The sequence below is a fragment of the Vulpes vulpes genome, unplaced genomic scaffold, assembly GCF_048418805.1.
Source record: "Vulpes vulpes isolate BD-2025 unplaced genomic scaffold, VulVul3 u000000695, whole genome shotgun sequence".
Taxonomy (NCBI): Eukaryota; Metazoa; Chordata; class Mammalia; order Carnivora; family Canidae; genus Vulpes; species Vulpes vulpes.
In genome coordinates, this window is record NW_027325815.1 from 256973 (window position 1) to 395723 (window position 138751).

At 55.8% G+C, this 138751-nt stretch overlaps 4 protein-coding genes and 1 long non-coding RNA gene across 6 annotated transcripts; 4 read left to right on the top strand and 1 right to left on the bottom strand.

The window, feature by feature from the left end:
• The first annotated feature begins 19265 nt into the window (after nucleotides 1-19265).
• On the top strand, nucleotides 19266-22178 carry LOC140597519 (uncharacterized). Its single transcript, XR_011999368.1, has 2 exons — nucleotides 19266-19531; nucleotides 21810-22178. It is a non-coding gene; the product is annotated as an uncharacterized lncRNA (long non-coding RNA).
• Nucleotides 22179-22562: 384 nt separating this feature from the next.
• Nucleotides 22563-53051, bottom strand: CYTH4 (cytohesin 4). The gene is made up of 13 exons (XM_026010994.2): nucleotides 52850-53051; nucleotides 44844-44926; nucleotides 42699-42763; nucleotides 41259-41325; nucleotides 39677-39795; nucleotides 38452-38532; nucleotides 36468-36580; nucleotides 34509-34657; nucleotides 28762-28873; nucleotides 27090-27166; nucleotides 26692-26763; nucleotides 26008-26162; nucleotides 22563-24556 (listed from the first exon to the last, which is right to left on the bottom strand). Exons 1-13 carry the CDS (start codon nucleotides 52866-52868, stop codon nucleotides 24484-24486), a joined length of 1185 nt encoding a protein of 394 aa, XP_025866779.1. The 5' UTR covers nucleotides 52869-53051; the 3' UTR covers nucleotides 22563-24483.
• Nucleotides 53052-79442: 26391 nt separating this feature from the next.
• RAC2 (Rac family small GTPase 2) lies at nucleotides 79443-95585 on the top strand. Of its 2 annotated transcripts, none has more exons than XM_072746305.1 (7): nucleotides 79443-79647; nucleotides 82501-82572; nucleotides 89756-89873; nucleotides 90418-90480; nucleotides 90871-91030; nucleotides 94317-94449; nucleotides 95065-95585. In XM_072746305.1, exons 1-6 carry the CDS (start codon nucleotides 79613-79615, stop codon nucleotides 94445-94447), a joined length of 579 nt encoding a protein of 192 aa, XP_072602406.1. In that variant the 5' UTR covers nucleotides 79443-79612; the 3' UTR covers nucleotides 94448-94449; nucleotides 95065-95585. The 2 variants fall into 2 exon arrangements, with proteins under 2 accessions (XP_072602406.1, XP_072602407.1); XM_072746306.1 differs by lacking the exon at nucleotides 95065-95585 and adding an exon at nucleotides 94247-94250 and having other exon boundaries at nucleotides 94317-94445.
• A 12211-nt stretch (nucleotides 95586-107796) lies between these two features.
• Nucleotides 107797-116244, top strand: SSTR3 (somatostatin receptor 3). Its single transcript, XM_026010993.2, has 2 exons — nucleotides 107797-108346; nucleotides 112813-116244. Exon 2 carries the CDS (start codon nucleotides 112849-112851, stop codon nucleotides 114124-114126), a length of 1278 nt encoding a protein of 425 aa, XP_025866778.1. The 5' UTR covers nucleotides 107797-108346; nucleotides 112813-112848; the 3' UTR covers nucleotides 114127-116244.
• An 8233-nt stretch (nucleotides 116245-124477) lies between these two features.
• C1QTNF6 (C1q and TNF related 6) lies at nucleotides 124478-132587 on the top strand. Its single transcript, XM_026010992.2, has 3 exons — nucleotides 124478-124602; nucleotides 127309-127573; nucleotides 130357-132587. The coding sequence occupies exons 2-3, from the start codon at nucleotides 127315-127317 to the stop codon at nucleotides 130902-130904; spliced, it is 807 nt and encodes a 268-aa protein (XP_025866777.1). The 5' UTR covers nucleotides 124478-124602; nucleotides 127309-127314; the 3' UTR covers nucleotides 130905-132587.
• Nucleotides 132588-138751: the final 6164 nt, after the last annotated feature.

The window sequence follows — 138751 nt, forward strand, 5'->3', positions numbered from 1 at the left end:
TTCCACCTGCTCCCACCGGGTGGAGAGGCCCAAGACGGGCCTGGCCGCAGGGCCTGGCCGGGAGCAGCTGGATGACTGCCTCCTGGCTCCCCACCCTCCCCACCCTCCCCACACCTAGCTTCCCCAGCTCTTGAAGCCTCCCGGGCTGGCTCCATGAAAGGTTCATTTGCGATTCATTGTGCAGGTGACAAATTCTGCCGCCAATAATCACTTGTGAAAAATCAACAGTGAAGCCCGGCGGCTCCCTGGCCCCCGGAGAAATCTGAGTGGATTTCCGGAGGAGCAGGGTGGAAAAAACCCGGGAGCAGTGGGGGTATCTGGGGGCAGGCGGACAGGGAGGGACGGCCACACTCAATAGTGTGCGGCCAGGACTGGACTGCGCTGGCCCCCGGAGGGAGGGGCCGCCTTCTCATCACATCGGGCGCCTCTGCGCAGGCCAAGCCGCCCCTTGCTCCCCCAGCTCCTGCAAGGAGAGCGGACAGCCTTGTGGGCAGCAGGAAGGCCCTGAGCAAGCCAGGGTGGTATGGTGGGCTTGCTCTGAGGATGTGGGGTGGGAGGGATGCCCTGCTCGAAGGGAGGCCAGAGGAAGACAGGAGAGGAAGACAGATGCTGGGGGGGGGGCATCCTTCTCGGAAGGGCCCGAAAGCCCAGGAGAAGCTGGGCTCACTTGGAGGACATCAGGAGACATGGACGGTTTGGGAGCAGGAGACAGAACTGGGCCACCTTCTTCTCTGCCCCCCCTTTGGGATGGGGGCCTCAGGGAAACTCAGTCAGCCTTTCTTGGGGGAGGGTGGGGAGTGCATGGAGGCTGGGGGAGGACCCAGCTAACACAGATGGAGCACCACTCTCGTGCCAGGTTATCTCAGAGCTCCCTGCAAGGCGACACAGGCTGTAAGTGGTTTGTTCGACCACAGAGCCCCAGCAGGAAGGGCACTCTGGTGGTGACCTGTGTGCAGAGGAGAGTTCTCCTAAATGGCCTCATTTGTACCTCTTCCTCCTCCCCCGTGAAGGGCTATGTCCTCACGGGCCCATTTTATAGGTCAGAAAGCCGAGGGTTTCAGGATCCTCAAGGGTTAGTGGCCATCAAAGAAACCAGTCTTTCTGGCTTCCAGACCAGTGTTCAGCCTGTAGACAGAAGGTGCTTAATGAGTGGATGGGAGCCAGGACTTGACCCCTCCCCGCTCCCTGGACTCCAGAACCAGTACTCTCCAGATGGCACCAAGGAGCTTTCTCTGAGCTGGTGCTATTGTCAGAGAGCATGACGGCCCCAGAAATAGAACCATCTGGGCAATGCTCAACCATCTTGGAAACATAGCCCAGAGAGGGAAAGTTATCTGCCTGAGGCCACACAGTGGCAGAGCAAGGACCAAGACCAAGGTCCTCAGATTCGGCCCCCAACTCTGGGCCCAGGCCGATGGGCACTGTGGACTCAGCCACCAGCTGGGCAGGAAGGGCAGGCCCGGCCCGGCTGTGGGGGTGGGGGGCTCCCTGGCTCCGAAGCCGGGCCCAGGGTGGGCAGGGAGACAGGGTGAGGGCCATGGCGACCGGGCACGATGCTGACACAGCAGGCTGCACACTGTGGCCAGCAGTGTGGTGAGCAGGGGTGAGGCTCCTTGAGCAGTGGGGGGGCCCCCCTCTGGCAGCCAGAGCCCCGAGAGGCAGGCGGGACCCACGCACACCCTGCACCACTGCCTCCCCGCAGCCCCTTGGGCCCACTGAGCCCCTAATTCCCGCTTCTGTCATGGCCCTGTGGCCGCTGGTGTGGACGGTGGATCCCTTCCTCATGATCCGTCTCGCTCGCTCTCTCCCCATCTGATGTCTCTCAGCTTTCAGCTTCGGACAGATGTGGCTGCGGAGGCAGGCATCACTCAGCCGTGTGACCCCTGTGGAACCGAATCCCCTGCCCGTGGCCTCGCCCGGGGCCTCACGTTTCTCATCCATACAATGGGGTTGGCGTCCGCCGTGCCAGCCTCTCCAGGGCTTCTGCGTCCACAGAGGCCGCCGAGCATCCAGCAGGTGCTCCTCTGCGGTAGCCGCCAGACGTGATGGGGATTTGTGGTAGAATCATTGGGCTCCAGGCGCCTCACCACCCACTTGCCACCTGACAGCCGCCTTCCGGCTCTCCATCACGGCGCGGGAGGCCGGGAAAGCTCCCCACTCCCTGCTATTTCTCCCCTCCAGCCTCCCGGGAGGTTAATAGCAGCTTCTCACCGGGAGTGTTGGCTTTTTCCCGAGTCTCCTCTGCCTCTTTCTTCTCCGTGAGGATGTCCTCAGGCTGGTCTGAGGAAGGGAAGGGAAGGAGGGAAGGGAGAAGGGAAGGGGAAGGGAAGGAGGGAGGCATTTGCCCACTGGGAGGGCCCATAGGGGTGGAGGGGGGCCGATCCAGGCAGGAGTTGGACCAGCCAGTGCCTGTTTCCAGAACCATCCCCAGGCGCCCGGCTGGGTTTAAGTGTGGCAGTAGAGGCTCCCGAGCGGGCTTGTGCAGTTCACTTCCACTACACCAGGTTATTTGACTGGGGGGCCGGGGGTGTGTGTCTGAGCCTGTTGGGGCCCGAAGTGGACCCGGTGGTCCATGCCCTGCCTCCTGAGGGAAGGAAAGAGCTTTGCTGAACTGCAGATGGATGTGCGGACGGGGCCACATGCTGAGTGATGGGGCTGGGGGAGCCCCCGGGGCCTCGCTGGCTCATCACTGCAGCCTGGGGCTCTCCTGGGCCCCCACCCTTCCCTGGTGTGAGCCCCGGCCCACCCTGTGGGTAGGGCTGGCCACTTTGTGTGTGTGTGTGTGTGTGTGTCTATGTGTGCACGTGCATGTATGTAGTTTTAAAAAACTGGTAACGTAACATTTACCATCCCAACCAGTTATAGGTGAACGATTCTGTGGCACTAAGCACATTCACATTGTTGTGCAACCATCGCTACCCACCATCTCCAGAACTTTTTCATCTTCCAAATGGAAGCTACCCATTAGACAATAACTCCCCCCCCCTTTCCCCCTCCCTTCAGCCCCTAGAACTCCTCCTACTTCCCATCTCTATGAATTTGCCTACTCTGGGCACCTCACAAAAGTGAATTAAATATTTGTCCTTTTGTATTTGAATGACCTCTTTCAACATGAGTAAACTGAGGCCCAGAGAGACCATGGATGGCTTGCCCAAGCTGTGTGCCATATTCCACGTCCTTTCCATCTGTCTCTTCTGTTTCCATATACCTGTGAGGGTCCCAGCTCACCCACCACAACTCCAGACCCCCATTTCAAGGAGGAAGAGAGGAGCCAGGAGACCCTCGGTTGAGAGACTCTAAACGCAGTGCCCACACCTTCAGAGGGCCACCCGGCTCTGCCTGGGGGAGGCCGGGTAGTCCCTGGGCTTGGTGGGGAACCCGCCAGAGACTGCTCTGCCCCTTGGAGGTCCCAGTGGCTCTCCTCTGAGGCTGACCCGGTGACCACACAGACCTTGCAGATTGCCTCTGGCTGTGCTGACATCACCCCTCCCCAGGGCTCTCTGAGTAAAGAGGGGGGACAGGCTAGCAGCTAGCAACATGGCCTGAGGGGCCGCCTGAGGCGAAGAAGAGCTTGATCCAGGGCTCTGGCCTCAGGGAGACCCATGCTGACACAGTCCCTGTGTCATCCTCCTAGGCTTCCAGGGAGGCTTACGGTTCCTGGGAAACACATTTATTACGCTCTCAGTGCGTGTGTGGGGACATAAGCAAGTCAGGTGTCTAGTGAGGAAAGGGAAGGTAGATTTCCCTGCCTTACTCCCCTTCTTAGTCTAACACTTAAGGCCTTATGTGATCTGGCCCAACCCACATATCCATCTGCAAACTCCATAGATTCATTCATTCAGCAAGCATTGGCTGAGGATGGCTGTGCCCAGACACAGGGTCAGATGCTGGGGTCACTGCCATAGCTGTGCAGAAGACAAACACGCCCTGCTTCCCCGGACCTCCTGAGCTTGTGATCCGGTAGGAACACCTAACATTAAACAATCAGATGAAGTACAAAGGCAGGCAGTGAGCAGACTGGGAGCGAGGGTCAGGGTGTTGTGAGGGACCTGGGAGGAAGCTGGACTCCCAATGGGAGCTCCAGCAGGACTTCCCTAAGAGGCTGTGGAGCAGAGGGAGGGATGGACCAGCCAGGCAGAGAGCTTCAGGAGGGGTGTCCCAGGCAGAGGGAACAGCACACGGATGGGCCTGGGGGTCACTGGGGAACCTCAAAGAGCAGAGATGAGAGAGCAGCAACCTTAGTCAGCGAGGGGAGAGGGGGGCCCTGGGGCTGAGGCCCGGACATTGGGGACTCCCCATAGGAGACTGCATACACAGGGCGATCAGAAGAGTTAGTAGGGATGGGGAGGAGAGATCCCCTAGGCCAGGGGGACAGATTCGGGGTGGGGCGGTTGTTACTAGAATCCAAGGACCACAGAACCAGGCAGGGAGCTGGGGTGAGGCAGTCAGAGTGGGGAGACACACCTGGCACTTCCCTCCCTGTCTCCCTGCAGGCTCCCAGTAGGGCCTCCCACTGGCTGACTCCAGCCAAAGGAAGCTCTAGAAAGGTGGCCTGTGTGGCCTTGGACAAGCCTCTTTTTCTCTCTTCATCTGTTAAAGGGACCAATCCCACTGATCTTGCTGATCTTTGGTAAAGGTTGGAGGTAAAGGCAAGGGGGCTGTTTCTCTGCTGGCACCAGTGGTACCAAGGATGGCCAGGACCCTGCCTGGCCCTCTTCTGCCTGAAGTTTGACCAGCAGACCCTGCTGCCTGTCATTCCTCTGATCCTTCAGTGGCCACCGTGTCCCAGGGGTCCTGGAGCCTCAGAGCCAGGTCAGACCCCAGCCCCTACACCCCCAGCCCAGGGCTGGCCCATGGTTGCAGACTACATGGGACTGCTCTCCTAGGTGCGGATGAGCACCGTCTGCTTCCAAAATAGGGGTGCAATGGTGGGGTTGCACCTGTGGGAAGACCTCCCTGCGGTAGGAGGCTGTGCCCGAGGGCCAGGGAGTGCGTCTCAGGCCCAGGAAGCATACAGCACATTCCAGGAAGCCGGACTGAGCTAGTTTGTGTTGGCACCTTATAGATAGTCCTGCAGATGATGCAGGGGAGCCCCGTGGTGCCAGGTCTGACCGGCCGTGGACCCCCAGTGGAGTCATTTGACTTGGCCTTCAAGGCTGTTGGGAACCAGCAATGATGAGAGAGAGAGAGACAGACAGAGACAGACAGACAGACTGGGCAGATATACACTGGAAAGGCCTGTTCAGATCCAGCCTAGCACCAGGTCCCTTTGTGGGTGGTGGCCTCAAGACAGGGAGACTAGTGAGGAGGATCTTTCTAGGGGGTCCCAAGACTGAGTCCCCTTGGTCCCCAGCCAGCCCCACTCCCATTGGACTGGCTTTCTGGGGCTGCCAGGGGATCCCGCTTCCCTGCCCTGGAGCCCTGGGAGGTGCTGTTGCTTGGATTCTGGAAAGCTCCCTGGTCCTGGGCCATCTCTACCCTGTGCCCTGCACTGAGGCCAAACTGCCACTCCTGAGACTGACCTGGACAGGGATTATAACCTATTGCCGGCTTGGGTTCATTCTTGCCTAGATCAGGAAAGGGAGTGCTGGGGAGCCTGTCAATGAGGAGGGGGCAGTGGGGGGAGGGGGGCTTTTGCAGTGTGCAGGGTGATGGGGACCTCTCGATGCTGTGACGGGCTGTGTGTGTACAGCTGAGGGCTATGTCTAGGAAGGGAGTGCACAGGGACTTCTAGCAGTCCCCTGGGGCCTCACCTGGTGTTTTTACTTTCCTCTCCCCTCCTTTCGACCCATCAAAGGCTAACTAGGGACCCCCCTCCCCCACCAACTCCAAACTCCAAGAAGAGGTCATCCCTGAAGTCAGGGCCAGGAATCCCAAGCCAGGGGGAATCCTGTGGGCTGGGGCAGCACAGCTGCCCCTAGTCCTTCCCCTGGCTACGCTGCAGCCCTGCTCCATGGTCACACGTCCCCACCACCCTCCCTGGAAATAGGCTGGAGGTGGGTGGCAAGGTGCTTCAGCAAGGCCCTTGGAGAGGAAGAGGCCCTGGAGGGAAGAGGGAAGAGGCCCTGGAGAAGGAAGAGTAGGAGAGGGAGATTGACAAGGCTGGGAGCTGAGAAGAGGCTGGAAGAAGGTGGGGGAGGTAAGAGGTGGGGGGAGAAATTGAGAGCAGGCAAGAGAGAGCAAGCCCACAGTGACAATCAAAATAGGGGCGGTTTACTGAGTCCTGCCTGCGTCTGCCTGCTTCCCGCACATTATCTCATTTAATCTCAACACCTCCAGGTACTGGTATTATTTCTTCTAAAGTTTAGTTTTGTAAATGTTTGCGTTTTATTTAATCTATTCATTGGAATTGCTAATGCATTTATGTATTTCAGTGTTTAAAAGACAAGTGTGCAATGCCAGGTCTCTGTCTCCTGGTCCCCTCCTCCAGGGACCTGGCTCCCCTCCCTGGAGGCAGCCGGCTTGGCCAGCCCCTTGGCTTCTCCGCCAGAGTCTGCGCCCAGACAAGCAAACACATGCATAGGAAAGCAAATATGTACACAGACATTCCCCGCCCCCTTTTTAACCCATTAAAGGGCCGCATTCCATCACCAGGCTCTTCTGATCCGCCCCCCCCCCCCCACCGCACTTTCATGTATTTTACACCAGAGCCCAGTACTAAGGGTGGAGGAGGTTAAGACCCTCGTTTAGGGTCGCACAGCGGGGTTGGTGAACGAGTGGGAGAGGGGAGAGGATCAGTTTGGGGGGGAGGGGAGGAGCTCTCCGGAGGGGGCCGCCGGCGGAGGCGCGACAGGGGCTGGGGACAGCGGAGCGCGGAGGCGCAGCCCGGGCGGGCGGAGGCGGCGGAGGCGCTGGGGCGCGCGAGGCTCGGTCTCCAGCCGCCTCCACTGTGGCGGGAACTGGTGGTGCGGGTGGGGCGCCGTCCTGGGTGTCCTCCTCTGCCCCCTTCCAAATCCTGCGCTAGGGGCCGGCAGGTCCGCGCCCTCCCCTGTTCCCTGGCCCTTCCGGGCTTCCCGATCGCTAGGGACTGGGAACCCCCCAGGAGAGCAACCTGGTCCTGGGCCTGCTCCTGAGAAGCCACCTGCGGACAAGTCACCTGCGACCTGGGTGCGGATGGCTGCGTGTGTGGGCGCGCGGTAAGGGGAGGCCGGGAAGTGGAGAGGTGACCACAGACTTCGCCCTTGGAAATTCTAAGGCTACTCTCCTGATTGGCCCTGCCCCTCCCCTACTTGCTGTCCCCCCTCTTCCACCCCATCCCAGTGCCCTTGTGCCCCTTCCCCGGCTCCCCAAACTCGCAGGAGAGGTGATCCCCGGCCTTTGGGGGCCCTGCCTCCCGCCTCTCTGACCAGCAGCTCTCGGCCTGAAACCCGCAGCTCGGTTCAGGAGTGCCCAGGTGGGGTCTTCACCGGCAGCCTCGGAGGCACTGAGCTTTGGGGAAGGTGCCCCTGAGCACCGCCGGTCCCTGTGCCCCGCCTCGTCCTAGAGCGCTGCCTCTGCTGACCCACAGTGGAGTTCATATCCTAATCCGAGAGCCGCGTCTCTCTGCTTGATCTCAGAGATACCTCCCTGAGCCTCACTTGGCTCCTCTGCATGGGTTGGGGTGCGGTGGGAAAGGAGAATAAGATCTTAGGATGTTCCAGAGGGTAGACAAGAGTAATCCATGGCGATTGCTTTAGCTCAGCGCCTGGTTTAGTGAATGCCCAATAAATGCCTGATGGGATGGTGATGGGGATGGTGATGGTGATGGGGATGCTGATGATGATGACCATGACGGTGATTCCAGATGGCCTGGCTGGAGGATTAGGAGCCAGAATGGACCTCAGAGAGACTGCATGCAAATCTCCAGTCCCCTCTACATTCAGGAATAAAGGAGCAGATTGGTCAAGTCTACAACCAACACTAGGCAGGGAATGTGGTTCCCAAGTGGAAATTGGAGGTGTCTTGGCCCCCACTGCTCAGCAACACTTCCCCTCCACACAGTGGGTACCACACCCAAGCCCCCCCTTCACTCTTTGTCTTTACTCTCTTCCTTGAAATATCGAAACTGGGAGGGCAGTTAGGTCATCAGCCCTTACCCTCTGGCTCACTGTGTGACCCTGAGCCGGCCGCTCACCTTCTCCGGGCCCACTTTCACACCTAATTACTGAGGGCATTGGCCTAGCCTAGCAGTTCCCAAACCTTGGCCATGCATTAAAGTCATTTGGAGAGCTTTTAAGAAACTGTCAGTGGCTAGACCCCTTTGCAGACCTGGTGAGCCAGCTCCTTTGGGATCAGGACTGGGGAATCTGCACCCAGTCCTGGTTCTGGGAGGCACAAACCAAAGGGCCTTTGCACTCTTGACCCTGAGCCCCTCTGCAGCCCCTTCTAGGACAGATTAAGGACACTGAGACCCAGAAAGGGGAGGTCATTGGCTTCCTCTCAGTCTCTTCCCTCAGTGGGCTCCTGCCCAGCCTCTACCCATTCTCTTGGGCTGAGATGAAGCATCAAGGACCAGGCTGACCTGGATGGGGTCAGGAGAGGGCGGCTGCCACCCTGCCTGTGGCTGACCATCCCTGTGCACTTTCATCTGGTTCTCACTCCAGGGCCAGGGGTCCCACCTCACTTTTTTGAGCCCACATTGTAAGAATCCCTTGGGTGCTCCTTGAACATTTCAGGTGCCCACAGCACCTCCTCCTGCAGGGCCACCTGGGAGGAACAGAAGTGGAGTTGACGGTGGGTGGGGGCAGGCATGCAGGAAGTAGGCTCATCTGTCTTCCGTCACGAAGAGCTTGTGTTCTGGTCCTGACTCCTCTTAGGAGGGATGGCTTGGGAGAGGAACTGATTGAAATGTACTTTTCGTTTCGGGAAATTAAAGTCCTCAATTTGAGAGCATGGCGGCAATTAGTGTTTAATCATGGGAGGGTAGAGCATAGGGAAACGTTCCCAGTGCATGGCTGGGTGGGCTGATTATCAGCCCAGCTTCCTCCTGGGGGGGCTGAGGCTCATCCTGCCCCTTCCCCAGGACAGATTAAAGGTATAATTTGATGAATCAATTTGTTTTCTGGAGGAGGGAAAAGGGAAAAGGGAAGCAGAAATATGATAATAGCTGGAATCAAGTTGCTCCATCTTGTCCTACAGGAGTCATTAGGAAAGGGGAGGGGCAGAGAAAAGAGGCAGATCCAATCAAGGAGACCCCAGGGTCTTCCTTCAGGTATTGCGCTGACATAGTGGCCTTTGAAGACTCGAAGACCTGAGTTCAAATCCTGATTCTGGCATTTATCAGGTGTGTGACCTTGAGAAATCCGCCTAACATCTCTGTGCCTCTATTTCCCTCCTGGTCTCTAAGAGAGGCGCAGCCCAGCAGGGTGGCTGGACCATTGGTAGATGTACCTCTTGCAATATCTGGCACATAGCTGGTGCTTGGTAAAGGTGACACGAGAAAGAATATTGGGTTTGGGAGAAAGGAAGTGAAACTGAGACAGTTGCCCCTGTGGAGCCGGGCTTGAGATCCTGGGCCAGAGGGTTCTCTGCACAGCATCCTTTGGGTCCCAGAAGACAGGGCACGGTAGCAGGGCACTTCTAGGCAGAAGGCAAAAACTCCAAGCAGTGGGCGGTGGGAGCAACTGTGTGGTGCCAGGATCTTAGCCTGAGGAGTGAAAATCCTCTTCCTTCCTTCCAGAAGTCTCCCCATCACCCTACCAGGTCAGGTGCCACAGTGCATCTCAACATCCCCTTGTCTCCCTCTTGTGGCCCTGCGAGCGCCCCCGGGGGTGATGTGGTGGTGGGTGCCTAGTGCACCAGGTACACAGCCAGTCCTCAGTCGGTGTTGGGCATGAGGGATGCTGGGCAGCAGTGGCATAGGTGACGGGCTCTGGCTGCAGCTGGACTGGCCAGGAGAGCAGAGAGGGCTCAGTCTGAATCGGACAGACTTAGGTTCAAATCTTGCCTCTTCCTCGCTGTGTCTGGGGACATGTTCCTGCCTCCTCTAAATCTCATCTGTAATTTCCATTTTCCTGGGCTGGTTATTAATGATAATACCATTTGCCTCCTCCCTCTTCCTGGCAAAGGTGCCCTAGAGAAGCCTTAGCTTGGTGTCAAGGGACAGTTTGGGGCACTGGGAGGCCCCTCTCTCCATTTACTGAGTATGAGTCACCTACCAGGCCTAGTGCTAGGGTTTCTATGTCCTTTGTTTGACTCTACCACTGCCTGCTAAGCCAGGGATAATTGTTCCCATTTTCCAAACAGAAACTGAGGCTCAGAGAGGTGACCTGGCTTGCTCAGGCTCACTTGCGAGGAACCAGTTGTTGAACTGGGGGCTCTCTGACTCAGAGTCTGGGTTCTGTCCAATCCGACTGGCACTGCAGGAGGATGTGTGGGGCTGGAGGCTGCAGCCGGGCGTGGGTGGGCAGGCCCACGGATCCTGGCTCATGGTTCCAGGTGGGCCTGGCGCTAACCGGCAGGTGCAGATCTAGTGGGAAAGTGGGTGCTGGCTGTAATGGGGCCGAGAGCCCTGCCCACCCCTTTCCTGCTCCCACTCCTTTGGCCAGGAAGGACGGAGCGGGAGATGAAGGCTCAGGGAGGAGGTGTGCCCAGCTTCCCTTCTGGGCTTCCCTCAGCTTTTCCTTCTGCCCAGTGGGCTAACGATCCCCCCCTCTCAGATCTGTTCTGAGCACTGGGTGCAGTAATGTATGGAGATAAAAACTTGTAAAAATCAGGAAGCCGGCTGGAGTGGTCCCTCTCCCTACCTTGGAGAAAGTGTAATTTTTGGGACCCCAGAATCTTGGGGACACAGGCAGGTGCCCCTGGATTATGCCAGGCCTCCCCCCTCTGCCTGGAGCAGCCAGAGGTGAGAGACTCACACAGCCGGGCCTGAATGGGTGGGTGGGTGGGTGGCGCTGGTGCTCTGAGAAGTGCTTGTCTCTGATTGGAGCACTGGTTTCCATGGTGACCGATTGATTGCCCGAGTTGCAGAGACTCAAGGGGAATGAGCAATGGGCCTGTCTCCCAAGCTGGACAGCTCGGGCTTGGGCTGGGAAGCCCAGGCAGGGAGACCCCTCTGACTCCTCCCGGGGCTGAGGGGCCCACAGGGAGCAGGAGGGCACCTGGGCTCAGCCTGGGAGCCGTGGTCGGGTGCCTGGTCTGTGTGTCTCCTGAGCTGCGGTGCAATGGGAAGGGGTGGGGCAGGGGGGAATAGCATTTATGAAGCACCTACTGTATGGAATCAAAGCTCCTGGGACTCGAGCCTGGCCCAGTAGAGTCCCAAGCTCATGAGTTTAACCATAGGCCATGAAGCTTCTCCGTGATGTTTGTGAGGACTAAGCACGTTGACGGGGACATGCACCCCACAGCAGGCACCCTTGGGCCACCAGAATGGAACCGGGCAACATCAAGCCCTGAGGGTGAGGGGCAGACAGGTCTCTGCTGGGGGAGGTCAGGGCTGGAGCGTGCGAGGGCTGAGAGAGTCCGTGAATGGACGAGGGATGATTTGGGTTGAGTGGACCCAGGTTTGGAATGGGGAAATAAAGGCATCCTGGGTGGGGGCACTGGGTGTGGGACAAGCAGGGGGGCATGTGGCAGGGATCTGATTCTTCTGTGGGGTGGGCTGGAATAAGCTGAGAGGGATGGCAGGGGGTCGCTGTCTGGTTGGTTAAGCCAGAACCCCACTCCCCCTCTTACCCCTTCCCACTCCCCCACCCTCCTGCCTCCTCTCTGGGTCTGGTTGAACCCTGACCCCCTCCCCCTTTGCTGGGGTCTGGGTGAGTCCTTGGTCCCCTTGTGCCGCACTGGTGCCACCTGCAAGATTAGGAGGGTGACAGAGGTGGGGTTGCCCCTGTGACTCAAGGTCGGGTGCTCCTGCCTCTGCTTTCCCTGTTCATACTCCCCTCTTATATTCTTTCTTCCTCCGCAACTCTTCCCCAAATTGCTTCCCTCTGTCCCCTGGCCTGGAAGGACCCCTTACTCTTTCAGAGTCTGTTTCTGCCCCCGAGGTGGAGATGACTTTGTCCCCATCCCCGCCACAGCACCATCTCCATCCTAAGCCCAGTCCCTGCCCCAGCCTGGCTCCTCCCCAGTGCCAGCCTCCCCCCTGCGCTGTCCTGCCCCTCTCCTATCTCTGCCTCACTCCTGCCGGCCCCTGTCCTGGCCCAGCCCTGCCTTCATTCTGAGCCCTGTCCCAGCCTCAGCCTCGCAGATGGGCTCGCTGAGGTGTCGGCCTCATTGGCATTCTGTCCACAGCAGCACCCGTCGCTGGCTGCGGGCGGTGTCGGGGTGAGGGAGAGAGGGAGAAAGACAGAGTTCTAGGTCGGCTCCCTGGGCCTCCTCTCTGGGCAGGGACCCCTGAGCAGGACTGAAAATAGCTGCTCTTTATCGAACACCTACTGTGTGCCGGAAACATCAGACAGCAGCCTCTCTAACCTCCCGGTGGCCCACTGTGGCAGGTGTTATTCTCTATTTCACTTCCAGACATGAACGGATGTCTCCATGGTCGACATCGACAGGCCTCACCCTGGACCCAAGTCTTCCTGTCAGAGCCCCCACTCACTGTCTTTTGCTGTGGGATTGGAAGGTTGTGAGAGTAGTTGGCCCCCAACTCCAGGCGGTCCTGATCCCCAGAGCCCTGTGAGATCTCCAAGGTTGGTCAGGGCTCCCATGGGCACAAAAGAGGGTGAGTGAGGAGGATTCACAGGGAGGGGGAACTGAATGAGCAAATGCTTGGAGACTGGGACACTTTCGGGAAGACAGGCCTGGGCAGGGCATCAGAGCCGCTTTATCCAGGGCTTGAGGACTTGGAGACCAGGTGGAGTGGCTGGCCCTTACAGAGAACCGGAGAGCCCCTGGAATTTGTTAAGCAAGGGACAACTTGCTCAATATCATCTGTGTCGATTCCTTCTTTCTGTCATTGGTTCATTCTCTAGCCATGTCCTTGCTGGGACTGGTGATGCAGAAATACCAGTCACACTCTTGGCCCTCCAGGGGCTCACAGGCTCACCCGGAGAATGCATATTCGTGCATTCATATTCATGCACATTCGTAATAGCCCTGAAGCCCCACTGCTGCCAGGATAGCTCTGGTATACAGGGGACAGCAGAGGTGGATGAGAGATCTGGAAAAGTTTCATAGAGTCAGAGTCTGAACTGAGTCTTGGGGGGGGTGGGTGTTCAGTAGAGGATGCCAGGCCCACTGGACTGGAGATAAAAAAGAAGATTCTAGGCGAGACGGAACAGCATAACCACCTGGATGCTTGATCCACCCTCTTGGATTCAGGCAATTGCTAGTAGTTTGGGTGTTTGGAAGATGGGTAGTAAGTAGCTCAGCCCCTTGTGTGCTGACCAGGGAGCGTGGCCTGAATAGAGAGGGCAGTGAGGGGCCAGGAGCAGGGGCCACAGGGAGGCAGGGCACAGGCAGGTCACCCTGTCTGCAAGATAGGAGAGAAAATGGAGAGACCTCCCTGGGGACAGACCTCCTGGGCAGGAGATGATGAAGGTCAGAGCAGAGGGGATGGATAAAAGGAAAAGCCTGCAAAGTATCCACCCAGCCATCCATCTAGAAATGTTTGCTAAGCACCTACTGTGTGCCAGGGACTGTGCTGGGCACCAGAGGCGGAACTAGCCAGGCTTGCTCACTGACTAGGTAGGTGGCTCTGGGGCTCTGCCAGTGAGTGCGGAATGAAGACAAGTAGAATTAGGGGGTGGGCGATGGGCACTTTGAGCTCATGGACCATTCCCTCAGCCTGCTGTGATTCGGGGTGGGGGAGGCAGGGAAGCGCAGGGCTAGGAGAAAATAAAAGGCATTTCCAATGGGAGAGTAGAGGGAGCTTGGCTGCTCTTTTCATTTAATCCTCATTGAATATCACTCCCATTTGTCCGGATGAGGAAACCAAGCCTCCGAGACTTCATCACTTGTCCTAATAGGTTAGGGGCGGGTGAATTTTTTCTGGGAAGTGCTAGGTAGGCAATATTTCCAGCTTTCGGGGCCATACCTTTCTGTCAACCAGACTCCAGTCTGCCATTGTGGTGGAAAAGGCAGCTGTATTCGGTACCAAAAATGAATGAGTATAGCTGTGTTCTAATAAAACCATATGAGCACTGGGATTTGAATTTCACATAATTTTCATGTGTCAGGAAATATTAGTCTTCTTTTGATATATATTTTTTAATATTCGAAAATGTAAAAACCATGCTCAGTTCCGGGTTGTATCAAGACTGTTGCTGGCCTGTGGGCTGCAGTTGGTCACCCCTGGATAGGAGGTGGGAAAGCTGGGTTTCCAACCCTGATCTGCAAGTCCATGGACTTCCAGCCCAATCAGCTCCAGAGTCCGTCTCCCTCCCGTGGGCTCTGCTCAGTCTGTCCCGTGGGTGTGGTCCTCTGGGACGCACATGGGCACCCTGCTCCCAGGCAGCCAGGCCTGGGGAGGAGGCAGGGTGGGTGGGCCATGAGTTCTGGATCTGCCATTCTGGAAGAGGGTCCCAGGCCAGCCACTTATCGGCTGGGAAGACCAGAAACCTCTCTGGGCCTCAGTTTCCCTCCTCTGCCCCTCATCTCTGAACCTGGTCTCCACTATTCCATGCCTCTGCCTTTCTGCCTCTGTGCCTCCTGCATCCATAGCCAACCACCCTGTGCACGCCCCCTCCATCCTTAACGCTGAGAATGACACCCCTGGTTTCTCTCAGCTGCCACCAGTGTCAACTGGTTTCTCGAAAGCTTTTAAAACTCAGGCTCCCCCTCCCCGGGGTGGCGGGGTGGTTGGGAAAGGGGCACCGGCCTGCTGGAGATTCCCTGGGTGGGTGGCAGTGGAGGCGGTGAGGTGGCTCTAGGCCTTTCGAAAGGAAGATCTGTGGCTGATTATTATGGAAATCAGGCCTGAGCAGCGTGCCCGTTGGTGGCGCGGGAGCCCGGGCTGCTCTGTTTCTGCAGGGCTGATGGTCAGAGCTGCAGCTGGAGGGTCTGGGCTTTGAGGTGCTTGGGACTGGAGGCTGCAGTGCTGGTTTTATCTTGAGTCCAAAGGGAGGCAAAGGCTGTGGGGCCCACGTCCTCCCCTGTGGGAGAGGGATGGGGGCATAACCACAAGTCCCTTTTATCCAGCATGTGCTTTGCACCCAGCACTCTGCTAAGCACTGTGGCTGTTAATCTATTTAACGTTTTCCATCCACGTGGGCGTTATCACTCCCGTTTTCTAGATGAGAAGATAGAGACCCGCAGAGGCAAAGCCCACAGCCCAATAAACACCAGAGAAATCTGAACCCGAGGCTGCTAACACCTGTGGCCACTTCTCAGACCTTTGGTCCTCCTGTCTCCAGCTGGAGGATAGGCCGCTTGGACTTCCAGGGGCCTCTGTGCCCCCTGAGCTCCCCACGCCTGTCTGGAGGGGGCCTCTGCAGATGGGGAGACAGACCCTCTGCCTACGTGTGGGGCAGAGTGAAGGGTAAGGGGTGGTGGGTAGTGCAGAGGCCCCCACTTCCTGTCTATGCCTCCTGCCTTGACCAGAGGGGTATGAGGTAAGCCCGGAGGACCCCTCCTCCCACCCCGCCAACCGTAGGTGCACGAAATCCCATCATTCAAAATCCAATTCCTTTATATGTTTCACATTCCAGAGAAGGGAGAGCAATCTCGGCTTAAAAGTGATGGAGGAAATAAAACCGGGAAAGTCAGATGGATTTGGTCACTCTGTGAGCCAGAAAAATGACCCCAGAAAAATGCTGCTTTCCAAGGCAAGCAGCAGCCTTGGAAAAATTGTTGTAGAAAACAAGAGCGGCCATGGTGCTGCTGTCTTTGCTCTATAATGAGCCCGAGAAACCCACAGGTACCCAGGCAAAGGGCAGGAGCAGACGATTCACACTGGAAAGGAAGCATAGGTGCTTCACCACCACATGGAAAAAAAAAATCCATTCCAGCTCAGAGACATGAAAGATATGCAAACTTTCATAAATGTGATTCAATTCAAATTAACAGATATTTCAAAATACTAATTTGATCCACCGCTGAATCAGACTATCTTCAACTGAACTCTTGCGTTGAGCCTTTCAGAGCTCCGCAAATCCTCACAATGACCCCAATTCACAGAGGAGGAAACTGAGGCTAAGAGAGGGTAATTATGTGATTTGCCCAATGTTACACAGCTGTAGGGTATCTGGGCAGAAGCCCCTGACCTACTGCCAAGCCAGGGGCATTTAACCACCAGGCCTGTGGTTCTCAAAGTGTGGCCCCAGATCAGAGGCACCAGTATTCCCTTGGGGACTTGGTACAAATGCTGGGGTCGGGCCTCACCTCAGACCTACTGAATCAGGCTCTGGGGCTGGGGCCCTGCTCTCTGCATTTTACCAAGCCCGCCATGGGATTCTGAGGCTAAAATTCAAGAATCGTTGTTCCGGGCTCTGGGTGAGCGTTCAGAAGTGGGCGCTTGCTCGTGTTATAGAAGGCAAGTTCCCTGGCCCAGCTCTTGAAATATGAATACATAGCAGGTATTCTGAGCTCGAAAAAAACGGTCAGTAATTGCACTCCTGAGAAGCCGTATGGACAAGGTTTTATTCATGATGCTCTTGTAGACTATGTATTTCTAAATGTGCAAAACTGGAAACAATGTCAGTCTCCAACAATAGGGGATTGGGGAGAAAAACTGACCCACCTGCTAGATGGTCTTTTGTCATTGAGAAGTGAGTTTGTGAAGAATACACAACGCGGCCCAGTGAGGGTTGACGGCTGGTTCTGGTTTGCCCAGAACGTTCTTAGTTCTAGCTCTGACAGTCCTGTATTCTAGGAAACCCACTGACCCCTAGAAATGAGGACCCTTGGCCATCCTGGATGTGACGGGCATCAGCTTTGCAGGCCAAGTATTTCTGTTCTCTCTTCTCAAAGGGCAGGTGGCAGGATGGTCCTTCTCTTCCCCCTTGAAGTTAGGTGGCCGTGTGACTTGCTTTGACCAATGAAATGTGGAGCCAATGTGATGTGTTATATCCAGACAATGCTCCTGGCAGCCTGTGTTGGGATGGCACCTCCTCAGCCTGGGGTCCTGAGGGACAGATAAGCAGAGACCCCTATCGAGCCCCCTACTGGGCATACCATGTGAGCAAGACACAAACTCTTTGTGTGAAGCCACTGAAATGTGGGAATTATTTGTTACCGTAGCATAACCTAGCCTGTCCTGACTGCTACCCCTGGGGGAATAAAAAAATTTCATGGTGTTAAGGAAGCCACGTGTTACAAACTTGTATGTCGTGTAGCATGGCACAGATCTAACGCATAAAGCTTCCAGGTGTGCTGGAAATAATCTGAAGTTTTCATAATAAGCAGGTAGAGGAATCCTTGAGCTAAGTTTTTTCTTCCTGATGATTGCATTATCCAATTTTCTATAATGAGCATGCTTTATTCTTTTTTTAATAAGGGATATTTTATTCAAAAAATACTTTCTTTGGGTCAAAGTGGAGGTTCTCTCTGGGCTCTTATTCATTAAATGAAAATCTGGAGGAGAAAGGGAAGGGAATTAAGCTTTTGCTTCAAAGGATCAGAAGGACTGTGAAGGTCAAGGAGTTAAGCCTCACTTGCGTCTGCAAACTCCCTGCCGGTTCCCAGGTCCTCCTGGCCTCAACAGCCCAGTGGAAGCAGTTGAGCAGATGCATCTCTGGATGAGGCTGGAGGTCCCTGTGCAGAAGCTGAGAGATAGGGAGAAGGAGAGGGCTTGGGGACTTGGGAGTCCAGCAGCAGAACTAAAGCTTATACCCTCCCTTGGAGACTGCAGCCCCAGACCACAAGACCGGCCTGCCAAAAGCCAAAACTGTAAACACTTAAGGTCAGGACCAAAGCAGCGCTGGGTCTCCTTTGGAGGTCTGGGGCTAGCACACCTGTTTTTCTGGTATCACTGGAGTCTTTAAAGGGGATGGGGGTGGTCAGGGAGGACTTCCTGTAGGAAGAGGGCTTCAGCTGGTCTTAGAAGATGGTGTGGGCAGGTCCTGGCACCTATAAGGGTACCCTTGTTCTTTGCCTTGCAAGGAAATGAGTGGCAAATAATAATAAGGATGATAGTGATAATAATATGAGTGGCAGCTAATATCTGTGGAGGGCCTGTGGTGGACTTGGCTCACTGTCCTTGTGGTGGGCCCACACACTAGCCCTGGGGCAGGACTTGGGGAAACTCATGAAGGGGACGAGTTCACTGGCATTGAGTGGTGGTAGAGGCCGGGGGCCCAGTGTGTTCTGGATAGAACCACTGCCCTTTGCTTCTCTAGGACTGAGAAGTCATAGGTCATGTCCCTTCTGGCCCACTGGGTCACCTGGATTTCCCCAGCTGGACTCCCGTGGATATGACCAGTCTCTTGGGTGAGCATATGTCTCGGGGTCCCTGGGGCAGCCTGGTTTACTCCCCTCTAACCCAGCCTTCTAGTATTCTCAGACGGGTCCCACTTTGGATGACATGGCTGCTCTACATCTTCACAGGTCTCAAGTCAGGCAGCCTTGATTCCATGCCGGCTCGGGCCCTTCTGGCTGGGCCACGTGCCCCCAGGAAGTGGGGGTCTATAAAGTGTGGATGACCGTGCTCACGTTGGAGGGTGTTGGGAGGTTGGGAGGCACCCTGTCGGCAGTGGCTGTGGAGGTAGTTATGCTCCATGACTGGCGGCCCTGGCCAAGACCTATTGATGCTCAGGATGGCGGGGTGGCAGGGTTGTGGGGTGGCGGGGTCAAATAAAATCTGGAGCACTGGGTCTTGGTAGGCTGGTTTTGAGAGTCAGCTAAGAACTCACAGCGGGACATAAAGGGAGACCTCCATGGGCACCTGGGTGGCTCATTGGTTGAGCCTTTGGCTCAGGTCATGATCCTGGGGTCCTGGGATCGAGTCCCACATCGGGCCCCCCACAGGGAGCCTGCTTCTCCCTCTGCCTGTGTCTCTGACTCTCTCTTTGTGTCTCTTATGAATAAATAAATAAAATCTTTAAAAATTAAAAAATAAAGGGAAACCTTCATAAATATTGCCTTCAAGGGCAAAAGTGACGGAGGCCTTAGCTCCTGCCTGGCCCCGTGGGTGCAGAAGTCTGTCAAGCTTCTTTGCTCTCTCTGCCCCACCACTACCCCTGCTGCTCCTGTCCAGCCTCTGCAGGTCCCTTCCCCTCTGCTCCAGCCCCCTGCTGCCCTGTGCCTCCTTAGTCCCCTGTAAATAGCCAGAGGGACCTCCCATTAATAGCCTCCAGCCACTTGTGGGAGCCCTTCCCTGGCTCCAGGCCCCCAGCGGTCTGCCCTCTGGGTACATCTCCCCTCTGTGCCCACTGAGCTCTTTGTGGGGGGCCCCCCAACAGGCCACGCCTCTGTGCTGGGGCTCGAGCATTTCCCGGAGTGGCCCCTCACATCAGCACTGTCTGGCAGGTGTCCTTCCCTTCCTCCTCTCAGGCCCCCTTCCCACACCCCCCACACACTCTCCCCTTCCCTTCCCACACCCCCCTGCCACCCCCAGTGCTTTGCCCCTCGAGAAGGTCATTTGTCCCTCCCTCTTCTTTCTTCCCTGCCTCTGGCCTCAGACTCCATAGATGCATCGTGTTTGTCCTGGAGCCCAGTGCTGGCCTGGAACCAGGTACCGGAAGAGCATATTCTCCCCCAGGGAGGCCCTGTGGAATCTGGCTTTTCTCCTGGAGGGAAGTTGGATTTTCGGAAGAGGAGGCTGTGCTCACAGCTGCCTAGAGGAAGCTGAGTGGGGTGGGAACGATACCGCCAGACAGGGTGGGGGAGGAAGGGCTGCTGGTGGGGCCTGGTCGTCTCTGGTGGATGTGGGTCCAGAGAGGGTCAGCCACTTGTCCAAGATCACTCAGCAATTTGGGGCAAGGCCAGGGCTTTGACCTAGATGTGTCTTACTTCTTTAGCCATCCTGGGGATGTCTGGCAGGGTTGGGGGGGGGCATGCAGGCTGGGTGGGATGGCTGGGTCTCTGCTGCCCTGTCAGGTCAGGGGACAGGGGAGGGGGTGGCTTTCGTGGGTGGGGGGAAGGAGGGGCTCAAAGCCGGCTGCCAGGGTGGGAGGAGGTCTGTCTCTGATTCTTTGATGTTCACACTTTGCGGACCCCTGGGGAACGCCTGAGTCATCGCTGAGCCGGCAAACATATTTAGCTCCTTTCATTGTCCCTAGTAAATCAATTTCTCCAGGTCTCTCACACCTGCCGGCTGGACTCCTGGCTGCCCGGCCCCCATCTTCCGCCTGCTGGCATCCGGGCCCAGGGACCCTGCGCCAGCTCCGGGTTACTGGGTGAGAGGCACTCCCCCTCCCCAGGCAGGAGGCAGCCGGCCCCCTTGCTTCCCAGAGCCCCCTTGCTCTTTCCTACTCCGTCCCAGGGCATCCTGCGCCAAGCCTGTCCTCCCTTGTTCTGGGATGGCCTCTGTTCCACAGCCCGGTTGCTGGATCCCCAGTCGGAGCTTCATGACAAGGGGCACATGGGTCTCAGAGACTCGGGGATCACACCTTTATGCCTGCAGCTCAGCCGGCCCTCTGCTTAGCTCATCTTTCATGGACACCTCTTCCAAGAAGCCTTCCCAGATCTTTAACTCTCCTGCCCCCGTGAATCTTTCCTCCTCCAATGGGCCCAGCCTGTTTTGTACCATGAAAGCATGTGCAACAGTTTGCCTTGTAATAATGATAGCACTTAACATAACTCTGAGTAGGTACCCAACACTGTTCTAAGTATTTTGAACATATTGAATTATTCCCATTTTACTGATGGGAAGTCTGAGGCTCAGATGGCTTGGGAAGGTTGCTTAAGACACAGGGTAGAGCTAAGCCTTGAACCCAGGCCCTCTGGGTGGCTCTCACTACTGCCCCCCTGTGGCTCTTCACCGTGAGTGCCTTTCCTGGCACCTTCTCATCCGATCCCGACCCCCCACACCCTCTTCCCCAGTCTCAATCCCCCCCTCCTCCCGGGCAGGGGCAGGGGGCAGGGGCTGCACTGTGCCCATGTCTGAGAGTCCCTTGCATAGGGAGGTCCTCACTGGAGGTTTGTGACATGGAAGTCACCCGGCCCAACCCTTCACGGAGGAAGATGGCATCCGGAGGGGCTAGGCTGCTCGTGCGGGGTCCCACAGCCAGGTGGCAGAGAGCCAGGGTATCTGACCCCTGGGCTGAGCTGGCGCCACGGTGCTGGTGCCAGGGGAGAGCGCAGGCCCGTGCTCACCTGCGCCCGTGGGGGCTGCTGGAGCCGCAGATCTCAGCTGCTTCCCTTTCCAGGATGCTCGGTCCACAGCTCTGCTCAGGGCGGAACCCCCCTCCGGCCAAGGGCAGCCTCGGGTTTGGCTACAAGGTGGAACCTCTCATTCACGTGTGGTGGGAGCCCCCTGCTGCCCAGAGCGAGGAGTGGCGGACCTCCGGGGAGGTGGGCCGAGGCGGCCCCTGGCCCCAAGTCAGAGCCCTTGGTCCTTCCCAGATTGGGAAGTGGGCCCTGCCTTGGCCACTCCCCGCACCCAGGGCTGCACCAACTTGCTCCCAGTACCCCTGCCCCTACACACCTGCTCCCGCGGAGGCTGAGGCCCAAGGGAGCCTTTTCAGTTGGTTTCATTCTAAAAATTATTGTGCACCTACTGTGTGCCAGGCGTGAAGCAGGGGTGGAGCAGGGACAGTCCAGGCCGGAGAGGAGGACGTTCGCCGTCAGTGTGTGTGGGGGAGAGGTGCGGGCAGTGACCAGGTGAGCTCACCGCAAGATCAGGTGTGTGTCCTTCACCCAACCTGGCTGCCAACAAGCACTCAGCACAGCTCCTCTGAGAAGCCTCTCTGCCCACCCAGCCCACCCTCTCTGGCCCCTGCGCCCCTGTCTCTAATGGCACGGGCTGGTCTCGGCCATCCCTGCTCCTTCACACTTGTCTCCCCCAACAGCACCGCGTCCCCCTGAGGGCGACTGCCTTATCTCCGTCATCCTTGCATGCCTGGTGCCGGGCATGGAGCCTGGTGCATGGAAGGTGCGTGGGCCAAAGGAGAGAGAGAATGCACGGAGAAATCCATCAGTTCGGCACCTTCAGGTCTTCAAGGAGCAGCTCAACGGTGGAATTCCTAGCGGGACGCTGGCTTAGGGTGTGGGGGCCTCTTCCTCGCCCTGCGCATCCAGAGAGGGGCCTAGAATCCTGGAATTCAGGATCCTCAGATTGTGAACCACAGGTGGGCTTGTCCCCCTGCAGCGCCTGGAACACTCTAGCTACTTAATAAAAATTGTGGAAAGTACAAATAAATGAAGGTTACTGAATTCAAGCTTGGAGCCCTGCCAGTGACCGCTGGTGCCGGCCGGCACTTGGGGCCTCGCAGAGGCAGGCTTGTTACCTCCCTCCCGAGGCAGCCGCTCACTCTCCCTGTGGCCGGCACTGCCTGTTGGGAAGTTCTTCTGCCTTTCTCTGGCCTGGGCAGAGCCACTTGGGCCCTGGCCCTGCCCTGAGGGGACCTCCGTCACAAATGCAGCCTCTGGGGACATCTGTCGGGGGTGACAGCCCTGGCGCCCTGAGGATGAGGGCCCAGGGCCCTCCGAAGACCCACACTTTCCTGTCTGGCCTTCCAGCCTTCATCTGGGAAAGAAAAGAGGATGAGTGGGGTGGGGTCAAGGATGGGAGATATGGTCACAGAGAGGACAGACCCCACTGGTGACATGAATCATGAGCTTTATTCTCTTTTCTGAGTGATTCCGAGAACAGGTGCTATGCCTGGAAAATCACTGTTTCCACCCTCTCAATGATGGGGGAGGCAGCTGAGGACCAGAGCGGGAACGGGGAGGCTGAGGCCTCCCAGCCAGCCTATGCCAGCAGCGGGAGAGGACTCTGGAGCCCATGACCCTCAGCCGAGTGCTCTTTCCGTGGCCCCTGGATGCCCTTTCAGGGGCCAGAGGCGGTGGCAGACGTGGCCCTCAGTCCCCAGGCTGACGTGGGGTCTGCAGAAGTCCTCAAATGTCCTCCAAGGCCCCCTGCAGATGCCCAACCCGGCCCTCTTCAGCACCATGTCCTTACCAGGCACTCGCACACCTCCAGCGATGGGGATCTCACCACTTGAAAGACAGCTACTCTACCCTGACTCCATGAAAGGTGTGTGCGTGTCAGTGGGGGTGAAGGGGAGGAGAGCTCGCCTCCCGTGCCCTGGGGAATCCACCTTGCTCTGGCTTGCCCAGGGGCTGGTGCTGGGGCAGAGGCAATCACGTATCCTGCTTTCCTGCGGGGAACCGCCCTGCAGGGACTCCCCCAGGGCCTGTGCGACGGGCGGAGAAGGGCTTCTGGGAAGGCGCCTGTTCAAGGCATCCTCCTCCTGGTTGGGGCCACGTTGGAGGCAGAGCTGCCTGCTGGGAAGTCAGCTCAACTCTTGACGGCCCTACTGCGGGTCTCAGGATGCCAGGTCCCGGCTGGGGCAACCCCTCGCTTCCACAGGACCCCTGGTCAGCGCTCAGCCCGGAGGCTATGGCTGAGACTCTGCCACAAACTCCTATGTTGCTCTGTGGCATGGGCGCTGCCTCCAGGCAGCCCTCCTGGTAACCACAGTTCATGAAGCTCTCTTTTCTGGGCTTCCTGGCCATACCACCAGCCCCGCATGAACATGTGTCTGGGATGCTCCCCTTTCTTCAAGAGTTCCACTTGCTCTTCCTCCAAAATGGACATCCTTGCGACTGGAGCCCACTCTGATCCTGGCTTCCCTGCAGCCTTGGGTGCGAGCCCCTCCCGGTGATCAGTCCACAAGCGCAAACACCTCCTGCCAGAAGCTTCTTGGGTGGATCCAGTACAATCTTGTGCTTACTGACAGGAAGTGGCCCGTGAGGAGGGAGGGGACGGCTTGAGCAGCACTGGGATCTGCCGTTGCTGGGGGCAGGGGGGACACGGAAGGGACCAGGACATTTCTATCCCAACCCCACAGTTTTCCAAGAACCAGAAGAGTGTGACCTGGCAGCAGGCACACATCAAGTTGGAGACCAGCTGCGACCAAGACCACGGGCACTGGGCTCCTGGCATCTGCCAGCGGTTCCGTCCATGGGTCTGAGCTGTGTGTGTCCCTCAGGCAGGGATGGCTAAGCCCCTGCCTGCAAACAGGGGAGGGGCTGGCTGAGAACCCCCTGAGCGGAAGGAAGAGGCATCACCACGGCCAAGGGCAGGAAGCCCTCGGGATCCCCATGGCCCCTCCTGCCTCAATGGCCCACAGCATTTCAGGTATAGGAGATGTTTAACAGAAGGGGAAACTGAGGCCCAAATGCAGGACAGGGTGCTGGGTGCTGGGGCTGGTTCCTATTCAGCTGTTTCCCTTGCTCCTTGCTGCAGTGACTCGGGGCAGGGAGTGGGGGCCTTTCCTAGCGGTGCCTGGGTGCCCAGTGCCAGGGGATCCGAGTGCCACCTCTGAGCCCTCAGGGTTTCCCACCCACCCTCTGGAACCCTGCCGCCCCTGCCACGCTCCTGTTAGCTTAAAGTAATGGGGGCGGGGGTGATGTCTGTGACCCAGGAAAGGGTGCCCTGGGGTGGGACATGTGTCTTCTGGGACTACAGGTGGTAGGCTTCCCGTGAGGCCCCGTCCCTGGCCACCACCTCCAGGAAGCTCAGTGCTTGCTGGCAATCTTCTTCTTCCGAGCAGAGACCAGGTCATAGAAGGGGACACGGGTGATGCTGGCTCTGAAATGAGAGCAGGTGAAAAGATGGCAGGGCTGGGCTGGCTGCCAAGGGGGTGGGGGTGGGGGTGGGGTGGGGGTGGGGTGGGGGTGGGGGGCCGTGGGACGACCTGCCCTGCTGCAGGAGAAAGGCCAGATGGCCCCACCAAGGGCCAGGCTGCGGTGAGTCAGCCCTGCCCAAAGTCCCACGGGCAAGGGGAGAGGGTGAGGCTGAGAGCGGACAGCCTTCAGAACTCTGCCCCCAAAGTTCTGTGGACCCCCCTTCCGAATCCCGGGAGGAGGGTCGCCTGGGGGGCTCAGTGGTTGAGCGTCAGCCTTCAGCCCAGGGTGTGATCCCGGAGTCCAGGGATGGAGTCTCACATCGGGCTCCCTGCAGGGAGCCTGCTTCTCCCTCTGCCTGTGTCTCTATCTCTCTCTGTGTCTCTCATGAATAAATAAATAAAATCTTTAAAAAAAAAAAGAATCCCGGGAAGAGGTGGAAAGAGCCCAGGTGGATCCAGCAGAGCCCCTTGTGGGTTTGGCTCTGCCCCCACCGGCTATGTGGTGGGGCAAGTCCCTCCCGTGGGGGGCTCAGGGCCTCGTCTGTGAAATGGAGCTAAGGGTGGGTTTGGCCTGGCAGCTTCACAGGACTCCTACCAGGCTGGATGGGAAAGACCCTGCAAGTCCCTAGGACACAGCCCCTGGCCCAGTGACCGCTCCAGTGGCTTCCTCTGGCTGACAGGACCCACCATCACCCATGTCTCCACATTGCTCCTGCCCCTCACCTGGCTCCCTTCAACCTGCCCCTCCACTGCCCATCTCTGAACCCCCGAATCAGTCCCGACACCATGGCCTTCCTCACCTGGCCACACCCCTACTGTTTACCAGTCTCCCCAGTGCCCCCAGGAGAAACCCACACTAGCTGCCATGGTGGCGGAGTCCTTGCTATCCTGGGGGGCCTGGTCTCCCACTGCCCGATCCCTGCAGAGCCAGCTGCAACCCCCTCCCCCCGCTCCCCCCATCCCTGCAATGCCCAGAGGCAATGCCCAGGCCTCTGGGGTGCTGTCCAGGGAGGCCACATGCTCACCTGTCCTCTTGTCTTTGCCGGCCCTGGTCCTCGCCCCTAGAAAGCCCTTCCCTCCATCTCTACTAGGTCTTTCCAGGGCCCCTTTGGATCCTGGTGCTAATGAGTGTGCCATTCACGGGCACTTACCACCGGGCAAAGAGCTTTATATGCAACATCTCTCGGGATCCTCCGGCCAGCCCATGACCTTGGGGCCTCACCTTCTTGTGTCCCCTGCGGGGCCTGGCCAGGGGCTGGCACCAGAGGAGGTGTTTACACCATATGGGCAGGAGGCATTTGCATCCAGAAACGAGGGGGAGATTCTAGATTTAGCCCCTTTTACAGAGGAGGAGACAAGGCCCAGAGAGAAGCAGAGGCCTCTGGAAGGGCCAGGAGGCCCCGGCAGCCCCTACCTTATGGCCTGGATCCACTGGTCGCGCTCCTCGGCACTGGCGGCAGAGATTCGGTAAGACTCGTGCTTGCCCTCCACCACCTTGCCCTCACCGTCCGTCTTGCAGGCCTTGATCTTCTGGCCCCGGCAGCTGGGGTTGTAGAGCTCCAGACAGAACTGTGGGGGGGGGGGGGGCGGCGGGGTGAGGGCCCGGCAGGGGTGGGAGGAGGGGGCGGCGGGGCTGCGCTTTGCTGGGAGTTCAGTGAGGACCAGCCCCTTGGGGCTGGGACAAACAGCAAGACCCACCCCACCCCGGGCCTGCTTCCCCGGCTGGCAAAGGGGCAGGAGCTGCTCTTCCTCACACTGAGGGCTTCCTATGTGCAAGGCTCCTCCTAAGTCCACCGTTTCCCTAAGACCCCCTGCTGACGGCCGGGGAAACTGAGGCTCAGAAAGAGGCAGAGACTTACTCAAGGTCATTCACCAGTGTCAGAGGCAGGCTCTGAGAGACCATGAGATCGTGCCCCTTTGATGACAGTGACCCGCCCCAGGGTCCATGGCCTCAGGAGGGAGACTGAGCGAACCCCCAGCCCGGTGGAGGACCTCCTGGAGGGCCCAGGCCAGCTGCCCTCTCCTCCCACCCCATTTCAGAAATTTCCCTCCCACCTCCCCCCCCACCTCTCTCTCAGGACCCCGCTGTGCCACCTACTGGCTTCTTTGGGTCGTCCACCTTCTGCACAGAGAGGTTCTCCAGGGGTATGATTCCCCGGGGCTCCTTGTCCTGCAGTGGTGGAGGGGGAAAGGATCAGCAAATGCAGCCTTGAGACCCAGGGCAGGGAGTGAACTCGAAGGGCCCCCCAAACCCACAGAGGAGTGCACGAATCGTCCCAGACTCTGTCCAGCCCTGGTGGGGGGTAGGGAGCAGGGCATGGCTCGGGTCTGGGAGTCACTGGGCCAGGCTGCAAGCTTGGCCCTGCCCCTCCTGCTCTCTGCCGCAGTCTTCCCCTCTGTGAAATGGGTGCAGAGAGAGGAGCCCCAAGCTCTGTTAGAGGACTGCTTGATGGGAGTCTGGGAGGGGGCGGGGCTGAGGAGGGACCCCTTGCTCACAGTTGTGAACTCAAAGTAGTAGAGACAGTTGTCGGTCAGGATGAACCAGCGGCGCTTCCAGGTCTTCACTCGGCCGCCTGCAGGAGCCAGCGGCACAGTCAGCGGACTTCTCCCTGGGCCACTGGCACTTCCTCCCAGGAGAGCAGGGCCTGGAGAGCCTTCCTCTGCCCTCTCCTCTCAAGCCTCCCGACCCCTAGCCTACTACGCTTCCCCCCAGATCCATTCCTTGGTCACTCAAACACCCTGGTGGCACCCATCACCCCAGACCTCCCCTGGCCACTTGACCTGGCATTCAAGGCTCCTTGGCGATCAGGCCCCAGGACCAGTGGCCGCCCATTCCCTGTGCTTTCCTGCCATCCTTCCCCCTCAGTTCATCCCTTGGCCTACTTCCCCACTGGCACTGTGCAAAGCATTTCATCTTTTGCCTGACAGGCAACATTCTAGACGTTTTTAGAAAATGTTTGCTTATTAATCCCTAGAACTGCTTATGAGGAGGAGACCGTTATTAACCCCATTTTACAGATGAAGAGCCCGAGGCATAGGGAGGTACCATTGTCAGTGCATGGCCCTTCAGCAGAGCTCAGATTTGAGCCCGGTGTCCCAGCTCTTGAGCCTGGGTGCTCGGCTGCTGTGACACACACTGAACCCCCCCACCCCGGGGACTGTGATCCCCATTTCACAGCTGTGGAAACCGAGGCCGAGGAACCTGACCCCTGGCACATGTGTGGAGGAGCTGGGATCCGTGACTCAGAGCCTCCCTGGGGCTGAGAATGGTCCAGAGGGCAAAAAAGGAGGCTGAATGGTCCGCGCAAGGGTCAGACTGCTGCTGGGATACGGGCACAGAGATGTGGAGGGCTCCAGGGGCATGGGGATGTGGAAGGCTTGGGGTGGCACGGGGACAGGGAGGGCTCAGGGGGGCACAGGATGGGGAGGGCTGGGGGGCATGGGGGCGTGGTGGGCTCAGGGGGGCATGAGGACATAGAGGGCTCAGAGGGGCCACGGGGACGTGGTGGGCTCAGGCGGGCACCCCCAGCCCAGGTCTCTGCTCTAGCATGAGGTATCTGTCCTTGTCCTTACCTGCCTCCCAACGCCCCAGTCCCTGGCTGGGCTGGCTCTGCAGGGGAGGCACCCAGGAGTGTGCTTGGGCAGGGCAGGCAGGCCTGCAGCTCCCCTGCTGATTCTGCAAGCCAGCGGGAGCACCCCAGCCCCCACCAGGCTCCTCTCTGTAGGCCAGAGGCCCTCCCCCACCATCTTCGTGCTGAAGGGAAGCTCCCCGGAACCACATCCTGTCCCACTCCCTCCCCCATCCTGCAGGGACACCCAACCCTCTGCCCACCCGCTTGCTGGCTGTGTGGCCTCAGACGGGCACCCCAACCTCTCTGGGCCTGGCTTCCTCAGAAACCTTCCAGGAAGAGACAGAGCTGTGGTTGAAGGCCTGTCAGCCTCTCAGCTCCTCTTCCTGCTTGTCCTCCCCTCCCCCACTGTCCCCTTCCCTCCCCTGGACAGACAGATGGAGGGATGGGGCAGGCAGATGGCTGCACTGGGGTCAGGACAGCGGGGGTTACCCGGCTCCACCCCTGAGGCCGCATGTCCCCGTGTGCATGTGTCCCGGGCGTGCATGGGAGTCTGAGTGTGTCTGCCTCGTGCCCGTGTGTGCCCGTGTGCGCCTCACCCAGTTTCAGCAGCCAGCCCTCGCGGTCGGGGTTGAAGAAGGTGTGAGTGAGGTCGTTGCCATCGTCTTCCGGGATGGAGAAGGGTTCGCTCTTGATGCTGTCGAAGAGGTTCTGTTCTCAGAGAAGGGAGGGAAAGGCCCGGCTGTGACATCCATCCCAGTTGGGAGCCTGGGCCTGTGTGGCAAGGCTACCTGCTTCCCCCGGGCTGCTGGTCTGCTGGTCTGCACCTCCAGGCCCTCTGCAGGCCAGGCTCCCCAGCTCTGTGGCCAGAGCACAGTGAGTGGAGGCGGCATTGGCATTGTCTGTATGTCCGCTTGCTGGGGTGGCTCTCCCCCACTGGGCAGGGCACTCCCCTAGGGCAGGCCTGGGTGTCACAAGCCCCAGGACTCACCCAGGGCCTGGCCTAAAACAGACTAGCAACTCCTTAGGACCAGGTGGTTGATGCCCATCCTACCCCTTTCCTTGTCCCCCTGACACCCCAGGGTGCTGGAATTCCAGCCAGTGGCATGTCACAAGAGTGCAGGCTTGGGTGTCAGGCTCTCTAGGTTAAACTCGCGGCTTAGTCACTTGATGGCTATGTGACCCTGGGCATGTGCCTCAACCTATCTAAGATTCTGGTCCTTAACAGCAGAAAGGTGCTGATCCCTCAGAGTTCTGGGTGGGGGGCAGCCCGCTAAATGGACTACACAGGGGTCAGAGCCCCTCTGTGCCCTAAGTCCAGGGGAAGGTAAAGAGGAGGGAGGAGTACAGCTCCTGCCTTCACCCACCCCCCAGCACTGCTCTTACAGGTCAGATGAGGGAGTCAGAGACAGTCACCCCTGTGTCTAGAGTGTTGCAGGCAAGGATGCTCACCTAGGACCTCTAGACCCCCACATGTTCACCTGTGTGTGTGCACACATAAACGCTCAGACACACACATACACACACGCACTGGGTCATAGCAGCCAGGGTCAGGGCCTCCTTAGGTAACATCCATGAGGGGTGGAGCCCCCTTTTGCCTCCTTGCAGTCACCTAGAGACTTCCAGGTGTACCTCAGGGAGGAGGAGCGAGAGGCCCGGCCCAAGGAAAAGACTCAAGGTGGGATGGATGCCGAACTTGGCTCTCAAGGGCAAGGGACCTTTGCTGGGTGGATGGTGATCGCAGGGGGAGAGTTCCCAGAAAATAGATTTCAGTTCTCCATGCAGGACCTTCTAGCAGTTAGAGCTGCTGGAATATGGATGGAGCAACCTGGTGTGGTAATGACTTCCTCGTCACCAGAGGTACACAAGCCAGGGCTGAGACCTCCCCGTGGGTGAGTTGTGAATGTCTGCAGCAGATCATCCCTGCATGTGCTGAACCCCCTGCCATGGGGCCCTGTGTTCTATGGCCAAACCTGCCCATATTTCCAAGTGTTTGGAAAAACATTCCAAACTGTTTCTGTTTATTAAAACCAATGCTGGATCTCCATCTCGAAGATAATTAAATCATTTCCTTCTGTTGCATTTGTGTGTACTGCTGTTCAGATGGTTTCCTTGAGATTTTAAATGAACAATTTCACAAGCACTGTTTGATTCCCCCAAAGTTTTGGAAATGGTGTTTGCTGGCTTTTAAAGGCCTTTTCTGACCTGATAGCTCAGGGCCTGGGGGGTTGGTTACAATTCCACCACAAGCAGGTTTTCTTGGGCCTGAGGGAGGTATGTTCTGCCCAACCTCAGAGTCCCTGGCTCAGCCTGGCTGTGCTGGGGTGGGTGTAAGCAGCAGCAGGGACCGCTTGCTCTTTTGGGGGAGCCCCCCGCACCTCTAGCGCATCTGGGAAGCCCTGTTGCCCCTCCTGCCCAGGCCCAGGCGAGCTCTGGGAAGGCCCGAGATGTGCTGGCCTATCGAACAAAGGCCAGGGCAGAAAGGCCTTGTCAGCAAAGCTGTCAGTGCAGACAAACATTTGGGAGGCCCAGGAGGCAAGCAGGGCGGCAGACGGGTGGGGGGCAGCCTCATCCTCCATGGTATCCACAAGGGGCCCCCTGGCAGCATCTGCGGGTGACAGGAGCCGATCAGCTCTCACATTCTGCCCCTCACCCCCTCCGCAAAGGAAACGTCTGGCCTCTGTTCCTGCCCTTGTAAACGCCAGCCCTCCCCCGCAGGTAAACACCCCTGCGGGCGGGCAGTGGGGCAGCCACCAAGCCTGGCTGGGTGCACTGTGATCAGAAAGACAAGGCCACCTTCCAACGGTTCTGCTGGTCTTGTATCCGGCTCTCTCGCTGCACCGCAACCCCCTCCGCCCCCTTCTCTGGGGACTCACCAGCCCAGACACTCTCTGTCCAGGTTTCTGGCGGGGGGGGGGGGGGGGGGGGGGGAGTTGGCACCTACTGCCTTTCCCCCAGGCTCCAGGAATGAGTGAACGACTCCCACCTGGCTAAGCAGGACATTTCCTCCCACTGGCCACAGTGACTGGTGCAGGGAGGACATGTGACTCAAGCCAGCCAATACGCCTTAATTCTGGGACTTTAGTTTTAGCTACTAAGCTGCCTGGACTATCTCTGCTGCAATTTGAAGACAGTCTGTTGAGGAGGAGAAGGTTGCTGAGAGCTGGAGACACTAGATTGAGTCCTGACTTCACTGAGCACCTGGATCTAGCTGAGCCTGAAGCCCAAAGATCTGAAGCCAAATGGATCCCTGATCTTTCCCATTACGTGAGTTGCCATTCCTTTGGCCAGAAAGCAATGGGTAGCTGAGATACACGGCCAAGTCCTCCATCACAAAACCTTGCCTTCTGGTCTCTGCAGGAGGAAGGGCCCTGGAGTCAGACAGACATGGGTTCGAATCCAGTGTCCTCACAAACTATGAGACCCCTGGCCAGCTACTGCTCTTGGAGGTCAGTTTTCTTTGCTGGAAACCGGGATTGGTACCCACTGCCTAAGGGGGTCAGGAGGACTTAGTGAGAACACGGAGTGCCACAGCTGGGCCCGGGACGTGGTCAGTGCTGATGGAGACGTTTGGACAAGGACCCAGGAGGTCCAGGACTGCCCGCAGCAGAAGATGCCCTAACCTGGGAGACTTTTCCCCTGCCTGAGCCTCAGTTTCTCCACCTGTAACACCAGATGCCAGAGAGTCCCACTTCTTAGCCTCTCCTTCTTTCCCTCTTCCACCGGGAGCTCCCTTTCCGGGCAGGGGAGAGGTTCCCTTCTTGGTGTTTCTTGGGCCCCTGCCATCTGCCCAGCGTCAGGAGCTTGAGCGCATTACCTCTGCTTCTCAGGAGAGCTGCCCAAGGGCGGCGGCACCTGCCCACTTGGCAGGTAAAGAAACCGAGGCTCATGCTCACGGTCACACAGTCAGAAAGGGCCGAGCCAGGATGCGATCTCCCATCCTGTGAGTCCACACCGCATATACACTGGCCCTGAGTCTCTCAGGCATTGGGCCTCATCCTTATCAGGACAGCCTGGGGAGGGGGGCTCAGCCCGCCGCCCCCTGCCTCCTGCAGTGCCCCCCTCCCACTTGAAAGCATTATGATCCTCGGCAGGGCCCCAGCTCCAGGGCCAGCACGGGGAATCCTGCCACAGAGCGGCCCACTTTGAATACCTGGAGCTGCTCAGAGGTGAGTTCTTGCTTTACAAACAGGGAAGGTGAGGCCCTGAGAGAAGGCTGGCAGGTGCCCCCCATTCCACACAGCACCGGGGCATCGCGCCCCCAGCCCCAGACTTCTGCAGGAAAAGCCCTAAACAGCAAGGACCAGGCTTGTGTGGTTCTCTTTGCCCCTTGGGAAGCTTCTGGATTAATTAGCTACTCTAACGACACAGGCATTTTGCTCAACGCCTTACGGTTCTACACCAGTCCTAAGAGCTGGGAGCTCAGAGGTCAAGCCACTTACTAGAAGGCGCAAAACCAGAGAGGGGGCAAGCCAGGACTTGGATGTGGCTGTGACTCCCATGCTCTGTCCCTTCTCCCCCCACCTCTGCGCCTGCTTCTCCGGCTGCCCGGCTGCCCGCTAGGATAATAAACCCTTCCCAGACCTCCCAGGCAGAGTGTGAGGCTAAATTGAGATTCTAGACCCTAAAGCCCTAGAAAGTTACAAGCTCTGTACAAATGTAGTGCATTGTTACTAACAAAAGGCTTGAATAGGAAAAAACCCTTGGGAGGGAGGTGCCCAGGGCTGGGGGGCGGGGGAGTGCAGAGCCCCAAATGCTGGTGTGTCATTAACTCATTACCTGCCAGACCAGGACAGCCTCCTGCCACCAGCACCATATGAGATGAGTTACTGACTCCCCAGTGCATTTTAGATTTGGGGCATTTTACTAAGTGCCAGGGTTTTAAAATTATTATTAATTATTCTTCATAGTGACATAAGCCACCATTTGGAGCCCGTGCTCTGTCCCTGGCATGGGCTATGCCCTTTACATTTTTACAAATTGCTGCTCCCGGCAGCTCCATGACGCAGGCGTCATTATCCTGGTTGAGAGAATGGTGGCTTGGAGAGGTGGGTGAGTCATTCCTCAAGGTCATGGGCTGGCAAAGGTGGGGGGAGGGAGGGGAGACGGGATTTGACTAGAGCTCTAACCAGCTCTCAAGCCTTCATTTGGTGTTGTGGTTCCCCCCACCCCATGATAAACTTTCCCCTCTGGGGACCAAGGAGGGTGGTGGGCTGAGGGCATGGCAGTTCTCAAGCACGGAGGGGGGACACCGAGTCCTTCCAGACCCAGGCTTCCTGCAGACATCGCAGGGTGCTCAGCCGGGAGGGTGGGGTTCCCACCTTCTCCTCCCCTCCTCTGGCGCAGCTGTCAGTTCATTTCTGCTGCACCAGGCTCTGAATCTCACTCCTGTGTTTGCAAAACTGTTCCTAGCTCCGCGTTGCCCATGGTTAACCACGCAAGCTCCTGAGGCTGTCATTGGAAGCCCTGGATGCTCCGGCTCCACTGTGACCCCTGTCCCTGGCCACACACCCCACAACCTCAGCCAGCCACTCTGGACGCTTCTCCTTTTCCAGCCAGGCGAGGCCTGGGTTCTGGCTATTTCCCCCCTTCTGGAATGTCCTTTCTCTGTTTCACTCTGTGAAAACTCCCATTCAACCTTCAAGGTCCGGTTCAAAAGTCACCTCCTCTGTGAAGTCTTCCAGGATGGCACCCTTCCTCTGCCCCCAGGAGAGTGATAGTAGTGCCCTCTGCGTCTCTGCAGCTATGTTCTCTAGCTAGCACCACATGAATCGCACAGGGCTATAACTCACATGTGTATCGTCTTCCCGCCAGACCCAGAGCTCGGCCTGGACAGGGCCCATGGTTGACTCATCCCAGGGTGCCCCTCACCGGCACAGGGCCTAGTGCAGTGTGGCAGCAGTGGGGGCTGTTTGAGGAAGAGATGGGAGGTGTGTGTTCTGCTTGGCTCACGAACTGCCTTGTGGAAGGCCTCAGTTTCCCCCTCTCCGAAGGAGGGAAGGCTTTTAGCAGACCCTGAGGACTTTCACCTCTGACATGCTGATGGGTGTAAGAACCTGGGATTCCAAGCAGTATACCTGAGTTGGGTGAAGCACCCCTTCTGGAAGGTGCGAATGATGGGTGCCCAGAGTCCCCCTAACGGGTGAAGGTGGAGAGGACCTCCTGGGTGGACTACGATGAGGGCCACCAGGAACGCCCCTCTGGGGACCAACCCCTTGTGGTAGCCCGTCTGGAGACGGCCGCGACCTGGGAGCTCCACCTCAGAGGAGCCACTCTTGGCTGTCCAGCTAAGGATGGGCCCCTCCCGGATCCTGGGACCAGGCAGGTGTGGCCGTGCCCCTCTTACCCGAAGCTGCTCTTCGGGCAGATCACCACCGTCATTGATGCCTCGGTTCATGGACACGAAGCGCTCGAAGGGTGGCCTGTCCCGGACATTGGGGTTGTGGAGGCTGGTGTTCAGCATGATGATGGAGAAGGACAGGACGTAGCAGGTGTCTGTGAGACGGACAGTGGTCATGGTCCTGGCCCTGGTCACTGTCCCCTTCTCTGCCCTGACCCCACTTCCAGGGGCCAAGCCTCACCTGTCTCAACGCCCCAAAGGGGTCTGTGCTGTCCTAACTGGGTGTTCGAGGCCCGGCCTCCTCCCCAGTGTTACAGGCCTCCCTGCTCCAAACAGACCTGGTCTGCCACCTGCCACGCTCCTGAGCCGCTCCCACGCCTTCCCCGCCTGCACTTTGGCTCCTGCCGGGGTGGTGGTGGGGCCCCCTGCCAGGCACGCAGGCCCCTTCCCTTTGCTCCCCATGTCAACCCTCCCCTTCCTGCTCCAGCTCCAGCCTCTCCCCAGCCCTCCCAGCCTCCCTGCCCACTCTGTTCTCTGCCTCCTCAGAACTCAGAGGACATTTATTGTTGGCTACACTGTTCAAGGCTTAGTCACATGCTGCTTGGCAATCTCACCGGCGTGGCGGAGCTCCTCCCCTCCCTGCCCCCCCCCAACCTTCCAGTCTTCAGACCTCACCCAGGGAGGGATGAGCCTGGGTTGAGCACTTGGGAGGGGGGATTGCTCCTCTGGGGGCATTTTTAGGCCTTGGGTCCCGAGCCAGCCAGGTCCAGCTGCGTCCCCAACTGTCTGGTGGCCCTTGGGAAAGTACCTGACCACCTCAGCTTCTCCATCTGTGACATTATTAGGTTGAGCTTGAAGTATCTTCACGCCCTAGAACATCGATGATCCTACCTCTGAAAACAGTGATACCCACTGGAACAATCTAACAGTGGCTGGTGCCTGCACTAGGCTGAGCTCCCCAGCCCCCCTGAGACCCTGTGACTAACCCCATCTTACAGAGCAGGAAACTGGGGCACAAGAAGGTCCTGTTACATGCCCGAGGTTGCAAATGTCATGTCGTTAGAATGTGATTCAAACTGGGGGCTTTAAAATTCCGTCCTTTCTGCACATATTTACTGGGTCCCCGTGAAGTGCTGTGGACTGGGGCTTCGTTGGTGAATAGATTTGATATGGTCCTTACCCCATGGGGTATTTAGGCTAGTGGAGGTGACAGATGGTGACAAACACACCCCCAATTTATTTATAACTACAAGGTAGGACCCGACTATGGTGGCACAGCCATGGACAAGCCATGTCCCTCCTCTGAGTCGGTATTACGTGCAGAGAGGAGAACATTGCTGACCTCAGGGTGGATGCAAGGATGACCTGCCTTTGCACAGGTGAATGGCACACAGGTAGTGCTCATGAACAGAATTCATTATTGTTGCCATGGTAACTTCAGGTACAGAGAGGAGGCCAGGACAAGCCTGCCGTGATGACTTCTTGCCCGCCCTGCTGGGGGCCGGGTGGTGGTCTGGGGTACTCATCTTTGTTGATGTCTCTCTATACCCTGGGCCCCCGATGTCCTGCCCAGAGTGTTTCCTGCTTCTGGCCTTTGCTCAGATGGAAACTCCTGCCTGAAAGGTCCTTTCTCCACCTTGACCTCCTGGAGAACTCCTATTCATCCTTTAAAGCCCTGGTGAGCCCCCACTGCCTCTAGGAAGCTGTCCTGGATCTGCGACCCCCCATCGCTGCCCTCAGACGAGGGTACTGTGCATTATGTCCTGCCTCCTCTCCCAGGGACCGTGCCCCGAGGCAGCTCTGCCTGACAAGCACCCAGCAGAGGGCCTTGTCAGTGAAGAAGTCTGGGCTCCCATGGTCTGGATGCTTGGGGTGGAGGGTGGGGAGACTCCGGGGGGGGGGTGGCCATGGTGCCTGCAGATCCCGAGGGGTCCCGTGGCCCTCGGTCCCCTCCCACACGGTCACCTGTGGACTGGAAGACGCCTGGGTTGCAGAGGCAGTAGCGGGTGGCAAACGTCTCCATCATCCGGTCGATCTTCTGGGCCTCGCCTGGCAGCCGGAAGCTCCACAGGAACTGTCTGGGGGAGGAAGGGGGCTGTGGGAGGTGGGGCGGGTGCAGATCTCGGGGCCACGGGGTCCGGGGACCCCAGGGAAGCTGCTCTGTCTCTCTGAGCTTTGGTCTTTATCCTCTAAATGGGAGAGTCTGTCTCTGTCGCTAGGCTCACGGGGAGGTGCCCTTGCTTTCAAAGTGCAGGAGTGGGGCAGCTGGGTGGCTCAGTGATAGAGCGTCTGCCTTGGGCTCAGGTTGTGATCCTGGGGTCCTGGGATCGAGTCCCATTCGGGGTCCCCGCAGGGAGTCTGCTTCTTCCTCTGCCTGTGTCTCTGCCTCTCTCTCTCTCTGTGTCTCTCATGAATAAATAAATAAATAAATAAAGCTTAAAAAAAAAAAACAACTACAGGAGTGGAGTGTGTGCTCCCCTCTGCCCGTCTGGGACCGAGCATCCTTTGTGGTCCCCTCTGCCTCGTCCAGGGGGGGCCTCTGTCTGTCCTGGGATCTCACTGGGGACCATTGGGCAGGTGCCACCCCCTGCCTGGACTTCCTGTTCTTCAAACCTAAGCACTTCCAGAGCTTCAAACTTAGCTCCTCAAGGGCAAGGACTGTCTGTGCTGCTCCCCTCACATCTCCAGCTGGGTCTCATCCCGGCCCAGGGCACTCATGGGCTGCTTGGTAATGAGTGAAAAGAAGGAAAGAATGGATATTGGAGACTCCCAACCACCTCCCCCTCTCCCTTAAAGAGAATGGGAATTGGAGGGAAGGCCACATTGCTTGGATGGTGGTGGCTTCCTTTTCTGCCTTGCAAACTCCTATTCATCCTTCAAAGCCCAGGTCAAATGCCCCCGTTCAGGAGCTGATTTTCCAGGCATGACCCATAGCAGTAAGACTTGCTAAGCCAATTCTAAGTACTTTCTGTTTGGTTCTACAGCCCTATGGATTTTGTATTATTATTATTATTATTATTATTATTATTATTAATTTATTTTAAAAAGATTTTTATTTATTTATTTGACGAGAGAGAGTGAGAGAGTACACAGACAAGAACATGAACGGGGTAGAGAGGCAGAGAGAGAGGGAGAAGCAGACTCCCTGCTGAGTGCAGAGCCTGATGTGGGGCTCAATCTCAGGACCCTGAGATCATGACCTGGGCTGAACCCAAGAGTTGGATGTCCAACTGACTGTGTTACCCAGGTGCCCCTAATTTGGTATTTTTATTATTCCCATTTTACAGATGAAGAAACTGAGGGACAGAGAGTTTGTGTGTGTGTGTGTGTGTGTGTGTGTGTGTGTGTGTGTGTGTGTTTGTGTGTGAGACTTGCCCCAGGGGTGAGTCATAGAGCTGGGATATGAACCGGGCAGTCCGGCTCCAGAGTTTAATATGTAATAGTAAAGGGAAGACCTACTACGCTGTATTAATAAAATACACAAAACACTGAGCTCAAGAGTGTGGGGTGGGCGGAAGTAGCAGTAACAGCATGATTGTTAGGCTATAATGACGCAATGTAATAACCCGAGGGGCACCCGGGAGGCACACCCAGGAGCCACCTGACCTCAGCCCGCGGGGTGGCTGCGCTCAGCAAGAGTTCCTGCTCTTTGTTTCCTCCTTTTGGCTCCTGATGCTGTGTTTGTGCCACTAACCTGTGTGGCTTCTGATCCCCCTGCCTCCCCAGCTGCCCCCTGCCTGGGTCTCCTCTCCTGATCCCCCCCTACCCCCAGGATGCCCCCTTCCCAGCTGCCCCCTGCCCAGCTCTCCTCTCCTGATACCCCCTACCCCCAGGCTGCCCCCCTCTCAGCTGCCCCCTGCCCAGCTCTCCTCTCCTGATACCCCCCATCCCCCCATCCCCCCAGGCTGCTCCTCCCCAGCTGCCCCTCCCTCCTCTCTGGACCACTCACCTGAGGGCCTGCACGAGGTTGAGGTTGGCAAACTCGTGGCAGTCCACAAAGGCCTGGAGGACCTGCAGGTTGAAGGGATCCCTGGAGAGGGCAGGAAGGAGGGCACAGGCACTTGGGAACTTGCTGGACCCTCCTCCGGTCCTCCTTCCTGATCCAGCACCTTCCAGTCCATTCATACCCTCTGATCCCACATCATCCCACCCCCCAGGAACCATGGGGCCTGGCCAGCCCCGTTCTCACTCCTAGGGGAGCTCCCGCTCTGCAGCAGCCTTCACTGCGTCACTTCCTGCCTGGAGGACCTCCCCGAGCCCCAGTGTCCTCAGCTGTAAAACGGAGAGACCGACCATGCCTGCTCCTATCTCTTCCTTCCCTCTTCCTAGGTCAAATCTGGAAGCTCCATCCTTTTTTACCACCTGCATCTCCCGCTCTCTTAGGAGAAGGAATGTGTTCACTGGGGGGCCTGGGAGAAGGGCTGTTGCACTAGCTCACCCCTTGTCACCTGCAGCCCACCTGCCACTCTCAACAGCCAAAGGGGTCCTTGCTCACCATTTCTCTGCCCAGAACCCACCCATGCGGCCCTACCTTGTCACCTACTACTTCTTCCCTCCCTTGGTCTCTTCTAATCTCACCAGCCTGCTATTCCTTGAGCATGCTTCTACCCCAGGGCCTTTGCACCTGCTGTTCCCTTCGTCTGGAATGCTCCTTCCCCAGATGTCTTCACTGCTCACCTCTTTTAAGCGTCCAACATCACTTTCTCCATGAGACCCTTCCTATCCACAGTTTTTAAAGTCACAGTCCATGACCTGCCATTCCCCATGCTTCTCATCTCCCTTCCCTGCTTTATTTGCATTCCACAGAACTTACAATTTTCTAACATACATTACATAGTTTGGGATCTGTCTTTCTCACTAGAATGCTTCTCCCTGAGGGCAGGAGTTTTTGCCTTGTTCACTAATATAAATCTGGGGATTGGACACTGCCTGGCACACAGCAGATACTAAAAAATATTTATTCGTTGAACAAATGGGTGAATAAAGAAAGGAAGGAAGCCAGGCTTGGAGGTGGAGGGAGTGATCAGTTAGCCGGCTCAAGTCCAACAGTTATGACTTCCCTAACATAATTCACTCCCTCATTTACCTACACACACACACACACACACACACACTTACCTGTGTGCACCTGCACACCCTCATCCCTATCCCCCTGAGGCCATGCCCCACCTTACCTCTCCCCCAGGTAGGTGCCGATGGCTGTCTTATTGAGGCCCTCACCCTTATACAGGAACTGGGCTATCTCCTGGACATCGGGGGTCAGCAGTTTGTGCTCGATGAGGTACTGGATGCCCTGGAGGGGGGTGCACAGAGCCCACCATCAGCCCTCACACAGCAGCTGGCCTGAGGGGAGGGAGGGACGGGGCCAGGCGGTGGGTGGGGTACAGGGGCCTGGCATCCTGACATTGGCCCCGACTGTTCTGAGACTTTGTGTCCCTCCTTAGTAGATGCTGCCTTTGTACAGTGGTGAGTTCCCCGCCACTAGAAGCATGCGAAGAGAGACAGCATTTCAGCAATGAGCCAGGTTCATGCCATGTGCTCCCCAGGTCTCCTTCAGTCTGAACTCTTGGATTATATGCTTCAATGATTCCATGAATTTATAATTTTAAGAGTCAATGATTCAGACACTTCTTTTGTCCCCTTAATACTCATCTATTTAAAAATAGTGTTTCTTTTTTTTTCTCACAAGTAATCTATGTCCATTGTATAAAAACTAGAAAAAAAAAAAACACAGCTAAATCAAAAGGAGAGGAAATTGCCAGGTCCCACAAAGGGGAGGGAGGGAGACAGTGTCCATTGTGACAACTTTCCTTCCCTTTGTACATGAAACCGCTTTTTTGACTTGATGATGTCACTAACACCTCTCCTCCCCAGCTCAGGCACTCAGAATTGGTCCTTCTAATTTTGGGAGTTTGGGGGGTCGGGCTCTGGTTTTCAGTGAGGGCCCTTTCGTGTCTCGCTTGACTCGGGGAAGATGTTGCTGGAAGAAGGGGGGCAGGGTGTGGGGGGCCTCTCAGTGACTGGCAGAGGGTCTTGGGGACCCCTCGGGGGCCCCTCCCGGTGCTCTGGTGGCCCATGTGCACACATCCACCGGTGTGCGTGTGTGTATTCCGTGTGATGGTCTTGAGGCTGCAGAAGGCGCATGGGTGTGTGACCCTGTGAGCCTGTGTCACTTGATGAGGAAGAGGCAGCCGTCTCAGCCAGAGCAGTAAATTTCCAGGGACCCCTTGGCTGCCCTGACCCCACCTCTGTGTGTCAGCTCTGGCTTCCTCTGGTCTTTGTTCCAGCAGGAAGGGAACTGGCTGCCACCTCGCTGGGTGGGGGAGGGAGGGCCAAGCAGGGGCCAAGCCCTGAACCCTCCATGCTCCCTGCCCGTGCCCCCAGGCTGGCTGCCCCCAGCAAAGAGGCTGGAAGACACTTCGGGGCACTGAGCCCCAGAATCTCAGGGCCCCACTGTCCAAAGACCGACTCACAAAGGAGGAAGCAGAGGCTCAGCCAGGAGACTCCAGGTTGGTGGGCTTCACAAAATGTGCCCACGTCCTCCTGGCTCCCACTTCATGCTATGTTTTGGGGTGACTGCCCTTCAGCCATGACAGGCTGTGGACACTGGACGGGGTACTGGGCTCAGCTGGGCCTCAGTTTCCTCATCTGCAAGGCGGGTAATGGTCAGTTGAGGGCAACAGGAGGACATTGCAAAGGGGTCCAGCACACAGCTCCCCCAGCCCCATGACCCCCAAGTCCCCCTCAACTGCCTACCTTCATGGGATCCATGTTGAACTTCTTACGCCCGATGCATAGCTCCTTCTCCTTCTGGGCCAACCGGCTGCAGACACAAAGATGTCAGTCTGGACTGCCCCTAGGACCCCAGGGCTCCCCCTCAATGCCCAAGGATGCTTTTCTCAGCTAGAGCCAGCTTCCCCCAAGAACCTCCAAGTGGGGTCCTTGCACCCGGAGAGCTTGAGACATGCAGAGTCCAGGCCCCTCCCAAGCTACTAAATCAGACTCTTCCCATGGGCCCTGGCAACCCAGAGCTGCCCACCAGGGAAAGCATTCAAAGGGCCCCTGTGCTCCAAGTGGGGGCAGGATTACAGGGAGGCTGGGGGTGAGGGCACAGGCTCTGGGGCCGGGCTCCTGGTGCAAATCCTGCTGCACTGCTTTGTTAGCTGAGCCACATCAGGCAAATCACTTTATCTCAGGGGACTTAGTTTTTTCATCTCTAGAATGGGGACGACACCATCCCATGCCTCCCAGCATTGTTGAGAGGTTCAAGAGTTCAAAACAGCTCGGTGGTAGGTGCTGCATAAGTGTGATGCTGTTGCTGGAGCCGGAACAGGGCACCTGGATATGCAGGGCAGCCATGCGCGTGCCCATGTTTGCCTGCGTGCATGTGAGGGGTGTCGGGCTGGAATGGTGACCAGAGGCATTGGAGACCAGGGGGTGGCGGGAGCAGGGTGTGATTTCCTGAGACGCTAGGAGTAGGAGTCAGTGCCTGGGGCCTTAGGGAATTATGTAGGGACCAGAGTTGTCTCTCTCTTTTTTTGAGAGAGAGACTTCGAGAGAGCACCAGTGGGGGAGGAGGGGCAGAGAGAGAGGGAGAAACAGACTCCCCACTGAGCGGGGAGCCCAACATGGAGCTCCATCCCTGGATCCTGGGATCATGACCTGAGCTGAAGGCAGACGCTTCACTGACTAAGCCACCAAGGTGCCCCACAAGTGGGGAAACTGAGGCCCAACTGGGGGGCAGGGACCCACCCCAGGTCACAGAGCCAGTGGGACTCTCCCCATAGGAGGGGCAGTGGATGGCACCCTAGGGGGGGCGGTGAGGTGCTCCAGCCTTGGCCTTGCCATGGGCCAGGCTCTGTCCCCGTGAGGCCTTGGCTCTTCCTCCTCTTCCTCAGGGCTGAGCTCTCATGATACTCCTGGCTAACGATTGATCACGGTCTGGGTCAGGGTGGGTTGGGAGAGACTCTGTGTGGAGGGGTTGAGGGAGGAGGTGTCTCCCAAGAGAGGGGGCTGCTGGAAGTACAGACCAGCCCAGACCACGTGGTGGAGTCTAGGGCCCTCCCTGTTCCATCCTGTCTCCACCGCCTCCTCCTTCAGGCGGACCCCTGACCTCACCAGGGCATGGCCCCTGCTCCCTCATGCTGGTTCCTGGTGTGTGGCAGCTTCCCAGGGGCCCCTGGCCTAGCCCCTCACCTCTCCTCCGTGGTCTCGAAGCAGTCAATCTGGGCAAATACATCTGCGATCTCATCTTTCAGCTTCTGTGGGGGAGCAGGGGGCACGAAGGGTAGGAGAGTCAGGGATGGAAGCTGGGGTGGAAGGGGATTCCTGACCCCCTCACAACCACTTCCACCCCTGGGCATGACCCCTGACTCCACTGAGAGACCCAACCCCTGTAGATCCCTTTCCCAGATGTTTCTTATCCTCACAATCCCATGCCAACCTGTTGCCTGTTTATACCCAATTTCTGCAGGCTCCTGTCTTGGGGGAGGCAGTCCCCAAGGCCCACCTTTTGCTCCACTCTATTTCCAGCCTTCGATTTCCCCTCTGCAGCTGTGAGGTCGTCTGCCCTTTAACTGAACCCACTCGACAAGCCCTCCTCCACCAGGTGCCAGCTTCCTGAAGCACAGCTTGGAGCCCACCCTTTCCCAACTCCCTCTGTGGCTCCCTACTGCCTCCCCAGCCAAGGGGCTCGAACTCCCCACCTCAGACCAGGCCCCAACTCCTCTCTGGCTTCCATTCCCCATCCATTTACTCTGTCGCTTGTCCTTGACTTGGTGCTCGCTCTGTGGCAGGAGTTATGGGTATACCAGCGTGCCAGACAGTAAGGCCCCCTTCTCAGGGACCTTGTAATCCCAGTGGGATTTCCCGAAGAGGACACTGAAGTACAGGGTGGTGAAGTGACATGTCCAAGGCCTCGTTCCAAGTCCGTGTCTTCCCCACACCCCTAATACCTCCAGGGGCAGAGGACCCTCTAATTCCACCAACCATGACCACTGGGCAGACAGCAGAGGGGCACCTGTCCAGCTTCCCCTTCAAGGCTGCACCATGAGCACCTGGCAAGAGCCTAAAGCCCACCCAGCCCTTCCTCATCTTCTACTGGAATCTCTGGGGTGAGGGTGACCCCCAGGCTTGTCCGGGACCCCAGGGGCAACGTGGGGCCTGGAGACGATACCTGAGCCCAGTCAGCATCTGTCCATGTGATCTTGGCCAAGTCACCGAGCAGCTTCCCCACGATTCACTTGCAAGTATTAATTGAGCACCTACTGTGCTCTGACTATTGAGCTGGGAATATGGTGGTGGGCAAGAGAAACCCAAGCTTTCATGGTGGGGTTGGGATCATGGTGGTCATGGGCAAATGAAATGACTGGGCAAAAAAGATCAGAGTAGCTACACTCGAGCAAGCACAGTGTAAGGGACAGGCTTGTCCAATCACCATGTGGTACCTGAAGATAATGGAACATTGTGTGTCAATTATACTCAAATAAAAAAGAAAAATAAAATGATCTGAGTTATGGTATAAGGAGAGCCTGGCACATGGTAGGTCTCAGTAAAATAGTTGCTGAGTGAGTGACTTTGTATCTTCCACTTTCTCAGGTATATAGGGGTGGGGAGTAGGGGTGGGGTCCTAGCCACAGCCGGGGGGGGGGGGGGTCAGGGCAGTCTTTAGGAGACGGCACTCAAGCTGACAATGACGTAATGAGAAGGAGGTACCACAGAGAGAGCTTGGGAGAGTCCCAGACAATGGGATTTTGAGTTCTGCGTGTGTGTGGACATGTGGATGCATGTGTGTGATGCAAAGGCCCTGGGGTAGGACTGAGCTCAGCATATTTCCAGGAACAGAACCACGGCCTGCCTCAGGGGTTGCTAAGAATCCGATGAAGAAACGTCTGGGCAACTGGTGCATTAGCAAGTGCTTGGCACATACCGGTGTTATCTTGACGAAATGGTTTAAATTTTAGGGGGGATGAAACTAAGGCCCAGCGTGGAGATGAGAGCTGACGGAAGTAGAGCCTGCTGTGCCGTGAAGTGTATAGAGCACCGGGTGGGGCTCAGCACACAGTAGCTGCCTCGCCTATTGCCCTTCCTCCCTCCCCCGTGCTCCTGGCTCTCTCCGGATCCTGGTAGCCAGGCCTGGCAGTGGGGAATCCCCCCCTGGGATTCTGGTCTCCCCACTCCTGGGGGCCGGGGCTGAGGCCAGGTGTGGGCTGGAGTCCAGCCCCCCTGTCCAACCAGGCTCAGGTCAGGGGTGAGTGGGGAGGTGTGTGCGCTGTGGGAGGGTGTGTGTATGGGTGGGTGTGCTTGGAGGGAATGTCAGCATGAACATGGGTGTACACACACCTGGATGTCTTCCAGAAGCTGCTTCCGGTGCCACTTGATCCGCTGCAGCTCCTCTGTCTCCCCGCTGCTCAGCTCCGTTGGGTCTGGAGAGAGAAGAAGCCACGGTCACTTGCCCATTCATCACTGTCCCCTCCATCACTCGGCTCCAGCCACACAGGCCAGCCCTTGCTTCCCCAGGGCCCTCTTCCCTCCAGGAAACCATGGCTTCCTTGCCCTGATCACCCGGGCTTTAGCCCAGATGTCACCTCCTCCAGGAGGCCTTCCCTGACTACCCCCTCAAAAGCAGGCCCTTCCTCCATCCTCCTGTTCAACCAAACTTGGTACCTTCTGGGTACAGGCTCCCTGGAATCATCTTGCTTATTTGCATCTTAAAAAAAGGTTTTATTTATTTATTCATGAGAGACACACAGAGAGAGGCAGAGACACAGGTAGAAGGAGGAGCAGGCTCCCTGTGGGGAGTCGCCATGTGGGACTCAATCCCAGGACCCCAGGATCACACCCTGAGCTTAAGGCAGCAGATGCTCAACCACTGAGCCACCCAGGGGCCCCTATTTGCATATTTTCTGTTTTACGCATTATACTCCCAACACCACGGAAGCAGGCAGTTCAGTGTTGCTCACTGCTGCATCCTCAGCCCCTAGAAAGAGCCCGACAGATAGGCGGTACTCAAAATACTTGCATTTATCCTTCCTTGGGACTTTCATATACTCTTTCCCTGGATCACCTGTTTATCACTTATCCACTTATTTATTTGCACAACCAGGAAGTGGTGTATCATTTTGCCTCTCATGCCATTGGCCAGATGGAGCTATATGACCACACCCAGCTTCAAGGGAAGATAGGAAATGAGCTTTTAGTATGGTGGTCCTGATACCCTTACTACGTAAGATGGGGAGACTGGGTTTAGGGAGACAATTCATAGTTCCTGCCCCAGACACTGAGGCTCAGAGAGATGAGGTGGCCTAACCAGGGTTGCACAGGACAAGCTGTTGAGCCAGAGAGGAACTTGGATTGGGCAGGCTACAAAGCCTGGGTTTGTTCCTCATTGCCTAGAAATGAATTAAAGGAGACACATGTGTGCTGGTATTCTGTGAAAGGTGCTATGACAATTCCCACCCTGGGGTCAGTTGACCCACCTCTAACCCGTCGTGCTTCCTGTTCCATCCACAACATTCACCTGATCAAAAAATCTCCACAGACTCCCTATTACTTAGAGACAAAGTTCTCATTTGGTCCTGGCCTCCCTACACAGCCTTATTCCCCACTATTCTCAGAAAGCACCTGAGAGTCCAGCCTGCCTGCTCCTCACTGTCCCCAACTGTCTCTCAATCTTGTTTCCCACTTTGGCCTCTGCAGCTCCTCCACTCTGGGATGCCTTCTCCTGTCTGCTGTCCACATGTTCTCCAACTCTTTAAGTCCTAGCTCTAGGGAATACCTGGTCCCATTTCTTTAAGATTTTGCGAGGACAGATATCCCTCCCAAATGAAAGCAGAGAGACTATTAAGGTCTCCCTTTCCCTACCCCTCCTTCTCATTGACTGAGCAGCCACTTTGGGCTTTGTGATTGAAACTGGGTATGGAGATGGGGAGGCACCAAGCAGGTATTCAGTATACAGGGGGCACCCAACACATGTATAACGGGTGCCATGTTGTGCCATCAGCTCTCCCCTTCAGGACCAAGGCACCCATTCTCTTGGGGCTGGGGGTGGGGTTGGGGGGTGGTTTGCTGCTGTCACAGCTGAGTTCCTCCCAGGAGCTTAACTCAGCCAAATGGAGGTGCCTCACCCAAGGATATGCCCCTCCCAAAGGACAGCCCACTCGTGAAAAGCCAAGACCTTTTGCCTAGTTTATGGACCTCTACCAGTATTCAGACCCAGACCCTGTTGACTGAAGGGGAAGCTGGGTCTCCAGAATGAAGGGTCCTGTAATGCTGGGGCAACTATATACAATAATGATACATTGATAATGACTGCCTTGGCCAAGCAGTCAAGGTGGGTCTGTGTGACCCACTGAGTCATAAAGTCAAATGAGCACAATCCTTCCTAAGTGATTCACTCTCCACAGGTGTGAACAGACCCAGAGGGCTCCAGTAGGCACCATGGACAGGTCACCCAGGCCCCTCATCCCACACTATGTCTACATCGGTAGGTCCCTTGGGATCTTTCTAGCAAAGGAGCAAAACACCTGAACTTGGTTCCGGAATGAGTGGCTTCCTGTTTGGGGCTAAGTAAAAACTGGATAGCTATTGAACCACAGTCCTGTTCGAAGGTGTCCTGGAGAGACAGAGATGAGAAATCCTCCCACGGGCAGAACCGTGGAGGAGCACCTGCTCATCCACTTCGTGGGCAAAGAGCAGTGGTGCCAAGTAAGGATACACAGGCGTAGGTGGTGTGAAAATTAATTAAAAAAAAAAGTCTTTTATAAGGAAGCCTGAAGGCCAGCAGGGGGAGCTCTCACACACTATCACTCCTCAACTCCAGATGCAATGGGGGGGTTGGAGGTGGGGGACATGCTCCTTGCAAGTGGGAAAGATTTCAGCTCCTACTTTACTCTCCCAGCAGGAGGAAGGAAGCTTTTCTCTTCCCTCGGCAACAGCCCAGGGAATGGGAAAGTCACAGCTCAGCCCATGAAGAGCCACTTCGCCTCAAGCTCCCAGTTAGCTCCAGTGGACTGTTCATAGCAGCCTTTCCAACTCCCCTGAGTTCCATGAAAGAGCCTCCTCTCCTTTGTTCTGTGGACTAGCCTGGGGTTTGGCCGTAGCTTGCTTATCCTGGATCACAGTTCTGTACTATTTTGGAATAAACCCATCTTTACTGGTAAAAAGAACTGGCAGTTTTATTTTTTAAGGTTAACGAGGGCCAGGAGAGGATGGCTTGACTTCTCAGTCAGAGGCTGGAAAGAAGAAATAAGATTGGAAGATCAGGAGCAGAGAGGTCTGGGGGAAGAGCTAGTGGATGGTCCCCCAGGAGTGGACACAGAAGGGGAAGATTTTTTGTTTTAAGATTTTATTTATTTATTTGAGAGAGAGAGAGAGAGAGAGAGAGAGAGGGCAGAGGGAGAGGGAGAGAGGATCTCAAGCAGACTCCCCACTGAGGATGGAGCCCAATGTGGGGCTTGATCCCACGACCCTGAGACCACGACCTGAGCCCAAATCGAGAGTCAGATGCTTAACCGACTGAGCCCCCAGGCATCCCTGGGGGGTGAAAATTTTTGTGAAGCACACTAATGTTCCCCAGCAACCACCCACCACAGGAGAAGGCCTGCTCCACCAAGCAGATGGAATGACCCGGCTGGTGACCTCAGCCAGTCTCTGACCAACCGGCCCAGTGTTGGTGCCAGTGATCCATCTTGACTGGAAGCCACACATACTCTAGACACGCAGTGGCCCTTTCTTCCCGCAGAGCCCCGACTGGGAAGTGTCCTCACTGACTCTTCACCACCAGAAGCTGCCGGCCTGATGGAGCAATGGAGCAGCTTCTGGAAGGTGCAGCTGAGGTGTCAGCTTGGAGCCGATATCCTGCTCGGATGGGGCACCATGTACCAGGATGTAAGATATGACTGTTAGATAGTGTTCTGTCCCCAAAGGTCACTGACATGGACCCAGAAATGAGGAAAGGCTCTGCGTACCCTCCTCCTAGTGACCCACTTGGGTGCTTTCATCTCTGTCCCTGCAACTCTGAGCTCGGCTGGCTAGAAGATCCTGATGTCACTTGAACCAGGAGACAACACAAGGGTCCCATCACACGTCAGATCAAAAACACCTACTTTATGCCAGCAGCACAGCATAAATTATACCTTTTAATCCTCGCAGCTCCTGGAAGTGGCCAGGAGCCCAGGAGGCATGTTGACACGCAGCTGTCTCTCTTTCTCTCTCTTGCCCTCATGTCTCTGCTCCCGCCAAGCCATGCCCTGTTCGTCTCCTTTTCCCACTGCCCCACCTGCACGCAGACCACAGGTGGGGCCCTGGGTGACTGCAGGGCATCCCCGTGTTTCCCTGCCTCCCCTCTATACCTCCAATCCGGTCTCCCACGGCATCCCATTGTTTTGGAGACAAGACCCCAGGTCTATAGGGCCCACTCATCCCACGGGCTTGCCCCCATCCTCAGCTCACACTGCACCATCCTGTGCCGGGCCTGAGGCCTCCCGGAGTCCTCTGGTTGCTCCCAGTGCGCCTGGTCCTAGGGCCTGTGTGCTTGCTGTTCCCCACGTCTGGAATGCCTTTCCTTCTCCCCTCCACCTTGTAGCTCCCACTCATCCCCCTTAGGTGCCCTCCCGTGCAGCGTCTGGGCCTCTCCCTCGGGTCCCTCCTGTCCCCGCAGCAGTTCTGGAGACAGTTCTTCATGGACAGCTCTGAGATCTTGCTCAACAAACAAGCCACACTGTCCCTTAGGGGGTGGCTCGCTGCTCAAGCACCTACTAGGCCCTCCAGGCTCTTGCCGTCTTCTGTCTATCCCGTCTGATCCTGATGACAGCTCTGGAGGAAGGAACATCTGGTCTCATTCTATAGATGAGGTATCCGAGGCTCAGAGAGGTCAAGTGACCAGCCTGATGTGACACAGCTGGAAGGTGGTGGAGCTGGGAGTCACCCCCAGGCCCAGCTAGGACTCCGAGGCCACACCTGTGATGCTGATGATGGTCTGATGCCAGATATTTTCATGCAAATCATTGAAACCCCATCAGACACTAGCCTGGTTGTCCTGACATGGAAATGCTGACCGTGGCTCCCTGTTTGAGAATGAAGGCCGGATGTGGAATGATGCCTACGGTTTGTTCCTCTTTCCCTTTCTGGGGGATAAGAGAGAAAACAAAGCCAACTTCCTAGAGCTGGGGGGACAGAGGCACAGGTACGGGCCCACGTGTCCTCAGGACGGCAGGATGGCGGGGGCAGGGAGGAGGGGCTGTTGGCATTCCGTCTCCATAGGGCTTCTTCTGTGGCTTGACGGATGTGTCCATGAATCCTCCCAGGGCCCTGTTACCTTGACAGGATTCTGACCCCAACAGGTGGCCCTGGTGCTGTTGCAACTGTCCTGTGGAGCGTGGGGCCTTTGGCCCCTTCACCTGTCTCAAAGCTGGGGTTCCTCCGCATTTCAGTGCAGAGGGTCCAGATGGTTTGGGGAGGGTGCCAAGGACACAGAGTGAGTGGAGGGTGACAGGGACATAGAGTGAGAGGGCCATTTCTGATTCCCAGCCGGGCGATGCTGGCGTTTCAAGCCCTGGAGCAGCTCAGGGGAGGTGTTTTTTTTTTTTTTTTTCCTATTTGTTTTTATTGAAGTTTGATTTGCCAAATATAGTATAACATCCAGTGCTCATCCCATCAAGTGCCCATCAAGTGCCTGTCACCCAGTCACCCCAATGCTCTGCATCACTTGCCATCGGGGAAATACAAATCAAAACCACAATAAGATACCACCCCAAACCAGTGAGAATGGGTTTTGATGACAATAGTGATAAAACACAAACAATAATGACATGAGAAGGACAATAGCCACCACCATGAACTCTCTTGACTCCTCAGCTTGACTCTGATTTTCAGGCCTCACAAGGGCCACTTTTGGATGACTGAGCCCACGCCTGCTGCAGGCTGTGGTTGCCCTCTGCACCCGTGCCCAGGCTGCGGGGAGTGCCCGGGGGCCCACCCCGACCACCTCCCCAACTCCTCCCTGCTTCCCCTTTGTCCTTCCTCTTTCCCATCATATTTTTAGAAATCATTCTGCTTGCAGCTTGGCTTCCAGGACAGCTGGCCTTGCTTCCGCTTTCCAGGGCGAGAGGAGGGTGCTCTCCTGGGGCCCCCCCCAGGGGGCAGAGGCGCCTCAGAGTCTCCGTGTGAGGGGCACCCAGGCAGGAGGGGGTGTCTGGCGGAGCAGCTCCGCCCCAGCCCCTGAGGCTCTGTGGGCGCCTGTGTGGCTTCCTCCCCACCCCCAGAGCCAAGCTGTCTCTATTTTTAACTGCACCCTAGCCTCGCTACACCAACCCCAAGTTGTTGTCTTTGGTCACGTAGGGGCTTTGCTGCCTGGACCTCTCAGCTTCCCAGCAGGCCCTGGGGGAGGGGGCTTGATCTGCTTCTCGGCAAGACAAGCTGGAGGAGGCCAGGTTGTCCTGGGGGAGCCCGGCCCCAACCTGTCTACAGCAGAGGTGAGGAAGCAGAGCCCACAGAGGATAAAAGGCCCATCATGACCACTGGTGGGTTGGTGCAGAGCTGGGCCCCCAGCCAGGTGGGGTGAGTCCCACCCCCCCTCATTCCCCACTTTCCCAGCTCAGGCTGGGGGTGGAGAGGGACTTATGGATGATGAATCTGAGCTCAGAGAGGGAAGTCACCTGGCTGGGGAGGAGCTTTGATTAAGACCCACTCTGGACAATGGGGGATGACCTTCCTTCCCTCCCTCTGACTCCTCCAGGAAGTTTTCTCAGCTTGTCCCCCCCCAGGTGGAAGAAGTCGCTTCCTCATCTGCCCTGGGTCATTGTCTGCAGGATCTGTCTCCCCCTTCCCCTGCATCCTGGACCAGCAGCTCCCCCCACAGCTGGGTCCCCACTGTCCTAGCACCTCTCAGCCAGCACAGGACCTGCACACCGGAGGACTGTTTGCAGCATGAGTGAATGAATGAATGAATGACCCAATCCATGGAGATCTCAAATCTCCCAGCAGACCGCCTCCATTGACCTTCCTCAACCCACTCCCACCCAGGGCCAGCCTAAAGCAAAGCGGCAGCCCACCTTCTTGGTCTCCCGGCGCCTCCCACAGCCCGGGCTGACCCCTGCTCTCTTTCCTCTCAGGTTCACGTCCCTGGCCACTAACAGGCAAGTCAGCCCTCTCGTCCACTTCACCTCCGTTTCCTCTTTATGGAGACAACCCTCCCTGTTCTGAAGGACCTCGGGCTATGAGAGCAAAGTAATAACGGTGGGAAGACAGGCAGTGTGGGCTCCGTGACTTCAGTGTCTCCTATCACCTCCCATCTGGCGAGTGACCTGGAGCCAGGTGCTTCTCCTCACTGGGTCCCCTCTTGCCTTCTGGTCACCACCTATGACATATCACGGAGCCTGTCCAGTCTGTGAGCCACCTGCCACCAAAAGCCCAAACGGGGTTGAAGGGATGGGTGGTTCTGTGTGTTCCCCAGAGCCCGCGGAGCCAGGGAGGCCAGGGGGCGGGGGTCACACGGCTCTGCCTTCGGTTTTGTTGGAAGAAAGGGTTCTCTTGCTAACGGGGTGGATGCCATCTGAAGCTCGGGGACTGGACAGCACCCGGCAGCCTTGTCTCCCGGATCTCCAGGCAATGCTGGGATATTCTGGTTGCAGGGCACAGAGGCTTTGTCCTTCTTCTCCCTGCCTTGCAGAAACGCAGCAGGATCCTGTTGTCTCCCCTACCAGCTGCGTAGACACCTCTCCTCTTTCCCCCGGACATGCTCCTGTTCACTGGGGAGGGTCTCCGCTGCTCCTCCCTGGCCTCCACCAGCGCTCTAGGCGTGCCCTCGGCCTCCCCACCCTCAAAGGCCAGACAGGAGCTTGAGGACCCTTGTGCCACCCAGACAGCCATTGTCACCAACATTATCTTCCTCAGCTCTTGCACTGCTGTCCCTTCCCCCTGGAATATTCCTTCCCCAGAAACCCATATAGATCACTCCCTCTCCCCTCCAGGTCTCTGCCCAAATGGTGCCTCCTTCTGAGGCCTTCTCCAGCACCCTCTCCATCATCCTTACCCTCCTTGACTGTTCTTCCTCCTGCTTGTCACCTCCTGACATATTACATTAATACCTTTCCTGACAGTCTCCCCCGCTAGAGTGTGAGCTCATGGGAGCAGGGACAGGGCCTGCTTTGTTCACTGCACTCCCAGCTCCTGGAGCACAGCTTGGCCCCCAGCCTGAGCTCATAAACATTCATTGCATGCTTCTGCCTTTCCCACCTTATATCTATTTACATATTGATTCCTCCCAGGGTCCTGCGAAGCAAGCACAATTGTCCCCATCTTACAGAAGAGGAAACTGAGGCCCAGAGAGGTTGGCCCCAGGTGCTTACCTGGGTGGCACAAGTCCATTCTGAGGCCCTGAGGAACAGTGGCCTGTGCTCCTGTCGCCCGCTGAGCCAGCTGCTGCTCGAGCTGGCCAGGCAGAGAGGTGTCACCTCAGCTACATCAGGCCCCTTCCGGGTCGCCCCGCCCAGCCCGTGTGGGGAGGAAGTCCTGTCTGCTAGGATCTGGTGTGTAGGCTCTTGACAAAACAGCACTTCCTAAAACTGGCAGAGTTTCGTGTAGCAGGGACTCTGCATTTTTGGGTGCGGGCTAGGGAGATTTAGAGACAATGGAGACAAACAAAGGGAGGGATTGGGGGGATAAAAAGAGAAAGTGAGACAGAGTGGCACACCACGGGCGCACATGCGCACACACGCGTGCAGAGAATGATGGCTGCTGGGGGACACAGCCTTCTCCAGGGGACATCGGGCATTTACTTAGCAACGTCCCCAGATGTCAGCTAAAGGGTCACCCTTGGACAGCGGGGCCCCAAAGATTCTGCCCTACAAGCTCTCTTCCATCTCCTCAGCCTTGGGAAAAGGAAAATGGATTCAGTGCTAGGAAAGGCTTTGCTTCCCTTTGATGACATACCAGGCTCTTTCCTGTCTAGTGACCAATTGGCAGTATGTTTAGTTTCTCTTTTCCCCCAGGCTGCTAGGAAACTCATAGTCAAATCCGAAGCTCCTTTACAACTGTTCCACTGTAGCACATGAACTTTGGGGCCAGACTCAGCTGTGTGGCTCTCAGCTCTGCCACTCGGGTCCTGTGAGAACTCCAACAAGGTCACTTATCTGCAACCAGCCTCAGTTTGCTTACCTATAAAAGGGGAATAAGAGGGGTGCCTCGGGGCTCAATCAGTTAAGCAGCTGCCTTTGGCTCAGGTCATGATCACAGAGTCCTGGAGATTGAGCCCTGCATTGGGCTTCCTGCTCAGTGGGGAGGCTACTAACCCTCTCTGGCTACCCCCCTGCCCCCAACTCTTGTGCTCTCTCTGTCTCTAATAAATAAATAAAAAATATTTTTAAAGGGGGAATAATAATCCTCACTTCAGGGTTATAGAAAAGGGGGTGGAAAGAATGTGCATAAGATGCTTGGGACATAGTGGGTGCTTAATGAACACTATCTTCTTTTCCTTTTGGTTTCAGTGTTCTTTCTGGTTAAAATTCCCAATTTAATTCTTGTGCCTTTTCCAGCAGGTTGATCCAATTTCTTTGTGGAAAAAAGTGTTGTGTAAAGAAATATCTATAAAAAAATGCTCACTCGGTGTAACTGTGTGTCACATATGGATTTATTCGTCTGTTTCCCTACCAGTCTGGAGGCCCCATGAGGACAAGGTCACCTCCATGTCTTCATGTCTGGTAAAAGCAATGAATGAATGAGTGAATGAATAAAAGGAACATAGGAGAAGTAGTATGGTTGATGCCAAAGTTGGCTACACTTTCCACCCTTCCCTGTGTGCACACCCCTTTGCATGGTTACGCTGCCCCTCCTCCCATCAAGAGGTGGAGTCTATTTCTCTTCCCATTGAATCTGGACTGGGCTGTGTCTGTCTCTGGCCACCTGCCTGCCCAGCTGCTGTGAGAACCGGCCTGGGCTAGCCTGCTGGAGGGTGGGAGGCCACACGGAGAAAAGCCCAGCTGTCCTGACTGTGTCCTGTTGCAGCCTCATGAGTGAGTCCAGGGAACACCCAGAGAAGAACCACTAAGTGGAGTCCAACCCATATGGCTGTCCCATGGAGCTGTGAGAAATAATAGAAGTTTGCTGTTTTAAGCTACCAATTGGGGGGTGGTGGTTTGTTATGCAGCACAAGCTCACCAGTACAGGTGAAATCCAATGCCTTCATGTCATTGAAGTGAAAACTGAGGCTCATTTCTGGAACATGCTTGACCAACTTGGATTAGTGGCCATCCTACGGCCAGGCTTGTGCTCTCAGGACTCTTGGAAGCAGCCCCCCTCCTGCCCTTGAGCTCTTGCATAACTCAAGGTCATTCTCTAGGAAATCTGTTGAAGTGGTCTCCAGAGGAAATAGATTTTTCTCTACACATTTAGGTCTGAGGCACAACAGCCCATTTCCCGGGTCACTTCAAAAACAGAAATGGGGAGGAAGGTGTCATTCCCTGTGCAGAAAAGTTGACCCAGCAGGACTGGGATGGTGATCCTTTTCAAAGCCTGTTTGCAGGTTTGGCCTTCGCCTCGGGTCTGGGAACTTGGGTTTCTGGAAGTGTGCAGTGTGTTGGACAGAGGGTGCGTCCATGACTAGCTCCCAATAAAGAACCCTGGGCATTGAGTCTCTGCTGAGCTTCCCTGGTTGACAGCATCTCACATGCATTTGCACATTTTGCTACTGGAGGGCTTAGTGGCTCCTGCGTGACTCCAGCAGGAGAGGATCCCTTGGACACCCACGCCGGGTTTCCTGTGGACCTCACCCCAGGTGCTTTGACTGGGTTTGTTTGTACCCTTTTGCTGTAACAGATCATAGTTGTAGGTAAGGCTGTGGGCTGAGTTCTGTGAGTCCTCCAGGTGAATCACTGAACCTGAGGATGGTCTTGGGGGCCCTTGAAATGTGTTCTAATGCTGCTGCCAGGCCCAATGGATGTACTTTGCCCGGGACCACAGGCTGGCATCTGGGGCTTCCCGTTCTGTCTGAAGGGCTGGTCAAATGGTTCAGTTATTATTACTAACTCATTCTTTAAGACTCAACTCCAATGCCACTTTCTCCGTGAAGCCTTCTATGATTGCATCACCCTTCCCTCTGTCCCTCTAGCCCTGGTCACGTCTAACAGCTTGTGTGCAGGTAGTCTGGGAGGGAGGGACCATTGTGGGTGGCAGTGGGTAGAATCAATAGCAGGGGAACTGTAGAGACCTTGATTCAAACCCCAACTCAGTGCTGGCTAGCTGTGAGAATTTCTCCCATCTGACACTTGTTTTTTGTCATCTGCAAAATGGGGGCAGACTGAATTCAGTTTCTTTATGTGAAATAGAAAACCCAAATAACAATGGGTTAAAGAAATTAGAGGTATATTTACCTCTTATGAGAATGAAGCCTGAGGTAGGGAATATAGGGCTGTTCTCACAGAAGCCTGAGAATCGGGCATCCAGGCTCCCTCTAATTTTTTACCTCTATCCTCAAGGTCTCCTCATGGTTCAAAGTGGCTGCCTGATTTCCAGCCATTGTGCCTGAATTTCAGGTAGGAAGAGGGATGAAGATGGGAAGGGCTCCCCTTAAAGGCCTCTTCCTGAGGCTCTTTCTGGCCTGGGATCAGCCCTTTTTCCTGAAATGAGGCTCTGCTTCTTCCATGTGAGCTACGTGGAGGTCCATAGTTGGTCCACAGTTGGTTATGGGACAACACACGGTAGTCCCCCGACATAGGGGACTTTAGACAACCACCACCAACAACCATCATTTATGGAGTGCTCACTACATGCCAGGCACTGTTCTAAGTGCTGCCAATCCTCTCATTTAATCTTTTCTTAATCTTTTCCACAACCCAACAAAGTGTATTACTATCCCTGTTTAATAGACGTGCAAATTGAGTTCAGAGAGGGTAAGTTACTTGCTCAAGGTCACACAGCCAGGAAGAAGCAAGCTCGGATTCAAGCTCTGTGCTGCCTGACTTCATTTGCACTCTGAACTTATGCAAGCGTGACTTCAAACATTTAGAAAGAAGTTTAATGGCCTGCCCACCTCTCAGGGGAGAGGTAGGAAAGGTCCAGCACTTGAATTCCATTGTAGTAAAACCATGTAGATGATGCTTTCTGTGCCCCAAAAGCTCAGTATTCCTCATCTGTGTTGGTCACAGTTGGTTTGAGAGCAAGAGAGCTTGCAGGAGCTTAGGGCTGGTCTAATTCAATGACCTCATTTACATGTGGGATAACGGAGACCTGGAGAGAGAGGGTTTTAATAGAGTAAGTATTAAAGAACCTGCCTTTGGCTGCACAGCTAGAGCCATCCTTCCCTCCATCCCTCCATCCCTCCACCCCTCCCTCCATTCCTCCACCCCTCCAGCCATCCCTCCCTCCCTCCCTCCCTCCCTCCCTCCCTCCCTCCCTTCATCCCTTCATCCAGTATATGTGTGTACATTCACTACATTCCACATGCTATTCTTGGCACCCACCCAAGAGAGACAAAGATCCTGACCTTTGTGGGGTATGTGATGGAGTCATCTGGGATGGTTGGGATGTGGCAGGCGGTGGGCACGGTGTGTGTCTGGGATGAATCATCTCTGAAGTCCCTCACTTTCATAATTTTCTCTGATTTCTAATTTTTTTCATGACTCGGAACTGGAAGGGAGCCTCTGCCTGGCAGATGGAATGCCCCTGAATCTTGGGACCACTGAGGCTCTGGCCTGTGAGACCCCAGCTGCAAGTGGGACTCTGGAGGGGCCTTTACAAACATGCTTGATGTCCCCTAGTCCCCCATCACTCCTTGTCCAGGTTTGGCTGCAAGACTTACTGGGAGCCTGTGGCACAGAGGAATGGGGGAAGCTGGGGGACAGTCCACGACTTGTAAGCCAAAGGCAGGGATGGAGGTCAAGGGCATCTGATCATATTGTGATACTCAAGTTCATGTCTAGAAACTGCATCTCATGAGATAATTGCACACACTTGGAAAAGGATAAGCACATGATTGGTAACAGGGGAATTTGGGTAGAGTCAAACACCCATCAGGGACTGAACGGTTAATAAATTATGCTGAGTCCAGATGAGGGGCTAGTGTGAGTCATTAAAGAAAATAATGAGGATGTAGAAGTCAAGCATCGTTTGGTTTTAAGTAAACATAACTCAGTCTAGCTTAAGCCGGGATTTACTGGCTCAGTTCCTGGAGAGTCAGGGATGTGGTTGACCTCGGGGATATGGGTATCAGAGACTTAAGATGTCTCCCTTTCTCTCTCTCTCTCATCCTCTTGCCCATTCTTTCAGTCTAGCTGAGCTGTTTCTTTCTCTGGCTTAGATGAGTTTTCTCCATAGGGCCAGCCTGGCCACAGACAGCACCAGTCTCATATCAGGTCACCTTTGCCTTTGGAAAGACAGCCTACCAAAAGAAAAAAAAAATCTCAGGGGAAGACTCTGATTGGCTAGGCCTGGGTCATGTACCCATCTCTGGACCAAATCCCTGCTACGTTATGGGAGGAACACTGTGATTGGTCAGGCCTGGGTCACATGCCCCACCTCCTGGTCCAAAGGCAGGTGAGAGCGGAGGAACAGCCCCACCAGAACTGCCAGGAGGAGGGAAGTTCCTTAAAGGAAAGATAACTGGGTGGATAAAAGCAACAAATGTCCACTCTTGCTATTTTTTGGGGGGGAAATATTGATTTTTTTAGTGACTCTTGTTTTTATGCTGCAGATGATCCTGGACTATATAGATCGGTATGGAATGTGATCCTCAACCTAGGGCTGAGTGTGCGTGTCTTTACATATAGTTCGGGGATCAGAGGCAGACTCTGGAGCCAGACTGCCCAGGCTCCGATCCCGAGATCGGAGCCCCAGGCTCCGATCCCGAGATCGGAGCTGCCGCTTTCTCACCATGGTCTTGAGCAACCGATCCTCAGCTGCCTCATCTGTAAAATGGGCATAACAGTGCCTACTTCATATCATTACTATGAGAATTAAAGAAGTTAACCTGTGTCAAGTACATTTGACTGGTGCTTGATGTGTTGTAGGTTTTGGATAAATGCTAGCCTTTGTAGATGCCTAGAGCAGAAGCTGTCAGCCTGACGGGGGTCAGGTAAGCTAAATGAGGGACAGGGACCTCCTTGCAGGCATAACAGGAAATGGGGGGGGGGTGCTTGTGGCAAAGTGGAGAGGCTTGCCCCGTGTGAAGTGGCCAGCTGACTGTTGCCTTGAAAAGACAAGAGCCAGGGATGGTCAGATCTCTGTTTCAAAGGGATCACTGGATTTACACATTTGTGTGTGATATTAATAATCAAGTCTTTTTTTTTTCAAGTCTTTTTTTTTAATTGCAAAATGCAAAATGCTGAGCTGCACAGCGAGGTGAAAGCCAACAAAATGGGTGGATCTGGCTCATGGCTCACTCGTTTGATGCCTCAGCTATAAACACAGGAGGGAAGGATGTCCACCAAAATGTTAACAGATATATTGTTGCTGGGTTGTGGGAACTGGGGTTATTTGAATCTTCTTTGCATTTTCTCTGTTCATCTGAGACTTGGACTCAGATCCAGCCCTACTCGTGTGGCCTGGGCACATGACTTTACCCTGTGAGTCGGCTTCCTTATTGGCAAAGGGGAGATAAGAATGCCTCCCTCTTTTGTGTGGAGGAGGAGGTTGCAAAAGCAAAACCTGTAAAGGGTCGTGGCCCAGTGTTCATGGTGCAGGGGCATATGGGATATAGAGCCAGCTGGCATCTAGGTGTGATGCCCAGTGCAGGCATCTGAGGACCTGCCCCCCTGTGCTGGAGATGTGTGTGTCTTCAGGATCCCCAAATGGTTCAGTATGAGCATGGGACTCGGGAGGTAGAATTTTGAAGGAAGGGGAGATGTTAGGTGAGAGTCATCTTTTCACACTGAGTAGGTGGCCAGGAGTTCCTGAATGCAGCCTAGTGTGTTTGGTGGTGGGGACAGAAAACTCAACAGCCACCAGCAACACTCAGTGGCAAGCCTGGGGCTCGAGGCGCTCGGAACCCATTCACTGAGGGCTTCCCAGAGCAGGAGTGCCCATCCAGAGTCTTGGGTATTTGTTCAAGAAAGGAAAGAATCCTCTGGAAGGTCAAGCAGGAGTTTGTGCTTCAGAGAAGGGGGTGATGGGAGGTGTTCTAGGTTGAAGGAACAGCATGAACAAGGGCTCAGAGGTCTCTTCCTCCCTTGACTCCTCTTCCCAGGCCTCCACCCCCTACTTCTCCTTTCCAACACAGGAGTTTCGGGTTGGGGTTGGGACTGTAGTTTCTTCTGGGGACCAGAATACACTACTGCATATGAAGCATATGTATACATGCATGTCGTGTGCACACAGAAGGCGGCCCCAGGTTCCATCCTCCTTGAAGTCTCCCTGGAGTGGGGCCTGGAAGAAGCAGAAGCCTCCAGGGGGCCTCGGGGGCTGTGTTGTGGGGTGGAATGGAGCCGAGGTCCATGTCTCCCCGCACTCTGCTTCCTTCGGGTTTGCCAGATGGCTTTGATGGTTTCAGGTGTCTCTACCTGTTTGGCCACACCCACCAGGGCTCTAATCATCCCATTTGGTCCAGGCAGGTCAACCTGGACCTCACATCAGGATGCAAGGAATCCTGGGAGACAGGACACTTGGCATTTGGAGCATGTAGGTGGGAGGTGGGCTCCCCCAGTCAGGGAGGTGGAATGGAGGGGGCTGCTGGGTGTTAGCCTGTGGGGCCTTGGAGGGAAATGCTGCCACAAGGCTGGTTGCGGAAAGGAGGGAGCAGAGGGAGGCCCAGAAGGAAGCCGGGCATGGTCCGAGACCCCAAGATGAGGGCCTTTGAAGAAGTGGTCAGCAGTGCCTCTGGTGGGTGTTGGGGAAGTGAAGGTCTCTGAGCACCCAGTGCATTAGCAGCTTGGGGTGGGAGGTGGTGGGGCAGGGGCCACAGGCAGGAGGAGTTGAGGAAGTAGAGGCAGAGAGAAGGGATGTCGAGAAAAGATAAAAAAGTAGAGTCCACTGGAGCAGGGATGGGGTGGGCAGGGTGTTTTTAAGAAGGAGCAACTCTACTGGGGTTAAGTCGCCAGAGACTCGGGCGTCTGTGGCTGGAAGGGCTGCTGGCAGGAGGGGATGAGAGTCCCGAGGAGGGGGGCTCGGGCCTCAAGGGAAAGACCAGAAGGTTCCCCTGGCCCGAGCGGGCATCTCCACTGCCTGCCTTACCGACCAGGAAACAGAGGCTCCGAGGGGCTGCTGCCAACACGCAGGGATTCCGGCCCAGAGTTTGGTTCTGACTTTTGTGTTCTTGTGGTTAAGTTTGAGTCATATTTCTGGGACATCAGTTCTAGTTATTTTGGAGGCCACTCCTCTAGAGTTTTTGTCTGTCCTTCAAAGATTGAAATCTGATACTTGAGGATTTAAACTTATAGTAGGTTCGGTCTACTGTGGAGACTCTTTTTTTTTTTTTTTTGCAGAAAAAATGTCATTATAGACTTGAACAAAATGCTCTGTTGACTCATGTTCTCATGGGTCCCCTTTCTGCCATTTTGGGGTCATCTCTTCAGCTCCCAGGGTCACGTTCATGGATACAGAGGCCTGGGGAAAGGCCGGGGCTCCCCAGCTACACCTCCTGGGTTGCAGGCCTGGTCTATCAGTTGCCACGCCATCCAGAATCTGGCCCCTCCCCTACCCTGGGGCAGTGATGGGGCTCCCTGGGACTTCCTGCTTTGAAAGCCAACTGGTCACATCACTCTTCTGCTTAAAAACCATCTGGGGCTTCCCCCCACCCTCCAGATGGCATTGAGACTCCGGAGCATGAGCTGCGAGTTTCCCTGGAGGCTGACTGCTGCCCACCACTCTGCCCTTTGCCCTATGCTACAGCGCCACGGACCATCCTTCCTTGTCTTGATCGGCCCATGTTCTCTAATGCCCCAGGGCCTTTGTAGATGCCACTTCTTGCACCCTGACTTACTCTTTTTCCTCACTGTCTCTGGCCAGCTCCTACCAGTGCTTTAGGCCTTGGCACAGAAAACTGTGCTTTCTCTGGGCACTGTGTCCTAACCTGAGTGCTCATGGCTCCTGCACACTCTACCGGAATCCTAGAACCCATCACTCTAATCACTTGCTCAAAATTTGTTTTCATCACTAGAGCATAACTCTATGAAGGATGAGGCCGGGTCTATCCGACTGGCCTGTGCTGTCTGGCCTGGTGCTAAGGTAGGTTTTGCTGAATGAATACTAGCTGGGGTGGGGGTCAGGGATCTCCCGCCTCAGCTTGAGGGGCCTATGGATCCCCAACTTATGATGGCCCGCAACAGTCCAATGCCATTCAACTGAAAGGCAGCCACCTAGCAGGTTGGAGTCCGAGCATCTTCCCCGCCGCTAACCTGTGTCAGAGGTGGTGACACTCCCTCCCTGTGCATCCCCAGGAAGTGAGAGCAGAGTCTGGCAGCAGTTTCCAGCCAGGCTGGAAGTGTGGAGCTTGGGTCCTCACGCTCGCCCTGTGGTTGGCCATCCCCATATTGGGGGGCGACCCCGGTCATCAGGTAACCTTAGGTATCCAGGTGTTGGGTGAAACAGAGCAGCCTGGGGTGGCAGTGAGCTTGTGACCCAAGTCCCCAAACGTCCTGCTGGAAAGTCCTCAGGGATCTTCTGAGGTCTGTCCCTTAATGAAGAGAAAACCATGGCAGGAGCGGGAGGCCGGGGACCTGAGCACCCCGAGGCCTCCTTTTCCTTCCCTTTTCCTATTGTCCTTTCTATTCCCCTCAGCTACCCTGGGAGGAGGCCACTCTGGTTTCTCCGTGTGGTCCCAGGTCCCCAGGGTCCCGACACAGCCTTGGCACAGATGTGGGATGTAACTTGCCCAAAGTCAGTACCGAGGTGGGAGGGACAAAAGACTCCTGAAGCCCACCTGCTAGAACCTTCTATTTTGACCTGATTGTATTTTGAGATCAGGACATGGGGCCTCACAGGTGGGGGTCACATTGGGTAGCCTGAGAGCACAGGATGGCACAGAAAGAGCAGGGGGCTTATGCTCAGGTAAAGCCAGCCTTGCCCCTGGCTTTGTGTCTCTTGGCCGTGCGATGGGAGCTGATCACTTGGCCACGCTCAGCTTGGTCTCTAACTCTGCAGGATGGGACCGTTCATTCCCTCAACCCTCAGACATGCCCAGAATGCATGCCCTCTCCCTCTCTGGGCTCCGTTTCCTTTCTTACAAAACCGGGAATAATGACAGCACCTCCCATGAGGATAGGTGTGAAGCGGGCATTGGAAGGGCCTGGCTTGGGTCCTCAGCTCCAGGGAGCCTGGGCCGGGAGGAGGAGCCAGACGGAGGTGGGGTAGGATGGGGTGGGATGGGGGCACTGGAGGGTCAGTCCCCTAGGTCACCCCCTTCCTCGGGTTCCCTCAGAGACCAAAGGCAGCCCGCGGGCTCCTCCCTGTGGTGGCGGCAGGGATGCCACTCAGAGAAGCCACAGCCTGAGATTCCCTGGGGGCGGGGGTGGGGGAGTCCTGGGGCGGGGACTGTGGCGGGACTGGAGGCTGAGCAGAGCCTGGCAACCCGGTCCTCACTCCATTCCTCCTGACTCTCCATTACTGGCCTTGGGGCAACGGTGGGGGTGAAGTGGTGGTGGTGGTGGGGGGGGGCGGCAGGAAGGTTCTGGGTTGGTAAGTAGGGCCTGGACCACAGTGAGGTGGGTGAGGTCACACCAGGGCTGGTTCACATCCTATCTTTATTTAAGTGGTAGATATTTTTCCCATCATGATTTATTGCTTTGATTTTGATTTATAAAACTATCACAAATTATTATTTATCTTGATTCGTGAAGTTTTGGCTTTCTCTTAGATTCTGAGGTTAGTGTCTGAAGTTAAGTGTTAGTTAAGTGTCTGCTCAGGTCATGATCCCGGGGTTCTGGGATGAAACCCACATCAGGCTCCCTTTGGGGAAGAGTCTGCTTCTTCCTTCCCCTGCTCATGTGCACTCTCTCTGTCTCTCTCTCTCCCTCTCAAATCAATAAATAAAATCTTAAAAAAAAAGAAAAAAAGATTCTGGGCCTGAGTTGATGCCTTACCTGCCTCCCCCTTGCCTAGCCCTGTTGGGGGGTGGGGTGGGCAGGTGGGGAGTGGCTGGGCTGCAGCTGGAGTTTGAGAAGGCCTCTCATGGAATCCCCCCAACTGTTCCTTTGTCCTCTCTCCCAACCTCCCTCCATCTTCTACCATCCATCCCTTCATCACCTGTCCATCTGTCCATGGTTAAGAACCTGCATTTTGCAGTTAGGTGGTCTGCATTTGCATCTTGGCTGCCCATCCTGAGCGAGCTATGAAAATTTAAAATTTTGTGTGTAAAATTCACCATCAGAGTAAAAAGGCAACCCACAGAATGTGAGAATATATTTACAAATCATACATCTGATGAGAGATTAACATCCAGAACATACGGAGAAATTCCCAAACTCTGAAAATAAAAAAGCAAGGGCACCTTGGTGGCTCAGTTGGTTAAGCATCTCAGCTCAGGTCTCCATCTCAGGGTCATGAGTTCAAGCCCCATATTGGGCTCCATGCTTGGCATGGAGCCTACTTAAAACAAAACCCAAGCTTGATTAAAAAATGGGCAAGGCCTTGAATAGATCTTTCTCCAGAGAAGACATACAGATGGCCAAGGAGCACATGAAAGGATGCTCAACGTCATTCATCACGAGAGAGATGCCAATCCAAACTCCAATGGGATATCAGCTCACACCCGTTAGGATAATTTTTAGTAAACAAACAAGCCACAAAGAAGTGTTGGTGACGATGTGGAGAAATTGGAACCCGTGGGCACCTTGGGCTGGAAGGTAAATTGGCGCCAGTGCTGTGGGAAACAGTATGGTGGCTCCTCAAATAATGAAATATAGAATTACCAGATGATCTAGCAATTCACTAGCAGTCACTTCTGGGGACACACCCAAAAGAATGGAAAGCAAGGTCCTGAAGAGATATTGTAAACCCGTGTTCACAGCAGGATCATCCACAGTAGTTACAACGTGGAAACGCCACACGTGCCCTTTACAGATGAATGGATAAGCACGTGTGCCACCTCCTTACACTGGATTATTATTCAGGCTTAAGAAGGAAGGAAATTCCACCATATGCAACAACGTGGATGGACCCTGAGTTCATTATGCTCATGAAGTAAGCCACAAAAAGACAAACACCGTATGATTCCGCTTATATGAGGTATTTAGAGTGGCCAAAATCAGGGAGGCAGAAAATAGGAGGGTGAGGGCCGGGGGCTGGGGGAGCAGGGGGTAAGGAGTTAGTGTTTAATGAGGACAGAGTTCCAGTTTTACAGGGTGAAAAGAGCTTTGGGGACAGATGGCATTGCTGGTTGTTCAACATCATGACTATATCGAATACCACTGAACTGTCTGCATAAAATGGGTAGGATGGGAAATTTGATGTTATGTGTATTTCTGGCTGTGGCAAATATTAAAAAATTGGTTCACTGAATGGGTCTTGAGCTCCACAGCAAGATCTAGTTAGGAGAAATGTATCTGGGTGTCATTGACATGTATCCGGGTGACCAGGAGGTCGTAGGACTGCATGTGCATGTTCGTGGAGGCTTTAGACAATTGAGTTCAGATCCTCACAGAAACCAGCACTGTGGGGTCCATGCTGCAAGAAGGGCCCAGAGCTGAGGATGATGTCAGAGAGGTAGAAGGACCAGAGGAGACTACTCAGGGAAGGCCACGGAGGGAGTTAGAGGCATTTGTCATTGATGCTTATCTGGTATCAGATTCAGAGTGTCTTTTGGGACCACCACACCTTCACTTCCAGTCCATGTGATTGACGAGGCTGACTCCATCCCTAGATCCGGGAAGGAGAAGGCAATACAGAGATCCAGCTAATATAATATTCCATTTCCTTGCTGCGGTGATTGGCTCAAGGGTGGACCTGCAACCAACATAAGGCCAATGGGATTCAATCCTGGGATTTTTGCTGGAACAACTAGGAAAACCAAACTCCTTTCAGCTGTGATTTCCAGGCATGAGGATGATGCAAATCTGGAGCTGCTAGTGCCACCAGAGGGATCCTGACAGGAAGTAAGTGACAGATGGAGAGCAGGAGATTGAGTCTGGATGATATCCTATGGAGCTTCTGGATCTGCCAATGCCTGAAGCCTGGACAACTTGCTTCCATAAGCCAATGAATTCTGTGTCAAATATTAAAAATTGGCTCCCTCAACACCTATTTTCAGTTTGTCTCCCAATTTTTTTCCTCTCCTATAGAATTTGGAAAGCTAAATTATTTCCCAGTGTCCTTTGTGATCAAAGTGGCCATCTGATTCTGACCAATGAGGAAGTCCCTGGGGAGGGGGTCCCTTCCCAAATAGAAGGAGATGCTCATTGGGAGAATGCTATTTGGGCCCCCCTTCCCTTCCCCTTTCCTGCCTCTTGGCATGTGGGTATGAGGCCGGGAGCCACCATCTTGCAGCCAAGACAGCAAGCCTGAGATGCAGGATAAGAGCTAAGGATGGTGGGGACAAAAAACAGGATGAGTCTGAGTTCCTGATGGCTTCACAAGGCTGTGGCTCCAGGCCTCGGCTGCCTCCTCCTGGCATCTTGCTGAACAAGGGGATAAACCCCTGCCTGTTCAGGCCTCCGCTGCTGGGTTTCTGTTACCTGCAATTGAGAGTCAGCTGGGCCCCGTTGGGCAAAGGAGCCCAAAGCAATGCAAGGTGAGCGCATCAAACGTACTTCAGAGTGGGTCAGGAGCCCCCCAGCAGGTGATGCAGAGAATCTGGGAGCAGGGGGCCTGAGATGAAGCTATGGCTTGGCTCACTGGCTTTCTGCCCTTCCCGCTCTGCTGTGCTCCCATGAATACAGGAGCCTGGAGGGCTCAGAGCACCGTTTTTCCTGGGTCCCTTCCAACTGTGGTTTGGGACACCAAGGCAACTGCACCAGCTAGATCCACTGTGTGGGTCTGGAAGGTGTACGTGCTGCTCCTGGCAGCTGTGCACGTGGAGGAGCCGCTGTAGCCAAGGAGGCAGGGGCCAAGGGGGGGAGGCTGTGAGCACAAAGGTGCCTCCAGGGAGGGGCAGGCCAGTGCTGGAGGACAGGGCCGTCTCAGGATGGGTTTGGATGGGGTGGAAGCTGAAACCATGTTTTCCTGAAGGAGAGGTCGGGGCTTCCAGCATGGGGTCAGGGGAGGGTGGTGTGTGTGTGTGAAGGAAAGCACTGGAGGCTTGGTAAGGGGATTGCTGAGCGCCTGGGGCCTTGCTGAGCCTTTGGTGGCGTCCACGGAGGGGGATGGGGTGGGTCAGGAGGTCTAGGCTCCTGGGTGGGGGCCAGTCAGGTGTGTGGAGACAAGGACAAGGAAGGAAGACATCAGGGTGGTCTGGGTAGCTCCTGCAGGATGAGGGATCTAAGAACGGGCTGCTGGCTGGGGGCTCAGGGGGAGGAGGCCCTGGGCACGTGGCTGGGGGCAGGGCCAGAAAAGTCTGGAGGGGGACACAGAGAGGCCCCAGGTAGGTGGTAGAAGGGGCTTTCTTCTCTCCTAATCCCTCCCAGTTCCTCTGTCTGGATGGGGAGGCTGGCAATGGGAGGGAGCCTCGGCTCATGCAGCCCAAGGCAGAGAAGGAGGCAGCCCCGAGGAGGGCCGTTGGGTGGTCCTGCCTGTCTTGAGGGGCACTCCTCCCCTGGGTGACCTCCTGCCACTTTGAGTACAACTGCCTCGGGACAACTCCAGCTTATGTCCATCCCGGATCTTTCCCCTTGCTCCAGACTCATCCTGCGACTGTGCACTTGACATGCCCTTGTCTAAAAGGCTTCTCAACAGAGGCGCCTGGGTGACTCAGCCCTTGAGCCTCTGCCTTTGGCTCAGGGCGTGATCCCGGGGTCCTGGGATGGAGTCCCACATCGGGCCCCTCGCAGGGAGCCTGCTTCTCCCTCTGCCTGTGTATGTGCCTCTCTCTTGTGTCTTTCATGAATAAATAAATAAAATCATAAAAATAAAAATAAATAAAAGGCTTCTCAATGGAAACCCTGATTCCTGACACTGCAAACTCTCTCCTCCCAGTCGCTCCTTCCTGGTTAAAGGACACGTCTGTCTTCGCGGTCGCTAGGAATCGAACTGGCGCCACCGTTGACTGCATCAGCAAATCCCGTGGACCGACAGAAGATACCCGAGGTCCGCCCCCCCCCCCCCCATGTCCGCTGTCCTACCCTCCACACCACCTCCCTGCTCTCGGTGCTCCCGGCCTGGACAGGGCAGGGCGGTGAGCGCAGGCTCCCCCCCCCCCCCCCCCCCCGCCCTTGTCCCACTGGGGTCTAGTCCTCAGGCGGCCGCCAGGGGGCGCCTTCTCGATGCGGATGGGGTTTCTCGGCTCAGGGCAGGAGGGCGCAGTGGTCACCGGGCCTCCAGGCCCCCAGCCCCTCTGCTGGTGCCCGCCTTCTTGCCGCCCCTGTAAACGCCCAGCGCCTCCCCGCTTCTGCCCCTGGCGGGTCCTTCCGCCCGCAGTACCCTTCCCCGTCTTTGCAGAGCGCAGTCTGGCTTCTAATCCCATTGACTGCTTCCCTTCTCCGTCTCTCTTCTCCTCCGCCTCCCCTGTTAGCTTTTTGCGGCACTTTCACCACCTGTATTACCACTGTATGCATTAACCTGTGTCTTGTCTGGGTCCCTACCAGCATGTGACCTTCCCCGGGGGGGCAGGGACTTGGCTTTGCCCACTGCCATTTCCCCGAGGGCCTAGCACCCAGGACTAGTTTGTTAAATACGGGCTGCATGATGCCTGGTGTGTGTTCCGAAAAGGGCCCAGGGGCTCGCAGGCAGGAGGCCATCCTCCCCGGAGCCGCGCCCCCGGAGATTGCAGGTGTCTTCCCCTCCCTGCTCAGCATCCGAGTCCCCTGGCCCACCCAGCAGTGGAGCCAGCAGGACCAGAGGGCTGGCATCCAAGGCCAGGGCACAAGGAGAAAGGCAGGAGCCAAAGGGTTTAATGGCCTGGGGGTACTTGGAGGAGGAAGGAGACTTTGAGAATCAAAACCCAAGACCCATGCTTGGACAAGATGGGGAGGATGCACTGCATGGCATGGAGAAGTTGCCCCCAGACTCCTAGAGTCTGTCTGTCCAGGGCAAAGGTGTGTCCCTACTTTGGCTTGTTCTGTGCCCTTTATGTGCCTGCCTGAAGGCTACCGGGCAGGCTGCGGTTGAGCTCTCTGCTCCTGCCTTTCCGTGAGAAGGACTGAGGTGTGGGGAGGTAAGCAGAGGGTGCGGGGCTCCAGCGGGGACACCCAATGCTCAGTCTTGGAGGAGAAACAGGATTTGGTCAGGTAGAGGGGGAGGGCGGGGATTTTGGGTGGAGGGAATGGCAGGTGCGAGGCCAGACTGAGTGTGGCTCTGAAGACCTACCAACGGTCCGGTCTGGGCCTGGTGGAGGGACAAAAGAGTGGGGGTGGGGACAAACATGGGGACCTTCCTTCCTTGAATCAGAGTGAGCCTCCCCAAGGGCCAACATGATCCCATTACCAGTTGGGATAGCTCCTGGCCTTCCTCCCACAGCCCCCAGCACCTGCACTCACCTATCTGCATTCTTAACTAAAGCTGTGGAGGAGAGGGGTGGGAGGGCGCAGCACCTGGGTGGCTCAGTGGTTGAGCATCTGCCTTTGGCTCAGGGTGTGACTCTGGGGTCCTGGGACTCGATCCAGGCTTTTCACATCGGGCTTTCTGCAGGGAACCTGTGTCTCCCTTTGCCTGTGTCTCTGCCTGTCTCTGTGTCTCTCATGAATGAATAAATAAAATCTTTAAAACAAAACAGAATTAAACTAAAGCTATGGGTAGAAAGTGGGACCCCAAGTGGAGAAACAATAGGAGGGAAGAACGGCAGGGCCCTGCAGGGGCCTGGTGCTGGGTGCTGGGACTGAGCAAACAATGCCCCATCAGAGGAGTATTCAAATGCATGAGCAAACTTATGGGAGGTCAAGGTAGCTGCTCACTGTTTGGTAAATGGCTCTGCTCGATGAGTAGCCATCTGGGAAAAAAAATAGCATTTGCTCTGTAGAGATGTAGCAAATAACCAAATGTAAAAAGGTAAACTATAACACGGTGCACAGAAACCATAGAAGAACGTTTCTTAAAATGTGATTTCAGAGTGGCAGGGCCTTTCTGAGAATCACAAAGAACCTAGACGCCATAAAAGAAAAGCCTAATGAACTGAACAATATCAAGATGAAAAAAAAATCTCCATGGTTCAAATCACTATTTAGTGAAGCCAGTGATGGAGCTGGGAAAACACGACTCCGGCGATGGAGGGAGAGCTAATTTCCCTAATATGGAAATCAATGAAAAGCCCCAACGCCAAAGAAGAAAATGAGCTAGGGTATGAAAACACAGTTCACAGAAAAGGGAAATACAAATGGCTTTTAACCCTCTGGAAAAATGCTCACTCATACTAAAAGAAATGCAAATGAACGCTCCATTGCAGTATAGCTGTTTTTGTCCTGGAGCATCAGAAATAAGAAAGTCGTCTGAAAGCCTGTGCTGGGAATGTGGGAGAGGAGCTCTCGGGGCGCTGCTGGTGGGAGGGTGAAGGGGTACAGCCCCCATGGAGGGTATTTGGCACAAAGGATGCCCCTGTCACCCAGCAGCCCTCCCCAAGGGAGGGGCCTTCAGATACTCGCACCTGGGGGAACTGTGCAAGTGCACTGTTGTACAGGCCACGAGGCAGGAGGAGCAAAAGGTGGGGGGGAACCTACCTGTCCTTTCTTTTTTCCTTTTTTTTAAAGATCTTATTTATTTATGAGAGACACAGAGAGAGAGAGGCAGAGACACAGGCAGAGGGAGAAGCAGGCTCCATGCAGGGAGCCCGACGTGGGGCTCGATGTGGGGCTCGATGTGGGGCTCGATGTGGGGCTCAACGTGGGGCTCGATCCAGGGTCTCCAGGATCAGGCCCTGGGCTGAAGGCTCATGTGCTAAACCGATGAGCCACCCGGGCTGCCCCTACCTGTCCTTTCATCGGAACTAATCAGAATAACTCAGGACGAACAATGGGATTCACCTGCAACAATGAAGCAGGAAGCTCTTTCTGAACCAAATTCGGAACAAACTTCAAGGTACACAGTAAATGGAAACCAGCAAAGTGCAGCACACTGGGCATCCTGGGCTCCTTTTTGGGGTAAGAGAAAGGAAGTGAAGAATGCTTTTATTGTTTTTTTTTTCTGCTTGAAGATCCCAGGAAGGACACACGCGAAAATGGCAATGGAAGTGACCTTCTAGGAAGGACTGGGTGGCTGGGCGGTGGGTCAGGAGGGTGACTTATCATAATAAGCTCTTTTGTAGCTTTTGAATTTGGGGCCAGGTGAATGTATTACTCATTTAAAAGTAATATGAAAATATTAAATTATAACCAATAAACTTAAAGAGGTTTGCTGTCTAGATCCCAGGTTGGGGAGCGGGATGGTTGTGTTATCCTGGGAGGAGGATGGGGGGGAGATGTTGAGTTGGAGAGGCTGATGGGTGTCTGAGATCGGTTGAGGGCATCTCCAGCAGGTCTCTGGAATGACGATGGGAGCCCTGGAGTGGCTGGGGCGGCCCCGAGGGTGTGAAGAGAAAGGCCAAGACAGTGTACTAGGAGCAGGTGTATGAAGTAGAGCAGCAGAGTGTGCCTGCAGAGGAACCAGAAGGAGTCACTCCGTGCATCCATCCATTGGAGGAGGGTGGCCTGGGAGTGCTCCCTGAGGTTCAGGCAGGGGACAATGGGAGCCTGGCTGTGCTGGGTCTCTAGGTGTGTCTGGGGCAGAAGAAAAGCCCTAATGAAGAGAGGGGTCTGCACTCTGCATCTAGGGCTTCATGGGAAAAATCCCCTCCTTGAATCTGGAATTTGCCCTATGGAGCTGTTAGCCTCAAATATGGTTCCTCTACCAGGAAGGAAGGAGATGGCTCGAACTGACCAGTGGCCCAGGGAGTTGGGTTGCAGGTGGATGCATCTGGTGGTGGGGAATAATCATCAGCTTCTGTCTGAATCCACCTTCAGTAATTTGACCCCAGAGCCGAGTCACTCTGGGAGGACCCTGCCAGGCTGGGGACCAGACTCCAGCCCCTGGGGGCTGCTCTTAGAACTGGCCATGTCTCTTTGGTCACTTGTCTTGGTTGTGACACTGAACTTGTAGCTGATCCAAGGCAGAGTGGACCTCCACCCAAATGGCTTCCCAGGATGCCTCCAGGGGGCCTGCCAGAGACACCAAGGGCACCTCCACCTCCCAGGGGTTTCCTCATGGTTTTTTTTTTTTTTTTAAAGTTTTTATTTCTATAATAATTTTTAAGTGCTAGCTTAAAATATAACATAATAAATATAATAAAGTCTTTAAAAATGCTGGCTGCTATTTTAATAAAAGTTTACATATTTTTAGTAAGATAAAGTAATTCTAGAGTTTTATGCATATGATAGTAATATAGCCTAAAGATTTATAAAGGAAAAAGAAAAAGTGAGGACAGCCCAGTGGCTCAGTGGTTTAGCGCCACCTTCAGCCCAGGGCCTGATCCTGGAGACCCAGGAATGAGTCCCCTGTCGGGTTCCCTGCATGGGGCCTGCTTCTCCCTCTGCCTGTGTATCTGCCTCTCTCTCTCTGTGTCTCTCATGAGTAAATAAAATCTTAAAAAAGGAAAAAGAAAAAATGAGAGAATTACAAGGAGAATTGACAAATTTACCATCACGGTGGAAGAACTGACATACCTTTCCAGTAGCTGATAGATCAAGCAAGAAAATGAAAACAATTTATAATGATATAAAAGATTTGACCAGGGCAGTTAATACCTTTGGTTTATTAGACATATAGAGAACACTGCTTATCTACATATTTATGGAAATATGAGCCTCGTACTAGCTCACAAGCAAGTCTCAACAAATTTAAAAGTATTGGTGTGATGCAGTCCATGTTCTTTGACAATATCACTAAGAAAACGGTAGCAAAAAGACGATTCCTTCCTCCAACATTTGAAAATTAACACACTTTCAAATAACTCAATGATCAAAAAGAAAATCAGAATGAAAATCTTAAGATATGTAGAACTAAAACATAATAAAATGTTACATATCAAAGTTGTAGGTTGTGACAGATATTATTTATATTTTGCCACAACTAAGAAAAAATGGTAGGCTGCAGCTAAAGTTGTATTTGAGGAAAATTTATAGCCATAAAAAGTTGCTATTAGGAGCATAAGAAGGCTGAAAATTCCTGGACCAAGCATTCAAAATTGAGAAGTAAAATAACAACAATGCAATAAACCCAAAGGAAAAAAATAAAGGTAAGAACAGAAATTAGTTAAGTGAGGAAAAATTGTATGATAGGGTTAAAACGGCCAAAAGTTGGTTCTTTGAAAAGCTCAGTCAAACTAACAAATCTGAGGACCAATTCATAACAAAGTTTGGAAACAAAATAATCAATATAGGATGAAAAGAAGAGCTGTAACAGAAATTTAAAAGGAGATGTTAAAAGTTATAGAATACTATGAAGAGCTTTCTATCAATAAGTTTGAGAACCCAAACAAAAAAAAAAGGCCCACACTTAGCCAACTGAGCCCCCCCAGGTGCCCCCATATGGCTTTGTTAATGGTACAAGATATTCAAGGTAGAGACAATTTCATATTATTCAAATTCCTTTAAAAATAGAAAAAGAGATAATGTCAGGGGGTGCCTGGGAGTCTGCTTGGGGATTTCTCTCCCTTTCCCTCTGCCCCTCCCCCTTCAAATAAATAAATAAACAAATAAATAAGTAAATAAATAAATGTTTTTTTAAAAAAAGAAAAAGAGATAAGGTCACTAAACTCTTCTAGTGAAACTAGCACAACCTTGATTCCCTCCCCCTGCCCGCAAAAGACAGTATGAGAAAAGGAGGAACATAATGTCCAATCGTACCCATGAACAGGGGCCCCACCCCCACCCCATATTGACAGTTTGAAGTCAGCTACATACACAAGACAATCATCCCGACTGCATTCCTAAGGGTGCAGTTTAAGCTGTGATAACAAAAAGTTGATAAAGCACAGGGCTTGAAAGAAGGCATGGTGTATTTCTTTTCTTTTTTTAAAAAAATTATTTATTCATCAGAGACACAGGCAGAGGGAGAAGCAGGCTCCTTGCGGGAAGCCTGATGCGGGGACTCAATCCCAGGACCCAGGGGTCCCGACCTGAGCCAAGGTCTCCACCGCTGAGCCACCGAGGCGACCCAGCACAGTGTATTTCTGTCTCAAGTCCAGAGTGAGCCACTTCCATCTACCATCCCCCACCTGTCCAGGATTGCACCAGCATTTCTATTTCATAGCCAGTGGGGAGAGGGGCAAAAAAGATGGACAGGACAAAGGGTTTAAACCTTCAAGGAGATGATGACTCAGAAATTGCCCACATTAATTCCCTGTGTGCCCTCCTCTGCCACACTTAATCATAAGGACACATATCGCTGCAAGGGACACTGAGAAATTTGGTTTTGAACTGGGTGAGCCTGTGGTGGGGCTGCAAGCCCTGCAGCTCTGTTACTAAAAAGAAGGAACAGAGAGTGGCTAGTGAGGGACCGCCAGCAGCACTCCCCAGAGTGACTAAGTTGGGTTCATGCAGGAATGCACGGGTAGTTGAACACTAGCAAAGTGGATTAGTGTTATTCACATCTCCATAGACACAGGGAAAAGAAAGCATTCGATAAAATTAAACACTTGTGATAAAAACAGAACAAAACTGCTGTTACTAACAATAGCAGGGAGACTTCTTGAACTGATAAGAATATCTGCCAGGAGCCCACATCATCTTTAATGGTGAAAAGATAGAAGCACACTTTTAGAAATCAGAAATGAAACAGAGACACCCATCATCACTCATTCTATTCAACACTGTGGTGGGGGCTCCAGACAACCCAAGGAATGAATATTGTAAGGCTTAGCAGGAAGGAGTAAAACTGTCCTGTTCCACAAATGAAGGCTATCTACAAAGACAGTCTTAGACTTGCTAGTAGCAAAATCTCCAGATAAATTATAATAAGAATTTCTATCCATATGGCCATATATATAAGTATAATATATATATAAGTCCAATATGCAAAATTTGACATTTTTCCTGCATAGAAGCAACAAACAGAAAATGCAATTTTAAAAGGTGTTCGTTACGATGCCAGTGAAACTAATAAGGTATCAAGGAATAAATCTCATGCAAAAATGTGCATGACCTTTCTGGGGGGAAATTATAAAACTTTATTGAAAGATATAAAGAGGAAATATAACATGTTAATGGGTAGGAAGACTCAATATTACAAAGATGTCAATTCTTCCCAAATTCCTCTATAAATTGAACCAAATTCTAATTAGAATCCTGACATAGTTCTTCCCAGAACTTGACAAGCTTATTCCGAAATTTATATGAAAGAGCAAATGGTCAGTGATAACCATTTTGAAAAAAGTTCAAGAGAGAAGAATTTTTACCCTGCCAGACATAAAGACCTAGCATAGGATTTCGGTAATTAAGGCAGTGTCATGCTGGCTTCAGGGATGACAAATAGGCCAACAGGCAGAGGAGCTAGGAGCAGACTCACACCCGGGCAGACACCTGCCAGGAGACAGGTGGGCGAGCTGCGGCTCCCTGGGGAAAGGCAGGCAGGGTGCCTCAGCCAATTGTGCCAGAACAGTTGGTCATGGAAACAACACAGTTACATCCATATCTCATCATATCCTAAAATCCATCCCAAGTGTGTAAAGACTTGAACATGAAAAACAAAACTTTAAAAGCTTTATTTATTTTTTTTAAAGATTTTATTTATTTGAGAGAGAGAGAGAGAGAGAGAGAGAGAGAACGAGGTGGGGAGAGGGAGAGGGAGAAGCAGACTCCTCTGCTGAGCAGGGAGCTGATGTGGGGCTGGATCCTAGGACCCTGAGATCATGACCTGAGCTGAAGGCAGACACCTAACCAACTGAGCCACCCAGGCACCCCCAAATTTTAAAAACTTTAGAAGAAAACACAGGAAGACGTCTTTATGAAATGGGAGTACCTAGAGAAGGATTTCTTACGACTCACTCCATAAGCAATGTCACCAGAGAAGAGGTTTACAGGAGACTACATTCAAATAAAAACTGTTGAAAAGTCATGACTACTGAAAAGACACCTCCAAGACTGGAAAAAAAGATATGCAATGCACTTGGCAGTTTAAGTTTGGGAATCAGAGTATACAAAGAACTTCCTCCAAAGAAATATAAAAGAATGGAGGAATGGACCAAAAAAATATGAAGAGGCAGTTAAGGGAACAGGACACACAAATATCCAATAAATACTTGCAAAGATGCTCGATGGCACCAGAAGTAAGTTAACATAAATTAAAACCAGCATGAGATGCCAGTTCACATCCACGAGGTTGAACAAAGTGTAAAGCCTACTAGGCCAAGTGTGGATCCTGAGCACCCCTGAAGCATGACTCCTTGCTCTCTTGGGGGAAAAGGTGGACGTGGCCTCTAGCTCTGTGGCTGCATGTCTAAGGAAACCTCACACACCAGCTCCAGGAGTCCGCATGTATCATAGCAGAGCTGTTTGTAAAGCAAGCTTTGCAAACCTCACACAGATCCATTCACAGGACATTGGATAAATATATCCTTCATATCACAGAAGATTACATCCCAGCAAAGATAACCGAACTAGAAGGAGAAGTTAAACATTTACCAGCACGTGGCTGGGTGGAGGCTGGGCCTCCCAAATCCTCAGGCTTGTGGTGAGGAGGGAGTGTGCTGACCTGAGTGGCCTCAGAACCAGGACCTCAGGGCAGCCCGGGTGGCTCAGTGGTTGAGCATCTGCCTTTGGCTCAGGGCGTGATCCTGGAGACCTGGGATCGAGTCCCACATCGGGCTTCCTGCATGGGGTCTGCTTGTCCCTTACTTGTGTCTCTCTCTGCCTCTCACTCTGTGTCTCTCATTAATAAATAAATAAAAACTTAAAAAAAAAAAAAAAAAGAACCAGGACCTCAGCGAGGACAAGCTAGGGGGGTAGACTGGGGCTGAAATGAGCTGGGGTTCTACAATAGGCCCAGGTGCCCGAGGATGGGAGAGACTGTCTCCTAAGGAAATGAGTTCCCCATCACTGGAAGTATGTAAGCAGGGGCTGGGCAGCTGCCCTGTGGAGCCAAGGGCTGGATACCAGCGATGCAAGGGCGGGGTTGGGTAAACACGGCCTTGGTGCTCCCTGCACGCATGCTCAGAGGCCCCGCGGTTCTGTGATTCAGGGCGGTCAGGGGGACAGGACTGACTGAATAACCAAACTGTGACACATCCCGGCGAAGGAACCTGCCTGCTGCTGAGAGGGGACGGGCCCTGGCACATGCAGCAACGTAGATGCGTCCCCAGGACACGCTGAAGGAAAGAGGCCTTTGCAAAAGGTCACATACTGCGTGATTCCCTTTATGCGAGATTCTAGAAAGTGCAAAGTAGTGCACATCACAGCTTCTGTGTGTGGTGGGGGGAGGGAGGGAAGTTCCCACCACTGTCCAGTGGTGGAAGTGTTCTGTGATGATGTCCGGAATCTTGATCTGAGGCGGGGGTGTTTAGATCTGTCAAAATGAATGGGATCGTGTACTCTAAATGGACCCATCTATTGTGTGTAACCTACATCTCAATATAGACACTTAAAAAGGAAGAAGAAAGAGAAGGTGGAGAGGACTGGAAAGGAGGCCAGGGCTGCTGCATCATGGCTGTGGTCACACGACTAGGGCCTCAGTGTCCCTCTGAAAGGAGGGAGCACCTAAATTCATTTCCAGTGTACGGCCACAAAAGTCAGCGAGTCTCTCTGTGCCTAGGTTTCCTCATCTGTAAAGTGGGGGGAACAACAGAACCCCCTCCAGCCACGCGCTCAGAGCAGTGAATGTCACGCTGGAAGCATGCAGCCGTGGCTACCGTCCCTCAGCCCTGTGTCCACCCGGATGCTGAGTCTGGGCTGCTCACCTCCCATCTTGTTCCTCTGCCAACCCTGGCCTCTCCAGAGCCTGAGGGCCACCTGCAGCTCGGGACCTCCCAAGACAGTGGTTGCAGGGTGCCTGGGTCGCTCTCACTACATTTCACAAGTTATTCGGGGCCAGCTTTCTAATCTGGTTTTGTGTCCCCTAAAGTACCAAGCCCAGGGCTAGGTATTCAAGTGGTATATAATCAATGCATGCAGAGTGAAGGAGGGAGTCTGACAGCCCTACATCAGGGAGAACTTTGCTTGGGTTTTTTTGGAGTGGCTTTTCAGCACGGAGGGCAGGTGCAGTTGGAGGGCCACACTCTGTATGGTTGGGCAGGCTGTTAACTGCATAAGGAAGCTCCGCCCCGGAGCGGTGAATGCCGGATAAAACCCAGTACATATACCCCTTTCCAAGTCATATGTGTCTTACCAAAGAGGTGCATTCTTCTTCTTCTTTTTTTTTTTTTTTAAATAAACATTTTGTTCTGGAACAATTTTAGATTTACAGAAAGTTTACGAAGCTAGGAAGAGAATTCACTTATATCCTTCACCTGGTTTCCCCTCACGTCAACATCACTTACACAACCATGGTCCGTTTGTCAAAACTAAGAAACAAACATTGGTACAACGCTGTCCACTCAATTGGAGATCTGATTTGGATTTTACTACTTTTTCTGCTAATGTTCTTTTTCTGTTCCGGGATTCAACCCAGACATCACATTGCATTTAGATTTTTGTTGTTGTTTAGATTTATTATTATTGTTGTTGTTGTTGTTGTTGTTGTTGTTTAGATTAACAGAGGTTGCCCCAGGGGCTAGCAGTGCATGGGAAAAAGAAGGTGGGCACAGGGGAGCACCCGGAATAAAGTCCTTGGGTGATTTGTGAGGGAGGAAGCCCGGGGTGGGTCACGGGGGAGGACACTGGCCTTCCTGACCCGGTCTGAGCACCGTGAAGTGTTTTCCACGGTCTCAGCTCAGCTTATGCAAAGGGCAGAGGAAAGTTATCAAAATTTGTAGGTTGGTTTTAATCATCGACTGGCTAAGTATTGGAGCAGGCTGCTGTCCTGGGGTTTCCTGGTTCGTCCTCAGTGACAGTCGGGGGTGGGTGACCAGTGGCTCTGCTTACTTCTTTGCTTGGGTGTGGGGAGCAGTGACAATGAACAGTAAGAGCCAGGTTAACTCGGATCCCACAGGGAGGCCCAGTGAGGCCCAGATCCCAAGTGTACTCATGGCTAAGGGGGGGCACTCCCCCTCCCCACGAGCTGCAGAACTCAGGCTTCTGTCTCCTTCTCTTCTCCGTGGCTGGGATGCCAGAAAAACCTGGAGTCACCTGGCCCTGGGTCCGATTTCAGCCAACTGCCTTCTCAGACCTTCCATTTGCCCGCTGTTAAAATGAGCCGCGGATCCTCGTTCCGGGGTGCCTAGTCCCCCAAGGCAGCCTCCAGCACAAGACTGGCTCCTGTGGGGTACTGCCCATCACTTCCTTTTTACTTTTTCTCCATCAGCTGGCCTCTACCCCCTGCCTGCCCCCGCTGCCCCCCATCCCCCTGTACCTCCCATCCTTCCACACTCCAGGACCCCCACACTCGCACCAGCTTGGGGGAGCCTTGCACTTCGCTCACACAATCCCTCATCTGGAGTGCCCTCTCTCTGGCACTACCTCTCAGGCACTGGCTCAAATGCTCAGAGGCCCCAGCTCTCCCTCTGTGTAGCTCTGAGTTCCCCTCCCCGGAGATCCCCCACCCTGACCCCATCACTTCCTGCCTTGTCTTACGGACACATGTGTCAGGTGGCATCTTTCCCAAGGATCAGCTGTACCTTTTGCACCCTGGACTCGCCAGCATCTGACACTATGGCTGGCATACAGCAGGCACTCATTAAATGCTTGACACTTAGAATTAAGATGAACTGAATTTCTGGAAGCCTTAAGTCTTTGGAGAACAACTGTGGCCCTACCCCAAGGGCAAGCAGGGAGGCCCAGCACGGAGGGTCCCCAGGTCCCCTGCTGGCGTCCCAGCCCAGCACCTGAGGGGCCCCGAGTCCTACCAGACCGCATGCTCCGCCTTCTGCAAACGGCTGTTGGGGCAGCAGCTTGGGTAAGTTCCCCTTCCGCTTCCTCCTGCCTCCTGTCCTGCTGCTGCTGCTCCTCTGGCGGGGCGCCTTGCCAGGCTCTCCAAACCCCTGGAGCCCGCGGAAACGCTCTGTGCCCTGAGCTGTCACTGACGCTGCCTCCCAGGCCCGGAGCGCGATGCAGGCCATCAAGTGTGTGGTGGTGGGAGACGGGTAGGTACCTGGCTGCACCTCCTCACCTGGCAGAAGCTCTCTCCTGGGCTACCCCTGAGGCCCGCCTGCCCTAGAGTCTCTGGGGGGCAGCTGGGAGGAACCACTGCTCCCTTCTTGTCCTGGGGCCCAGGGAGAGCCCCCGAGGTGGGCAGAGGACAGCTTCATCCTCTTTGCCCACTTCACTCCGGAAGCTGCCTGGGTGGAGGTGGGTGGAGGTGGGTGGAGGGCACAAGACTGAGGGTGGAGGTGCCTGGGGCCCTTCACTTGCACCCTGAGAGCTGGAGCAGGTCTCTTATGGGAACCATCTTCAACTCTGTGGATGCAGGTGGGGGATGGCCTTTTTCATCAGGCTGACCTGGGCTCTAGTGGCTGTCTTGCACGGCTGTGTGTCCTTGGGCAAGCCACAGGGCCTCTCTGAACCTCAGCTCTGCCATCTGGGAAGAGACCACGCCCCCGGGATTGATGTGAGGGTCACCTGACATATTTTGAGTGGCTGTCCTGTGCAGAGAGTGCTCAAGAAGTATTAACCCCCCTCCCCCCTCCGGTGCTGTCCCCTCCCCCTCAGCCTGCCTGGTTGGGGAGGATGTGGGGGGGGTATGTGGCCGAGGAGCAGAAGGGGGAGGGGGACACGAAGGGAAGGTGCAGCAAGGAGGGATGGGAGGGTGATTGGGAGGGTCAGTGCGGGCCAGGCTGGGCTGCGGGGGTGGGGGGTGGGGGGGTGGGGGGGTGGGGGGGGTGGGGGGCTGGGGGGCTGCCCTCAGCTGTCAGGTCTCAGTGGCCTCAGGTTGTCAGGTTCCCGCGGGTCTGTAACAGTTGTGTAACAACTGGTCTAAGCTGTCCATCTTGGTGCTGGCCAGAGACAATGTCTCTGGGTCCAGCCACCTGGGGTTTTCCGTGAGTCCAACCCAGCAAACCCCCCAGCGTTTCTAGCTGGGCGGGCCTCCCTTGCAACTCTCCCATTCCGCACAGGGGCAGCCTGAGGCCTGAAGAGACCCGGATCTTCCCGGGCCCGGGTCACTGTGGCCCTGACTTGTCGGCCTGACTTGGGCTCTGATCAGTCTCATGGGAGCGGGTCCATTTACCAGGCAGCCCTCTGCTAATTCCGAGGCACCGGCCTGGCCTTATCTGCCCCCAGCCCAGCCCCGCTCACTTCCTCTTTGTATCTGATCTGAGGAGGGGAGGGCAGAAGCCAGCGTTCAGTCATTCAGAGTCACCTTGGTGGCAAGCTCTGGGGAGGGCAGCGGTGGGGAGAAGGTGGCCAGCCTCTTCAGCACAGGACGTGGTGGCAACACGGGAGTGGAGCTGGAGGGGACAGGGCTGCCCCTCTGGCTGCTGGATTTCCCACTGCACGGCCCAGGCCCCCTCCCAGCCCAGCGGCCCCGCAGGCCCAGGGAAGGCAGCGCGCCACGGCCATCGCTGGCACTGACTACGGGCCAGGAGCTGGACCCCCTGGAACCCCTCCCATTTGATCTTCCCACCAACCTAACACTAGGCCCATTTTACAGGTGGGAAAACTGAGGCTCAGAGAAGTCAAGTAATTTGCCCAAGTCCTCATGGGATTTGAGGCCAAGTCCCTCTGACTTCAAAACTCAGTGCTCTTAACCACTGCTCTCTCGGGTGTGGGGTGAGGTGGGAGGGGAAGAGGAGGGAGGTCAAGTAATTTGCCCTAATGTAGACAGGCTGCTACACTGTGCCAGATGTGGGCTGGCTTCTTCTATGGGCTTCATCTAATCTACCACTCAGCGCGCTCGTAGGAGAAGTAGCTCATCTTCTCCCCGTTTTCTAGATGGAGAAACTGAGGCCTCTGGAAGCTGAGTGCCTTGCCCGGTGGAGCTGGTGTCTGGAGCTCTGGAGCCCAGGCGCGTGATCGCAGAGCCCTGGTCAGGCACTGTGGCTTGTCCCGTTCAGTGGTCTCCTGGGTATCCCCCCGCCCCCCGGCCCATTCTTTTTTTGGGGGGCTGCACACTTGCATTATTTTATTTTGCTTTTCTAGTCTGAAGCTACTATCATGGGTGTTTAGTTATACAAATGACACAAAAAATAAAAGACCAAGACACCCAGAGTGAGATGTATGGCAGAGATGAACTGGTAGGGGCGGCTGGCAGGGGCAGGGCTGGGAGCCAGGAGCCTGGGGATTCCCCATGGGGGTCCCGGTGGAGGGTGACGCCCAGCTACATCCCACCCCGAGACCCGAGGAGTCCAGGACAGGGAGCACCCATCACACCGGGGGTTCTGGCTGAGGCGGTGAGGGGGCTCAGCACCACCAGATGGGGACAGAGGCCTAGGCAGCCCCCGGCCCCTTCTTAACCCTGTGCCCCACATCTGGGTCACCTGGGAAAGCTGGTTAAAAATACAGATTCCGGCAGCCCCGGTGGCTTGGCGGTTTAGCGCCACCTTCAGTCCGGGGCATGATCCTGGAGACCGGGGATCAAGTCCCACGTCAGCCTCCCTGCATGGAGCCTGCTTCTCCCTCTGCCTGTGTCTCTGCCTCTCTCTCTCTCTCTCTCTGTCTCTCATGAATAAATAAATAAAATCCTTAAAAAATAAATACATAAATAAATAAAAATTAAAAAAATAAAAATACAGATTCCCAGTTCGACCCCACCCCCCATGATCAGAATCTCTGAGGTAGGACCCTGGAGCCTGCCCTTTAACAAACACCCCCGATGACTCTCAGGACTTGGGTTCGGGACCATTGAGGTCGGCATCCACAGGTGGGGACACTGAGGCCTGGGGAGGTGGGCCTGGGTCTTCCCTGAGGGCTGGGCTCGGGGACGGGGCAGGCACCCAGAAAGCTCCCAGTGTCAGGGGCAGGGCCATGACCGCTGTCCTCTGGAACTTCCTGTCTTCCAGAGCCGTGGGCAAGACCTGCCTTCTCATCAGCTACACCACCAATGCTTTCCCAGGAGAGTACATCCCCACCGTGTGAGTTCTGCGGGTGCGTGGGGTGGGGGGCTGGGAGAACGGGAGACACATCATCGCCAAGCCCGCCTCCTTCCCAGGCACGTCCTGTGTGCTGGGCCCCAGGGTGGGCACCTGGGGGTCTCTCTGCCTGGCGGGGCTGCCTGGTGACCCTAATGACCAGTGTTGCAACGTGGCGATGGGCAGTGAGGACCAGTGCTGAGGTCCCCCCACCCCACCCCGGCCCCCGGGGAGGGAGAGACTGGGCATGGTGGGGTGAGGCAGGAGGGGAGTGGCGCCTTGATGGGCCTGGGCGGGAGTGGGACACCGGGCTGGAGTTGGGCAGTGGGGGATGGGGGGAGGAGGAGGCCGTCAGGGCCTTGACACTGGGGGACAGACAGCAGGACAGGGGCTGTCGATGGAGAGGGCCCAGGGAAGCCCTGCCCTCCTGTCGGGTGTGGAGGCGGGTGTCATTGCCGTGTTAGGAGTTTGTGGGTGGCAGCCTGGGTGGGGGAAGGGTAAGTGGGGAAGCACCAGCCCTCGGAGGCCCCAGCACTCATTGGACAACTTCCCCACCCCAGCACCGCACTCAAGGCTCCGTGTGGGCTTCTCCCGACCTCCCCTTCCTATGTCATGGCCCTGTCACTGCTTCATGTTCTGTCTGCTGGTCCCCACCAAGCACTCCCTGGGCATTTCCACTTCAGGGCCTTTGCTCAGGCCGTTCCCTCTGCCCGGAGAGCCTTTCCTTCCTACGTGTCTAAGATCTCCAGGCCAGCTCCTCCTCCGGGAGCCATTCTCATCCAGCCCCAAGGACCTCTCACCCCCTGGAGTGACTGTATCTGATCTTCCCCGTGACTCTGAGTCTCTGCAGGGCAGGGAGCCTCACCCAGCTCTTGGGTGCCCCCATGATCTTATGCACACTATGATCTACACATTGTCTTATACACGATGGACGTGTTTTGAGTTGACCTGAATTGAACTTCATGGAGAGGCCCCCTCGGAGGATCCATCAGAGCTGCTCTCCATCTACTGAGCACCTACTGTGTGCTGGCCCCCGCACAAAATGTCACCCATGTGTACCCTCATTTGATCCTCAGGAGAAGCGGGTGTTCTACCCAGGTCACCCACGGGGGTGAGGCTCAGAGCAGCTAAGGGGCCAGCGACAGCCCAGGACACTGGCCAGCACCTCGACCTGGGCCAGAAGAAGGAGGTAGCCAGGACACGGCAAAGAAACCAGGGCAGGGAGCCTGCAGCACTGGTTTTGGCCCCAGCTTGGCTCCTAAGGCCCCAAATGCCTGGTGCCAGTGCTTGTCCCTCTCTGCACTTGCCCTATTTGGACCTTTGCCATCAGTCATCAAATGTTTATCAGGCACCTTCTAATGCTGAGGGAGGGCTGGCTCGAGGCGGGAGGTAAGGCGGTTCCTGCAGAAGTTCATTGTCACCAGTGGCATGACTGCACCCCTGCCCCTGCCTGTCCCAGCTGGGCTGGGGGCCCATGTGCTGAAGAGCCTTAGACCGATCACTTCCCTTCTCTGAGCCTCAGTTTCCTTTTTCTAAGGCCAGGGCTGGGCTGGGCAACCCCAGGCTCACTGCCAGGGTGCCTCCTGTGGCCAGGGAGAAGAAAGGCGTGTTCTCTGGTGCAAGATGGTGGGACTAGCTAGGGCCAGTTGTTCTCAGCGACTTGGAGAGCCCTGGTGCCTGGTGGCCCCTGGTGGGCTCGGGACACCGGACGCCCTTGCAGGACAGACAGAATGAAGCAGGCAAGGTCTATGTTCCCAGGATTCTGGGGAGTTGGGCAGATACTAGGGCCATGTTGAAATTCTTAACCTTTGAGCAGGAGGTTTTGCATTTTTCATTTGGCATCAGGGCCTACAAAGGATGGTCCAGTCATGCATGTCACCCTCCTTTGTCATCTTAGGCCAGAGTTGCTCAGCTCTGGACAACCCCTCCGAGGGGCTCCTGCTACAATGCCTGTACTCTCGCTGCCAGGGGGAGATAAATCATGCTGAGCCCTTGATGTTGGAAGTTGGGGGTCACTGGGGAGAGTGGAGTTGGGGAAAACAGGAGATCTCTAGCACAGAGATAAAGGTGGGGGTACCTGCTGGGGTTCGGGGCTGGGAGGGTTTGCTGGGGGTGGGCGGGTTTGCTGGGACCTGGAGGCATGTGCTGCTGCACATGATCAGATAAGCAGGTGAGCTGAGCTCAGCTCATGGTCAGGGTGGGGGTTAACAGCTCAGGGTCACACCCCGTTTCCTCAGATGGGGGGACTGAAGCCCGCCCTGTGGATGGTCTTGTGCTGGGTGTCAGGGATACCAACACATGGCAGGAAGACCCTGTGATCTAGGGGCTCTCCCCTTCTACCTCTCCCCTGTACAACATTCTCAAAAGGAAGCCCAGATGAATTTTCAAAAATGAAAATTAGATGCAGCCATACCTAGGCCTAAAAAACCCCCAGGGGTCCCCTTCACTCTTGGGACCATCTCTTCTCCTGGCATGTGAAGCCCTGAATGGCACCTGCTCCCAGTCTCACCTCTGGCCATACCCCCGCTTACCCACCCTCTCCAGACTCCCGGGCTTCCTTGCGGATCCCAGACACACCTGTCCCCAACTGCCATGCCTCTGTCCTCCTCCTTCCCATCACTCAGCTCCCTGCTCAGGGGTCAGCACCCTGACCTGCCGTCCCTCCCAGCACCCAGGGCCCCCATCCCACCCCGCTCCATGTTGTTCAGGCCCTCTTCCTAATCTGACTTCCCCTGCTGGCAGGGAAGCTCTGGGAGGATCAGGGCCCTGGTCTGCCCAGTTCACTGCCATCACACCACCTTCTAGGGCAGAGTGAGCACATCACTGGTGCTTTGCAGTGACTGGATGTGCTGGCCGGCTCTGAGAAGGTGCCAGAACTCAACCACCAGTGGGTAGCTCAGGGGTGGGAAGGAGGAACATGTTCGTGGTTAGTTTAGATCGGATTGGCCAGTACTTGGCGTTCGCCTTCATTTCACCTCCTAGCAAGTGGAGCCTGGTAATCCATGAACACGGAGACACCAGCGGCCCTGCTGGGCTCTCACTGCCCCTTGCCCCTATGCCTACCACCAGGGGTGTGATTCGCTCACTGGGCCCCGCTGCCTCCAGCCTCCCTCACTCATGCACCCTCTTCTGTCCCCTCATGGTCTGCCTGGGACACCCCCCTGCCACCCTCCCCTCTCACTACCAGCTTGGTAAGACCCTCCACACTGGTCCCCCACTGCCCCTCTGACCCTTCTCCCAGACTTCTCCATCCAGTGGCCAAGAGGAGCCTTTTTTTTTTTTTTAATATTTTATTTATTTATTCATTACAGACACACACACACACACACACACACACAGAGAGAGAAAGAGGCAGAGACACAGGCAGAGAGAGAAGCAGGCTCCATGTAGGGAGCTTGACTTGGGACTCGATCCCTGGTCTCCAGGATCACACCTTGGGCTGAAGGCGGCGCTAAACCGCTGGGCCACCTGGGCTGCCCAAGGAGCCTTTTCTAAATGCAAATATGATCACGTCACCCCCTGCCTGGTGAAGCCTCTCAGCAGGGCCCCGTTGCTCTGAGGACCAGGATCAGAGTCCCAACACCCCTCCTGACCGGGTAAGTCCCCCGCAGTCCCCACGTCACCAGCCATGCATACTCCAAGGTCTCTGGGTTCCTTGAATACACCACCTTCCTCTCTGAGTGTGGGCTTGGGTGGGGGTCAGGTGATGCTGGGTGCTGAGCCCCCTTCCTCCTGCCCCCAATCCCCTCCTCCTCTCCATGCCAGGGTCAGGGCTGGGCCTGGAGCCCTGGGGATGCAGAAAGAGGCCATGCACACTTTGGGTGAAAACACTCCTCCGGCAGGTCACTCCCACTTTCTGAGTCTACACCCTCAAGTGTAAAATGGGGACAATGATGGCATCTGCTAACTGGACCCACTTAGGTGGTCTAAGTAGAAAGGGCCTGGAGCAGTCATTGACACCCGCCGGTGCTCAGCAAACATGAGCCATCTGGGAAGCCCCATGCCCAGGCTCAAACCACCCACCTTCCAGCCATGAAACAGCCCCCGTGTTTACCATGTGGGATTTTCTGAATTGGGGAACAGCACTTAGTCCTGGCTCTGCCGCCAACTGACTGTGAGATCTTGGGCAAATGCCTTCCTGTCTGTGGGCCCGTTTCCTCATCTGGAAAAAGGGGTGAGGACTGGCCAGGCTGGTGTGAGGTTCCTCTGGTCCTGGCCACCTGTGAGTCTCAGGAAAGGAGACCCCTGGGAGGCGCGGGTCCCCGCTGGCTGCCTGCAGAATCTCTCTGGCTCTGGAGGCTGGACCTCTGGGGAGGGACCAGTGGGTATGTGTGAGGACATGGAAAATGAGATCACTCAGCTCCTCAGCATCTCCCCTCTGGGTGGCTTGAAAGTCCTTTCTCTTCGGATTTTCTTAAGGGCCACGCGAGAGAGGACTTTTTTGCACATTGAAGAACGTGAGGTTCAGAGAAGCTAGGTCACTCACTCAGGGTCACACAGCCAGGACGAGGCTCACAAGGAGCCCTGTGCCCTCCTAGCTCTGGGTAGCTGTCCCTGTAGAAATCACAGCCACGCCCCTAGGGCATTTGTCCACTTGCTTACAAGAGGTGTCACAGAAGGAGCAAGGCTCAGTCCTGGCTCCTTCACTTATGATATGGAAAAGTCACTTGACATCTTGAGGCCTCAGTTTCTCCATCTGTCCAATGGGAGTAACTTGAGGTCCTTTTCTCGGGTTACATGGGACTTCAAGATCTAACGTATAAAGGTCCCTAGCCTTCTGCCAGGCCCCCAATTCGGTGCTTGGTGCTGCTACAAGGTCCCAGGACCCAGCTCTAAAAACCCCATCACCACGGCCCCTGAGACCCTGGGGATGGCTCTGAGAGGACCATGCCTTTGGCTCAGAGAATCTTGGGAGGCTCTTTGGTCCCAGAATTTCAGGCTGGACACTAGAGAGGAGAGTGTCACCACACCCTAAGTGTGACCCAAAGGAATGTTTCTGACTGAGGCCAAAGACAACCCTAGGTGCTTCTTTCCCCATCATGCTCTGTGGTGTCTCCCGGGACAGTGCCTTATTCCTGAAATCCCATGGCTGTATGGGTGGCATCCAGAGTTGGTACACGGGGCACCTACTACGTGACACGTGCTTTACTGGCCTCAGGATGCAGGGAAGAGCAAGCCAGGCAGGCTCCCCCACTGTTTGGGCAAAGATTGCTAGGTTGGGGCCTGGACTAACTGGGGGACCAGGGAAGCCTCCCTGAAGGAGGTGACCTTGAGATGGAGCTAGAGGTGGGTGAGTAAGAGTCAGCTGGGCACTGGGGACGAGGAGGGAGGGAGGAAGAAGAGTGGAAAGTCAGAGGAGGAGTGTTTATAGGAGCTTCCAGGCAGTAGGGAGCGAGAGGAATGGAGAGGTGACCAGAACACTCCATGGATGAGTACGCATGGTATATACTTCATGGTGTGCATACTCATCCATGGAGTGTTCAAAATCTCAGACTGCTCACTTTTGTGTGTTTGTGTGTGTGTGTGTGTGTGTGTGTGTCTCAGAAGAGGTGTCTTTGGAGTTACTCTGAAGCATTAGGGCTTCTTCAGCCTGTCAGTGAGCAGCATTCTGTGAGGGCTTCCTGGAGGAGGTGGCATTCCAAGGGCTTCAGTTCAGTTTGCTTTAGTTCCAATCCACCTGCACTCATGGGTGTGAAGCCTGAGACTGCAGATGAACCCGGCCTGGGCCCTGCCCACTTGAGCCCACGGCCCTTGGCAAGACAGAGACACATTAACTGCGTGTTTAAGGTCAAGACAAAGCAGTTGCCTGAGGGAGGGAACAAGGAGCTGTTTCCAGGTGGGGGACAGGGAAGGGGGTGGCCTGAAGGCTTCCCCACAGAGGAGGAATTGCCTGGGCAGGACTTTGAAGCATGAAGAGGAGACAGGGTGAAAGGGGGTGGAAGGGTATTCTAGAACGAGGCACAGGCAGGAGTGGAAAGCCTGGAGAGTGGGCAGGACCCCATGGCAGGTCAGCGGGAGTATTTCGACAAGAAGAGGTGGGGAAGGGCTTTCTGGGGAGGAGCAAGGACAGAGAGGTGGGCAGTGGAGGCCTTGCTTGCCTGATGTATGAGGGGAGGAGAAGGAGGAGGAGCCTGAGGTATCAGTGGGCCAGGGCAGGGGACAGAGAGCAGGGCCAGCGTGGGTGGCCTCAGTGAGGAGAGACAAAGTGATGGCCCTTAGCCCTCCCAGGCAGGGGGTGAGCACAGCTGGACACAGGGCCGCGAGTGCTGGTGTGAGCCCTGGAATCACACACAACTGGTTTCTCACTTAGTTTGGCCAGTCGCTGGCTGTGTGGCCTTGGGCAGGTCACTACACCTCTCTGATCCCAGTCTTCTTTTCCACAGGCTGAGAAACCTGCACCTTCCTCTAGGGGGTATGTGTAGTGAAAAACCCAAATTGTTGCAGTGAATTAAAAAAAAAATCTGGAAGCTTGTTTGGTTGCCCTGGGGGCCCCTCTGGGGCTGGCGGGAGATTTTAGCTGTTGATGCCGGACACAGCATGCGTCTTATCTGTGTGTGGGGGCAATTCTTGAAACTGTCTGTGAGGATGGCTCTCGGTGTGCTCTCCAGAGTGGCCTGGAGGACTAGGGACTTAGTGTCTGGGGACATCCTTCTGCCAACACAAAATAGAGATGCTGGATAGGAAGCCCCGGGTCCCACCGTGCACCCTGCAGCGCCGCTGGCCCTTCCCAGTCCCTTGCCCATCTCTTCCAGAGACTCCCCTGCACCACCTCCTCCTCTCAGGGTTTGTTCAGGGCAGCGGGGGAGGCACCCCAGCTGAGACGGGGTTCAGCTGGGGGAGGCCTCAGTCCAACATAGGACGTGGGAAAAGTTGATACTGATGGAGCCTTAGAGGGAACAGTGTGCAGCCTCCAAAAATCACCTGTCGTCAGGATAGGCAAGGGCCGAAGGGTGATGGGAGACGACGCTTTCCTCTTGATGCTCACCTGCATTTAAAACTTACTAATGTCACGAATCAGCAGTGAGAAAAAAGAAAAGGAATGAAAGCCGAGGGCACGGAGCTCTGGGACTCTGCCCCTGTGGCTGTCCCTTAACCTCCCCGGGGTTGCAGCCTCCACACCCCACGAGGGAGGCTGGATGGGAGGGCCCAGGTGAGGCTGACCCTTCCGCTCACCTGCTCCCCGCAGGTTCGACAACTACTCAGCCAACGTGATGGTTGACAGCAAGCCGGTGAACTTGGGACTGTGGGACACGGCAGGACAGGAGGACTACGACCGCCTCCGGCCACTCTCCTACCCGCAGACGGTGCGCTGCCCTGGCCTCCTCCCTGGCCTCCTCCCCGCCGGGCTCGCCCTGCTGCCGAAGGGGCCACATCCGGGCCTGGGGGCTGGGGGTCCCTGCCCTCCTTCGGTCCCTCTGTTTTCTCTCTGCCCATCTCCTCACCCCCTCTACCCCATGGGCTCTGGCACCCCCTGGCTCCCAATGATTGGGGGGCAGACAGACCCTGGATGAGGCTCCCATGGGGACCCCAGGTCTCTGAGTCCCTGGAGTAGAGGTGGGGGCCCGCCTGGAGGTGACTGCTGGACGTGAGCATCCTTGGCCCTCCCTCCAGGCTGGCCAGGAAAGGGCTGGTGCCCGGGGAGGAGTAGGGGCTCTGGTGGCTCGCCCCTGACCTCACCTTCCCCATCTGTAGATCGGGGTGGGAGCGGCACCTGCTGCAGTGTCATGTGAGGATTAGCCTCGAAGGACAGGCCCTTCGGAAGAGCTGGATAAACAGGGGTGGGAAGGGCCCAGGTGGGAGGCCGCTAGGCCTCCCCTCGTGGGTGACCGTTGCCTGCTCTGTCCCCAGGACGTCTTCCTCATCTGCTTCTCCCTTGTCAGCCCTGCCTCCTATGAGAACGTCCGAGCCAAGGTGAGCAGGACAGGGTGGGGCCTGGGGGGGCGGGCAGGTGACCCTGAGCAGGGGAGGGCCCCGTGACTTCAGGGCAGGGGCAGGGGCCGCAGAGAGCATCCCCAGTGCCTGCCCACCAGGGCTGGGGCGGGGTGGGGGGACTCGGGGGGAGACTCAGAGGGGGCTCTGAGGGGGCTGGGGTAGTCAGCTTTACCCCGCCCTCTATAACCTTGTCCCTCTCCTCCCCGCCCAACCTCTGCCTGCCTTTCTCCTCTCATGAAATCTTGCTGTTGCCTCTCCTCACCCCCTTGTGCCCCCTCTTCTCTTCCATGCTTGGTGCCCCCTCCTGCTCACGCCTATGCGCCCTTGGGCTGCCCCCCCACAACTTCTTGGTCCTGCCCCCCTGCCCAGTGGTTCCCCGAGGTGCGACACCACTGCCCCAGCACGCCCATCATCCTGGTGGGCACCAAGCTGGATCTGCGGGACGACAAGGACACCATCGAGAGGCTGAAGGAGAAGAAGCTGGCACCCATCACCTACCCGCAGGGCCTGGCCCTGGCCAAGGAGATCGGTACGGGGCTCGGGCTCAGATTGGGGAGCTGGCTGCCAGAGGGGCCCGACTTGGGCCTGGGCCAGGCTGTGTGACCCTGGCTGAGTCTCTGTGCCTGTGTTTCCTCATGAGCGAAACATGGCATAGTAATCATTCCCAGCAGTTGGGGGGCATCAAATGAATTCACACCCAGGGAGCTCCCAGCTCGGCACTTGCAGGCCGCACTCAGGGCAGGTCAGCAGCCGCACATGCACCCCGTACGCAGACACTGAAACAAGTGCACTGGAGCTGATGGAGCAGGGATAGAGGGAGGTGCGCCGTGGTTGCTCTGAAGACCAGCTGCCAGGTCAAACTTGCGTTGTCCAGGAAGGCTTCCTGGAGGAGGTGCCTCTGCCTTAGTTTGAAGGGTGATTTCTCTCCTCTCTTTCCCTGGCCTCCCTCCTCACCCCAAATGCTCTTTGCATCCCAATCACTGGGCCAGAGAAGTGAAGTGACTTCTCAAGGTCACACAGCCAGAAGGTGTCAGATCTGGGATTTGAATGCAAGACAGCAGATTGCTGGCTCAGAGGCCCTCCTCCCGGGGGCTCAGGGCTGCCCATATCACTGATGGGTCTGGCCTCTCCCCTGGTGCCTGGGCCTGCTGTCCTGGGTCAAGCCCTGACTGGCCTGCAGCCGGGAGATGGGACACTTGTCCATGAGCCTGGCATCCCTAGCTGGGTGGGGCCGCCGTGAGCGGTGATCCAGCTGCCCGGACACTCTGCCTCAGGTTCCCGCAGGTCCAGGGTTTGGAACCCCAGTAGGTAGGGCCTCCCCACCCCAGCCCTGCCTTGGTCTCACCACTCTTCCTTCCGCCGGAACTGGGAGGGCTCTGGGGACTCACATCTCTACAGGAAGAGAAACCGCAGCTGCCACCTCCTCCTTCCTGTGACTTGTCCAGCGACATGGCCATCTTCCTCAGGGGGCCTGGGGCTGCTTCTTAAGCCTTGAGTCCCCAGCCCCATCTTGGGCTCTTTGGTTCCTCAGCCTGCTGGCTTTCCTCACAGATGTGGGGCTTGTACCCTTGCCTTCTCTTGTTCTCTGACCGGCCCCAACTCCTTCTGCCCCCCACTGACTCTCTAGCCAGCCTTGGACACGTCCCCTTCTAAAGCACCTGCTTCAGGACAAGGAGAGGGGCTAGAAGCCCGGATGCTGGTCCTGGCTCCAGCCATGACCATGTGTGTGGCCTTGGGAACGTGGCTCCCCTTCTCTGTGCCTCAGTTTATCCATCTGTACAAGCTGGCCTGCGAGATCCTCAGAGGTCCTTTCTCCTTAAGGAGGGGGCTCAGGGTCCTGCCTTGGTCTCTAGCCAATCTCTCCTGGAGCTGATCCCGAGTGGGGGAGGGGCAGGGGCAGTGACTGAACTTGACGAGGACCAGCCTCAGCCACAGGGGGGGGTCCCGAGGGACCCACAGATGCCTCTGCCCTGAGCCTGTGGTGGTGAGTTGTGGGGCCAGTCGAGGCCCCAGCCGATAATCACAGCTGGCTGATGAGACTGAGTACTTCTGGGGTGCCGGGCCCACCTTGTTCTCACAACAGCTACGAGGGAGGGTCTCAGTGCCCCCACTTTACAGAACTGGAAAGTGAAGCTCCAGGAAAAGTCGTTGGTTCGAGGCCACCCAGCCAGGCTGGGGCAGAGCCCAGATTCAAAGCCGGGCTGCCTGGCTCCATTAGTCATGGTCACTGGGGCACCTGCTGCCGCCTGCCTACCCCCTGGCTCTCTGCTGCTCCTCTGCCCCACCTGGCTCAGCTTGACAAGCTGTCCCAGGTCCCCATGTCCTAGACAGATGGGAGAGTGAGGCACAAAGAGGGGGCTGGCTGGCCAGGCTCCTGGGGTAGACAGAGGCAGCGCTGAAGGGAGCCTAGCAGCCCCCACCCTCACCTCCACCCCTGCTCAGGACCCTTGCTCTAGAGGCCACCAGGCCAAAAAGAGCAAGAGGGTGGCAGGGTGCAGGGACGTGACAGTTGGCCAGTGTAGAAGAAGTGGACACTGGCTATGGTCCCTTGCAGGGAGACAATGGCCAAATGCCCGGTGACATGATTCTTGGTATAAGGGGTTATAAGGTGATGAGGTTCCCGGACAGAACCAAGGGCACTCTGTCCCCACCAGCCAGGCCCTTGGGACCACTACCCACGCTCCCCGGTCGGAGTATACTCCCAAGTGTGCCAGGGATGTGCTCTCTGAACCTGTCTCCTTATCCCGCCTCATCTTTTCTTTCTCTCTTTCCAACCCCAGGGCCTCTGTGGGCTTCCTCCATCTGGAGGTCCTGGCTCCCCTCTCCCCAGCTGTGTGTCTCTGGGCCCCATGCTTCCCCCCCTTAGCCTGTTTCCTCATCTGTAAGTGGGGAATCACAGTATTTCTTCACAAGGGTTTTGGAAGCACCCAGCTCGGTGCTGGGCAGAGAGCAGGTGCCCATCAGCGCCGGTCCACTTCCTTCCCCCACAGGAGCGGACTCCAGGGTGAGCGCAGAGTTCCCCTTCCTGCCCTTCTCTTTCCTCTTGTTCCTGAATTCAGCCCCCAGCCCCCTTCAAAGAAGGGGTGTTGTGGTTCCTTACTTCACGGAAACTGTGGTGTAGTGGTCATGGGAACTCACACAGGCTCCTTCCGGAGGGTCATGGAACACTGGCCCTGAGAGCGGGAACTCAGCCTGCCTTTCTGGCTGTCTGCTCCTCAGGCTCCTGCCCGGAGCCGTCAGGTGGAAGAAGGCTGGTCCCTTCAGGGGGGAGGGAAAGCTCTCTCCTCTTGTTTCCCTCCCTGGCAGCCCCCAGCCACCCTGAGGTGGAGGAGAAACTTCCAGCACGTGACTCTGGACAGATGAGTCCCCGCCTATGAGTCTCAGTGTCCTCGTCTGTAAAACGAGGTGACGCTAAGGAATGGTCAGGTGACATTTGGAAGGTCTTAGTGCCTGGGCCATGAGGGCCTCCTGGGGGAAGCATGGAGGCAGGTGTGCGGCTGTTTTCTAGAAGAAACTGAGGCATGGAGAGATTCAGTCACTGTCATGTTGCTCGAGCCCCTGTCTCCGCCAGGAATGCCTCCACATTCCTGCCTGCCTTCCACAAAGTAAGGGCTTCCACATTTAAGAGAGGTCCGGACCTGCCTTGGGGGGCTCAGCCTCTCCTTTGGGGATCAGGCTCCAACTTCCGGGCATGAGGCGGCGGAAGCAGAGAGCGGTGGTCACCCTACCCCACGGCCTGGCACAGGGGGGTGCTCGGGAGAGGTTTCTGCCCATCCCCTGACCTTGGCCTCTGCCCTCTTGCCACCCCACCCTAGACTCTGTAAAATACCTGGAGTGCTCGGCCCTCACCCAGCGAGGCCTGAAAACCGTCTTTGATGAGGCAATCCGGGCGGTCCTGTGCCCCCAGCCCACGCGGCCACAGAAGCGTCCCTGCAGCATCCTGTAGGGGTAAGAGCACCCCTTCACTGCTTCCCCACCGCCCCCCACCCGCACACAGCAGGCTCGGCCGGGGAGGGGGGGGGTGTCTAGCCACTGCCCAGTGGCCTCCCGTATCTCTGGGAATAGCATTTAGCCCAAGACAGAAGGGGGGGGGGGGGAATCAAAGTGGCCTCAGTTTCCCTATTTGCCTGAGCCAATCCAACTCAGGAGAGCCTTCTTGTTTCCAAGAAGGAAGGTTCAGGGTATGGTATCAGAAAGTGCCAGAGCCATGGCAGGAGTGTCACCAGGCTTCCACCCTGCCGACCCTGCAGGAGGCCACGGAGGACAAGGGATGGAAGGAGAGCCCAGTGGAGTCAGGGAGACTCAACACCCACAGAGAAGGGTGGAGGCAGGGCAGACTGAGCTGAGAGCCCCTGGGGCGGAGGAGGGACCAGCATGGGGTGGAGGCTACCTGATGGGGGGACAAGAAGGGTGGAGAGGGTGCTGTGTGGTGGGCAAGCAGGGTGGGCTGGTGGGAGCTCCAGCCCCGAAAAAAAGTTGGGAGGTGGCAGCGAGCCTTGAGTCGGGAGCAGGCGATCTGCTTGTCCCTAGGTTCTCACCCCGCCCCGCATGTCTTCCTTCCAGGTTCCACCCAGCTTTCCCAGCCAGATGGTTCTGACCTCCGGGGCCCTCACCCAAAACCCAGTGGCACCCTGGCTGGCCCTGCTGTCCCCTCCTCGTGGTGTTTCTTAGCAGATGGCTGCAGAGCTTGGTTGATCATCTTCTCTGGGCTGGAGGCCCCCTGGGGCTGGAAGGCTGTGAATTTGCAGGCTCTGCACCCAATCCCTTCCTGCTCCTGCCTTCACAGGGGTCAGAGGGGAGCCACCCTTGCATTACGTGCCACATGTGGAAGCATCTGTCCATTTACCCCAGGCCCGCCCGATGCCTGAGTCCCCTCTGGAAATCTCAGGCCGGATGGTGCCAGCCACCACTTGCGTACCTTCAGGGGTGGTCCCTCCTGAGGCAGGCTACTCCCGTATTGATGGTCTTGCTTGTCTGCAAGTTCTCCTTCTACTGAGCTAAAATGAGTGTCTCAGAAGTTTGCACCTGCGGCCTTAGTTCTTGTTTTTGGGACAACATAAAACAAATAAAATTTTCTGAATGTTGATGGGTTCCTGCAACAGCCAGTCAAAAACCCGGGTCCAGCTGGCTCCTGCCATGTCTCCGATCTTTGTACGCTACTCACAGGATCCTGAGCTACATTTGCCTGTAGAAGTCTGGATACTTTCAGACTCTGCCAGTCAGGACTTTTGCCATTCCTAATTCAACCTGCTTAAGCAGGAAATAAATCTATCGATCCAAATTTGGAAACATCAGGGGGGCTCAAATCAGGTCATCAGGGCTTGCTGTCCTGCACCTCTTTGCTCTGCCTCCTGCTGTCTGGTTCATTCTCAGGCAGGTGACTCGCAGAACATCCTTCCAGGTTCAAGACTAGCAAAAAAATCAAAAAACAAAAAACAAACAAAAAAAGAACTTCTGCCCCAGGCAAAGTTCTAATCAAGGTTTACTCTGATTGGACCAGCCTGGCTCCCAGACCCCACTTCAACCAATCATATTTGTCCCCATGCTAGAGCCAGGAGTGGAGGCAATCCCTTAAAAACCTGGCGTCCTAGGACACAGGGGTTGGTTCTCAACAAATGCAGAGTAACACCTGGCTGGAATCTGGGGCTGTGGGTGTCGGGCAGCCAGAAGTCCCCAACCTCTACCATTGGAGGTTACGACAAGTGTCCCAACAGTGTGTCAGGTAGCAGTGCTTGGGGCAGGCCCTGAGCGAAGGCGAGCTTCTTTAAGAGGGAAGGTGGAGCTGCCGTGTCCAGCAGGGCCTGGCGTGGAGTGGGTGCCACGGGGGTGGGGGTGGGGGTCGGTGGGCGTGGTGCTTTGCTACTTTCCCGATGTCTGTCTTTCTGCTCCAGCGTCATCCACGTTCAATGCACACTTACTAAGCACCTTCTCACTGTGTTCCAGGTGGGGGGTCCAGCGTGGCGCATGAGTTCCTGCCCTCGTGGGCTGACCCTCCAGAGGGGCTACCGGGAGGGAGTAAAGAGAGAGATTTAAGCCTCCTGGCCGCCCCCTGACAGCACAGAAGTCCCCCGATTCCCAGGACGGAGATGCTTTGGGTTTCTGTCTTCTGCTGCCCCTGAGCTGCCCCCACCCCCAAGTCCTGAAGTTTGGGGGCTGGGCCCTCCAGCTCACTGGCCTCCTGGGATCCCCACCTCTTGAAAGGGGCAGGGATCCCTGGGTGGCGCAACGGTTTAGCACCTGCCTTTGGCCCAGGGCACGATCCTGGAGACCCGGGATCGAATCCCACGTCGGGCTCCCTGTGCATGGAGCCTGCTTCTCCCTCTGCCTATGTCTCTGCCTCTCTCTCTCTCTCTCTCTCTCTCTGTGTGACTATCATAAATAAATAAAAATTAAAAAAAAAAAAGAAAGGGGCAGGGTTCGGGGGGCCAGGGGGGAAACCCCGTGGCGCTTCTCAGTTTCAGCTCAGAGAAGGCCTTTATGTTTTTAAGGTTACTTCTCCTTGGAAACCAAATACCCCGTGAAAAGCCAACATGACGCCAACACTGACTCCACACCGCCTTTTAGCTGCCCCGGGGCGCCCCCTCCAGTTGGCCAGAGTCTCAGGAGAGCCTCTTTTGCATCCCAGCTCTCCTAGGGCCTCCAGGTAAACCTGGGACTCCTTCTGGTGGCCCCTAGTCTTGGTCACACTGCAACTCCTTCTGTCCCCTGCACACACCTCCACCCTCAGAGGGAACTCTCATATCCTCAAAGCCACTTTGACACCTCTGTCATCCTGGCCCTTCCACACCCTGGTCTGGTCCTCTTTCCTGGAATGATTTCCTTTGCTCTTCCAACTTCCTGGCATGCCGAGGGTGGGCGTGGCAGGGGGGTGCCTCTGCCATGTGTCTCTTCCCCTGAGCCCACCCCAGTGGGCACAGTTCTTGACTTATGCCAATAATAACGTGGGTAAATAAGTGGGAGCTAGAGCTCCCACTCACAGGCAGACACTCCTCCCATTACTCCCATTCTTCTTGCTAACGGATACCTAGTTTTGGGCGGAGCCCTTTTGCAGCTGGCGTCCCAAGGGTGCATAGTCACTGGCCAAAAAGACAAGTGTAAGTCAGCTGGAGAGGTGGTGTCTGTGACAGTGTTTGTTTTCTTCCACAAAAAAAAAAAAAAAAAAAAAGACACTGCCCTTTGTTCCATCCTCTTCCCTGATGAATACTGAGGGGATGTCTGGAGCCGCAGCAACCATCTTATACACTTGAAACCACAAGCATGAGATGCAAGCTAACATGCTAAGAATGGAGGAGCAGAAAGATCAAAAGAGCCTGGATCCTCCACGACGTTGGTTGGCAGCTGAGCCAATGCCAGTGGCTGCCTCATTATGGGAACAAAAGCAAAATGAAACCACTGGTTGTGCTACTGTTCAGGCCTCTCTTATCATTAGCTGACAGCATTGGTATCTGAGGTCTTTGGTCTGTGCTCTTTCCACTGTATCATTGTGTCCAGCAGTCACTGGACATGGGGTGAGTCACTCATTTCTGTTCTGCGAAGTGGCCGAGGACCAGAGGCCCTTTAGATAGGAAAGAGAAACTCGAGGGGAGTAGGTGAGGAGCTGGTTTTGAAACAGGAAGAACTGTTGGTTGCAGGCAGAAGCTGACAACACGGTGATGCTCACTCTGATAGTAACCACCCCCGAACACCCACCTAGTTGTGCCAGGCCTGGGCTAGGCTTCCGGGCATCAGACTGGGCGCCTTGCAGTGATATCATTGCCTGGCAGGCAAGGAAAGCACCTGCCAGATGAGCTACTTCATTTGGGGCTTTCAGTCTCAGAGCCTGGCTGCTCCTTGTTCATTACTCCAAAGCAGAGCCCTGGGGTGGGGGGGTCCCCTTGGTTCCTCCCATTCCCTCCCCCAGCATCTACTGGTCACCAAATCTGGAAAATCTGGCCCTCTTTGTACGCTAAACCCATCTCTTTATCCAGCCCCACTGCCACTCCCTGCTCCAGGCCTTGCATCCCTTCCCTGGACAGTAGCTATGACCATCTCAGTGGCTTCCTTGCATCCACTGTCTCTACCTAGACTCTGGCCCCACTCAGGCAGCCTGGGGGCTCCTCCTTTTTAAAAACAACTGTGCCACTCAGATGCCACGATGTACACCTATTGCCTTAGAAAATGCTTGTACGACCATGGATTCATTCAATCATCTCATCACTTAGTAAATAGTTTTTGGGACCATGTACCAAACACAGGGTTTGAGGGTGAGTCAAGCGTGGGCCTGCCCGTAGGAGCTCACAGCCCAGGGCAGAGACAACTGAGTCAGCAGCAAACCCTGAGAAACAGCGCCTCTGGATGGCTCCCCATGACTCTAGCGTGTATCTGGCACCTCGTAGATGCTGGATAAGTGTTGTTCATGTAACTGAACAAGCAGATGGAAGAATAGACTTTCATGGAGAGAGAAACCCAGCCCTCCCAGTGACCCAGCTGAGCCCAGCCTTCCAGCCATCCTTGCCAAGGCACTTGTCATGTATGTCAACTATCTTGAATGTGCCAGCCCAATCAAGTCTCCGGATGACTGTGGCCCCAGGCAAAGTCGTGTGCAGCAGAAGAGCATCCAACTGAGCTCAGCCACCTCATAAAGTCATGAGAAATAAGACCATGATGTACTAAAACAGTGACTTTTCTGGGGCTGAGGTCTCTGGTATCTCTTCCTTTGATCCTTTCCCTCTCTTCCCTGATCACTTAATTGCCCCACCACCAGAGAAATAGTCACCTCTGGGGACATATGACCCCATCCAGGTCTCATGGGATGTAAGAGGCAAGGCAGGGTAGGCTCTGAGGAGGGAGAGAGATCTAGGATGGTTCTAGAAGACTTCTGAAGGCCCTCAGGTAGGTGAAATGATGAGCAGTCATCCATGTAACTTAAAGTTCAGTTCAGTTTAGTTCCCATGTACTAACCCGGGCTCCATGCCAAAGTGTGTGGGAGCTGGAGGTGTAGGGACAGTGAGACCCAGCCCTCTGCTCCCCAGGGACTCAGAGGCTAATGAGACAGACAGATGAGTAAATCAACACCTGCCATGTGGTTGATCCACATACCACGGAAGTGTATGCAATAGAGCAAGAAAGAGATTCTGGTCTCAAGGTGCGAAGGTTGAGATGTTTTTGCCGCCTGCCCCCCCTTACTGAAAAGCAGCCACGACAATAAGGAGAACACGAAACAGAAACACAAACTCTCATCTTCAAAGAAACCAGGAGACACCTGTGACCCCAAACCACAGCACACAAGTACAGAGAGCAGATGGAGGGATGGTAAATGATTTAACAGAGCCCAGGGAAACCTAAGTGCCTGCTGTTCTGTGGTGGGGAGGGGTGGGCTGGGGTGGGGGGGTTGGAGATGGAAGAGATCCAAACCAACTGACCTTGCAGAATCCCAGGAGGCTCTGAAGTAGGGGGTCCAGACACCACAGATGGCAAGGCAGGAGGCTGAACGCCAGCAAGTTATTTGGAAGTTTGTTTTAGGAGCAATTAGATCCCCAGGTCCTTCCCCCTGTACTATGCACCCAGGCAACCATCCCTTCTTACGCTGGGCAGGAAAATCCAACCAGAGATTTCTGGACCCAAGGACACCAGCTACAGGGCAGATGGAGGTGAGGTCCCAGACTGATTATTTGGGGTGTAGTAGGTTTGGTTATGCTTGGCAGTTTATTACTCCTTCCTCACCCACCTTCAGGGGAGGAACACATTCCCCATTCCACTGATGCTAGCTTTGGCCTTGGGACTTGCTTTTTGCCAGTGAGATGTTAGCATATGCATCATAAGGTAAGACTTGATGCACTTGCACCCTTCGGCATGCTTTCTTGTGCTGATGAAAGAACATGCCCTGGTAAGCCCACTGGATCCAAGAACATAAGGGCAGAGGTGTCCAGCTGACCTGCAGCTCAAAGCATATCTGCCTAGCTTAGCCCAGCCCATTCCAGCTGACCTAAAGGTATGAATTATAATAAAGGCTTATTGTTGTGCAGCACAGAGATTTGTGTGGTCATTTGTTACACGGCAATAACTGATAGATAAAGGGGGAGTCAGTGAGAGTCTGAACACTGAGCAGGGTGTCCCTAGCCCTTTTCCCTGGCTGAGTTCAGGAATGCTAACACACAGGCATACATTTATCCCAGAATCTGTGGACAGGTTCTGACCACCCCAGAGAAAAGTCTTACAGATGCTGACATTGGGTAACATCTAAGTATCCCTGACAAAAGATCCAGCTGTCCCTCCAGAGATGTTCACTATCTTACAAGCTCTGCCTTTCTACAGAGCTGCCAATCTGAGTTTTAATGCTTCATTCTGAAAAATGAATAGATAACAAAAGATGAACTGACAGTTGAGGAAAGCTCTGATATGAAAGAGACCCAATTAAAAAAAAAAAAACAGAGAAAAAGGAACTAGTAAGAAACAGAGACAAGGCAGAGAGCAGAAGAAAACTTTTTTTTTAATTTTTATTTATTTATGATAGTCACACACAGAGAGAGAGAGAGGCAGAGACACAGGCAGAGGGAGAAGCAGGCTCCATGCACCGGGAGCCTGACGTGGGATTTGATCCCGGGTCTCCAGGATCGTGCCCTGGGCCAAAGGCAGGCGCTAAACTGCTGCGCCACCCAGGGATCCCAGTGGAAGAAAACTTGAAAGAAACCATCACTGCTATACTTGGAGAGATAAGGAAACATATTATACCCACAAATAAATAGAGAATACCATTTACAAGGGAATAATCAGAAAACAGAGAAGGCTCTCAGAAATTAGAAAAAAAAATTAAATAGAAGATTTGGAAGATAAAACAGAGTGGGCATCAACAACAAAAACAACTCCTAGAAGGGAGAATAAGATGGCCAAAGTAAACAACAAGAAAAATTATAGAGTTAAGCCAAGAGGCCGATAGTCAAATAATAGGAGTTCCAAAAGAAAACAATAGAAAAATCTTGTCCTGGGATCCCTGGGTGACTCAGTAGGTTAAGCATCTGACTCTTGATTTTGGCTTGGGTCATGGTCTCAGGCTCATGGGATTGAGCCCCACATTGGGCTTTGCACCCAACTTGGAGTCTGCTTGTCCCTCTCCCTCCATTTCTCTTCTCTCTCGCTCTCTAAAATGAATAAATAAATAAAATATTTTTAAAAAGAAAGAAAGATCTAGTCCATAACTGAAGAGCACAAATCTTCAGATGGAAACAGTTCACCCAAAAACTTGGTGTTGGAGCCAGGCATGTGGGGCCTGGGGGAGGGGTGCACAACCCAAGCAAAGATCCTAGAATCTTCCAGAATAAAGGGAAAATGACCTAAGTTTACACATAATGGATTGAGAATAAGAACAGTACTGGGAAGCCAAACTATGGACTGTGGAGAAAGCCCAAAAGTCCAGTGACTGATGAATGGATAAAGAAGAAGATATATATATGTATATATATATATATATATATATATATATGAATAAAGTGGATATATATCTGAGAAGTTTAATGTATATATAGGTATAAATGTATATATATATGTCTATCTATCTATCTATCTATTTATCTATCTATAGGCATATATATGAATATCATTCAGCCATCAAAAAGAATGAAATCTTGCCATTTGCAACAACATGGATGGAGCTAGAGTGTATTATGCTAAGTGAAATAAGTCAGAGAAAGACAAATACATATGATCTCACTCATTTGTGGAATTTAAGAAAGAAAACAGATGAACATATGGGAAGGGGTGGGAGGGAAGGGAGAGAGGAAAATAAAGCATAGGAGAATCTTAAAAACAGAGAACAAACTGAGGGTTGATGAAGAAAGGTGGGTGGGGGATGGGATAGATGGTGAAAGGTATTAAGGAGGGCACTTTTTGTGATGAGCACCGGGTGTTGCACGTAAGTGATGAATCACTGAATTCCACTCCAGGAACCAATATTGCACTGTATGTTAACTAAGTAAAATTTAAATAAAAATTTTAAAACTTAAAATTTTAAAAAATTAAAATTTTTAAATAAACATTTTTAAAACATTAAAAGTAAAAAAAAAAAAAAAGAAAAGAAAAGAAAAAGAAAGGATAGTCCTGGGAGTTAGACATATGAACAAATGCCTTCCACAGCCAGAGTCAAAGTAATTCTCAACCTAGAATTCTATACCCAGCCCAGCTATCAATACATGTGTGAAGAGAATGAATCTTTTCAAACATGCTCACTTGCTCAGGGAATTACCAGAGGATGTGTGACAACAAAATCAGGGAGTATACCATTAAGAAGGAAGATTCAAGAAATGGGATCTAACAGGAAAAAGTTGAAGGGAATCACTGCTAGAGTGGTGAAGAGAGACACTCCCAGGGCAGCAGTCATCACACAGGTATAGAGGATAGCCCGGACAGATGAGAGGAGTTTAGATGCCTCCAAGCAGAAATCCTCATGGAGCTCAGGACCTAGAAATTCCCCTGTGAGGTTTTATGAAGCAGTAGGAGCAAATGCAAATACTGAGTCCTAGGAAACTGAGATATTAAAAAAAAAAAAAGACTAAGCAAATGAAAAAAATGAAGCAATTATGAACTCCAGGCTGGGCAGGTAATAATATTTCCAGTGCATTCCTAATGAAAACACTGAATATACACTTAATGGAGAATGTCATTTCGTGGAGAGGGTGGAGAGAAGGGACCAGCGTGTGTAAGAAACCTACAATCCTCATCTATCGTAATAAGAAGTCAGTGGATATTGGATAAAATTGAGGGGTCAATACATAGAAAAACAAATCATATATTTAGCAAGATGGAGACAAACACAAGGAGAAAGAGCTAAGAGGTGGAATTGCCTCTGGGAGAAGGGGTGGGTCAGGACCATGGGAGGACCACTATTTTCTGCTGTTGTAAGTCTTTTTTTATCACTTTGGTTTTTAAAATTTACTTGCGGGGCACCTGGGTGGCTCAGCCGTTGAGCACCTGCCTTCAGCCCAGGGCATGATCTTGGAGTCCTGGGATCGGGGTCCCACATCGGGCTCCATGCATGGAGCCTGCTTCTCCCTCTGCCTGTGTCTCTGCCTCTCTCTCTGTGTCTCCCATCAATAAATAAATAAATAAAATATTTAAAAAATATAAAAATAAAATAAAATTTACTTGCAAACAGCACTTTGAGAAAAATAGAAGCAAATAAAAAAATAATTGTATTACAGATAAAAAAGAGAAGCCAGAGGAGAGAGCATCAGAAAATGGGAAGGCTTCAGAGCAGCTGGCACTAAACGTGCTGAGGGATTAAGAGCTCGAGAGGGAACAGTCTGTGCAAAGGGCTTGGGGCACACATGGGATTCAGAGTCAAGACCACGGGACTGTGGAAAGAGAAGAAGGGTTGAGTAGAAAGGAAGTAGGCAGAGGCGGATTCCACCGGCTTCTCAGGCCACGGTGAGGATAGGGGATTTCATTCTGCAGCAGCAGGTGGCCCTAGGAGGGTCTCAAGGAGGAAGCCACTGGCCTGACTTGGTTTTTAAAGGACTCACTCTCCCCGCTGAGGGGGCAGGATGAGGGCAGAAGCAGGGGGGACAGAGGAGCTGACAGTGGCCTGGCGCAGAAGGGAGGCTGGGGGGCTGGAGAGCAGCGAACAGGTCAGAAAGCAGAGAGTTCGAGGTGGAAGCCACGGATCGCGGTGCTGGAGGCCACAAGCTCGCAGGCGTTTCCTCCGTTTGGCCATCGTACAGGAAGGTGGACACGTTCTACTGAAGGAGGGGCTTGGCAGAGGGGTTTCTCGAAGTCCTGCTGCTTGACTGGGCCAGAGCTGGGGTGGAAACTCACCTGCCCAGGCTGCTAGCCTTCCCGCCCCTGCTGCCCAGGAGGACAGGGCAGGCTCACGCTGCGGGTAGCGTCTCCATGTCCCTGGGAGCTGCTGCTGGGTGTAGGGCTTAACTAGTCCTCTTGTCTCCCCAACTCTGCATGGCGGGTGTTGAAGCTGAGAGACGGAGGCTCAGAGAGGCTAAGTCACATATTCGAGGTCACACAGCCAGTAAGTGGAGGAGCTGAGATTGGAGGCTAGCGGGAAATGGCAGGGGCCCAGAAGAACCAGAGGACACCTTTAACAGGGACTGGGAAGGTACTCTGGCTCACCTCGTCCTATTTGAAGGAAAGACCTTAGTGTCAGTGGCTCAGGCCCCCAGTCTACACTGTGGTCAGCTCTGGCCTGAGGCCTTGTGAGGGACGGGAGGGAGGACACAGCCCTGTCCTGGCTCTCAGGAATGGGGGAGCCTGGGCCCCAGCTCCTGGAAAACCACCTGTCTGACATCAGAGACATGGTCACAGGTCTCCGGAAGCCCCACAATCTGAGGGTGGAGACACGGCCCTCATTTTGAGGAGGTGGGGGTCTGATGGCCCAGACACAGAGAGGCAGTCCAGGCAGCTCCTGCAGGACCCCAGGCAGACACGACGCTGTGCCAGCTCCAAGGTTAGAGGCCCTCGTGCTCCAGGACCTCGACGCCAGGCAAGGTGGGGCCGTGCTCGGCTCTGCCACCCAGCATCCCCAGCATCCCAGGCTCACCTGTGTGGAGCGGCACTTCCCCTTCCTGCGCTGCCATCCCCAGAAGGAGAGGCTGATCAGGGATCCCGGGTCGCTTCCGCTCCGGGAAGGCCCCCGGGCAGGGTTCGGTGTCTGACCCCGGCCACACCTGCCCCCAGCCTGGTGCCCAGGACCCGTACCAGCACTTGGCCCCCAGCAGACATCCTGCAGAGTGCAGTCTTTCCTCCTCTGCCACCCTGCCCCTCGCCCTCCATCCAACTCCTCTTCGATTAACATGCAGCAAACAGCTGCTGTGTGCTAGGCTGGGACTGGGCCTGGGGACACTTGTGTGGCCAAGGTCTCTAGGAAGTTGAGAGGAGAGGCCTTGCTCATCTAGGATGGGGAAGACTCCAGGAGGAGGCCGCCTGAAGGAGGACTTCATCTCACACATAGGGGTGGGGTGGGGTGCGTGAGGAGAGTGGCCAGGGTGGGGGGCACAGCCTGTGCAAAGGTCCTGTGGAGAGCCAACACCGTCACCGCTGCCTGACTGGTGAGCCTTTGAAGAACATAAATTAGGTCGCGAAGCTCCTCTGCTCCCACCTGTGAGGCTCCGGACCCACCGAGACTGAGACAGGGCCTTCCGTGGTCAGGCCTCCCGGCCTCCCTTGCCTCCAGCCACCCTGCTTTCTACCTGGGCCCTCTTCCCTAGAGACTGCTCCATTCCCCTCACTGTCTCACAGAGGCCTGAGCCCACCCCTCTAGAACTGAATGAATGAATGAATGAATGGGTGAGGCTGGGTGTGCCTGGAGCTCAGGGAAGAAGGAAATGAGCAGAGGAGGAGGCAGAGGCTGGAGGCAAGGTCAGTGTGGTATAAAGCCTGGAGGGCTGCATGGGGTCGGTTCTGAGAGGGCTTCGGGCAGGGGAGGGGAGGGGAGGGAGAGAGCCCCAGGGAAGCCTCCCTCACTCCCAGGAGCTGCCCACTGCCTACTCCTCAGTAACTTGCACCTGGGAGGAACCCTGAGGCTGGAAGGAAGGGCTGGCTTGCCCAGCTCCCCTGGCGGGTGGAAGGGGGGCTCCAGGGGCCTCCGGAAGCCGGTGTGCTCCTAGTCCCACTGTGTGCCGCAGCCCCCAGAGCGGCACTTCTGGAAGAATTGGATTCCTGGCTCTCTGAGGGGCTACTCCACATCAGCCCCGGGGTGCCCAGTGATGGAGCAGGTCCAGCCCGGTCCTGAGGCACAGCCCGTGGTGGGAAGGGGCCTGGGTGGTGCCTGGCACCCCCCGGGTGCTCAACAGAGACCCATTACCTTCCTTCCCCCCTTCTCCCCTGGGAGGTGCTGACGGGCACACCTTTAGCAGGACGCTCTTCCCTCCCTCCTCGCTGGCTGTGTGATCTGAGCAAACTGCTTTCCCCCTCTGAGCCCCAGCTTCCCGTGTGTAAACCCTGCACTGCTCACTGTCATCGTCGGCGGTGTGGTGGCCACGACACAGGGCAGTGTGTGTGAAACTGCTGGCCCTGGTGGGGGGGGGGGTGTTAATAAAAAGCTGTCATTACTGGGATGCCTGGGTGGCTCAGTGGTTGAGCATCTGCCTTCAGCTCAGGGTGTGATCCCGGGGTCCCGGGATTGAGTCCCGCATCGGGCTCCCTGCATGGAGCCTGCTTTTCCCTCTGCCTGTGTCTCTGCCTCTCTCTCTGTGTCTCTCATCAATCAATAAATAAAATCTTTAAAAAACCACAAAAAACCCCTATCATTCTCAGTTGAGCCCTAGGCATTTCCAATGCTTACATCCAAAGAGTATGGAATGATCTAGTCCAACCTCCCTACTATCCAGATAAGGAAACGGGCCCGAGGAGGGTGTTCTCGCTGTGGTCGCAGGGTGGGTCAGCAGGAGCTGGGGCACTCATCCAGGGGCACCCCGGGGTGTGCTCAGGCCCAGCGCCTTAGCCCACAGGCTGGCACATCCGGCCCAGGGGCCCGACCCAGCCCACAGCCCGTGTTTTGTGCAGACGGCAGCTAAGAGAGGATTTTACAGATGAGCATTTGCAACCTATTTGAGGATAGGAAATACTGACTTGATCTCTGATGAAACACAATGTTACCCGCCCCCAAAAAAGAATTCCACTCTTCTCAGTAACATTGTTCTCAATTATTATCCCATTTTGAGTTGTATCAATTTCTGAACAGTGGAGATTTGTTTTCTCCTGTACAGGATCTTTGATCCTGCCCTTGGGCCCCAAAGCCTGAAATCTCCATTCTTTACCCGGTCCTCCCACCTCCACCCTGCCCTGGGCTCCCCGGGCTCTGGCCACCAGACCGTCTTAGGACTGCTGCCCCCACCTGGCCTTCCTCTGGCTGGTGTCCAGCCTGCGGCCAGGACTGTGGACTCCCAACCCAGTGCTCGCCCGCGCTCTCAGCCCCTCACCTGCCTGGCCCTGGGACCCAGCTGTCGCCTAGGAGGACACGTGCCACAGTGGCCCCGGGGGGGGGGGGGGGGCGTCCAGCTCCCTGAGTGCCACACTCTCCTCTCCGCCCCACAGCAAGAGCCAAGGCCAGCGTGGGTGGCCAAATCTCCGCGGTAACAGGGTCTGCCTCCCCCCCCCCCCCCCCCCCCCCCGCCTGCACCCCCTCTCCCCCTCCTCTCCTAACCTGCCGCCCCTCCCCCCCGCCTGCACCTGCTCTCTGGCCCCTCCCGCAGCCCCCCCCCACCCCTGCTCCCTCCTTCCCTGGCTCTCCATGTCACCATCTGTGGCACAATCCCTCTCTGTCACTCTGCCTGCCACCCCCTCCTTCTTCCTCCTTCCTCGCTCTCCATCCCTGCCTCTTCTCTGCATCTCCCTCTCGCCCCTTCTCTCCTCTTTGCTCCTGCTTCTCTTCTCCCTGCCACGCATTTCTTATCACTCCCCCTCATTCTGGCTTTCCACCCACTCACTGTCTTCTCCGTTCCTTCTCTCTCCACCTCCGACCGAGCCCCCCTTTCCCCTCTATTTCTATTGGCTTCCGACAGTCCCTGCTCCCCTTTTCTCCTCCTTGGGAGGTTCTCTGTCCACCCCCACCCTGTGCTCCTGCCCGCAGACCCCTCACTCTGGGCCTCCAGTCCCCCCCCCCCAGGACGTGTCCTGGAGATGGGGGGTGACGCACCAGGAGCCCGTGGGAAGTCAGGGCCGGAGACCAGATGGGAGAGGCTCTGTGGGCAGCCGTGGCCGCCGCGGGCCTAGGGGGCCTGGGCCGTAAGCCGCCTAGAAGTGGGCACTGTGGGGGGACCCCAGCTGAGAGTGCTCTGGGCCCTTGGGGACTGGGCAGGGAGAAGGGGCAGCAGAATGATAACCAGCCTGGCAGCCAGCAGGGGAGCCCTCGCCCCATGGGCAGGTAAGGAGGCTGGGGGTGGGGTGGGGTCCCAGAGGGTGGGGATCTGGAGCACACCCTCTGCCCGGAATGAACCTGGGAAGCTGCGGCTGGGGGCTGGGAGAGGGTGGGAAGGCCCAAGGAGGAAGGAGGGCTTCCTGTGACCTCTTGGTGGGCTGTGGGGGGTGGGGGGCAAGTCAATCTCAGAGTCTGGGGCCACAGTTCTCGAATCCTGGAATCATACAGCAGCAGAGCGTCAGAGCTCTGGAAGAAACCAGATGCATCATGTCGGTGGGCCTCCCCGGCCCTGGGGCCAGCTTTCCTGAGCTCCCCATCCATGCCGAGCACTGGGCTCCACAGTATCCCATTTAATCTTTACAGCCACCCTGGGAAGTGGGTCTAACAGTCTTCATTTGAATAGGAGGAAACTGAGGTCCAGAGACAGTGACTTGCCCAAGGTCACCCAGTAATTGGGTAGCATCTTTCTGTGGCACAGGCCAAGTCCCCCAACCCAGGGCCTATGGGGTGTGTCCCTGGGAGTCAGGCCCCATCTGGGAGGGGAGTATGCTGGTCAGCTCTGATGACCAGCACAATCCAGATCTTTGAGTGGAAGGCCCAGGGTTACAGACAGCAAACAGAATGCAGTTGCCCAGGGGCAGCAGCCTGTAGCCTTTAGGGCCGTCCAGGCCCCAGTCCTGGATTCCTCTCAGCCCTCAGGGGAAGCCGGCGGGACCCGGAGGTACTGATGGTTTAGAAGTAGACAGAACTGGGTGGTAATTCTGGTGTCCCATGCGCCAGCTAGGTGACCTTGTGTAAGTTACTGAACTTCTCTGAGTCTCAGTTTCCTCCCCTTTAAAAATCCTCCCTCCTGGGCTTTGTGAGGATCTCACAATGGGGGCCTGAGCCCTGGGCCCAGGAGCAATGCCCCATCTTGCTCCAAGCTCTACTTGCTGAACTGCTTGGTCTGTTCACGTTTCCCAGTGCGGGGTGCTGTGCCAGGTCCCGAGGCTAAAGAAATAAATAGCTTAGGGTCCCTGCAACCCAGAGCCAGGATTCAAGAGGGTAAGTGGATGGGAGCAGAAAAAAGGAAAGTGGATTGAGGTGTTTGGCATCTTTGAGGGGCTGTCCTGAATTGCTGTGTGGCTCAGGGCAGCCACTCACCCTCTCTGGGCCTCTGTCCCCTCTCAAACAGTCCTCTGAAGAGTCCACCCCCAGCTTTCAGGCAAGCTGGTGCCAAAGATAAACCAGGCAGGGAGGAAAAAAATCCCTCCTCCCTGAGGATGAACTAGATCATGCACAGGACTCCAGCTCCTTAAAAGAAAAGGCGGCCCTTAAATTGCAGGTTGGCTTATGCCCGCAGAAAGCTATAATTTTCCTGCTCCTGGCACCCGGCCTGTTAAACTTTGACAGGGAAGATGCGCCCAGATGAGGGTGGAGGCAGAGTCCCCAGCACAAAGGCAGGGCCTGGCTGGCTGTGCTGTGTTCCCGCCAGGGTTGTGTGTGTTAGCATGTGTGCTTGTGTGTGTGTGCTGGGCTGTGCACGCGTGTGCCTGAGCAGGAGGGGGGCTGTCTCAGAGCTCACCTCCAGGCTTCCCTGGGGGCATCTGTCCCTGCAGCCTGGAAATTAGGTTTGCCCAGCTCCCTGCTCTCTCAGGAGAGAGCACTTTCCTGCCTCCTCCAGCCCTGGGCTGTGATTGGCTGCCCCACGGGGATGCTGTAAAGAGGATGTGCGCAGGGCAGCAAGGTGGACAGATGGGTGACGTAGGGCTCTCGGGCTAAGGAAGCCAGAAAGATCTCCAAGGTCTCAGATCCCACAAATCCAGGTGGAAGAGGGCTGATGCTGGCATTCAGGAGTTCTGACATTCTGATTCAGGGACACGGAGTCTAACAATCTATGACTCCACACCTCAGTTCTAAGTATCTAAAATTCTATTTTTAGGACCCTGAGATTCCAGGGGTTTGAGCCCCTGAATAGTCCAAGAACCTGGAGAGCAGGGAGGGGAGCTCTGCATAGGCTGGTGGGAGAGTGGAATGCCGGCTGGGTGCCTCCCCAGGGCCCAGACTCAGTCTGTGAAATGGAGGTGGTGTGTGTGTTGGAGGATGACCCAAAGGGTCCTCCCAGGTCTGCCCCTTCCTAGCTGTGTGTCCAGGGCTGTGTGGCCTCACCTGTGCACCCTGTCTAATGGTGGGGACAATGCTAGTCCCTCTCCTACAAGACCCCATAGAATGCTGCATGTTGCCAGCTTAGCCTGGAACCTGGCAGCTGGGGTGGGTGACAAGAAGCTGGCAGCCCTGTTAGGATCCTGTGAGCCCTGTGTCCTCTGTCCCAGGCTCAGGAGAGCAGATGAGATCCCGGGGTAATGACAGGTTAGGGGCTCCTGCCCTGGGGTTGGAGGAGCAGGGAGGGGTGCTCTGAGGCCAGACAGCCTGGGATATCAAAAGGGGGAGCCACAGCCAAGCGATTCTTTGCCTATTCTCTGCATCGCCCTGCCTGGGGCTCAGAACTTTTATAAAGCCAGGGTCCTTGAGCAGGGGCAACAGGCATGCCTACCCACCCAGAGGCGTTTGCTCCAAGTTGGGGTGCCTCCCCTTTCCAGAAGCTTTGCATCTTAAAAATCACATCTGCATAGGGCAGTGCAGGTGGCAGGTCCCACTGGAGGTGATCCAGGCTCAGTGTGGGCTCAGAGTGGGGACATCAGAGGCTTTCTTTCTCTCTCAGGGTTTTTTGTAGGGAGAGGCAGGGGCCAGACAGGAGCCGAGGGACAGGGGGGAGGTCATCAGAAAGGAGAGATGGGGAGAGGGCCTCCTGAGAGCCAGGAAGTCCTGCTGAGGGAGGCTCACAAGTTCTGAGGTGGGCGGCATTTCTGAGCAGGGCTTGAATTTCCTTTGTCAGCAATTCATCCCCCCTTTGCAATGAGAATTGTCCACTCTGGGCTCCTCTGATTCATTCAGTGCCTCAAACACTGATGCAGAGCCTGTGCTGTGTGAAGGGACCAGAAGATGGTTCAAAGCTGAGAGCATGTCTCCCCATGTAAGGGGAGCCGGTCTAGCTGGGGAGTGGGAAGAGTCCTAGCTCCTTAGAATATGCGGGAAGCATGAGAAGAAAGGGCATGCTGGTTCCCACTGTGCCGCTGGGCAAACTCTTATTCATGCCTCAAGACCCATCTGAAATGTCCCCTTCTCTAGGAAGCCTGCCCCACCAGTGTGGAGGGTGAGGTGGCTTCTCTTGTACTTACCCCAGTGTGCTGTGAGTTCCTCACCACGGGGTGAGAAGGGGCCCCACGCGCCCACCCCCAGCTTCACAGCTGGCCATCCCAGGCAGGGCCTCTTTGGGGGCCCCAGGGGATGGGCTAGGCTTAGCAGGTGCCCAAGCACTCTGACTCCCAGGAGAGGGGACATTGATGTGCCTGTGGCTCTTAACTGCATTCAGAATCTGAGGAACCTGATAAAACCTCTGGGCTCTACCCAGAAAAAGGCAAGGATGCATTAATGTGCACCAGTTTTGGGTGTTCATGGATCCTGTGCAGTTCATCTGGAGACTCAGATTCAAGGTTAAAGACCTGTGATATGCAGCTGCTGGTTTCCCAACGTGAGGGCTGCTGGTGGCTGCCTTAGTCGGTTCGGGGCCGCTGTAACAGAATACTGCAACCAGAGGAGGGGGCTTATAAACAACATTTATTTCTCCAAGTTCTGGAGGCTGGATGTCCAAGGTCAGGGTGCTGGCAGATTCAGAGTCTGGTGATACCTGCTTCCTCGTTCATAGTCATCTTGCTGTGTCCTCACATGGCAGGAGTGAGGTAGCTCTCCGGGGTCTTTTATAAGAAGCCTGATCCCATTCAGGAGGGCTCCACCCTGAAGACCTAAGCACCTCCCAAAGGGCCCCCCCCCCAACCTCCGAATATCTTCTCTAGGGGTTAGGATTTTAATGTATGAATTTCGGAGCAGGGAGAGGAACACATTCAGTCAGAGTGGGTGATCCACTTGGGGTCCTGCCAGCGGGGGGCTTCCTATGCAAAAAGGCAGGTATCACTCTGTGAAACAATATGATTTCATTGACTTGCGACGTAAAATGCACTGGTGTCAAAGACATTTGAAAAAGAACAGGAAGGGCCTATGTTGCCATGGGCCGATTGAATGACCCATTCACTCCTCTAGTAGACATTTGTGGAGTGCTCACAGGTGCACAGGTGAAGGAGATGTTGAGGTGCACAAGCCAGTGAAGGTCGCTGCCCTCGGGAGCCAGGCAGGCCTGCGTCCCACGCCACACCCTAGCTACATGACATGCTTCACCTCTCCGAGACTCAGCCTCCTCATCTGAGAAGTGGGCATACCTTGCTGGCCTACCTTGCCAGCCTAGGCAGAGTAAAAGAGCTGGTGTGTGTCAAACGCTGGCCGGGCATGCTCTAAGTCTCCAAGGTCAGTGTGATGGGGAGAGCAGTGCGGAGAAAGCCATCATCCACCATGACGTGGCTGTGTCCTTCCTCCTCCAGGCCAATAGCTGACTGCTGACCACTCTCCCCTCGGCCATGGACACCCTAGGCTATCCTGCATCGGTGCCCACAACCCTGGAGCCCGGGAACACCTCCTCGGCCTGGCCCCTGGATGCCACCGTGGGAAATGTGTCGGCAGCCCCGAGTGTGGCAGGGCTGGCCGTCAGCGGTGTTCTGATCCCCCTGGTCTACCTGGTGGTGTGCGTGGTGGGCCTGCTGGGCAACTCACTGGTCATCTACGTGGTCCTGCGGCACACGGCCAGTCCGTCGGTCACCAACGTCTACATCCTCAACCTGGCACTGGCTGATGAGCTCTTCATGCTGGGGCTGCCCTTCCTGGCTGCCCAGAACGCCCTGTCCTACTGGCCCTTTGGCTCCCTCATGTGCCGCCTGGTCATGGCCGTGGATGGCATCAACCAGTTCACCAGCATCTTCTGCCTCACAGTCATGAGCGTGGACCGCTACCTGGCAGTGGTGCATCCCACCCGTTCGGCCCGCTGGCGCACGGCGCCCGTGGCCCGAACGGTGAGCGTGGCTGTGTGGGTGGCCTCGGCCGTGGTGGTGCTGCCCGTGGTGGTCTTCTCGGGGGTGCCCCACGGCATGAGCACCTGCCACATGCAGTGGCCCGAGCCGGCGGCAGCCTGGCGGGCGGGCTTCATCATCTACACGGCCGCGCTGGGCTTCTTCGGGCCGCTGCTGGTCATCTGCCTCTGCTACCTGCTCATCGTGGTCAAGGTGCGCTCGGCAGGGCGGCGGGTGCGGGCGCCCTCGTGCCAGCGGCGGCGGCACTCGGAGCGCAAGGTCACGCGCATGGTGGTGGCCGTGGTGGCGCTCTTCGTCCTCTGCTGGATGCCCTTCTACGTGCTCAACATCGTCAACGTGGTGTGCCCGCTGCCCGAGGAGCCGGCCTTCTTCGGCCTCTACTTCCTGGTGGTGGCACTGCCCTATGCCAACAGCTGTGCCAACCCCATCCTCTACGGCTTCCTCTCCTACCGCTTCAAGCAGGGCTTCCGCCGGGTCCTGCTACGGCCCTCCCGCCGCGTGCGCAGCCAGGAGCCCGCCGGAGGACCTCCAGAGAAGACGGTGGAGGAGCAGGGGGAGGACCGGGATGGGGAGGACCGGGAGGGGGAGGACGGGGCCGGGAAGCAGGGGGAGGGGAAGGGGATGAACGGCCGGGTCAGCCTCATCACCCAGCCTGGCACCAGCGGGCAGGAGCGGCCGCCCAGCGGGAAGGCCAGCAAGGACAAGCAGCCCCTACCCCTAGAGGCCTCCGCTGCAGACAAGCCGGGCGCGCTGCACATCAGCTATCTGTAGGGGCCTGCAGAGGGAGGTCCAGCGTGGCCCACGGAGGGGCAGAAGTTGTGGGTGTGCCTGGGGCATGCCGCCCATGGTGTCAGAGGCCCCCCGATATTTGGAGGCCGGGGCTCTGATCCCATAGCTGCTGAGGCTCGCTGTGTGGCCTGGCCTGGGCCCCTTTCCTTCTCTGGACTTTGCATTCTCTTCTGTGACTCAGGGATGGGAGGAATCAGCCAGGACAAGCTCTATTGGATGAGAAATCTGGAGGGGCATCGCTGCTGGCTGACCTTCCTGAACGGGGTCCAGGTTCAGGGGACAGGTGCTGACTGGCCTTCCCCCTCCAGGACAGAGCATCCTGGCAGACTGGCCTGAACTTTGGTCCTTGGAGAGACAGAGTCAGGTTCACAGGAGAGAGGCTGAGGCCCCAAGAAGAAGAAAGTCTTCCCGTGTGGGGAGGGGTGCAAGCTTCTGGGGCCCCACAGCAGCTCTCCCCCACCTGCTGCAAGGCCTTGGCCAGCTCTTCCTCCCCTCTGGGCCTCGGGCCTCAACTGCTGAACAACCCAATAACCTCCTGGCCCTTGTGGCCCATTTGGTCAGTGCTGGGGCTCTGAGTTCCTGGCCCTGAGAGGAGGTGGATCTTCCAGGGAAGCCCCTCAGGCCAGCTCCAGGGCCCCTTACCACTTGGGCCCGCCCAAGGCCCTCTTATCTAATTTTGTACTTGTAATTTTATATTCTTTTTCATAAAGAGGGTCTCCAAACTGCGTAAGTTTAGGCCACCCAAAGCCCAGCTTCTGTTGAGGACAGCTGACCAATTCCCAAAGCAGCTCACTTTGTGTCCTGTGGCTGCAGGGGTGGGGGGTGAGGAGTGTGTCCTCTGGGTGTCTGAGGGCTCCGGGAGCCTCCTCAGAGCAGCACCCATGGGCGTTCCTCACTCCCAGAGACCAAGGCAGGACCCGGGTCAGGCAGGCTGTCAGGGAAATGCAGTGTCTAAACAGCACAGTGAGGAAGGGGAGGAGGAAGAGGGACAGGGAGGAGGGTGGAGGACAGATCTGCAGCCATCCTTGGCCCCTCTGGGCTGAGCTCTGCCGCAGCCTGGCTGAGAGCAGGTTGTGGATGCCTGGTCTGATCGGCCTCAAGGAAAGGATGCAGTCGGGATGGGAAAGCAAATGTTCTGCAAGGTACGGCGCTGGCCCCCTTGAGGGCCTGTCTGCACTGCTAGGAGGGGCTGTGCCTTTACGGTGGCCTGGGGACAGAGCTGAGACTCAGGACCCTGTGGGTCAGCAAGCAGGCTTCTCCATTCTCTGGATTGTCTGGGGCCACAGTTTGAGGCGGCCCAGGGAAGACAAGAGAAGGGGAGCTGGAGAGGGACCACAGGAGAGGCCACCATATAAGGACTCTCTCCCAGAGATAACCCCTTAAAGCCATGGTGGGATTGGCCCTGGGGAGAAGGGGGCACCTCAGGCTAGACCCCTCCATCCCCCACCCCTCAGAGGGCAGGGCGGTCCTCAGGGAAAGCACAAGTTGGGAGACCTACATCTTCAACCCATCTCAGGATCCTGGCTAGCCTTGACCTCTTTGGGGCTCCGTTTTCCCATCATACAATGGAGGTTGTCCCTGTCTGCCTACCACTTGGATCTGGGGGGAAAATGAGTCATGTTGGGCCAACTGCCCCCCACACTACAATGGGCAGGGGTGAGTGTATCAGGTTATAAAATGGAAGCAGCCCCCATGTTGGGCTTGGCCCATACCTACTTCTTCATCAAGTGGCCTCTCTGTCTCTGGCCCTTGGGGGTAAGGATACTGCAGGTACCAGGATCAGTGGCAGTGAGAGGCAGAGGCCAAAGAGAGAGAGGGGACTTAGGGGGTGCGGCCCACCCAGAAGTTCACAAAAGCGGACCTCGTGTGGATATTGGAGCAGGAGGCCCAGCCCTCAGTCTGGGGTTCCCCTGAGGAGGATCTAGGGGTCTGAGTGAAGAAGGATCCCCCACATCTCAGCATTCCCTGGCCCACCCAGCCATCCTGATTCCTGGGGCAGGTGAGTCTGGTCGACTGGGGTGGCTGGAAAGCCCCAGAGGGAAACCCTTTGCTGCTCCTGCCCCTAAATAAGTAAACACAATAAAGACAGTGACACATTGACCACAGCTGTGATCTGGGGCAGTTCCTCTGCTAGGTGCTGCATGTATCACTTGGTGTGCGTAGATGGGTGTGTGTGGGGCATCTCTCCCTCTGTTCATCTCTCAGCTCTGCGAGCCCAGGTCTGTGTGCATGGCCTTCCAGAATCCCAGTCCTCCAGGGCACATGGAAGATGACCCGATAAGCCTCAGCCTACATCCTTATAGATCTTGATCACAAAGTGGTAGATGCATTCTTTTCTGATGCCCAAATAGCAAATCTCAGGGCAGAAAGCTGATTGGCTTGGCTGGGTCATGTGATAACTCCTTGGGCCAGTCACCAAAGACAAGGTGATGGAGTGCCATGATTGGCCTGGTGGGGGTCATGTGCCTATCCTTCCACCAGGGAGGACGTGGAACACTATGACAGACAGTCTGGCCTGACCCATGGGGTAGGGGGTGAGTTGGGACCCGCTGCCAAAGACAGGGGTGCAGGCCAGGCAGCAACAAAAGACTGTGCATTTGTGAGCCCAGTGCAGGGTGCATAGTAGGGGCTCGCGCACCTCAGCCACATCCACAAGTGAAGGTACATTGCAGTGTTAAAGCCAAGGGCCTACTGTGCCTGAGGCAGGTGTGCATGAGGTGGGAGCAAAGGGACTGCTAGGGGCTGAGTGTCCCATGGGAGTGGTTTCCTGGCTAGGGTCCCCTCTGGATCCCGTGAGCTTCCCGCCACACGATGCCTCACTGCCTGTGCCCACTCACAGTCATGCGTGTGGAGGTCCCGCCGGCCTCGTCTCTTTATGCAAGGACTGTGTTCCCAGGCTCAGCAACTATGAAGACTTGGAACAAATGAATGAATCGAGGAATGCCGTTTCGCAAAGTCCAGGGGGCAATTTTCACACTGTGACTCTAGCCTCCTTTGGGTGTGTGCCACGCAGTTACCCTGAATAAATGGGGGGACAGCTGGGGGAGGGGATGGAAGGAACTTGTATAGGGGTTTGGGCCTGGAATCTGTGGGTTATTGGAAACGCAGGGGCCGTAGGCTGAGGAGAAGCTTGGGGTCAAGGGCCTGGGCAGGCAGGAAGGGGTGGCAATGACCCTCCCTGTCTGATTCCCCATCTCCAGATATTTAAGTTGCTCACACCCAAGGCCTTACCTTGAACTTGTCTCTCAGAGGCGGTTGCCAGGCAACAGCCCATGGCCACCAGGCTCCGGACCAGGACTTCATGCGTCAGCATCAGCATCAGCATCAGCATCAGTGGGAACAAGCTGGGAGTCTGCAGGGCCTGGGGGAGGGGAAGCCAAGCCCCCAGGGCTTCAGGTGCTCCTCACCTACAAGGGGTGGAGGAGACAGAGGCCACAGCCCCATGCGGAGGTGACAGCTGGGCTCCCCAGGACTCCAAACACCGAAGCAAACACTCTAAAGGTGGCAAGAATCCCAGGCTGGAAGGGGAGGGACATTCCTAGGAGTAGTGCAAAGCCATGACCTTGCCACGGCCTTGCAGTGCCCCCTGTCACTGGCTGGCCCTTGTGACATTCTTGGTGAGACCCCTGGATGGCTGTGGGCAGTGGTGGTGGTGGTAATACATCCCCTAAAACTTACAGGACCTGGGATGCATCCCCTAAAACTTACGGGACCCGGGATGCCCGGGTGGCTCAGTGGTTGAGCGTCTGCCTTCAGCTCAGGGCATGATCCTGGGGGCCCGGGATCGAGTCCTACATCGGGCTCCCTGCATGGAGCCTGCTTCTCCCTCTGCCTGTGTCTCTGCCTCTCTCTGTGTCTCTCATGAATAAATAAATAAAATCTTTAAAAATAAAATAAAATGAAAGTTATGGGACCTGAGTTAGGAGGCCTGGGACCTAGGCCCACTCTGTCATGAACCTACTGTGCAGCTTTGGGCCATTTACTTCACCTCTCTGGGCACAGGTCATTAAGTAACGAAGACTTTCATGAGCACCGACAGTATGCCAGGCTCTGCCCTCGACTGAAGGCATGGGAGAGGGAGAGAGACCCGGTCTCTGCACCCTGGTTGCTTCTGGGCAGCCTCATAGGTAAACGTATCACTATCTAGTTAGGAAGGAGGCGTGATGGGGAAGGGGCCTTGAGGCTGGAGGCATGAGGGCTAAGGGGCAGAAGTGGTGTCAGACAGGGCCTCCTAGGGGGTTAATCCCTGTTGAGGGTGGAGTTGCCAGGTTCACACTGAAGCCCTAATCCCCAGTGGCTCTGGATGCGACCTTATTTGGAAGGATGGTCCTTTCAGAGGAAAGGAGCTAAGATGAGGTCCTGGTGGGGCTGGATGGGCCACTGATCCCATGGGATTGATGTGCTTAAGTAAAGGGGAGGGCTGGTGGGCACAGGGAGGGTGCCCGGTGATGCTTCTGCAAGCCCCGAACACCAGAGGTTGCTGGCCAACCACCCAAAGCTGGACGGCAGGTCCTCAGAGCCCTCGGAAGGAACAACCGTGCTGACTCTTTTGATCTCAGACGTCCAGCCTCCAGAACCAGGAGCGAATGAATTTCTGTTGGAAGCCACCGAGTTTGTGGTACTCGGTTCTGGCAGCACCAGTGAACCTACACAGTTCCCCACCTGCAAAAGAGGGATGATGGTCCCTCCTCTCCAGGACCTCCAGGGAGTGCGAGGGACTGGCCCCTTCACTCTTTCATTCAGCAAGTGTTTTCTGGGCAGGTGCCAATTGCAGAAGGCTGAAGGCAGAGGAGTACAAGGCCCATCGTTTAGGAGCAAAAGGAAGTCACAATGAAGAGATACACTAACCAGTTCTCTAGATGGAGCCCGGAACTGCCTGGGTTTGAATCCCGACTCATCCAAGTCGGGACTTGGCTGGTCAAACTGGCTGTTTGACCTTGAGCCAGTTAATTAACCCTTCTGTGCCCCCATCTCCTTTCCCAGATGAGGATGAGAGCAGATGTCTCTTTTGTTAGGAGGTTTATTTTTTTTTTTTTTTTTTATTTTTTTGTTAGGAGGTTTAAATGAGTGAATATATCTAAACAGTTTAGCACAGTGTGTTAGGTGCTGTGTTCAAGGAACGTGAGAAGTGCTTTTACAGGAGCCAGGATCCCTCCACGGGTGGGGGTGGAAGTCTCCCCAGGAGGCGTGATGCCCCCGCTGAGTGCCCAGGGAAGGAAGCATACAAGACATTCCAGGAGCTGAGGACAGCTCTGATACCCACGAATGGCAGGGGATGGTGAGGCCACGGGTGGTCTAGGACCCGGCCCACGGTCACGGCGCTGGAATCACAACCAAGAAAACTGTTTTCCCAGCCCTCAGCCCAGCGTCTATAGTTTTTTTTAAAAAACTTTGTAAATGAGGGACGCCTGGGTGGCTCAGCGGTTGAGCGTCTGCCTTCGGCTCAGGGCGTGATCCCAAGGTTCTGGGATGGAGTCCTACATCGGGCTCCCCACAGGGAGCCTGCTTCTCCCTCTGCCTGTGTCTCTGCTTCTGTCTCTTACAAATAAATAAATAAAATATTTTTTTAAAAAAAGGAAAACTATGAAAATGAGGAACTAGGTGGCAGGAGCAATGCTGGGAGTGGAGAGAGCTCTGAGGCCACTGGTGCCAGCTCCTTGGTGGCCACTGGGTAGTAGCAGATGATGCCCTCGGCGACTCGGCCACCCCCTAGAGGCTCAGCCACCCTCCAGTGAGCCCTGCAGCCCAGCACAGGCCTGGCTGTCAGGTCACGGTGTGCTGCGCACACAGGGTGAATGAAGAGCACACACCTGTGCATGTGTGCGAGCAGGGGCAAAGCCAGCCTTCACTTTTTCCAGGCTCAAGGAAAACGCCTCGGCTGCACTTGGCATCTCTGGGGTCCCAGACCCCTCAGGGCCTGGGTCAGGGGCCCCAGGGACATCCTCTGGAGGCAGCCAGGAGCCCAGGGCCCCTCTGGTCAGCTCATTACAGGTGGGGAAGAGGAGACCAGGAGGCCAGGGGCGGGACGTGGCCTCCCGGTCCTGCTCTCTGCTTTAATGACCAGGGGATGTCAATATTAGCACACTGGGCGGTCAGGCCAGCGGCTGCACTCGGTCAACACGGCCCAGGGCCTGCTTAGTTTCTCCATGGGTAACCAGGGGTTGTCTCTGGGCCCCGGCTTCCCTCTGCTCATCAGACCGCGCAGGGCCCTCCTGCTCTCTGGCCCTAAAATATCGATTACGGGGGGGGAGGGGGGGGGGACACAGAGCAAACACACGATGCCTGCATACGTGGGTGGCAGTCGGCTGAGCTGTCAGCCACACGATCAGCCTCCAACCCCAACGCCACCTCTTCTTAGCTCTGTGGGCCTCCGGGCTAGTCCTGGAACCGGAACCGCAGCCTCAGTTTCCTCATCCGTAAAATGGGCTTCCTACCCTCTCCCGACCCAAAGGCAGCGAGCGGGGCTGGCTCCGGCCGAAGCCCGCGCTGCGCTCCGTGTCCGGCAGGGGGCGCCGCAGGACCTCGGCGCCCGGTCGCGGCTCCGCTCGGCCGGCCTCGGCTTTCTTCGGCCACTCTCGGCTCCACTCGGTCAGACCCGGCCAGGTTCGGCCAGACTCGGCTCTGCTCGGTTGTCCCCGGCAGCACTCGGCAGGGCCCGGCTGTGCTCGGCCAAGTCCGGCCGGGCTCGGAGCTGGAAGCGCAGAGGCCCCGCCCTGGCGCCGCGGAGGCCGCTCTCGGCGGCCTGGGCTCGGGCTTCGCGGGCTGGGGCTCCGGGGCCGGTTTGGCTGAGCCCTGGGCCGGCGTTTCGGCCGACGTTTCTGCCTTCCGCGCCCTGGCGGCCTCGTCATCCGGGTCTGCCGCTAGTCGGCCTGCGGAGGGAGCCAGTGGCTGCACCTGTTCCTCAGTTTCCCCCTTCTGACAGTTAACGGGGCTCTTCTGGGGCGGCAGACGCCCCGAGGCCTACTGGCACTTTCTTTCCCTGGACCTCTTGGAGGATTCAGTTTCTCCTTCTGTAAAACGGGGTTACACTGGCCCAACTCGGATTAACACTCTTGGGATCAGACGTGGGTTGTTGAAAGTCTAGGACGGAGAAACTGAGTCCAGAGGTGGAAGTAAGGGCTCCGTAGGACCAAGGCTGGGGTTCCCCGCCCTGCAGAGGGAGGGTCCCCTTGGGCCCCTGGTCACGCTGTGGGGAGGGCAGCGCGCCCCAGCTAGCCCCCGTCGCGCGTGGGCCCTCCTCCCTCTGAGGACGGGATGGAGCGGGTGGGATGCGGCGGGTGCGGGTCACCCAGGCCGGGCGCGCCGGGGCTCTCCCCAGCAGGGGGCGCTCGCGCTTCCCTCTGTTTAAGTTTTTATTTAGCTTCAGGCGGCCTCGAGCTATCAGATCTGTTCACAACTTGCACTGCTGAGTCCGGGCATCATGTTTTCTCTTCTATCTCATTTTTTGGACAGGCACACATTTTATCATTTTTTTTTAAATACATGAGGCTACCTGGCACTTTGTAAGCACTGACTAACTCACTCTTTATAGCTTCTCCCAAATCCTGGGTTGTAACCTAGATGCGGCTAGGAGCTTGGTTCTGAGCGTCTGTGCCTCATTTTCCTCATCTGTGAGATGAGGATAATACCTGTGCCTACCTCAGAGGATTGTTGAGGGATTAGATGAGTTAATGCCTGTAAAAACCTCAGAAGGGATCCTGGTAGGGAGTAAAAGCTGTGTTTGGGAACAAGCAGGGGGCGGGGGCGGGGGCACACACAGCTCTGCCCTGGATTTCTGGCCTTGGTGATGAGGGTTTTGGCTCTGTGCATTGGGGTTTTTCCGGCTCCAGTGTGCGTGGAGACAATGGGCTCACACGCCCACCTACACGGAGAAACACCGATGGGTGGCCAGTAGACGCTACCCCTCTTGGGTATCCCACCAGACACCAGACTGCACAGATGCTCTTGGCCTCCTCATGTCCCTCTGGCCCAAGGACACCAAGGCTCGGAAGTAGGGAAGCATGTGCAAGGTCGTACAGCTCGAAGGAGCCGGGTATAACCCAGTGCTGTCTGCCCCAGGCCTGGGGCTCTGTCTCCAAGCTATCTGGCGGCTGGGGAGAGCCTCCGGATGGCTGGAAGACCAAGGGCTGCTGCACAACTGAAGGATATTTAGGAAGAGTGAGAGGAAAACCATTGAAGTGTAGTATATCCCATTCTCGCTCTCTGGTCTGCCCTGCCTCCAGCCAGCTGTTTTGGACAAAGAGGACAAGGGGCCCTTTTCTGGGGCATCGGCCTGCCTGGGAGCCAAAGGAGCCGGCGCTTGAACCTGACAAGTCAAGTCCCTTCCCGGTCTCAGGCTCCTCAGTTGCTAAATGGGATGAGCAGCCTTTGGTAGAGGGGCCGTTGGGCGCCGCCTGCAGCACGGTGCGGGCACACCGGGCACACCATGGGTTAAACTTCCTGTCTCCCCAAGCTGCTCTCCCCAACCCGGGCTGTCTTCCCTTCTCCCTCTCCTCTGCCTCTAGGCTTTCTAAGCCAAACTGCTCAGAGACAGCCAGGAGCTGTCTCCCCCTCTGGTGCTGCTGACTCAGCCTTTTTCCTGGTGGCAACAGATGGGGAGGATGGGGAGGGTGGTTCCCACCCTCTGCAGCCCTGGCTCAGCGCCCTGGGAATGCTGCCTGGGGCAGGGCCACGTAGAGGGCATGGCCAGTGTGGCCCTGGTGTTTTCTCCATGTTCTTCAGGTTGCTTTCTTTGGGGCCCCCTGGGACCCCTAAATAGGCCTGGGCCAGCACGGGGGGGGGGGGGGGGGGGGCGGGGGGCTCCAAGTGGGCTTGGGAGGTGAAAGCCAACACAAAGCTCCAAGCTGTGAGAGTCTGCCCTCATCCCAGCCTGGACTCTGGTCTGCTGTGACCTTGAGCCAAAGAATGGGGTCTTTCCTGGGTCACAGTCTCTGCTGGTCACAATAAATAGTTGGGTTAGGTCATCTCTCGGGGTTCTTCCAGGCCTGATATTCTACTGTTGGATTATTCCCACAGCTGCTAGAAAAACTGAGGCCCACAGATGAGACCTGGTCAGAGACACACAGCCTGGAGGCCATTCTATCCTCCACACTTGCCCAGTTAAGTGGGGACTAGGGTTCAGTGCCCAGAGCCCCAGACTGAAATCCATCCCCAAGGGGCACATGTCTGTATGGAGGGCAGTGACATCCTCTTCCCAGGGGACAAACCGGGAAGTACAGCCTTTGCGCCACCACCACCCAGCTCGCCATGCCCAGGCATGTTCACAGGACTCCAGTGGGGTGGGGACCCCTTCCTTTCTGTCGGATTGTGGCTCCTCCTCACTAGCCACGTGAACCTGGGAAAGTGCAAGGCTGGGGTGGGTTTCGTTGAAATAGTGGATGGGAACACCCTTCAGGCACCAAAAGCGCCTGCAAAGATGAGGCCCGGCCCAGGCAGCAAATACTCAACCAAAGCTGAATGAGAGGGTGCTGGAGGGGGAGGGACATTTGAGACTGTCTGTGCCCAGGGGTCTCCAAGCCCAGAGTCCCAGGGCTGCAGCCTTGGGAAAATCTCCACAGGCCCAGGAGAATACCAGAGGCTGCCCCCCTGTGAACAGGACCCTTGTGGGGGGTCGTTTTCACAAGGGGGTTGGCTCCAGAAGACCTGGGGGATGGACCCATCAGGGGAGATTTCTAGGCAGAGGAGGGGGACTTCAGGGTCCCTGCGGAGGGGGCTGTTGACCTGGTTGCGGCCCTTCCCTGATACCTGAGGGGATATCACCCTCTCACAGACTCACTGGACATGTGCTGAGCCTCCCCTGTGCCTGGCACCAGGGGGCTGGGGACTAGAGTGCTAATACAGACCGAGGTCATGGATCGGCCCACGTCCTGTTCCGTGCCCAAGGGGGTGGCAGTGCCAGGATTTGACCCTGAGGCTGCCGGCTGGTGCCCCTGCCCTCTCCACTCTGCATCCAGCCCCGTGAGGTGACTGCAGAGCAAATAGGTCAAGCCCACCCCTCACCCCCACCCCTCACCCCGATTCCAGCGCTGCGTCCCCCTTCCTGAGCCACTTGGGGGGCTCCTGCCCCTTCCCTTCTCTGGCCTCAATTTTCCAGCCTACACCTCAGGGGGCCCCTTCCTGCTCTGACTCTGTTGGGCCTCAGAATCAAACCAGACCCCACTGGATCACCAAAGAGTTAAGCAAAGGAAGTCCCCAGCTCCCTGGCGGCTCCCTTCATCTCCCCGCAGATCCCAGAGGCTGGAGAGGAGGGAGCAGGGAGGAGGGGAAGTGGGAAGCCAGCTCAGCCCGCTCCCTCCGCCCTCCCTCCGCCCCTCTCCCTCCCTTTCTCCCTCCCTTCCTCCCTCCCTCTTCGGCTGGGCCTGGGGGTCCGGGCCAGCAACCAGCAGACATGGGCCAAGGAGCCAGAGGCTGCCCAGAGGCCGGGGGTCCGTGAGCCGCTGCGGAGGCCGGGGACACAGGGTGAGTGCTGAAAGGTCCTGTAACTTCCTCCAGCGGGGCCGGGGCTGGGGTGGGAGCCCAGAATTCCCTTCCTCCCCCCTGTCTTCCTTCCACATCTTGGGTTCTGCTCTCTCCCTGGGACCCTGGCCAGCTGCTCTCGCTCTCCTTCCACCTTCCCTCCTGCTGACTGAGACCCTAGCAGCCGCCCCCCCCCCCCCCCCCCCCAGCGCTGCTTGGCTGTGCCCGCCCCTGCCTGCACTCTCACCAGCTCAGCGCAGCAGGCCCAGCCCCTCCCTCCCCAGAGAGCTCCCCGCTCCTGCCTCCTGCGCGGAGGTGGCAGGGACCCCGGATCACCCCAGATCACCCCAGATCACCCCAGATCACTCCAGATGGCACGGCCTCTCACCCTTGATCCCTGCCTGGCACCCTCCCCCAGGGCTGTGGTTGTGATTACCCCTCCAGGCTGCCTTGCTTCCTGCCTCCTGCCCTCCCCAGGTCACAGTTCTGGGTCTCCGAGCTTCTGACTCCCATCAGGCCTCTGCCAACAGGGCCGTCCCCAGCCATGCCAGTCCTCTGGGCGCAATTCTGCTCTTCCCATCCCCAGGCCGGGAAGAGGTCTTGCCTGTTGCAGGATCTTAAATTGTATTTGTTTATTATTGAAGTGTGATTGACATGCAGCGTTATATTCGTTTCAGGTGTGCAACGTAGTCATTCGGCGATTCTATACGTTACTCAGCGCTCACCCCCATGAATGTAGTCACCCGGCGATGATGCTATTGACTCTTCCCTCTGCCATCCTTATTAAGAGTCTTTTACAAGTCAGGCACTTTCCCTGATCCTCCCAAATAACCTGGGAGACGGTGGGGGTTTCAACTTCTCAGAAATGCTGAGGAGCAGCGGGAAGCCCCGGGAGGTTAAGCTACTAGCCTGAGGTCACACAACTTGTAAACCCTCCTGGGATCTTAGGTCCAACCCTCAGGCCTCACCCTTTCCCATAAAGTCACATCTATGACCAGGAAAAGGGGGATTTTTGCACTTCTCAAAAATCAGAGATGCGTCGTTTACAAGCACAGGCTGAGGGCGATAACCTCGGACAGAGAGAATGTTGATCTCTGAGAAGTTGATCTGCCTTATGGAGCAGAACCAGGCAAGCAGATGAAGGTGGAGCTGAGGAAGGTCACCTCTAGGAGAGGGGTGCTGTCCCTGGGGACGACGGCCTGCCCATCACCCCCCTCCTGCTACTGCCCAACCCCCAGTGCATTGGAGCCCTTTAAAATCTGTCCCTTACCTCGGTGCTCAGTGGAGATAGAATAGCATTTAAAAAAAATAATTTTACCTTCTTTACATGTATTAACCACAGAAAAAATATTTTTGAATTGTACTAAATGTTAAAGGAACAAAAAGGAAATAAACAGAGAAACGCCAGAAGTGTAAAAACCAGTCTGGTTTCAAGAGCCGAGTTTCTGATCCTGCGATAACATGCCAGCCCCCAAACACAGCTACCACCTCAAAGGCTCTTTGCCCCGCTTCCTGCCCACCCAGCCCCAGCCTGTCCCCAGTGTCTGCTGTCCCGGCTACTTCCTGCCCCTCTCCTGGCACCCTGGAACCTCTCTTGGCCAGGGCCAAAGACTCATCCTCCTAAACCCTTGGACTTCTCCCATCCTTTTGAATTTTCCAGACCTTCTAATCCTGCTTTTTAATTCCAATTTACCCCCTTGACAGCTGATTGGTAGGTCTATGGTGATTGACACAACCATCTTCCAATGAGTTAACTCCAGAACCTGCCCCGACAGGGTTTCTGTGTAAGGTTGAGTTGTGTGGGTTGTTGACTGCACAAAGGTGCTGAGGGGGAGGTGGGTTGACAAGAGCACTTGCAAAGCTACATGCCCTGCTCCAAAAATGACTTTTTTTTTGTCGTTTCTAATTTGTCCATCCAAAGAGGTACCATCTTCTACGTTGCACACAGACAACTGCATGGGAGGCCAGCGGTGGCCGGCAGTCTGCAATTCCGCAGACCTACTCTCAACTCCCAGAGATACAGTAACAGTAACTGTGCATAAGCCGTGCATTTGCTCTGATGGGTGTTGCTTCCTGACTGCTAGGATAAACGAACTTTCCTAGATCTTCGTCAGGACCACGGCGCTCAGGTGCCAGACCGTGGGGCTCAGCCACGCGTACCCTCTCCTGGAGAACCTGCAGAATTCTGGAGAATCCTTTGTGTTTGTCCCAAGGGCCCACTAACCTTCCTCGTGCTGTACCAGAGCATGTGCTTGCTGGAGATGGGAGAATCCGTGGCAAGAAAAGAAGCCGGGGAGGTGGGGGAGGGAGAACGTTGCACAGTCTTACTGCGTATGACACGTGGGTGGCTGGAGCATCTTCCTCGCCCACCCCAGCAAAGGCTTCCCGGGACCCTGGTCTGTGCCCAGCTGTGGCTCTCTTTAGAGGGATTTCCCCCCAGGCCCATGTGTGCCAGACATCCCCGTGGGCTGGCTTCCAGGGGACTCGGCCTACGGGCCCTGTGTTGCCACCAGTCTCTTCCGTGACCTTGAAGAAGTTGCTTCTCCATGTAGGTCGGTCTTCTCATCTGTTACCTGAGGGCACTGACACCTGCTCTTTCCCTGAGTTAGGTCAGGTGCACAGAGGCTGGGGTGGCCGCGTCTGTGCTGGGCGTCTGCAGGTGTAGATGTGACATTAAATAGAATCTCCGCCCCTCCTTCCTCGCTCCAGGTCGCCATGGGGATAGCCACCCTGGGCCTCCTCTGCGTGGTGCTCCTGCTTCCTCTCCTGGTGTTTGGGGTCCCCACCGAGGAGCCCTCCTCTAGGGAGGCCGTGGCATCCGGTCCCCATGGGTACTGTCAACGGTGCTGTGACTCTGAGTCTGAGGACCCCCTGGCCCCCGCCGATGCCGCAGATGTGTCCTCCGCCTCTCCACCTGGCCTCCCATACGTGCTGCCTGAGGTCAGGCCGTACATAAACATCACCATCCTGAAGGGTGAGTACCTGCCCCAGCTCAGGCTGTGCTGGCCTGTCTGGGGGCGGGGAGGGCAGGGGACCCTCTCCTTGGGCTGGAGTCAGTGGGGTGGAGGGAGCAGGAAAAACCTGGGCAGAAAATGATCCCAGACCCTTCCTGTCATCCATACATTTATTGAGCGGCTACTACCTGCGTGCCAGGACTGTTCTGACTTCTGAGGACAGAGAACGAATAAGCCAGACAGAGATGCCTACTACCGTTCTCGTGGGAGAGGCAGACAGTGGGCCATAAATATATTATCTAAGTTAGTGAATATTCTATGGTGAGAAATGCAATGGCAGTGCCAGGTAGAGCAGGTAAGGAGCTTCAGGAGAGCAGGGGCCGGGGGGATAGTTTGCATGTTAAATGGGGTGGTCAGTGTGGGTTCATTGAGAATGTGAGGGAGAAGCCATGTGGCTATCAGGAGCAGAGTAGTCCAAGGAGGATGAGCAGCAGGTGCAAAGGCCCTGGGTCAGAAGTGGGCCTGGTGTGTTTCAGGAGCAGGGGGCAAGAGGAGGAGCTGAGGTTGACGATGAAACAGGGGCCGGGTCAGACTTGGGTTTCCCTGTGTGGGAATGGGGAGCAGGGGGAGGTTTGAGCAGAGAGACCTGATCCCACTTGGGTTTCATATGGATCCCTCTAATGTCCATGGAGCAGAGCCGGCCTGGGACAAGGGTGGAAGCAGAGAGACCCATGGGTAGCCACTAGGGCTGTCCAGGAGACAGCTGGCTTCCCGTCCTCTAAAATCAGGAAGAGACTTCTGCTGCCGGGGATTAGAACAGCTAGGGCTGGGGCCAGGGCCTAGACACCCTTCACCTCCATCTGTGTCTCCAACAACCCCAAGGCCGGGATGGAGGACACCCCTGGGCCAGCCTTCATCGCCTGCCAGGGCGGGTGGACACTTCGCTGCGGCAGGAGGCACCTGGCTGTTCAGCTCCCTTGCTGTGTGGGGCAGGCTGGTCTCTCCCTCCCTGGCTTGCTGCCTCAATAGTAAAAAGGAGAAGGTAACCCCCTCCCATGATCCCCTTCACCCTCCTCCCGGGGGCTGGGGCAGAGAGGTGCCCTGTAACCTGTAAAGTGCCGTGTGGGTGAGTTGGGAGTTCTCTGCTAAGGGTGGACCCCCTCCTCCTTGCTTCTCCCCATGCTGTCCTCCGGGGGCCCAGGCCTTCCTTCTGCTCCGTCCAGCAATATTGCTGTGGTCACAGGAGACCTTGGGAAAACACAGGGCCACGGGGTTCTCTCCAAGGGGAGTGGCTAATAGTGCGAGTTGAGGCACTGTGACAGGTGGCAGGGAAACATTTGGGATGAGGTACCTCAAGACCTAGGGGGTCACCTGCTTCTCCTGCGTGCAAGGTCAACTTGAAACAAATGCTGGGCTGAGGCGTGTGTGCCTGGGGACTGGGACCCACTGCTGGAACCCCCGGGGAAGTCAGGGACAGGCTGAGCTTTGCTGGGTGGACCACCCTGCCTCATATTTGCAGTCTGTAGAGCACTCTCCCATAGGACGTTTTGTTGAGGGCACAGGAGCACCCCTGTGAGGTGAACATGATCCTCTTCAAGACAGAGACAAAATAACCCAGACCCTGACCGTAAAATGCCCCAGTGAGACGTAACACCAACCAAGGGGGGCCTGGCTCCTAACCAGGGCTTTTCCCTTCAGGTTAGGCAGAGGTATTTTTCTTGGCTCCTTCTGTGGGCCAGAAATGCAGAGTGCGACTCAGCCGTCAAAAAGAATGAGATCTTGCCATTTGCAATGATGTGGATGGAACTGGAGAGTATTATGCTGAGCAAAATAAGCACATCAGAGAAAGACAAATAAATGCTGTAGGATTTCACTCCTGTGTGGAATTTAAGGAACGAAACAGGAGCATAGGGGAAGGGAAGGAAAAATAAAATAAGATGAAATCAGAGAGGGAAACAAATCATAAAAGGCTCTTAACTCTGGGAAACAAACTGAGGGTCGCTGGGGGGGTGTTGGGGGGAACTGGGTGATGGGCATTAAGGAGGGCACGTGATGGGATGAGCACTGCGTATTATATGCCACTGATGAGTCATGAAACTCTAACCCTGCTATGCACTACACAATGCACTATATGCTAACTAAATTGAATTTAAATTAAAAAAATTTTTTTTAAAAAGAAAAGAAATGCAAAATGCGACCAGCATAGCCCTCATCTCCACAGGAGTCTGGCTGGGTGTGAAGACCTCCAGGGTTTGGGCCTGGCTCCCCGGGGAGCACGATCACCCCTCATTGTAGAGGGAGGGGAATGGGCAGGTGGGAGACAGACTGTCCTGAGACTTGCCCCTCCTGCTTCTCCTGAGCTGTATGACCCTGGGTCAGTCACTTAACCTTCAGGTGAGTGGAGATGGTCAGGGTATCTTCCCCCGCCCTTTTCTTTCTTTTTTGTTTAAGATTTTATGTATTTATTCATGAGATACACACAGAGAGAGAGGCAGAGACACAGGCAGAGGGAGAAGCAGGCTCCCTGCAGGGACCCCGATGTCGGACTCGATTCCAGGGCTCCGGGATCATGCCCTGAGCCAAAGGCAGACGCTCAACTACTGAGCCACCCAGGCGTCCCGGTCAGGGAATCTTCTTTAGAGGGGCATTCAGGGAAGCGATGCCCGGCATGCAGCAGGTGCACGGTACATGCTAGCTCCTTCTCTGGGCAGGACCTGGGTGGAGCCCTCCGCGGGCTCAGGCAGATGCAACCTGGGGACCAGCCTGGGTGCCTGCCCTGACCTTGCCCTTCTTGCCTCCACAGGTGACAAAGGGGACCGAGGCCTGCTGGGCACGCCGGGGAAGTTGGGCAGGGAGGGGCCCCGGGGGGAGCGCGGCCCACAGGGCGGCAAGGGCGCCAAGGGGCAGGCGGGCAGCCCCGGCGGCCCGTGCCAGACGCGCTTCTCGGCCTTCTCGGTGGGCCGCAAGACGGCTCTGCACAGCAGCGAGGGCTTCCAGCCGCTGCTCTTCGACACCGTCTTCGTGAACCCCGACGGGCACTTCGACCTGGCCGCCGGCCACTTCGTCGCCCCCCTGCGCGGCCTCTACTTCTTCAGCCTCAACGTCCACAGCTGGAACTTCAAGGAGACGTATGTCCATGTGATGCACAACGAGGAGGCGGCCGTCATCCTGTACGCGCAGCCCAGCGACCGCAGCATCATGCAGAGCCAGAGCGTGATGCTGGCGCTGGCGCCCGGGGACCGCGTCTGGGCGCGCCTCTTCAAGCGCGAGCGGGAGAACGCCGTCTACAGCGACGACGTGGACACCTACATCACCTTCAGCGGCCACCTCATCAAGCCCGAGGATGACTAGTGGCCCCCGCAGGGCGGCCCAGGCCCCGGGTTGGGGGTGTGTGGTCAGGGCCTCTGTTTGCACCTCTGGAAAGGGGGCCCAGGGCCTGGCACTCCACGTGGTCTTCTGCTTCTCTCCTTCCCTCCCTCACCTCTCTGTCCTCTCTTGAACATATTTTAAGAAGCTCTCTAACCTGAATATTCTAGAGTTTTCCCAGCCTCTTAGACCAGAACTTCTTGTGTTTGAATCCCTTGCAGATTCTGATTCTGATTCTGGAGTGGGCCCGGGGTTCTGCACGTCCAGTCTGTTCCTGGGTGATGCTCATGCTGCTGGTCCCCACCTGAGTGACCAGATTTGAGAACTTCCACAACATTCTTATACTTTCTAAACATTCTGGAGTCCTCCCAACATTCTAGACTCTTCCCAACATCCTTCAGTTCTCTCTCATCCGTCCAGGACTCCCCCTCCCCTGTTCTCCTGCTCCTTCCACCTTCTCTGTCACTCTGTGCACCCCACCCGCGCAGCTGCTGTTCACTCATTCATTCATCAAATGCTCACCGAGCGCTCACTCTGTGTCAGGCTCTGGGAAAGCCAAGGTGACTCAGACACAGGCCCTGGCCTTGGTGAGCGCCCAGGCCGGCCAGGGTGGGGAGACACAGGATTGGGCAACCAGACCCAGATAAATGCATGGGGCTCTTATCACACAAGTCTGTGTCTGGGCCTTCAGGCACCGTGGCTCCTTGTTGCCCACAGCCCCCCAAGGTGGGATAGAGTCCCCTCGGTGGGTATTCTTACCCTTGCCCATTCCTTTCCTTCCTGACCAAATGCCCTTCATTAAAGCAAACCCCAGAGGAGCCTTGGTCAGGGCAAAGGTGCTATGAAGGGAGGATCCAGGGGCTTGGGGCAGTTGGGAGTAAAGAGGCCCTTGGGGAAGGGAGCCCAGACCCATAGCTCCCCACACACCTGGTACAGTAACGTGCAAGGACCCCATTCTCCTCACACATCCCCTTCCCTGTCCCGTTAGCCCCTCCCCGTCCAAGGCACCTGGGCCTCAGTTCTCCCAGGCTGCCAGCCACCATCAGATATTGGCGTTTGTCCCCCAGGTGCTGTCTGACCCTCCTTGGCCCCTCTCGCCAGCCCAACGTCCCTGGCTTCCCAGGCTTGGCTCAGGGGCTGAGGCCCCAGTTGGCAGCTCCCACCAGGGAGCCCAATGCTGCCTTTACATGCCACCGGGTGATGGGCCAAGCTTTGGACCCCTCAGCAGGTCTAGGGAACTGAAGCAGGCACCATCTCAGGTCAGTTGGGGGGAACTTCCTCTGAACCGTGATGCCAAGACAGGCATGGGGAGAGACCAGGGCCCCCAATCAGGGATATAGGCTTTCTTGTCCTTTCTCCCTCTTGCAGGCTGGGGCAGCCTGGTGGTCTCTAGCCTTCCTCTCCCCAATCCCAGGCGGCCTGAACCTCTCTCCAGAGGGAGATGGCCTCCACCCGTTGGTGCTTATGCAGACTCCAGGGCAGAGGTGGCCCTGGCGGTGGTCTCTGGTGCTCACTCATAGCTGACAGATCCATGGCTAAGCGGCTGGGGGCTGGCAGCAGGACCTGACCAAGTGCCGTGAAGGCTGGTGCTACACAGCCACCCCTAGCCTGACTTCGCCCCTGCCCTGCTTGTCCAGAGCAATTAAAGTTTGTGTGTCTTTTTGGCAATTCAGGCTGTTTTTTCTGGTCGGCTCCCACGGCCCACCTTGGGAGTGCAGCCTGTCCTGGTTCTGCTGGGGCCCCGCTGCAAACCCCACACACTCAAGCCTCAGTTTCCTGGTCTGTGAAATGGGGATGGATGAAGGTGATCTACCTCATGGGGTGGCCATCAGGATCAGAAGAGAGGTTGCCTGCTGAGCACTGCGTTCATCCTTTGAGACGCACCTGCTGGGCACCTACTGTGTGCTGGGAGCCCCACTAGGTGCGGAGGCTGCCAGGAGAACACAATCCATCACCTTGCCTTGGAGAACACCATGAAGTTTACGTCCGGGTGAATCACTTGCAAGTGCCCAGCACAATGGCCCCTACTGGGGAATGTGTCTCTTATTTTGTGTTTAATATTTACAAGAGAACTGTTGGCTATTCTCTGGAGGGAAACACACAACTTTGCTCTGCAGTGGACTGGCTTGACAGGGTCTGACTTTTTTTTTTTTTAAGTTTTTAAATTTATTTTTTCATGAGACACACACACACACACACACACACACACAGAGGCAGAGACACAGGCAGAAGCAGGCTCCATGCAGGGAGCCCGACGCGGGACCCGATCCCCGGTCTCCAGGATCACACCCTGGGCTGAAGGCTGTGCTAAACCGCTGAGCCACCCAGGGATCCCCAGGGTCTGACTTTCTAAGCTAGCATGGTGGCTAGTCACATAAATATATTTACATTTGAAGTGACCCCTGTGGGCCCTCCTGACACACTTAGGGGTGTGTGTGTCGAGGGAGCATCCTGCACCTCTGCGTATCACTATTGGTGTGCTGGAAGGCTTTCCGGGCACCCTGTGCAAGAGAAGCTATAACGAATGACCCTACCATGACCACCCCAGGACTCATCCCAGCCCAGTGGCCCGGCCCTGGCAGGGGAGACATAGTCTCCATTTCTCTGGAACCTATATGGTCATGGCAAGAGGCTTCCCCCTATACCTGAGCGCTCCTTACAGGTCAGGGGCTACTCAGGGGAGCGACCCCGCAGCATGCTTTTGGCCCAGGCTCTGTTCACACGTCATCGGCCTACCCCACACTCCCGCTCTGCCCCTGGGTGGAAAAGGTTGCCCCTGGTGCCAGGAGCCTTTTGTCCTGAATATCGTGACGAGAAGTGTTTTGCCGATCACTAAGGCAGCAAAGCTTTTTTTTAAAAAAAAATTTTGGCAGCAAAGCTTTTGAAACTTCCTGCCAAGCACCTGCAGGAGGATTGAAGTTTGTCCCTTGGAAGCTAAAGCCAAAGGTCCCAGGCATTTCCAGGCCACATTAGGTCAGGGCTCCCAGAACGCAGCTCCTCTGCTGTGTCAGCTGACCTGTGGCAGACGCTTCTATCCGTGGTTCAGAGCCTCTGATGTCCCCCGGGCCAGTTTTTGCACAGGAGCCCGGTTTCCGGGTTGGTGGCATAGCTTCAGTGGGTGGTAAGAGCCTCTGGGTCTTTGTGATGGGAATTCTTCCAGAAGGCTGTGTCTTGGTGGCTGCTGGGCAAGGACCCTGGAAAACTGGGGACCCCCAAGCCTGCGGCCAGGTCTGTGGTGACAAATGTCTCCCAGGAGATCTGTGATGCTTAGTCCTGGTGACTCCAGCGAGCCCCTGTCTCTACCTCTGCACACTGGGGGGCAATCCCTTTCAGTTACATATTTTGAAAATAGTATTTCCCTCTGAAATGTTAGCAAACAAGGAAGGGGAGAGAGAACTGGGCCAGGAGGAGATGCAGTCCAGGAAATGGGAAGCAGCCTAGACTGGGAGCCAGGGGACCTCGCCTCCGCTTTGCCATTGTTTGGTCTGGGGTTGTGGAGGGTGGGATGGGGGTGGTGGGATGGGGGTGGGATGCAGGGAACATGGAGGGGGAAGGGTGACCAGACTGAGCTGGTGCAGGCAGCTGAGCCTGGCTGTGTCCCTGGAACCCTGCTATCTGGGTGGGTGGGCTGGATCCATCCCGTGGGCTCAGGTAGGGTCTATCTGGGAGTCCTCAGCCTTCCCAGGAAGAGGATCTACACAGAAGATCCTTTCCTCTGTTGCAGGGAGTATGGGGGAGAAAGAGGAGAGTTCTAGAGAGGGTCATCTAGGGAAGCTTCATAGTGGAGGGGACATTTGAGCAGGGCCTGGGAGGACGAATAGAGTTCCAAAGACACATGATATGGGGGAAAGGGACAGCAGGATGAAAGGGGTGGAGGTGGGACAGTGCAGCCTATGTTCTGGGCAGTGAGAGAGGCCAGTATGCTAGGTGCATATTTGGGAAGGTGGCAGAGACAGAGCAGGGTGGGATTCCAGGCTGGACAGGTAGGGAGGGACCATAAAAGCCCTCCAATGTCTGGCTAAGTCGGGACTTGACGTCCTAGATGCTGGGGGGCTGCTGGAGGGTTCTGAGCAGTGTGGCCACTGGTTAGAGCTAACCTAAGAGGGAAACTGCTCTGGCATTCAGGTGGAGCATGGATTGCACAGGGTTTAAAGCAGAGGGGCAGGAGGAGGGCAGCAGGGGGCAGGGTGGGGGGAGCTGGGCATCCATCTTGAGCAAAGGGTCTCCCAGGCTCTGCTGCTCCTACCAGACTTTTCTTTCTTTCTTTTTTTTATTTTTAAAGATGTATTTATTTATTCATGAGGGACACAAGATCGAGAGACAGAGGCACAGGCAGAGGGAGAAGCAGGCTCCATGCAGGGAGCCCGATGTGGGACTTAATCCCAGTACCCTGGGATCACACCCTATGCTGAAGGCAGACGCTCAACCACTGAGCCACCCAGGTGTCCCCCTACCAGACTTTTCTATGACAGTGATAAGAGAGCAGGCCTGGGTGCCAGGAGGTGGGCCGTGGGGCCAGCTCTGCCCTGGGGAGTCCCTGAGTGACCCAAGGACTGGAGGGTGGCTGGGGAACTTGTCTGGCCTCTCTCGAACCCCTCATTGCCCTTTCTGTCACCTTGGATTCGAAGTCCCTCTTCTCTTGCCCCACGGAGGCCTCTGGGGTTATCCAAGGCTATATGGAGTGACTATTTTCAGAACCCTGGATCAGGACCCATGGGCTAATTAATGATGGAGGAGAATGTGAAATTAGTGCTGATTGTCCCAGAAAATATAACGTGCCAAGTGACAGGGCTAAGGCAATTTCAGAGAAAAGGCACTTGGGGGGGCTCAGCGGTTGAGCATCTGCCTTAGGCTCAGGGTGTGATCCTGGGGTCCTAGGATTGAGTCCCACATCAGGATCCCTGCAGGGAGCCTGCTTCTCCCTCTGCCTGTGTCTCTCATGAATAAATGAATAAATAAATAAAATCTTAAAACAAAAATTTCAGAAAAGCACTAAGTATTCAAATGCCAGGGGGTGTGGGCTTTGAGCCTGGCCGGGGCCTTCTGATCCTGGGTCTGGATTTCTGGCTCAGAGCAGACACTTATTTTCCTATACGTGTGAGCTGGGCTTGTCACCTCGTCCCGCTGAGTGTCAGTTTTATTTCAAATGAGGACAGAACGTGATGGTGTTTTGTGCACGGCGGTGCTGGCACAGAGCAGGTGCTCCAAGGGCGTTTGTGGGATGAATGACTTCCACTGAGCAGGAGCGGAGAGGAGCCGCGGGAGGCCAGAACCCGAGTCCTTGGCCGGGTGAAATCCTGCCGCTCCCTCTGCCGTTCCCTCCGCCTCCTGCCAGCCCGCGGGCGCCCGGAGCCCAGTAGCTTCACTCTGCCACGTGTACATCTGGAAAAAGGGAAACCGGGCAGAAACTCGACACGACCAGAAACAGATGTCAAGAACATTATGGGTGGGGCCCCGAAAGGGGAGCGCTGGGGCCAGCGGGTGCTGCGGGAGCCAGAGAGGAAGGAGGGATTTCCAGGACAGGAGTCAAGAGTGCACGGCTTAGCCGGTGCCTGGGAGCAGCTGGTCGGTGCTCCCGGAGGAAGGGAGGCTGGGGACACTGGGGGGCAGGCGGTGGGGTAGGGGGCCAGGACCAGGCCCTGGGGCGGGGAGTGGGGTGGGGGCCAGAACCAGGCCCTAGGATGGGGGTGCAGAACCAGGCTCTGGGGTGGGGGGTGGGGTAGGGGGGCCAGAACCAGGCTGGGGAGCAGAGGGTGGGGCGGGGGGCCAGAACCAGGCCTTGGGGTGGGGTGGGGGCCAGAACCAGGCCCTGGGGTGGGGGGCGTGGGGGCCAGAACCAGGCCCAGGGCCGAGCAGGGTCAGGCTGGCGTGTGAAGTCACTGCCTGGAGGTGGTGGTGTGGGTGGGAGGAAGTACTAAGTGAGATCTGGGCACCAGAGGAAACGGGACCCACTGCAGGGCAGCAGCGGAGTGAGAGTGAGGGTGTGAGGCTGTGGGTGGCCGACTTGGTCCTGGCTGACTGCTACTCACCACTGGGGGGAATGAACTGATGCCACAAACCCAGATATATGCGAACCAGAACTTGCTTTATTTCCTCACCACGTAACTCAATTTCTATCAGGCACTTCCATTCTGCTGAAGTCGAAGAAACATGCCTTTGGCCAGCCAGGGCCCCCCTGTCACCTCATGTCCCAGGGGGCCACCCCGGCAGCGGGGAGAGGTCAGCAGGCACTGCAGCCACATGACATCTTCCGAGTTGAGTTCATGGATGTGCCCTCTGCTCTGGGCTCCTGTCTCCCCACATTCCTGCTGAATCATGCTCAGAGCCCCCGGGGTCCTCACTCCCCTTGGACGTCCAGGTGCGCCCTGCACAGGTGCTTTCCTTGCAAATTCTAGGTCCCTCGGAGGGCTGTCTGAGCCCAGCCCCTCTGCCCAAACACACCGCGTGACCATTTCTTCCCTGGGTTCACAGCCACCTCCCGGGGTTGGGCTGGGAGGGAGGGATGGCACCTCTGAATCTCGGATGCCCCACACTTGCTGGGGATCTTCTCTGTGTGCCGCTCCCAGGATTGGCTGGAGAGGAGGGGTAGGGTCCCCTTCACCCAGAACCCCAAGACTGAAGCACTCCTTGCTTCCTCTCTGCCCGCCTCCCCGACTTCCCACCTTCCCCTCTCCCAGGGGTATCCTGGGTACTGGGGGAGGGGGACAGTGTACGGACCCAGTGCCTCCTCTCCAAAGCCCTTGGACTGGGCAGACAGGCTCTGTCCTCCTGTTTGCTGAGCATCCCTTCTGTATCTGTTAGGGTGCTTTTGGGTGCAAGGAATGCTTATTGAACATAAAGCATCAAAAAGGAAAAATAACCCTAAATCCCAAGATAGCGCAACTCCAGGGCTGGTTAACTCAGCATCACTGAGCACTGTGGTTTGTCCCATAATTCCACTCGTCACCGTTAGTGCCACAGCTCTGTTCCTGGGCCAGCTTCCCTTGGGCCACAGGCACAAGATGATGGCCACAAGACTGCTGTTCCAGGGGGGTGTCACCCCGGGTTGGGCGGGTGAAAGAAGAATCAGAGTCTTTCCTCTGCAGACCCTCCCTACTTCCCATTGGCCACAGCCAGTCACATAACCACACCTCACCCAACCTCTGGTAAGAGAGGACTGTGGCACGCAAGATTTACCCTTGAACCCTGAGGGTCTGGGCTGAACCCCCAAGCAGGATCGTGGCTCTCTGGCCACGTTACCAGATGTGTGCACCTGACTCAGCCAGGGTGACTTGTTCTAGGGACCCTTCCCAGACTTGGGGGGACAGCCTTGGAACCCTGAGTGTCCCCTGGTTACAGCCCTGCCTATTGGCCTGGGCGCTGATGTCACCCTGGCCCGGAGCTCTCCCCAACCCTCCCAGGCAGAGATGAGCTTCCCTGAGCACAACCGGGGCTGCTGGGGACATTGCCTGGGCCCAAACCTAACCTGGACATGAGGGCACTCAACCGACCACTCTGTGCCTCGGTTTCCTCCCCCAGAAAATGGGACGATGATAACGACATCCACCCCAGAGAGCGGTGTGAGGATGTAAGGCGTGAAGTGTGTGTAGAAGCCTGGCCCACAGTAGGCTCACTGAGGTGTTCATAGATAATGAGGTAAACACGGGGCCAAACTCTGTTTATAGGAGAAGAAACCGTCAGGTGCTGAGACTGGATAAATGCCTCCAGGTGCCAGGTGTGCGTTCCTTCAGCGATTACGGAGCGGCCACTGAGTCCAGGCTTTGCATCCGGCTAGGCTCAGGGGGTGCAGCGGGCTTGTGATAGGAGAGGACTCCTTGCAGGCGTCTAGGAGG

Coding starts and splice junctions, on each gene's coding strand:
- SSTR3 (XM_026010993.2), top strand. CDS start 112,849: ATGGACACCCTAGGCTATCCTGCATCGGTGCCCACAACCCTGGAGCCC.
- CYTH4 (XM_026010994.2), bottom strand. Junction 41,326..42,698: donor TTCGAGACCACGGAGGAGAG/GTGAGGGGCTAG, acceptor TTGTGTCTGCAG/CCGGTTGGCCCAGAAGGAGA. Junction 26,764..27,089: donor ACTACTTTGAGTTCACAACT/GTGAGCAAGGGG, acceptor CCACCACTGCAG/GACAAGGAGCCCCGGGGAAT.
- C1QTNF6 (XM_026010992.2), top strand. CDS start 127,315: ATGGGGATAGCCACCCTGGGCCTCCTCTGCGTGGTGCTCCTGCTTCCT. Junction 127,574..130,356: donor AAACATCACCATCCTGAAGG/GTGAGTACCTGC, acceptor TTGCCTCCACAG/GTGACAAAGGGGACCGAGGC.
- RAC2 (XM_072746305.1), top strand. CDS start 79,613: ATGCAGGCCATCAAGTGTGTGGTGGTGGGAGACGG. Junction 82,573..89,755: donor GGAGAGTACATCCCCACCGT/GTGAGTTCTGCG, acceptor TGCTCCCCGCAG/GTTCGACAACTACTCAGCCA. Junction 90,481..90,870: donor ATGAGAACGTCCGAGCCAAG/GTGAGCAGGACA, acceptor CCCCCTGCCCAG/TGGTTCCCCGAGGTGCGACA.